This window comes from Lepus europaeus, chromosome 4 (genome assembly GCF_033115175.1).
Source record: "Lepus europaeus isolate LE1 chromosome 4, mLepTim1.pri, whole genome shotgun sequence".
In the NCBI taxonomy this organism is placed as follows: Eukaryota; Metazoa; Chordata; class Mammalia; order Lagomorpha; family Leporidae; genus Lepus; species Lepus europaeus.
In genome coordinates, this window is record NC_084830.1 from 161293618 (window position 1) to 161435677 (window position 142060).

Genomic DNA, 142060 nt, shown 5'->3' on the forward strand with positions numbered 1-142060 from the left:
TGAAGGGACCTCTTGATCTGCAGCCCAATGCTCTCCCACTGAGCTACACCCCCGTTCCTTAGTCTCACTCACCACTTTTCCCGCCCTCTCCGCTGTCATTAAAAGAAACATGGCCCTTGCCCCCTAGCCTGTGCCCTTACACTTGGCTCTCCTCTCCAGAAAGGCTTGTTCAGACGCCTCCTGTGAGCTTCCGTCTCTGCATTCTCCCGTCACCCTCCAGATTGTCCCAGTTGAATCCCAACCCCGTCATCTGAAACTGCCCACCCTCAGGTTGCCCGGGCCACTGTTGCTGAGCTAAACTCGCCATCGCCAGCCTCTCTCACAGCAGACATTCTCTTTTCTCGGACACTGCCACTCAGCTCTCATCTTTTCAAATGCCTTGACTCAGCCTCCTAGCGAGGCTCTGAACAGAGAAGTTCCTCCAGGCTTGATTTTTTAAAACAATATTTATTTGACAGAGTTAGCGACACAGAGAGAGAGTCTTCCATCCACAGGTTCACTCCCTAAATGGCTGCAATGGCTGGAGCTGGGCCGAACCAAAGTCAGGAGCCACTTGGGCCATCTTCTACTGCCTTCCCAGGCCATAGCAGAGAGCTGGATTGGAAGTGGAGCATCCAGGACTCGAACCAGCACCCACATGGGATGCCGACACTGCAGGCAGAGGTTTAACCTACTACACCACAGCTCCAGCCTCCAGGCTTGATTGTGAGCCCCACACTCTGCTAACTCTGCTCCCTGTGCCGAGTGACACCATCTGCAGCCTGGGTCCCAACATCATACGTACATGCGCTGATGAGCCCTGCCTGTGTCTGCGCCCTCACCCTCATGCACACCTGCTCCTGACACCTCATCCCTGTGGTGTCTGCTGCTCGTCCAGTGTCCCCGCCTTAAGAAATGGCATCTCCACTCCCACCCCCACTGGCTGAAGCCAGAAAGCTGGGTGTTAGCCCGTTTCTTCCCTCCCCTTCATTGCTCACAAAGAGTCAGTTGCCAAGTTTGTATCAGTTTTGCCTCCATCATCTCTCCTCAGTGCCTCCACCCACCACCCACCACCCACCACGCCCACACCATACCAGACCCCTGCGGTCCCTGAGAGCTGCAGAAACCTCTTAGCTCCTCACCTGGCGCTTGACCATTTGCTCAAGGATTGCTCACTCCCAGCAAAGATAAGGGCTGTTAGGCTGCTTGGCATCGTATTTGCTAGTAAATTGCCTATGAAATTAATGAAGGAACATGCGCCACGCCAAGCAAACACATCTACTGAACCAGCAATCCAAAGGCAGGAAAAGGTTTCCAGAGAGTGAAGAAACGGATAGCGCAGCTGTGTGTGCTCTGCTCCACGTCCCAGGGCCCCAGAGCTGCCAGAAGGTGGACGGTTTGTGGAGGGACGTCATGTGACTTGACCCATCGCTGAGCTGCAGAATTCGGGGTCCTGCTCCAGTCCTTTTGCTCTGCGTTGCCGCAGACAGGACTGGTATGCAGCAGTGTATGTAGAACCAGTCTCACTGTCCCAAGGAGTTTGTTTATGTAGCTCCTCCAGGAAACCCTGGAGTTCTTGGTAACCGCCATAGCCCACCAGCAGCAGATAACAGATAGGACACTGACACGGCTACAAGTGAGGAGACCACAGCATCACCCAACACTCTGGGGGCACAGTAAAGCAGGTGCATACAATTCAGTATCTTCCTACTTCAGTCCACAAACACCTGCTCAGCCCCCACGGAGCACCCGCCCTGTGGTTGCTGGGGAGGTGGCAGTGAACCAAACAGCCAGGAAGGCTGTGTTCTCATCAGGGACAGTTGTCCTAGGAACAGGAAGTCCACATCGGAACAGAGTTAGGGAATTGGGGTGGATGCACGGGCGCTTGGACATGGGAGGGACCCAGTCACGCAAACTGCTACAGGGAGCAGTGTTCCAGGAAAAGGGAACAGCAGAGTCCTGGAGGCAGGAGCGTGCCTACTGAGCCTGGGAAGCAGCAAGGAGGCGAGTGTGGGGGCGTGGAGTGAGAGGTAGAGGAGACCACAGAGCAGGGAGACGTGGTGCCAGGGCCGGGCCTCCCCATGCAAGGCAGAGAGCTCAGGTTCTCTGTGATGGGAAGCCAAAGGGTAAAAGCATCCTCAGGTTTCTTTTTGAAAGTATCCTTTTACTATTTATTTATTTTGACCTTGACCTTTTAACGGTCCAAGGTGGAGACCAGGGGGGAGGTGTTTCTCGGCAGCACATGGCAGCATCTTGGACAGGTGGCAGCAAGTCGGATGTGACGTGAGCTGGCTAGACTTGGGGTGTGTTTGAGATCCAGTAGGATCAGCTAAAGGAGGATTTAAGAAGGGGTAAAGGGGAGGAGCCAGAACTGACTCGAAGGTGTCAGACTTAGAGACCTGTAAATGAAGTGCCATTTCACTGAGCAGTGGGGTTTGGGGCAGGCGTGTGGACAAGGATCCAGAGCGCTGTTCACTCACTGATTTTAATCTGCCTGTTAGATATCCAAATGGCAATGGTGAGCAGGTTGTTTAGACTTTCAGGGTGATGTTGAGACTGTACGTATCAATCTGGGGGTCATCGACAGTCAGGGTGGCCTTTTGTGTTAGCCATAGAACTGGATGTTGTCATCTGTGAACAGGGTGTCTGTGGAGAGAGAGGTGCACTCCAGCGGTTAGGCTTGGGGAAGATGAGGCGGATTCCACAAAGAACCAGGAGGAAGGGAGGCTAGTACAGTGAGAGGAAAACCCCGGGCCCCCCTGAAGGCAGGGATCCGAGGGAGCAGTGGCCTGCCGGGCCCCCAGCTGCTGCAGGAGGACGAGGGCGGGGATGGAGCTGCAGCAGGCGGTGCCGAGCACTGGCCACTGCGGATCTCAGAAGTAACGGATTTTAGAGCCGGAAGAACGTGAGACACCAGCCTCCCAGCTTTGAAACCAAGGATGAAGCGACTGTCCAAGTGTGACGAGAGCTCCGATCCTGTGCGTTTTCTACAATGCCGCTTCTCTGCCTCCCAGATATTCAGACACCAGGATCAGCGCCTCGAAGGTTTGGTTGTGTTCTGTCTACCGTGGGGAAACGGTTCAGGTAAGAAAATCAGGGAGGGGGTTCTTGCCATACAAAATTTATTTAGGCAGCAGGTTCATTCCCGGGAAACACCCAATAAGGATCTAATTATTATTTAAAGAAAAAGCGGTAAATTCAACGAATAACTGCAGATACTCCTGCTTGTCTCTCTGTGCCGACTGTAATTCCATGGAACTTCCTGCAGCGTAGAATTAGCTTCCAGAACGTCACCACTGAGGCCAAGAGTCTGTTTCCAAAAATAGAAGGCTGGGGAAGATAGAGTTATTGCGCATAACTTGATGTTCAAATCCAAGTCAAATCCGACTTGGAAGATCAAGTCGGAAGGTCTCCGAAGCCCTCTGCTTTTGGCTATGACTACGTGACTGGCTTTCCAACTGTTACCCATGCCTAACTCCTAACTCTGATGGCTTATTTCTATTGTGTGATATTAAAGGTCCCCTGTCAAAGTAAGAAGGTTCATTTAATTGTCTGTAATACAAACTCACCCTTGCTTCAAGCATTCTTCGTCTCTCTGGGACTCAGGTTGGCTTTTCCAAGTATTCAGGTGGGCTTAAGCTAGCAAGTACTGAAGTTGTTAGATGTATACGGAGGTCACGAAGGGCCAGAAAGGTGGGCAGCCTTCACTGGGTCTTAGTCTGCAGTTCTGTGTGCATCAAATCTCACCGAGGTGCCCAGGTACTCTTGCAGGGCTATGGACACTGTACATCAGAAAAATGTTAATTTTTAGAAAAATGTTCCCTGATAGAGAAGGTTCTCTACCTAAACTGTTAGTTCCCTTCCTCTCTTTACATCCGACATGGTCACTGATCATGGAGAAGAGGCTGGCGATCAGCACAGCAAACTGAAACCAACGGCTGATTCCACCAGCCAATGGAATGAAAAGATTGGTTGCAGATACGATCTTGAAGGCCTTCACTATCTAGAAATATTAAATGAGGAGGTGGGTGTGTTCACCCTGATTGGACATCACACGATGTGTACACGTGCATCAAAACATCACGTGGTGCCCCCAAAATACGTGCAATGTTTATGTGTCACTTAATTTTTTTTAATTATAAAAAAGGTCAGTTTATTTTGGTGCAAAAAACGTTGAAATTCACGCACAGTGTTTTCATACTGTGCATTTTCCGTGCACTTTTTGAGGTGCCCTCCTGTGTGGTGGTGGGAGATCACATGTGTCCTATTGTGTGGTCTGATTGGAACAGGATCTGGCTCTCCGGGTTCCTGCAGATGTTTATATGGTAGTGGTTAATGGATCAACACCAATGGTTGGAGGCTTGATCCGATTCTGCTGTGGGCAGGCGCGGCCTTTGGGAAGTGACTAAATGGAATTAGATGGCCAGGGTAGAGCCCACGTGGAGTCGCAAAGGCATCATAAAAAGACACGGACATGGGCATAGCAGGTTGCAGGTTGGAGGCCTGGCTGCTCCACTTCTGATCTAACTCCCTACCAATGCACCTGAGAAAGCAGCAGCAGATGGCCCAAGTGCTGGACCCCTGTACCCACATGGGAGACCCCGGTCTAGCCCCAGCCAACAAGGGAGTGAACTAGCAGATGGAAGATCTCTATCTATCTGTCTCTGTAATTCTGCCTTTAAAATAAACAAATAAATAGATTTATTAAGATCTTTTTATTTATTTGAAAGGCAGAGCCACAGAGAAGCAGAGGCAGAGAGAGAGAGAGAGAGAGAGAGAGGTTTTCCATCCGCTGGTTCACTCCCCAGATGGTCGCAATGGCTAGAGCTGCGCTGATCTGAAGCCAGGAGCCAAGAGCTTCCTCCAGGTCTCCCCTGTGGGTACAGGAGCCCAAGGACCTGAGCCATCCTCCACTGCTCTCCCAGGCCACAGCAGAGAGCCGGATCAGAAGTAGAGCACCGGGACTCAAAGTAGTGCCTACATGGGATGCTGGCACTGAAGGCAGCGGCCTCACCTGCTACGCCACAGCACCGGCCCCCTAAACAGATATTTTTTAAAATTTATTTATTCACTCAAAAGGCAGAGAAACAGAGAGACAGAGATACCTTCCATCTGCTGGTTCACTCCCCAAATGGCTGCAACAGCCAGGGCTGGACCAAGACCAAGCCAGGAGCCAAGAATTTCATTTGTATCTCCCTCATGGGTGCCAGGGACCCAAGTGCCTGGACCATTATCTGCTGCCTTCCAGGTGCTTTAGCAAAGAGCTGGACTGGAAGTGAAATAGCTGAGACTCAAACCAGCAATGATAAGGATCCCAGCATCGTAAGCTGCAGCCTCCCCAGCTGAGCCACCCCACCGGCCCCCTTTTTAAAAGAAGAAATTATGAGCATGTTCTTGGGACACGGTAGCGGCTACCGTCTCTGTCGGGATGAGATCCCTGTGCTCTAACAAGGCAGTTTCTTCCGTTATGATTAGGAGCTTCGCTTGGTCTTCTTTAGACACAGCCATCTGTCCATCTGTCCACTCAGAAACGTTAATTCCCTCTTTTGCATGCCAGGTGCTGAGCTGGGAAGTTAGGGCTCAAGGATGTCCATAGGTGGGATGCAGTCAGAGAAGTGTGAACTGGACTCAGGGCCAACAGGGTGCGGGAAGCAGAGGAGATCAGGGAGGATGTTCTGGTTGTGGGAAAGAGGGGAGGGGTCACTCACGGCTGAGAAATCAAAGCTGAGGGGGCCAAAGTGAGCAGGTGCCCTCACCACGGGCAGGAGGACGAGAGCGGCCGGGAAGTCCGGGCAGGGAGGAGAGCAGGATGTGGGCTGGATGTTCCTGGGTCGCTGGGTGGCCAGTGAGACTTATCCAGAACTGGTGTGGCAGGACTGAGAGGCCACACTACAAGGGAGCCTGGGCCAAATGAAGGCATGTTTCCCATACCGGGCGTGGCAGGGCTGGGCAGTGAGATCCGGAAGGGGAGCAACAGAAGGGAGGGTGGGTTCCAGAGTTGCTGCGAGGTGATCAAGTGCCAGACGGGGAGCTGCGGTGTGGAAAGCCAAAACCGTCTGTGTGAGGGAGACATCACCCTTTTCACTAGAGGAAAAGAAATTTCCAAAGCCAACAGGAGAGCTGGAATCAAAATGGCGGACAGGGCTTGTTGAGGTTGATTCATTCTGATAGGAGGAGCGTGGTTGGGGCAAGAGGCAGGGAGTCACTACACAGACCCCGGGAATCCGGAGAAAGCCAGAGGCTAGCAGCCCGCAGACTCGTTTATTTCCATTGGTACAGCCACTTAAATAGCTGAGGCAGCCAATCCAGTCAAGGGGCGATTTATGCCCTAACCAATCATAGTCCGTAGTCAGGCAGGCTCTGTTGCCAGGTGGTTTCCGAAGCCACTCCTGAGTAACTGACAGTTGCTTGCCAGCGGCCATCTTGGCATGGCCTTCTCATTCCACCACAATTTGGTCTATTGGTTAAAGCACCTATGTCCCATAGCAGAGCTCCTAGGTAGGTCTGATGCCCAGCCCTGGTTCCTGACTCCAGCTTCCCGCCAGTGGGATATAGCAGTGATGACCAAGTACTGGGGTCCCTGCCACCCATGGGGGAGACCTAGATTGAGTTCGTGGGCCCTGGCTTCAGCCGAACCCAATCTCAGCCATTGTGGGCACTTAGGAAGTGAACCAGTGGATGGCAGCACTCCCTCTCTCTATTTCTCAAATTAATAAATGTGTTTACATTCTAATAAAGACAGACAATAGCAAGTGTGGAGGAAGATGGGGAGGTATGGGAACCATCCCATCCTGCACTGCTGCTCTGGCGTCTGGTCCAGCAGCTCCTCACATGGTCCACACCTCGGGACGCATCCACGGAAAACAAACAGGTACGGCCACGCAAAAACGTGTGTGTAAGGGTCTGAAACAGCATCATCCACGGTAGCATTACAGCGGGGACAGCCCTCATGGCCATCGCCTGCCCATGAACAAAGCAAACTCGCTCTGCCCACACAGTGGTCCCTGCGCCCCCCACAGGACGGAGGAAGGCCTGGCACAGCTTTCACACGGCCGCACCTCGGAAACCTGAGGCCGGGGGAAACAAGCCAGGCACAAAGGACCACGCAGTCCACCGTTGTATTCCCGTGAGAGGGCAAACGGGCAGAACTACAGGGACAGGCTGTGGGTGAGTGGTTGCTCAAGCCCGGGGCACAGAGTTCGTGGTGATAAAAATACTCGGAAATTGACTGTGGCGGGGTTGCATGCACCCGCAGCTGTGTGCCCCGAGTGGGTGAACCGCAGGCTGTGTGAGCTGTTTTGAAATAAAGCCAGCAGGTGCCGAAGTAGAGGACTGGGGCCAAGCAGTGCTTAGGCAGCCTGCCTGGTCAGCAGCAGAGGGCAGCGGAAGGGGACTGAGAAGGGACAGGCGGGGCAAGGACCAGCCTTGCTGCCTGCTGCCTGCGCTTGCCTTCGAGGGACAGAAACATGGAGGGACCAGGTCGCGCGCCCACCAGCTGCACACAGGCTCCCGAGGGGGCTGGCGGCTGGCTCTGCGCAACGCAGCGTTCCCCAGGCTGTGGCGCTGGTGCCCAGGTGTTCCTATCTGCCTGAGTGACACAGCCACGTGCATGGCTGGCTCTGTCTGCCCTGTGGCGGCCTGGCCTTCTTTGTGGGAGAAGCTCAAGGCAAGTCAGTGGCTGGCAGTGCCCACGTGACTTGCGTCACCTCGCTCACCCATCTCCACTCAGCCTGGGTGTGACGGCAGCAATGCCGCCATATTCTTCCTGCCCTGGGGTGCTCCTTACCAAACGTCCCGTTGCTCTGTGTTAAGGAGCCAAGCAAATCTTCAGAGAAATGGGTACTTCGGGGCCTGAAGCTGGTCTTGATGAACACCATTGTAGTTAACGCTCTCACGCATCAGGAAACTGGCCCAGAAAGGCAAAGGAACGTCCCCAAGATCATTTGGCCAAGCTCCAAGTCCAGCTCTGTCATTCACAATGGCTGACAAGAGCCCCCGAAGTCCACATAAGGTCTGACTCTGACCGCAGGCCATTCTGGAAAAGGTGCAACCATGGAGGCCGCAACAAGACAGTCTCGGGGCCAGGGAGGCAGCGCGTGGGCAGGGCACGTGCAGGGGCAGGGGAGCCAGCACGCAGGCAGGGCACCTGCCTTGCGTGGTCCGTGTTGCATGCAGGGGCAGGGGAGCCGGCGCATGGATGGGGCATGTGCTCTGCGTGGCGCCGACGCGGGGTGTCCTTGTCGCCAAGCACTGCCCGGTCCACAGGGAGTGCCGCGCCAAGAGGAACCTCAGGGTAAACCACGGACTTGGGGCGACCCTGTTGTGTCAATGCAGGGCCCCCCCTCTGGTACACATGTGCCACTCGGGTGGGGGGTGTTGGCAGTGGGGACGGTTTTAAGTTGGGTGGGACCACAGGGTGCACAGGGCATGTGAGAAATCTCCGGGCCTCATGCTCGCTTCTGCTGTGAACCTAAAACTGCTCTTAGAAGATCCAGAAAGGAAGGTGGGTTGGTAGCTGGCACACAGTGTGACGCCCCCTTGTGGGGTTTATGCGTGGTGCACTTGGGGGCCATTAGCGGTGGAGGGCTGAGCCTCATCACTCAGAGACCCTCCCCGGGGAGCCGACCCGAGGTCCTCCAGTGGAGCCCAGGCCGCAGCTGTGCCGTCCCGGGACGGAGAATCCCCAGAGCAGGTGTGGCTTCCTGCCTCGCCTCTCCAGCGCTTCAGCACCGACCCCTCCACCTGGATCTTCCCGCTATGGTGCAGCCCACGCTCCTTTGAAAGGAAATGCGATCCATATGTTCCTGCTTCCCGACACCAAGATCATCATTTTCTTTGCCGTGGCCGCTGGACGTCCAAGTGGGTTCTGGAGCCTGTTTATTTCCACGAGGACAGGAAGCTGCATTTGGCCAGAGAAATCACCAGGGGGCTTGAGTTCCCAACTTGAACATCTAAGCCCTAAACTATCTGAGCTGTAAATTTGCCCACTCTATTCTGAAAGGGCCCCAAAGAGCTCTAGGAGCAAGGAACTGGCAAGTTGTCACCCTGAGCAGCTGGGGAAGGGAGGGGAGCGAGGACAGTCACGCCTGGGGACACGGGGGGAAGCCAGGCGCGGGCAGGGCTCCGTGGCAGATCCAGGAAACACGGTGTTCTTGTTGCAGGCTCAGCCATGGCAGCAGCGGCCAGAGGACCACGCCAGCAGCCACGGGGGAATTCAGGGATGGAACCAGGGCTGGGACTCGGAGCCACATTTTAGATGAAACTGAAGATCTCCAGCCGGGCCGGAGCTGCTGCTTGTTCCGTGTCCCAGGTGCAGGGCTCTGTCCCTGCTAAGCTGAGCTCCAGGTGAAAGAGCTCGGCGGGCAGATGATCAGTCAGTACGCTGAGCAGCAGCTCTCCTGACGGGACCTGTAAGGTGCAGCACCCAGTTACACCTTTGCTTGGATCTTGGTTTAGAAAACGATGAGACAGGGGCCGGCGCTGTGGCGTGGCGGTTAAAGCTGCCGCCTGCAGTGCTGGCATCCCATATGGGCGCCAGTTCGACTCCTATCTGCTCCATTTCCAATCTAGCTCCCTGTTAGTGCACCTGGGAAAGCAGCGGAAGATGGCCCATGTGCTTGGGCCCCTGCACCCATGTGGGAGACCTGGAAGAAGCTGCTGGCTCCTGGCTGGCTCCGTCCCAGTCGCTGTGGCCATCTGGGGCGTGGCCCAGTGGACGGGAGCGCTGTAACTCTGCCTTGCTGACAAATCAATCTTTTCTTTTTCTTTTTTCAAGGCTTTTGCTTTGTGGAAGGAAACTCTCTATGCCAAGCCCCCACTCATCAAAGAGGAAATCAAGATTCCCATCTCGCCCTTTCCCACTTCCCCTTACAGTCAGAGCCGTAATGAGTCCAAGTTTAGCTCAATCCCATGCCTTTCTCTCTCACCAACACACTAGAAGTGGACGGTGTGGGCATTGTGGCACAGTGGGTTAAACCATCACTCGGATATCTGAGTGCCTGGATTGAGTCCCGATTCCCAGTCCTGCTAGAGCACCTTGGAGGCAGCAGGTGACATTCCTGCCACTCCTGTGGGAGAGCCAGGTGGAGTTCCTGGCTCCCAGCTTTAGTCTGGCCAGCCCTGGCTGTTGCGGGCATTTCCGGAGTGAGCCAGCGTATGGAAGGTCTCCCTTTTTGTCACTCTGCCTTTCAGGTATATACATAAAACATCTTAAAACTAGAAGTGCTGCTGTCATCCCCCCCCAAATGGGAATTCTGGGGGCTATAAGTGTGCTGTGTTTCTTGTTTTAAGGTCGGGAACCCGGAAGATAGAAAGCAAGAAATGTTGTCACGTCCTTAACCTCCGTCTGGTGTCCGACGCGGGAGCACAGATCTCGCTGTGCGTCAGCACTTCCAGATGTGCCTACGTGAAGAGCACCTGGAGACCGCGGTGGACTGGGTCAGCGGGGGAGTGCAGTCTGTCCTGCCAGGCGGCCGCTGACAGCCGGGAGCTGATCACCGCCCGGGGCGCGGCAGCTTCTTCCGAGGTCACAAGCACAGCCAACGCCTTGCACCAAACACCGGCAGCTGCAGCACCTGCCTGAGGTCCCTTCTCTCCCCCTCTTAGAAAGCAGCTGCACCTGAGGGGAGTGCTGTGTTTGCGAGGGAGGGCTCCGCCCCTTGTTGTCCGTTCACTCCCAGAACCCCCAGGGGCGCCACAAGCCCTGTGGGCCACCTCGGTGTCAGTTACCCTCAGTCTGAACTGAGGAGCCCACATTCTGGGGCCAATCTGGGACCCGAGGGGCGGTGGGCAGGTTTGCCAGGGCTGCCTGGAGCTATGGGAGCCGGAAGCTCCATTACCTCCTTGTCTCCCTCTCTTTATTTCTCCAACATTCAGGATCTGCAGCCTCACCGGAGAATCAGAGCAGCCCCAGAGGGAGTAAGAGGCCAAGAGAGCTTGTCAGGACTCGAGGCTGTCACCGTGCGAGGCCCAGCCCTCCTCGGCTGTCGGGCTGCTCGCACTTGCTGTCCTTGTCCATGCTCTGCTCCTCGCAGGAGGCTGTGCCCAGGGCCCTTGCTGTCAAAGGACAGTTTATCCAGGCAGGTGGGAGAAATAAGCACCATTGAACATCAAGAGCTGGGGGCAGACACAGTGCGGTGTGGGAGCCTGAGCCCTGGGCTGGGAGAGGCCACCAAGTCCAGCCCATGGCTCCACGGGGAGACGCCTGGGAGCCCCGCCAGGCTGTCCCCCTTGGGGCTGCATGGCTCTCTGTGTGGGAATGGGGTGCTCGCCTGTCACAGATGGCTCCAACTTGTTTGCTGTACGGCTCAACACCCTTTATTTGAAGCAGATTTTCAAAAAGAGAAGGAAAAGAAGAAAAGGGGCTGCTCTCGGCAAACCTGGAAAGGAAATAATTGGAGACAGCTGGCCTAAAGCGCGGCCAGAGCCCCTTCCTGAAAATGCCGGGGGCAGAAGGCACAGGCGAGGACGCCTCTGTGAGCCCTGTGCCACCCCAACCTGATCCGCGCAGCGTGGAGGCAACCCTGCGTGTCTGCAAGTTGCACAGTGACATCAGTGTCAGAACCGCCACTGTGTGTGTGTGGTGTTTTTTTTGGACAGGCAGAGTGGACAGTGAAAGAGACAGAGAGAAAGGTCTTCCTTTGCCGTTGGTTCACCCTCCAATGGCTGCTGTGGCCGGCGCGCTCTGCCAATCCAAAGCCAGGGGTCAGGCGCTTCTCCTGGTCTCCCATGGGGTGCAGGGCCCAAGCACTTGGGCCATCCTCCACTGCCTTCCCGGGCCACAGCAGAGAGCTGGACTGGAAGAGGAGCAACCGGGATAGAATCCGGCGCCCCGACCGGGACTAGAACCCGGTGTGCCAGCGCCACAGGTGGAGGATTAGCCAAGTGAGCTGCGGGGCAGGCCTAGAACCACCACTGTGTTCTAATGAGAATCCCTGTGGGCACCGTTTGTGAGAGTTGTGAACATGGCCGTCCTGGCCATGGCTGTAGATAAGCAGCAGCAGGAGGTGTGCCCAAGGGTTTGTCCTCACTGCTCATCCCGAATTCGCCCAGGAGGAACTGGGGATGCCGCACCAGCCCTGTGTACAAGGGGACTTCAGAAAGTTTAAATGGAATTAGAAGATTATTTTGGTGCAAAAAAAAAAAAAACCTGAAATCCATGGAGTCTTTTTTTTTTTTTTTGACAGGCAGAGTGGACAATGAGAGAGAGAGAGAGAAAGGTCTTCCTTTTGCTATTGGTTCACCCTCCAAAGGCCACCGCGGCCGGCGCACTGAGCTGATCTGAAGGCAGGAGCCAGGTGCTTCTCCTGGTCTCCCATGGGGTGCAGGGTCCATCCTCCACTGCCTTCCCGGGCCATAGCAGAGAGCTGGCCTGGAAGAGGGGCAACCGGGACAGAATCCGGTGCCCCGACCGGGACTAGAACCCGGTGTGCCAGCGCCGCAAGGCGGAGGATTAGCCTATTGAGCCATGGCGCCGGCCAATGGACAGTCTTAATGTGCATTTCCAGGAACTTTTTGGAGACCCTTTGTATATGTTCTGGCACCAAAATAAACTCACTTTTTAATTTTATTTTCCATGAACTTAAAAAAAAAAGACATTTTTATTTATTTGAAAAGAGAGAGAGAATATCTTCCATCTGCTAGGTCATTTCCCAAATGGCTGCAACAGCCAGAGCTGGGCCAGGCACAAGTCAGATGGAACTCCATCTGGGTCTCCTACGTGGGTGCAGGGGCCCAACCACCTGGGGCGTCTGCTGCTGCTTTCCCAGGCTCATTAGCAGGGAGCTGAATTACAAGTGGAGCAGCCAGGACTCGAACCCACGCACTCACACAGGATGTGGGCGTCTTAGGCGGCAGTTTAAGCTGCTGCACCGTGAGCGTTTTGGAGTCCCTGTGTGGCTCTAGAGTAGGGCTCCTCCCTGAGCTCCAGGCTGACCAGGCTCAGCAGCAAGCGACAGTGCAGGCAGCGCCTCTGTGGAGGCGGAGGGGAGGAGAGGGGCGGGGAGGGAAGGTCTCCCTTCTGCAGCTAAAGGCTCCTTCCTCCCACCCATCCCAACGGATCAGGAGTCAGGCCGCCCTGGCTGGCTGTCAGAGGCTCCTCTGGCCCAGGAATCTCCTGCAGCTGCCACTGCTGCTCTGCTGTCTCGCAGGCCTCGGGGGGGGGGGGGGGGTGGTGGTGGCTATTTGTTGCCTCCTGATTTCTGGCTGGAAAACATCACAGTGGAATTCCGAGCTGTGGCTGGCTCAGGACTCCTAACACACTAGCCAGCAGCATTCCTGGTGCCGCCAAAGCGGGGACAGCAAGCCTCCTGCATCCTCCTGCCAAGCCAATCAGTCAATCCGTCACCACCAGTGGGCCCCCTGGGAACAAGGGGAGGTTCCAAGTATTTACCCGTTGTATCTCAGGTATACGGACAAGTCAGGATGGAAGAGGGATGGCAGTGAAGCCTGCCGATTTCCTGCTGTGCCAAGTGTTGAATTTGGGGCCAGCGCTGCGGCGCCATAGGTTAATCCTCCACCTGCGGTGCTGGTGTCCCCTGTGGGTGCCGCCTGCTCCTCTTCCGATGCAGCTCTCTGCTATGGCCTGGGAAAGCAGTGGAGGATGGCCCAAGTGCTTGGCCCCTGCACCCACATGGGAGACCTGGAAGAAACTCGGCTCCTGGCTCCTGGCTTCAGATCGGCCTGACTCTGACCATTGCAGCCATCTGGGGAGTGAACCAGCGGATGGAAGACCTTTCTGTCTGTCTCTCCCTCTGTAACTCTACCTCTCAAATAAAGATTTTTTAAAAGTGTTGAATTTGAGTTGGTAGATGGTGTTACAGGTTGACTTTTTGTTCCATCAAAATTCATACGCTGAAGTCCTCCTCCTTGCTACCTCACCATGTGATAGGAAACAGGGATGCTGCCATGGGATTGGTTAAGAGGAAGGAAGGGCCGGCGCCGCAGCTCAATAAGCTAATCCTCTGCCTGCGGTGCCAGCACACTGGGTTCTAGTCCTGGTTGGGGCACTGGATTCTGTCCCTGTTGCTCCTCTTCCAGGCCAGCTCTCTGCTATGGCCCAGGAGTGCAGTGGAGGATGGCCCAGGTCCTTGGGCCCTGCACCCGCATAGGAGACCAGAAGCACCTGGCTCCTAGCTCTGGATCAGCACGGTGCGCCGGCCGCAGCACGCCAGCCGCAGCGGCCATTGGGGGGTGACCCAACGGAAAAAGGAAGACCTTTCTCTCTGTCTCTCTCTCTCACTGTCCACTCTGCCTGTCCAAAAAAAAAAAAAAGAGGAAGGAAGAACTTGTGTTCTTGTAGAAGGGGAAATTTCTTCTGAAACACACCCTGGAAGGCAGCAGGTGATGGTTCAAGTACTGAGTCCCTGCTGTCCATGTGCGACACCCACACTGAGTTCCAGACCCATGGCTTTGGTCTTTCAGGCATTTGGAGAGTGAGTTGGCAGACGGAAGATCTTTCACTATCAGTCTGTTTCTCTGGCTTCCAAATAAAAGTAATTTTTTTTTGACAGGCAGAGTGGATAGTGGTCTTCCTTTTGCCGTTGGTTCACTCTCCAATGGCCGCTGTGGCCGGCACATCATGCTGATCTGAAGCCAGGAGCCAGGTGCTTCTCCTGCTCTCCCATGGGGTGCAGGGCCCAAGGACTTGGGCCATCCTCCACTGCACTCCCGGGCCACAGCAGAGAGCTGGACTGGAAGAGGGGCAACCGGGACAGAATCCGGTGCCCCGACCGGGACTAGAACCCGGTGTGCCGGCGCCGCAAGGCGGAGGATTAGCCTGTTAAGCCACGGCGCTGGCCCAAATAAAAGTAATTTTGAAAACGGGTGGAATCTTCACACAGGAAGAATGCCGCATGGACGTGAAGGCACAGATGGAGGCCAAGGCGCATCAGAGGTTGCTCACAAACCACCAGAACCCGCGAGACACCTGGGACAGGTCCTTCCTGGAGCACCTGCCGTGGGGGCAAAAGCCAGCGAGCACCTTGGTCCCGGACTCCTGGCCAGTCTCTGGAGCTGTGCAGACGGTAAGCATCTCTTGTTGAAGCAACCCGGCTTGTCATACTTTGTCACAGGAGCCCAAGAAAACTGAAGGGGATCCTGAGGAGCCTGGGGGTGCCAGGGGAGCCAGGGTGGCAGAGAGAACCTCTGGAAGGTTGGGGCACTGCCTCTTTACCAACAAGTAGGAAGCATTTCTGCATTTTACCAATCAGTGCAAGCTGGTTATCAGGCCTGACTGGAAGGGCGTGGGTATGCTCAGTTACTCAAGTCCTTGGAAGTTCAAAGCAGAGACAGGGAAATCTCTTTTCCTAAGAGTTAAGGAATCCAGCTGCTCTAACAGAGGTTTGGAGGACAAGTCTGTGTTTGGGTTCTCTGAGTTTTGTGAGCAATGCCCACACCTTTGTGTACTGTGCACCTGCTGCTTAAGGCTCAGCGGGTCTGGGCACTGATGGATGGCACTCAAGTCTGAGGCTGTGGCTGGTCTCCTGGAATGTTCAGCCTCGTGGCAGAGACAAGAGAGAGCTCCTTCGAAGAACAGCCATCGACTTGCTGCATGAAGATCCCTAGTAGCCGCTGACTTGGTACAAGTCACATAAGCTTATGCTATGATTATGATCATTATTATGATGTAAAGAACCTGCTGAGCAGATGAAACCTGAATCAAAGATCCCATGGGCTGGGGCGCTGTGCTGTGAGATGGACACATCAGATGCTGGTCGCCCCTTCGCGCCCCTGGCCTGGCCCCAGGGTGCCAGTCCTTCAGGAAGTCTGGACTCCCAGGGCCTCTCGGCTGTGAGGTGACTCTCCCCAAAAGCGCTGGGCCCTGTGCTCCCCACAGGTGTCAGTGTCCCTGTCACAGATCTTTCTGGAGTCCTAATTCATTTTCCATTTGGTTTCTCTAAGTCCTTCCTGCGAGGGTGGCCAGTTTGTGATTCATAAACTTCCCCATAAGCCTAGGGAGATTTCCAGTTTTCAAGCCTAGGGAGATTTCCAGTTTTCCCAAGGATGTGGTGTGGGCCAGGTCCACAGATGTCAGCTGTGCCCCAACCCCTTGCTAGCGAAATCCCAGAGGAATCTCTGTATGGAGGGGAAGGCAGGTCCGACTGACGGGAAGAGGGAGGGAAGGGATGAGGCTGCAACATAAGCAACACAGAAAGTCCCAGAAATGGCACGTTTTGTAGTGGCCACCGCAGGGGAGCATTTCTGCAGGGTGAGTGTCCACGCCTGACTCACCCGGTTAGCCAGCAGCACTGGCTGAGTGCAAGGACCCCCAGCTCCTTGTCTGCGCCCTCACGAGGCTGCCCTCGGGAGTCCTGGCTATCAGCGAGGGCTAGGACGCTAAGGATTCAGAACCTACCTCCAATTAACATTACATTTTGCAAGTTGAGAGGTTTGGCTGCCTTTTCTGCTCTGAGCTGTAGAAGAAGAAACTTTTTTCTTCAACCATCAAGGTCCTTGGTTGGAACAGACCCTGGAACAGAGAGCCGAGCAACATGAGACAAGGAAACGGAACTTGGACTCACATGCCTGCCTCACTGTGCACTGGGAGGCACTCGGGGAACGAGTCGTTCGCAGAGGAGGCTCTGAATTCTGGCTCGGGTGACATCTTCAACAAGGACTAGGAAGTGTTCTAAGCGACAAGACAAAGGAAACGGGTTCTGAGTCTCGAGGGCTTCCCTTGTGGGCAGGCATGAATGGCCAGTGAAGGCAGGTTGAAACAGAGCTGGCCATGCAGCCGCCTCTGGACCTCAACTCGCTGATTCCTGGAAGAGAACACAAAGAGTGCAGGGGCCGGGGCGGGTTGTGACCTCTTCCAGGGCTGAGTCGGGACCCTAAGGGGCGGAAGTGCGGCGGCCAGGCAGAGGCCCCTGCACCTGCTCCGCTTGTCTGTGGGCAGCATCTGGGAGCCCAGGGGGCCGGCTGGTGGGAGGGCTGCCTCCCCTGGCCCGAAGCACAGCACCGTCAGGAGCCCGAGCCCATCTTGACTTCCTAAGTTGTTTTCGTCTCTGGGTTTTCTCTCCCAGCCAGATTTTCTTCCTATTTCCGACCCTGAACTCTGAACACGCGTTCAGAATGAAAAATGCAGACACAGCAGATTCTGGGATCCTGGAAGACAATGGCGAGCCCGAAAACCAGGAACAGACAACGTTCGAACTTCTACTGTTATTTAGAAGCCACTGCTATGAACGAGTCTGTTATTATAAATAATAAATAAATCTAAACATCTGTGTTTTATAGACACTTGACCTTCATCTCACGAAACCCCTGAGTGTGTCTGATGTGGCATAAATGACACTTTTACCACTTCCACCCTAATTCTCCTACTTTACAACTAATCATCTTGACTTTCACATGGCTGCTTTGTTTCTCCGGTTAAGGATCACATTGTGTTTTCCTTTTCGTTTTATTCCCAGTCCCAGAGTTGACCAGCTGGTTTTCGCACCCTCCCTGGACGTTGGCAGCCTGCGATCGTCCACAGGAAACCCCCTGTAGCAGGCGGAGCCTCTCTGAGCGCTGGCCAAAGCTCAGGCAGGCGTTCTTGCTCCCAGGCTACTGAGGCTTCTTTACAAACCCTGCGCAAGAAGACAAACAGGGCGGTCACATTTACTCCTGCAGTGACGCCTGGGAACGACCAGCCAGTCATGTGGGGAGTTAAATGTTCGCTCCTACGCCCACCTTACAGCAGAAGTCCCCAGGGCGGCCATCGCAGGCTTCTCCTTCCTAGTTCTGTCCGGTTGCTTTGTTTTCTTGTGTTTCCTTGTTTCCTTTAGACATTTATGAGCTGTGGCTCTGGAACAAAGAAAATCAGCGATGGGGAGGGAGAAGGGAAGAAGAAAGACACCTGGACCGTGTGTGTGTGTGTGGGGGGGGATGGCTTTGTGGCCTGATGCTGGGTTCCGAGAGTTTCTGACAGCTGGGACTGCCCAGTTTTTTTTGTATCCAGGGACATCAGTCTAAGGGCAGAGCTGTGGGGCCACAAGCAGAGCCTTATGAATAACAGATCTTCTAGGAAAAAACGTGCATTTGCTACACTTGAGATGAGTTCCTGGAAGTGGACTATAAGTCAGAATTTCCCAACACATGTGCGGCACAAGGCCCACCGCAGGGGAGCATTTCTGCAGGGTGAGTGTCCACGCCTGACTCACCCGGTTTGCCAGCAGCACTGGCTGAGTGCAAGGACCCCCAGCTCCTTGTCTGCGCCCTCACAAGGCTGCCCTCGGGAGTCCTGGCTATCAGCGAGGGCTAGGACGCTAAGGATTCAGAACCTACCTCCAATTAACATTACATTTTGCAAGTTGAGAGGTTTGGCTGCCTTTTCTGCTCTGAGCTGTAGGAGAAGAAACTTTTTTCTTCAACCATCAAGGTCCTTGGTTGGAACAGACCCTGGAACAGAGAGCCGAGCAACAAGGGACAAGGAAACGGAACTTGGACTCACATGCCTGCCTCACTGTGCACTGGGAGGCACTCGGGGAACGAGTCGTTCCCAGAGGAGGCTCTGAATTCTGGCTCGGGTGACATCTTCAACAAGGACTAGGAAGTGTTCTCAGTGACAAGACAAAGGAAACGGGTTCTGAGTCTCGAGGGCTTCCCTTGTGGGCAGGCATGAATGGCCAGTGAAGGCAGGTTGAAACAGAGCTGACCATGCAGCCGCCTCTGGGCCACGTCCAGGCCGTGGAGCTGACTTCAGTGGCTGACCTGTGCTCTCCCGGGGACGAGGGAACAGGACGCCTTCTGTCTCTGTGGACTTGGGCCCTGCTTCCAGGCAAGCAGACGGAGGGCAGTGAGCCTTTCTCCCTGCTTACCGCTGCCTGCCTTCAGCCCAGCCCTCCCCTCTCAGGGTGGCTGAGTCTGGTCCCCCGAGATGCGCGGGACGGAAGGCAGAGGGTCTCCTCGAGTTCTGTCTTCTCATTTGCTCCTAACTAGTCCCTTACCGAAGTCAAACTCACCTCTGACGTCAGGCAGGGCCCTCCTGGGAATCGGCCTCTCAGCGGCTTTCTTGTCTGTGGACTGAGCTCAGCCGTGGGGTGGACTGCACATGACAGGAGTCCCAGATGCCCAGGCCCCTATGTGCGCGCATGTCCCACAAGGAAACCAAGAACACGCTTTTGTGTCTTTGGTGTTCAAATGCATGCATGGATGGTTGGACTTGTCCTGCAACTCTGTATAACATGAATCAGCATATTGGTTTCTGTTGTGACTAGAATATTCCTAGGACAAAAAGTTCCTGCTGAGTGGCATCTCTTGGCATCTCTCTTCCCAACTCCTTCATTTAAAAAAAATTTAGTGATTTTACTACTTTGATAAAAATAGCCCATTCTTAGAAATAATTCAGTTTATAAAATTGGCACAAATTCCACTATTCAGATACAGTGGTCCCCCCCCCCCCCCCAAGATCTGTATCTATTTGAAAGGCAGAGTTATAGACAGAGGAAGAGACAGAGACAGAGAGGTCTTCCATCTACTGGTTCACTCCCCAGATGGCTGCAACAGCTAGGGCTGGGCCAGGCCAAAACCAGGAACCAGGAGCTTCCTCCAGATCCCCACTTGGGTGCAGGGGCCTAAGGACTTGGGCCATCTTCTGATGCTTTCCCAGGTGCATCAGCAGGGAGCTGGATTGGACATGGAGCAGCTAGGACTTGAACTAGCATCCATACGGAATGGCAGCAATGGCTTAACCTGCTACATCACAGTGCCAACCCTCATCCCCCACCATTTTTTCAGAGTTATTTATTTGAATTTCAGGGTTACACAGAAAGGGAGGGAAGGAGAGAGAGAGAGAGAGGGAGAGGGAGAAGGAGAGGGAGAGGGAATGTCTTCCATCTGCTGGTTTATTCTCTAGATGGCCAGGTTGAAGTCAGGAGTCAAGAGCTTCCTGTGGGTCTCCCATGTTGGTGGCAGGAGCCCAAACACTTTGGCCATCTTCCACTGCTTTCCCAGGCCTTCAGCAGGGAGCTGGACAGGAAATGGTGCAGCTGGGACAGGAACCAGCACCCATAGGGGATGCTGGCATCACAGGCAATGGCTTTACCTGCTGTGCCACAATGCCAGCCCGGACAGTGGTTCTTAAAATGCGGTGGGCAGGGGCTGGCATTGTGGCTCACTTGGTTCATCTTCCACCTGCGGCACCAGCATCCCATAGGCGCTGGGTTCTAGTCCCAGTCGCTCCTCTTCCAGTCCAGCTCTCTGCTGTGGCCCGGGAGGGCAGCAGAGGATGGCCCAAGTGCTTGGGCATCTGCACCTGTGTGGGAGCCCAGGAGGAAGCGCCTGGCTCCTGGCTTTGGATTGGGGAAGCTCCAGCTGTAGCAGCCATTTGAGGGGTGAACCAATGGAAGGAAGACCGTTCTCTCTGTCTCTCTCTCACTGTATAACTCTGTCAAGTAAATTTAAAAAAAAAAAAAAGTGTGGTGGGCAGAGTGTAAACATTGCTCTGGGTGTAGAGGAATGGGTGGCTGGAGAGACGGGCTTACTTTGTCAGTCTGAGTGAGTGGGTGGAAGAGGGAAGGAAGGTAGGAAGGACAGAAGTCGTACCACACATGCTTTCAGGATTTTCAGTTTGAAAACGGTCTTGAACAACAGCTTCAGTCACAGGAGTTACAAAGGCAGTGCCCAGCGAGCAGTTCTCCCTGTTCCTTTCTCCCGTAGGCATCCGCCAAAACTAACGAGGCACTGGCCCACCCGGAGGCGAGTTTGGTTTTTACCTGACGTGCCGCTTCTGACCCAGGACCCCGTATCGCACGAAGACACGGCGTCCGCTGGCCAAGTCCCTCCTTGCCTTGCTTGCTGTCTTGACAGCTGTGAGAGGCGCACGTCAGAGCACTGGGGAGACTGGCTTCTCTCTGGGTTGTCTGGTGTGTTCCTCAACTCGACTGCAGGAGGCTCAGAGGGACGGCAGTTCTCAGGGTACAGCAGCGACCCCTCGGCAAGGCCCCCCGCCCCAGCTCTTGCTGTCCAGGTCGTGGTCACTCTGCACTGATGGCCAGTATCTCATAGCCGGCTCGGGAGTCCTCCCCACACGGATTCATGCACTTGCAGATTTGCTCAGTCCTAGCTTTTTGTCAGCAAGGACTCGGGGTACCTATTTTATCCTGTTATGCACTTTGCTGCTCGCAGCGTTCCAGCCGTGGCCAGCTGGCTCTCCTTCGGCCGGCTCTGGCATCCCTGTGGCCGAGCGCCCGGTGTCTTGTTGCCGGAGCACTTCCTTAGCTCGGGCACCATGCGACGGCCCTCGCTCAGCTTCCCAACCCAGCTCCAGGGTCAGCCACTGCCCCGAGGAGCCACTTCCCTTTACTGGAATCCAAGGTCTGAGTGCTGGGCGTCCTCGTGCCCTTGGGTATGGCGCGCTTACCCTTTGGCTTGGTCTGGAACCTCTCTGCTGCCAGAGTAAAGCAGTGGACGTGTGCATACGGACTGGCGGGCAAACGCGTCATCTCTCACGATCGCCATGCACGTCCAGCTGCACCTACACTAAGTGTGAGTCCACGCCGAGCTCCCCAGCGCTAACCTCCTGCCAGACATTCCACAGCTACTGCAGCCGGGAGCAGGAAGCCACCCTATCTTCCCATCTACACAACTCGCTTTCCTATCGATTCTGCTTATCTTAGAAATTCGGCAACCTCAGCAGGCCATCTACTGGGCTGATTATCTTGTGTGTGTGTGGACGTATTTTTACTCATCTATTCGCTAGCAGCCATTGTGCCTTTTCAGCCTGAAGATCTGTCATCGTTCACTCCTCAGCGTTCCTGCGCGAGGATCCCATCTCTAAGAACGCTTGTGTTCACTCACCTTCTGCCCAGCAACGCCAGCTCTGTGGTGGCTGTAGGCCTCCTTGCACCTGCTACAGTTGGCATCCACCTCACGCCTCTCCCACCTGGTGCCCACGGAGCCGCCCTGGCTCTCCTGGCTCCTCTTCCCCTCATTCTCTTCCTGCCCTCCATGTCTCTCCTGAGGCACTTTTTCCCCTTACACGTGTGGATCCCCGGTCTCTTCTTACAGTGCAGTTCACCGGGAGCCCACCCCTGCCTCTCTGCAAGGCTGCAGGAGCCCTGCTGTGTCCTTCAGCGCGTGTGCTCTTGCCCTCCCCGCCCCCTTGGGTGCTCACAGCCACGTCCACGCGCCGCGTTATTCCCGCATCAGCATCACGCAGTGTGGTGAAAACAGAGAGGAACTCGCTGCCTCTGCCTTCAGGTGAATTCGGTCACCATCACTCTGACCTCCTTTGTTCTGGAAGCTGTCAATCGTGGCTGTTGCCATTCAACAGGCCACGTGGCAGCCACACCTTAAGTCCAGGCTCCTGAAGGAGGTCTCACAATGCACACCCACACCACCCCCAGGGCACACGGACAAAGCTCTTCTTGAGCCCACCCCCTGTGATAACTGCCCTTTCTCCAGGGATGCTCCCTGCTTCTCCCCTGGGCATCCACACCCTTCCGTCTGACCACACCATCAGAGGCGTCACCAGCTCTTTCTACAACGTACTCTGCTTTTCCAGGAAACGCCTCCAGCCGAAGCTGTCAGAGAGCTGGTTTGGCTTTCTCTCTTCTCCCTCACTCTGACTTCGTAACATTCTCAAGAACGCCTTAGTCTGTGGTCGGAGACGGCTGTACGGCCGCCTCTTGCCAGCATGTGGCAGACGGTTCTCGGTGGCTGGCAGCTGGCGCCATCAGAGCCCAACAGGGCAGGGATGACGCCAAGCCTTTTCCTGGAACCCTGACTTGCCTTTCTCGGTGGTTCTCGGCCTTGGGGTGATTTTGCAGCCTTGGGGGCACTGGGCAGTGTCTGGAAACATGTTTGCTCTCACAACAGGGAGAGGGGCAGCTGCTTATCATCCTACGATGCACAGCGCAGCCCCCTCGTGGACCACCCAGTCCCAAATGCCACCAGTGCCGCGGCTCCCAGCATCATGTCCACAGGTAGCCCTGTCTTGGGAGCCTTCCTGAAGTGCCAGGAACCCTCTGCATCCTAGCCTGGGCGGCTCAAGCTCTGTGGGGTAGACGGGTGTTGGGTGACGGGCACGTGTTACCAGGAGTCTACTGGTGTGAGCAGTGAGCAGTGGGGGGTGTCCGTGCCAGATCTCGGCACACGTGGCCTCTCCCGGGCTGCCACTGCCAGCACCCCCTCCCACATCTGCCAACTGCTTCCACTTCCCCAGCTCACAGCAGCCCTCGCCTGTCACCTGAGAACCTGCTGCTCAGGTTGTTAGATCTCACTGCAGCTGGACGCGGAGGCCATCTAGCGCATGCAGAGGCGCTGGTCTGGAATCGGAAGGGATCATGGCTTCCACTTTACAGAGCTACTCAGGGGCTCTTTTCCCTCCAAAACCAATGTTCCCAGTGTTCCAAATCCTCCCTGTCCCATTTAGGGCAGCAGAAGGCAACTTCTACTGTTCCTACACATCTCGGGTATAAAACGTACCGTATGTTTAGGAAACGACGTCTACTTAAAAGCCAACAGGGGGCAAACTTTCTCAGGGGGCCCAGCGGCACGCACTGGGGACAGAATGTGGTTAGGAGGGGCTATCAGAATTATCTGTTTTAGCCTCCAAGGTCGGGGGAGGCGGGGTCTTTGGACAAAAACAAACTCCCATGTATTGCTAATAATTCCAGAATAAACAATTTTGAGGTTTGTGTTCTAATATCTCCTCTAGTCTCAAAGGAACATGAAAGCTCCAATAAACTCCACGAACTGGAAGAGAAACTACAAAGAAGCCGTTAAACATAATTGGAATTCCCGCCCACCGAAACTAAAATAGATTTACTGCGCAAAACCCTCTGTCCTCAACCCTGGTGAGGTTGCTGTGACAAAGAGATATCCTAGAAAACCCAAACTTGGGAGCTCGAGTAGTTAAGGCAGGCATTGAAAGAGAAGGGCACGCTCCAAGCAGAAGCCGCCCTTGCTGCTCCGTCTTCAGAGGGCATGGGCGCCCAGGCGTACCCTTCACAGGAGGGTCCATCCCGCCATCAGTCCTGGCTTCAGATCCCACGGGTCTGTCCTCACTGCGGCCGCGCCTCTGCCGCGAAGTGGATTCCCTGTTCCTTTGTGATGTTACCCAAGGTCACATGCAGTCCCTGGATCGTGACCATGGCTTAGGCTGTGAAGCCAGAAAGTGCAAGGACCCAGAGAGCACGCAGCCACTCCAGTCAAGATGCGTTTGCTCCCCTCCCAACATGGACAGGGTCCAGAGGGGCTTGGTGTCCTCGTGGGAGCTGCAGCATCGGGGCTGAGCCGTGGTCTCTATTACGCGTGGATGTGGTATTTGACAAGGCAGCAGCCTTGGCGAGCAGGGCCCGTGCTGTTAGGTCTATGTAAGAGCCTCTCTCCCCGCTCCCGTGGCCTGTGCTCAAGTCCCCACTGTGCCAGTACCGGGCAAGGACTGACCCTTGGCTGAGTCACTGTCTGTCCCGGGGACTCTGGGCTTCTTCTCTGATGGCTGCTCTCGGCAGTCACACGCAATTCACACATCACACGAAACCTTGTATGTTTCCATGTTTGTCCCCATGGGTTCCTCCAAGCCTCCTTGTTCCTGACTCTCTAATCCGTTTGCGTAACCAGCCAAGCTGTTAGCCACCGCCCATGATTCCATGTTTTTAATATTTATTTTACTTATCTGAAAGGCAGACACACACACAGATATTTTTATTTTTTTAAGACATTTTTTTGAAAGGCAGAGTGACAGAGAAAGAGGCTTCCATATGCTACTTCACTCCCCATTGGGGCTGGGGCCAGCTGAAGACAGGAGTCTGGAGCTCCATCCGGGTCTCCCTCTTGGGTGGCAGGGACCCAAGCACTTTGGTCATCTTCTGCTGCTCTCCCAGGTGCATTTGCAGAGAGCTGATTCAGAAGTGAAGCAGCCGGGATCGGAACCAGCATCCATACGGGATGTCAGCATTTCTGGCAGCGGCTTAACCCACTGTGCCGTAACACGAGCCCCTCCTTGTATGTTCTTACCTTGAGCACTCCCACGGCAAGAGTGGGAGCTGTCCAGTGCAGGTGTGTGCCGCCGCTGTCACCAGCAGCGGAGGGAGAGGCGCTGGTCCACAGTGCCCTACTAAAGGGGTGTTTCTGTGAGGCCGTTTGTGGACGAGGCCAGCGTTTCCATCAGTCAACGCAGCGGCTCAGACACTGAGCAGAAGGCCCTAACCGAAGGGGAGGCTGACGACCCCTGCGCCCCAGCCTGGTGGGACAGACTTCCTCCAGCCCCGCCTCTGGACCGGGACGATGGCTTCACCCTGCCTTAGGACACAAGACCAGGGAACGCCAGCTCGGGCTGTGTCTGGGGCCTGCCTCCCACCCTGCAGCCCTCCTCAGTGTGTTAGCAAGACACTGCACTACTGGTTCTGCTTGTCTGGAGGTCCCTGGCTAACAGGCAGCCCAGACACAGCTTTCCCCATTTTGTATTAACCTAACAGTATATTCCAGGGATCACTTTACAGCAACACACAGAGATTTCTCACTCACCTGGGTGACCCCGTGGGACTCTGCAGCTCCCCGTCTCTCACAGACACTGGACCCACGCCCGTGTCTCGTGATTACTGCCGTTACTGCACCACTGCCTGGCTGGTTGGCATTTCATACCACTGCTGTTCTACCTCTGCTTTATAACGACCAGCATGTAAATGTATTTGCATACCAAGATATCAAGGTGTGCTATACGAATATACAGGCCCCAAAGAGGGTCACAGGGCATGTGTGGTGTGTGTATTTGTTGCTTTTGAAAATTTTCACAAAGGGGGCACTATGGCACGGCGGGTAAAGCCTCTGTCTGCAATGCCAGCATCCCTTATGGGCGTGGATCACATACCGACTTGGGAAGAGGGCAACGGGGTGTGCCTTCCACAGCTCTGACATGCCTGGCAAGGCCCTGCTCGGGCCCCTCCGCCTGCCCCCTCCTCTGCTGGACCTCACCCCCCTCACCCCACGAATCCTCCTGCCCCCTCTGCCTGCCCCCTCCTCTGCTAGACCTCACCCCCCTCACCCACAAATCCCCCTGACCCCTCTGCCTGCCCCCTCCTCTGCTGGACCTCACCCCCCTCACCCACAAATCCTCCTGACCCCTCTGCCTGCCCCCTCCTCTGCTGGACCTCACCCCCCTCACCCACAAATCCTCCTGACCCCTCCGCCTGCCCCCTCCTCTGCTGGACCTCACCCCCCTCACCCACAAATCCCCCTGACCCCTCCGCCTGCCCCCTCCTCTGCTGGACCTCACCCCCCTCACCCACAAATCCCCCTGACCCCTCCGCCTGCCCCCTCCTCTGCTGGACCTCACCCCCCTCACCCACAAATCCCCCTGCCCCCTCCGCCTGCCCCCTCCTCTGCTGGACCTCACTCCCCTCACCCACAAATCCCCCTGACCCCTCCGCCTGCCCCATCCTCTGCTGGACCTCACCCCCCTCACCCACAAACCTCCTGACCCTTGCTTCCTTCAGGCTTCACCTCAAATGCGCCTTCGGCAGAGCTACCTTCTGCCCATTGCGTTGCTCCCCTACCTGACCACCCGATGTGTCAGTCAGTTCTTGCTCCTCCTCCAGGGGAGAGTGGTGCTCCAACAGAAATGGCTTTGTTCCCTGCCCTGTTCCAGTCCAAAGAACAGAGCCGGGGCTCAGTGAGGACGGACTGAAGGGAAGGAGAAGGCAAGGACGAGAGGAGCACACGGAGGAGGAAGGCTGGCTGCTCCCTGGGCCGTGGACCCCTGCTGACCATTTCCTAGGTTAGAGGATGGCCTGGCACACTGTAACCAAACACTGACACTTGCCACAATCCCCAGCTCCCAACCAACCGAGGGCAAAGCCAAAGTTACTGCGCACGGCTGAGTGAGCACGGGGGCTGGGTACACGGACTGCAACCAGGGACTCCTGAATGTCTCGCTTGCATAACCGCCTTGTAGAACTTCAGCCCATCTCTGAGCCGATGGAATTTTCTGCGACCTCAGAGGCATGGAGGCTTAGCCAGATTAGCTTTACTTAGAAAATATAAGTGATTTTTCTTACATCCCAGAGTTCTTGGGAGTAAAATTTATATAAGCCACAAATCCAAGGAAGTGCTTCAAAGAGAATATTTGGGGGCCCTATGGGAAACTTGGGTCTAACTGGACAAGGAACCCCCAGTTCACAAGATGAGACCACCTAAGCAAACGTGCGCCCCCAATAACAAAGTGAGTGCTGGGACCTAGGCCGGCTCTGACTGTGGGGCGGACACTGAAGCGGAGCCCCAATGTTTTTTGTGTTGAAAATGAACCAGGGTGCGCACTGACATTTTCATCATGAAGGCAAGAAGAGATCAGACGTGAGCGTTAAAGCTTCTTGTGTGAAAAAAGCTTTCACCCCCCTCACTAAGCAACGAGCAAAGACTCCTCATCCTCCACTCCGGGTCTCGTCCTGCACGACAAACACGCCATGAGACAGACACGCTATTCTTGACTTGTGAAACACTTGAGTTTTCACAGAATTCAGTGAGTTTCTGGTATCAAAACCACGAGTATAAATTGAACAAATCCACATTAACAGCTGCTTAACAGTGATAAAATATACTTTTATTTACTTTGTTGAGTCAGAGGGTCATAAAAAAATTATTGCTAAAGTAGATATCAGACAAACAGAAAGAGGTGTTATAAGTCCAGTTACCTTGGAGTTTATTTAAACTAAAACGGTCATAATGTTTTCATGCAATACACACTTGGTTTTTAAATAACGATTGTGACAAAGAGCAGAGAGAACCGAGGACGCTGCACTGCGATCCACACACACACTGGTATCCGAGTGGTACATCATTAAAGAAACACCCACGCACTGCCGGACACACAATGCAGAGGCATGCCTTTAGGTGGGCACAGGAATGCAGGTCAGGAAAGAGAAAATCACACTGGAGCGACTCAATTTCTTTAAAATCACTGAGCAAGAAAAGCAACATTGAACTTCCGGACTGATTTTACACAAGTTCTATACAGTACCTTGACTCAAATCCAAGAGCGAAACTTAAGACTCTCCTCCTCTATTTTTGGTAAACAACTGCATGGTAAACTTAGATGACTTCTCCCCCTGGATTTTACCTGGGAGTGGCCTTTTAATTTTTTTTTTATTTAAAAGAGGGCAGGTTTGGCACTTTTATACTGATGTCACCAATGTTAATATTTCTTGGGATCTCAGGAAGGTTCATATTCTTTACAGCTGACACAGCACGGGCTGGGGCTCCTGCTAAGCCAGCCTGTATACAGAAGCAAATACAAGAAAGAGAAAATGTACAACTCAGGTGGCGCTCATCACAAAACACAACAGAAGACAAGGACAGAATGTTATATAACAAGCTTAGAAACCAGATGGCAGTTTGAACTGATATGAGATGGTTACTTTGCACTAATCTATAAAGAGAAAACAGTTGACACATTACAAAAATACAGTGAAGACATACAATGATAACAATGTCAGGATTTAAATACAAATTAATGTGGACTGCCTATATATTATACATAATGTTCACATGGCACAAGCTAGTCTTCATCTAGATCTTGATTGATAAATAAGCACAAACCATAACTGACTTAAGTATTTTCATTAAGTATCTCTTGCAGCAATCATAGTTTGCTATTTTCTTTTAAAATGGCATTTACTGTCGGTATGTGCTGTGAAACAGAAACTCAAAGTAATAGGTTATGCTTGTTTCCTTACTCAGGGATAAACTCTCAACATATTTTGAAACAGGAAAATTAGCTTTTAAAGTTGTGGGGACTCCTCTAAATTTTTCTAAGAAAGTTCCAGAACTTTTTTTTTAATCATTTGTTTAAGTGAAGCCTCAATCTAAAGAGAACAGTTCTGCCTAAAGGAGAGATCATTCCAGCACTCTGATGCCTCAGTAAAAACACAAGGATTAAAAAAGTTTTGTCATATAAGGTAGATTCAACATTCTTATATTCCAGTGACAGTGTACAAATTTGGAGAAAAAAACGGGATACAAGAGGTAGCACATATAAATAAATATATTTAAATATAAATAAATATAAATAAATGAATCTAAAATTCTCAGCAAGCATCACCACTGTTTAATATGTGGCTTTCCTCTTACTAGAAAATTTTATAATTTGTGAAATGATTTTGGAAAAATGCTTAAAAATAAAAGCAAAATGACACACAATTACCTTTGTATTAAGGCTTAATTTATTTACCATTGGGATTGCGCCACTTTTTACTCAGGGTGTCTAATAACGCAGAGCCCAACAAGCACATCTGCGTTCAGTGGTGTCATCTTGCACAAAAGCAGAGAATTAAGTAACAAAAACAAATTTCCCACGTTGCTCAGAGTGTATATATATATATATATATGTATATAAAAGACAACGGCCATGAATTGAGGCATTCGTGTTAAAGTCTCTTCTCATGATTTTAGTTTGTTTCTCATATGTAATCCTACCTCTTTTGTTCATTACAATAATAATAATAATAAAGCTGTTACCTGAGAAAAATCTTGACTGATACAAAATAGGCACGTGTAAACTATTTGCTGAATAAAGGATACAAACATTGTTAAGCAATAAAATAAAAGCCACGGATTATCAATTCATAATTGGAAATAGAAAAATTAGTAAATGGTATTAACAAGAGATATGGTCTACACAGGCAATGATACGAGTGGATGGATGAGATTCCAGACTCACAGGCTGAGTAGGGCTGGGGCATTCAGTTTTTATCATTTAATGGATGTTAGCTGTTCTGATGTACAACTAGAAATCTGACTTCCACGTGTATACATACTGAAGCAACGAGGGGCTTGTTACATCCCACTTCCCTCCCACTCCCCAAAAGATGCTGGGGGTGCAGGTGAGCATTATCCAAGGAAGAATGGATCAAACTCAAAGGGTTCTTTATTGTGATCACATTAAGTTAAAGGTCTCGCTACCAAAATCTAGAATGATATGGCATCAAAGAAGAATCCAGTTCAAAGAGATTTATCACTTTATAGGCTTATTTCTATCAGGAAGTACATTGTCTGCAAGGGAATAAACATCATTTTATAAAACCGCAGGCATTCTGAAACCAGCATCATTTTTCCAGGTAGAAGGGTTTTATAATTTTTCTAATTAAAAGGCCAATTTGCTACTATTTTTCCTATGGAATTTCCATAAGGGGCATCAATGAAGAGCAGAATGCAGAAGAATATTTATAAAATATTTGAATATACATATCTTAAAGTTTTGGATTATTAACTTCACAAGTTATTTTATTATTGCAAAAGAGAACAGAATGCACATGTATGTGTGTGTGCTTTACTGGATGCTATGGTTTGTAATTATAAGTAGTAACATATTGTTTAGTATTAAATGTTATGAAGCCCTGTTTTTTGTAATACCCTGTTACCATTACCAGCTGAACTAAACCTAAGAAAATGAGAATAAAAAAATGCAACCTGTTAGATTTCATTAGATTAAGTTGTGACCAAAGACGGTGAAGGCTGCTGGCTGCTAATGAGAAGACATAGTCGACACAGCAATCGGTTCAACAGCATGTCTGTGCCCCGTCCTCCATGTGAAGCCGAGAGGTCTCTAAGTACAACAGACTACAGTTCTTCTAAACGTAAGCAGCAAGCCAGAGACATGCAAAGGATGGGGACTATTCAGAACACGCAAATGAATGAAGAGAATCAAATTATTTCTCAAGCATGTTCAATACTTTCGTGTCACGAATTTAAGGAGCAGGAAATTTAAAAATTGTTACGTGTACTTAACACTTTCAGAAGGTGGGCTCTGCAAAATACACAACGTGAAGTTAACTCCCTCAAGGACTGCTGCTCAGTGGGCACATGCGTAGAGGAGCCATCAGTGTTTATGTATGAGAACAAGGCGCACTCAGCAGGTGAACACCAGCGCGGCTGACAGCCGGCTGACAGCCGGTTTCAGTCTCCGACTTCCACACAGGGGAAGGCTGAAACACCTTTCCCAAAACAGAAAATGAAGCAGAGGTCATTTGCCCCTGGACATCCATTTGCTGACACAGAGGTGTGATGTCATTTTCATCTCATTTGTTTTTTAAGTAAAACACACTCAAAGCAATATGGTAAGTTTTACTGCCACTTAACTTTTTCAATACTAAAATTTTATGGAAATTTAGCTTTACCTGTTAGTAGCATATACAGCACAAAATGCGAAAATAAGATATTCCTGGACAGTACAACGTAGTTCTTCAAGGCTTAGATTTACATAATTGACCCAAAGCAGAAATCAAAAGGAAGGAGGGCTACTGGAGAAATAACTTGTTTCCACCGCTCTGCTCGAGCACCAAGTGGCAGGGGACTGCAGCGACTCCACTAAGAGAAGCGAACACGTGACCCCGGAACAGTCAGGAGCATGGACCGGATGAAGGAATGAGGCACAGGCTATATAAAGGATGGGCATGTTTTCTCTCCCATGAGATTAAACAAATTAACAGAATTCAGAGAAAGAAAACAAAATGAAGTCTGCAAATATACCAAAATGAGGCCAAACAGAGAGAAGACTTGTACAGACATACTCTTGGGAATTTCAAGCACTTGAGTCACAAAGATAGTAATGGATGGGTATGATTCATTTTTGATTTTGTTTTTAAATTGCCAGACCCAAAAATAAACAGAATATGTGCAAGCAAACTGAAAAAGCAGCATTACTATGTTTCAAAGAACCTGGAAGCTCCCTTTTTCTCATGCAACAGCAATTAACTTAAAGGGAAAAGGAAAGTAATAATCTAGTTATTTATTTTATCTAAGACATGAAACACAACCCTACCATCTTAAAATGTTTTTTTCCCAAGTCTAAAGGCAGCATAATAAGATGGTAGGTGGGATGCTCTGCAGCCACAGAAAGCTTCACACTCCCGTCTACCAGAAGCTGCTATGTGCACAGTCCTGATCTTGACCTAATGCGAAGTGAAAGAACACCCACATGAATAAGCACAGTTCCCAATGGTTTCAGACCCAAATCATTAACAAAATGATGGCAGATTTTGAAAACGTGTTTCTGAGCAAACAGAAAATGTCAGTATTTTCATTTCCGAATGCTGAGGCACAAGTCTGAATCTGAGGATTTACAGGAAGCTTAGTTTTGTTTTAAATGCAGTGCTTTACTCTCCGACTCAGCAGGTAAGAAAGACTGGTGACAATCTTCCCAGGAGCAAGCACTAGAGGACTGGCAAATGTATCAAAATTGGCACGTGCAGACGCTTAAAAACCTTCAAAAGTTAGATTCTCATCCATGACGGTTTTCACATCAGACACCGTATTTGCCTGTGTGAAGTCCAGCAGGCTAGTGACATTCATGGGCTTCTTACAGCCAGTTCTGACCATGGCAAGTGACCCACAGGTCCTCCGAACTCTGTGACAGGGCCCAGTAAGGGGACCCGTCCAGGCAGAAGGGCACAGCCGGGGGCTGATCTGCCAGTGTTTCTCATTCTCTACAATCTGGACAGGGGCCCCTGTCTGACAAAAGATCAATTACCAGTTCTAATGATGCGAGGTAACAGACTAAGTGGCTTAGGGTTCTTCACTAGATACTGGCAGCTTAACTAACATAAATTAAATACTGGAACACAGACACTGGCAGTGAGTTCAGTCGAGGCAAGGAGTCAGATTGCTACACGTTTCCTGTACCAGTGAGAAGTAACAGGGACCGAGAGGCCCAGCAGGGCCCCGGCACAGTCCACATTCTGCTGACCATAAGATGATGTAAGCCACACACAGTGTCACTGCTTCTCAAACACTCCCAGAGAGGAGTCATTCGGTGGCTAAACACAGTGCCAAATTCTTGGTGATACTTTCCTGATTAGTAAGGTAGATAAAGTAACTTATCAAGTTTGTTTTTTTTTAACTCCATAAGACTCAATAAATTTTCATTTTGAAATTTTAAATTGGAGGTCTGTAAACACCTCTCCCAACAAGTGGTTTCATGCAAAATAAGTTGTCTATTACCATCTATGTGGAACTTTTAAAAAAAGTAATACAGTTAATTTATGTCATGAAAAAATGTACAGGAAATACCAGTAGAAAAATTAGGGTTCCAACTATGACATGTTTGGGTGTCACAAGTTCTGCTACAGAACTCCAGTGTATTTTGATCAACATATTTAATTACATTTAATTCAAGTTTTAGATTTCTGATCTTACTTTTTGTTGGTCACCTGCAAGTCAACACTGTAAAAGCGATTCTGTTAAGACTTTGGAACTGAAAACCATTGTGGGGAAAGGGAGTGCTACTGGAAAGTCACTGTTCTAAGCCTTCATGCTTCCTACTTTGTATGCAAAACTCTGGTTTTTAAATTCACAGCTTCCAAAGCCCAGCAGGCAGTTTTATGTTAGAATACTATTTTTGAGATAGAAAAAAATCTGTGAGGGTTAAATAGAGATTGGTTCTGCTAAACAATGCTCAAAATAAATCTGAGTTTTTATATACAAAATAAATTGTCATTTCTACAAATGCAATTTGTCAGTTGAATGACAATGTTTTGTAAATAAACAAGAAATTTAAACTTTCCTTTTACAATGCAGGCAGACAAAACAGAACAAACATGACATCGATGATACACTAGTAAAATACACTAAGTCCAATAAAAGATGAAGAAACTACAAGGAGAAACTAGGATGGAAAAGAGGCTACAGGGACTATATGGGTTCATTAACACAAAGAATTTTTGAGTCTGGCCTAAATAATTGATTGCCTTCGACATCATTTTGCTTTCCCTTTGTTAAAGTACATTTTTCTCGGAGTCAGCAATACCTTGTCTACCTGTCCTGTCTGGGAGACTGAAAGATAAAGCTCTGTAAGAGAGAAGACGGAAAGGGCTAGAAAGATCAGGATGTTCAGAAAAAAAAAGGACTGACTTTTAAATAGTGGCTAAATTCAGACAACATGAAATACGAAAAAGCTACCAGGTCTCCCCAGCCCCACCCCTGTACCCCCACCCCCCGGAGTTCTTGCATTCACAGGCGGACTCTTGGTGCCTTTTATACTCCCCCATCCCTCCAACCTCCTGCTCAGCCCTCCAGCTCCTGGTGTCAGAGTGGACCACTTTCCTATCCAAACAGAAGAGGACAGCACATACACAGTGCACCTGGGCTTCCTGGCCGGAGGGTCTGGGAGGGCCCTGGCTCCCCCCATCTGGCAGTGGAATTCAAGCAGCCCAATTTCTTTCATCACTGGAAACTCACTCACTATGCTTAAGCCAATATAATAAAATCTGATTTCTGACAAAGGCATCTAGATAAATTCATGTTGTATTTTTAAAGCAGAAGCTTAGTTATATTTAGGCTGAGATAAACACTATTCCTACAGTATTGCTTACAGGAATTTGTAAAAGTATGCTAAGTTCTTTTCATCAAACATGGTATTCTGGATTTTAATTAAGTCTTTCTTGGTAAACTGTTGCTTTAAAATACATTTTAATTAAAATTTTGTAAGATATGGACCAGTAGTGTGGAATGTCCAGCCCACAAGCCATACATGACCCACAAAATCATTTGGTCTGGCCCTGCCAAGGCAACTAAATGCAGGTGGGACTCGAAATTCCATCAATTTATAGCAGGCTAATTTTTAAACTGATAATTTTATATGGTCCACAAGTGATGGCATAAATATCTAAATGGTCCTTGGCAGCAAATAGGTTCCCCACCCTTGATTTAGATTAGTGAAAGCTTATACTTTAATCTCAAATAACTTTGGATTTTTCTGCAGAACCATATCTCTGGTATACGTAATATCTAATCAGCTAAAGTAACTTGGAATTGTAAAGTATCTGAGAACTTTCAACATTTCAGGGTCTCTGGAACAAAGCTGGTGGCCTCTAAACATACTTCAAATACACCAAAATTGCTGAAAAATTACACAAAGTCAACATAATTTTCAGCACTATTTCTTAAAATAAGACCAGGACTAGCTGGCTTCATTTGACTCAAAATTCTATTTTAAAAAACACCCTATTTCATAACTAAAACATTAGCAGATATCACAATATAGAGAAACACATGGTGAACATAAAATTTTGTGGCTTCTTCCCAGTCAGATCTGAAATGTACTTTCTCATCCAAGTCAAAAAGAAAAATCAATCTGGTACCAGGTGACAACTGACTGCTCATGCTACAAGACGATCAGGAGGAACATGGATATCCACCAGTATTCTAAGCTATCTTAAATAGTACCATTTCTGTGAAAAGGTTTTTTTTTAAAGTTATACTATTCTTAGAACTACATGATTTCCATCAAATAAAATTCTGCAATCTATCACTCTTTACAGATATGAGAAACTGCCCATTAACAAAGTTTTACTGGGCAGTCAAAACGCAAATATCATCACACAGGTCACTTTATGACTTGTGAATATTATACAGAGGGCACTAAGAAGCAAAAGAAAATAAAAAGGAGCACCACCAGTGGAAAGGAGTTAAGTGCCTGGAAACATGGTGATTCCCAGGTAAGGAGTCAAACAGTTTTGTAGATGATTACGCAGAATCCACAAAAGACACAGACCCATCCACTTCAGAGTGGTAATGGATCACGTCACTGTTTGTCCTTTGGCACTTAAAAATGGATAACCACATAGTTTTGTAAAGCAATGGTTATCAAATTACACTTGAAGTTATTTTAAGACTTTAAAAGCTACAGTTCAGGGGTTAGAGTATATCTTTTACTCTACTAAACAATATATTCCAAATTAACTATACTAAATAATATTCTAGCTCTTTTGTCCTTGTTCTAAAACACAATTTTCTCTGTTAACCTGCTGTATGTTTTCGCCCTTCAAAGCTGGCCATAGATGACACAGAATACATACAGTCATCACGTCAAGGGCTTTGCCACCACTACGAGCCTCTCCTCTGGGAAGCCAGCAGGCATGCCAAAGAGAGATACAGAGAAACCCAACACGCTTTGACATTTAAAGTGGGGCCCTGGGAAAGGTTTTCCCAGAGAGTCTCGAGTGTTTTAACTTCAGATTTCAGATCTGTTGATCATCTGTGCCTCTCTCAACTGAAAGGAGCACAGGATTGCACCACATGGGTCCTCTACAGGCCAACGGGGTGAAACATCAGTCTTCAGAACTTTCCAGTCAAACTGACGCCAGTGTGTCTAATGCCTGCTTGCTTTTATGGCAGCATTTACATCAAACACACATCTCACCTGTGCTAGTAATTACAAATAAAATGTATCACTCCAACTTGAGTTACGGCTCTAACACCAAGCGTAGCACTGAAAGAGTTGTCAGGACTACGCATCCATCTACATTCTGCTATGGTCCAGAAACAACCACAGCAAAAGGGAGTTTGAACGGCTTGGCTACAGTACTGGCTGCCAAAGTAGGGTTTATACAGTGAAACCGTGCTTGCTGGTTCCAGGTTGCATCTTTCAGCACAAAGTTAGCTAAGTCTAACAAGCCAAATCTCTCTTACAGAATGAGATAAAAACCATGAATACATGTATCAATGTATAAAGCATGTAACTTAACTACCTTGTTAGGGAGTTCTGGAGTAGAATCCAGAATTAAAATATTAAAGTACTGAATTTCTTCTCCCACTGTGCACTCAGACTTGTGAAGTGCCAATTGCAACTTAAAACAATGCTTCCTCCTAAGATAATTCTATTCCCTTTCCTTTCCCTTTACAGAAATAGTTTTCAAACAATGAATTTATACATCTTTAAAATATCGGTTCTAGGATTTCCTTGACAGTTATTGATCAGAATTCTACAATGCAAATATTAGATCTCATTATTCACATAGCTAATCATTTTTCAAGCCACTATGGCTGTGGTTAAAAGAAAAATACAGAAAACCATTTGGTGGATAGCAGTCACAGAACATTCAACACACTAAAATGTGTATACTCTGATTTCTCAAACTGACTCAGCAAACCGGGGAACCTCACGGGTGATACTGAAGGGCAGACAGTGCAAGCTACAAACCATGCATAATTCACGGTCATGCTCAGAACCTCATTAATTAGAGCAGTTCCCATTCTTACCTCAGATTTCTCCAGCTTATTCTGTGCATCAATCTGTGTAACAATCTCATTCATGTTGGTCTCTAACACCATTCCCCCCATCACCATTTCTGCAAGAATATTGTGAACCTAAAGGAAAAAATGATCAAGTAAACCCACCAGTCATCTCATTTCCATACAAAAACCACTCATCTCTCTGGAGACTCCTACATCTCTTAGGAGCTGTTTGTCAGTAAATGAGAACTAAAATCATATCGTCCTCCACATGTTGGGGACTGGTTCTAGGACGCTCCACGGGTACCAAAATCTGTGGACAAAGGCTGTAGCATTCGTGTATTATCTACATTACATGAAACAGTGTAGTATTTGCATACAATCTACAGACATCTTCCCATAGTAAATCGTCTCTCGATTATTTATAATACCTAACACAAAGCAAATGTTGTGTAAATGGCTATGGTTCTGTATTGTTTATGGGATGACAAGAAAAAAATGTTCATGTTTAGTACAGACCAATTTTTCTTTTCAGACATTTTGGATCTGTGGCTGGTTGAATAAAGGACATGGAACTCACAGGGAGATCTGACTGTATATTTATCTTACTGCACATCAGACGATCACATTAATAAACACAATCAGTGCCTAAAGACTATATTCTCGATGAGTTTAAACCCTCTGTGAACATTCAGAAAGAGAAACATGTATGGGAATGACAATTAACAGGAAAGCTACTCCAGTATGATTAAGAATACATGTCTGCCACACGAAGAGGGGAAACTCAGGAGGGGAACGTGACACGTCCCTCGACAAAATACTTCATGATCCAAGAATTGGGAAGAATGTTCGCAGACCTAAGAGAATGATAACAGATCTGCTTTCAGCTCAGCCCTCATTCATATGGTTGACATATTCTTGTATTTTTTTATATATTTTATTTAAAACAGATTTTTATGGAAAGAAAATAAAGGATTGCAACATACTTATAATACAATTTATCTATTAAACTCCTTTGATGTGCACTTAAAATAATACTCAGAGTTTTTATCCTATTTTTCTAAACTTTTACAGGTACTTAACTTTTTTTAAAAAAAGGTTTTATTTATTTATTTGAGATGTAGAGTTACAGACAGTGAGAGGGAGAAAGAGAAAGGTTTTCCATCTGCTGGTTTACTGCCCAAATGGCTGCAACAGCCAGAGCTGAGCTGATCTGAAGCCAGGAGCCACAAGCTTCTTCCAGGTCTCCCACATGGGTAGGACTTGGGCTATCATCCATTGCTTTCCCAAGACGTAGCAGGGAGCTGGATCAGAAGAGGAGCAGCCGGGACTTGAACCGGAGCTCATATGGGATGTGGCACCACAGGTGGAGGATTAACCTACCGCACCACAGTGCCAGCCCCCAGGTACTTAAGTTTTTAAGAGAACAGCAAACACCACATTGACAATGTATTTCTACTGCTTGATTAAAAAATACATGCCCTATACGCTCAACTGCATAGCTTTTTCTGAACACAGACCTGAGGTTCTACATTTCATTTGTATGTACTTTAAAAGTAGTGACTCAGGTAAATGGTTAACAGTTTACGCCTCCCAGAAACTCAGGCACGAACAGCACCAGCTACTCCACAGCGTGATCTAACTTTAATAAAGACACCGACTCCATCTCTGATGCCTGACTTCTGACAGCCCACAGTGCCTCACCAGCCTCACTCCGAGGAAGTCTGCTTCAACTCCTGCCCTCGGGGAAGGGCACACCACGTGGCAACTCCATCCCAACGCCCACCTCCCCAGCTACCGCAAAACCCCCAGCCAGCGGTGGTCCTCTGCCCTCCACAGAACACCCCATCACGTCAGCAACAAAGCCTTCCCTACTCTTGGGGTGCAGCACGCGGCTTCAGCGGTCTCTACATACACCCAGCTCCAGATCGGAGCTGGGTGTGAGCGAGGACCTGTTCCACTACTTCAAGGTCACTACAACACTAGCCTGTGTGACTGATACAAAAATCAGGACTTAAAGATAAGGGGCCAGCGCTGCGGCAAAGTAGGCTAAGCCTACGCCTGCAGCTCCAGCATCCCATATGGGCACTGGTTCATGTCCTGGCTGCCCCTCTTCTGGTCCAGCTCTCTGCTCATGGCCTGGGAAAGCAGCAGAAGATGGATAAAGTGTTTGGGCTCCTGCACCTGCATGGGAGACCTGGAAGAAGCTCCTGGCTTCAGATGGATTCATCTCCTGCCGTTGTGGCCATTTTGGGGAGTGAACCAGCAGATGGAAGACCTTTCTTTCTGCCTCTCCCTAAGTCTGTAACTCTACCTCTCAAATAAATAAATAAATAAAATAAAATAAAAAGATTTGTAATAATAAACCGATAACAAACACAATAAAATAAAATACATGTCCTTGGTTTAGGACTTGGGCAGTGGGCCACATGAAGACTATTACACCTAGAAAGGTAGTGGTTCCTGTGTGTGGTAACAACACATTTGGTAAAACTATCAACTGTGATATCTTGACAAACGTGTCCAATGAAAACCTTTATCTCTCCAAAATGGAAACTAACGATGTGCCAGACAGTGCAGCTTTGCCACCATGGATTCCACAGTGAGGGCAAGAGAAACATGATCAACACAAGGCATGCAGAGAAACTCGCCCTCCCTTTGTGTTTACATGGCTTTATTTGAAAGGTAGAGAGAAGGGGAGAGACAGAGATCTTCCTTCCGCTGGCTCACTCCCCACATGGCTGCTATGGCTCGAGATGGGCCACACCAAAGCCAGATGCCTGGAACTCCAGCTGGGTCTCCCACATGAGTTGCAGGGACCCTCCACTGTGTTCCCAGCCCCGTTAGCAGGGAGCTGCATTGAAGGCGCAGCAGCTGGCAGCTGGCGTCCCAAGCGGCAGCTGGACCTTAACCCCTGCAATACCAGAGCGGCCCCACCCTTTCTTCTTGCCTTTCCGTGCTCCCTACTGCAGTGCCAAGTGGCCCACTCTGGAGGGGAGCACCAGGGGCACCACAGTTTGCTCCTTTCACCCTGCCAGCTGTGCCCAGATGCAGTCTGAGGATTGAGAGCAAACTCTGTGTCACCCCTAAGAGCAAACAGCCTGAGGCCCGCGGAAGACCCCTGACAATCAGAAGGCCCACGGCTGAATGAAAGCCGAACAGAGCCTGACCCCCACCAAAGCGCTGAGAGCAAAGCTACCCGTGCTCTGCCCAGAGAGCGCAGGGATGGGAAAGACCCCTCTGACTGGCCTCTGACTCTCGGCATCCAGAAACTTTGGTTGCACTGCACTGAAAAATTAAAACAAGACCTCAGCCTAGACGGAAGAGACGCTACTAGTGGCATGTTCTAAAACAGGGTACGGCATTGTCACACACAACAGGCTGCATACACAGACACGGAATGACCTCTTCTTTTCTATTTGGAGACATATTTGTTTCTGTGCATACTTGTACAAACAAGTCTACAAATACCCATATTCTAAAATGTGAACAGTAGGCAATCTCTGGGACTGAGATAACTTCCATTTATTCTTCTCTTACCTATATTTTAATGAATGTCTGTTAGTATAAGACAGAAGTTTCAAAAACACTGTGTGTCATGTATGGAAGCTACAGATGAGTAGAGCTTAATTTCCTCAAAGAAAACCTTTCTTCTGTGGTGGCAAATGTTAAGAACTTTACTCTTCCCACATCCTACGACAGAATTCCTGATTTTGTTTTAAAAATGCTAATGCATTACATGAGCCAGTGACTTCCGTGCAGGCTTCAAAGGCAGAGCCTCACAACAGGAGATGGCCAAGTGTGTGGCCCCTGCTGCCCACGGGGAAACCCAGATGAAGCTCCTGGCTCCTGGCTTCGGCCTGGCCGAGCCCTGGCTATTGAAGCCATCTGGGGAGTGAACCAGCGATGGAAGACCTCTCTCTTCATCTCTCCCTCTCTCTCTGTAACTCTTTCAAATAAGTAAAACTTAAAAAAAAAATAGAGCTTTATAAAACTTTGCCATCCTGCACCAAAAACCTAATTCTCAACATTGTGAACAACAATAGGAGTCTTTCGAAGTGTGAAAAAGCATCAGTTATATTAGAAGACAGCAAAACTCTAAAACAGACTGCTAAAATATCAAGGTCTCTGACTGAGTTAGTAGATAAAATCAAACTACTTGACACATGAGAAACAGGATCCAGAGGACTGGCTAAAAAGAAATTCTTCTGAATGTTCACAAATAACAAAACACATGGGGCCGGTGCTGTGGAGCAGTGGTTGTTAATCCTCTACCTGCAGCACCAGCATCCCATATGGGTGCCGGTTCTAGTTCTGGCTGCTCCTCTTCCAGTCCAGCTCTCTGCTATGGCCTGGGATAGCAGCAGAAGATGGCCTGAGTCCTTGGGCCCCTGTACCCGCAAGGGAGACCAGGAAGAAGCACCGGCTCCTGGCTTTGGATCGACGCAGCTCCAGCCATTGTGGCCATCTGGGGAGTGAACCAGCAGATGGAAGACCTCTCTCTCTGTCTCTACCTCTCTCTGTAACTCCATCTTTCAAATAAATAGAATAAATCTTTAAGAAAGAAAAAAAAACACACTCTTGTGTAGATCTTGATTGTGGTAGTGTTTATATAATATATACATTTGCCAAAACTTAGTTAATGGCATCCTTAAAACCACTGACCCTGAGTGCATGTAAATTGCACCTCAACAAAGTCAATGTTTAAAAATCACAATTACATTTTTGCTGAACTTTTCAGGTTATTTCCAGACCATTTTATTCAATGGCCTAATCAGTTAAAAACAATCTACCAGATTACATAAACTTAATCCAGGGAAGAGTCTGCCCAGCGTGAAAGTGGCATCTCTCTAGCACCCAGGCCAGCTGTTGGAAGCCTGAGCCAGTCTTCCTCTCACCACCTGCTCTCACCAGCCATGTGTATTCATCCCATCACTCCTGCTCTCTTCCATCCCCTATGAGGACTGCACTTCATGACTTTCTGAACCATTCTACAGTCTAAAATGAGCCTCCCAGTCTTTTTAATCACCTGGCCTAATAACCCAACCTACACATGTAGGGAAAAAATCACCATCTTGTGGGAAAAAAACAGATATATAAAACAACAATAATGCCAATAAACTGCCCCAGAATACAGTCCAAGGTCCATGGCACGGGAGTTCTTCAAAAGCAGGCCTCACACTAATCCACTGTTGGTGGGAATGTAAGCTAGTAAAGCCACTATGGAAGTCAGTTTGGAGATTCCTCAGAAATCTGAATATAGCCCTACCACACGACCTTGGAATCTACCCAAGGGAAATTAAATTAGCAAATAAAAGATTTATCTGCACCTCAGTGTTTATTGCAGCTCAATTCACAGTAGCTAAGATGTGGAATCAACCTAAATGCCTATCAACAGAAGACTGGATAGAGAAATTATGGGATATGTACTCTATAGAATAGGAAGACCTTTCTCTCTGTCTCTCTCTCTCTCTCACTATCCACTCTGCCTGTCCAAAAAAAAAAAAAAAAAAAAAGAATACTACACAGCGGTAAAAAAAAATGAAATCTGGTCATTTGCAACAAAATGGAGGAATCTGGAAAGCATCATGCTGAGTGAAAAAACCAGCCCCAAAGGGACAAATATCATATGTTCTCCCTGATCGGTGACAACTAACTGAGCACCTAAAAGGAAACCTATAGAAATAAAACTGACACAATGAGAAACAATGACTTGATCAGCCCTTGTCCTGCCTGACGAGGAACTGCTTACTATATCATTTTTTCCAGTATTTTCTTTTTCTACTTAATACCATTGGTTGAACTCTATAAACAACACACAATTATTCTTAGGTGTTTAACTTTAACTGAAAATTGATCCCTATTAAAATAAGAGTGGGAATAAGAGAGGGAGGAGACATACAGTTTGGCATACGCTCACTCAGACTTACCCCTAATGGTAGAGCTAGAAACGTGCCATGGGACTCCAAATTCCATTAAGTTGGCAGGTACCAATGCCATCTTACTAGTTAAAGTGATCAGTTTAAGTTCATAATTGATCATAAAAATAAGATTAAGTATCAAAGGGATCACATAAATAAGACCAGTGTCTACTAATAATAGAATTAAAAGGAGAGAATGACCCAACATGGGAAGCGGGATACACAGCAGACTAATAGAATGGCAAATGCCCTAAATAGCACTCTGGCCTCAGAATCAGCCCTTAAAGCATTTGGATCTGGCTAAAAAGCTCGTGAGAGTTTCTTAGGCATGGAAAGCCAAGACACTGTGACAAAAAAATGACTTAAATCAAAGATCTCTGTGAGTGAGATCCCAGCGGAAAGTATGGGCCATCAAAGAAGGAGGTACCTTTCTCTGAAGGGAGGAAAGAACTTCCACTTTGACTATGACCCTGTCTAAATAAGATCGGAGTTGGCGAACTCAAGAGGCTTCCATAGCCTTGGCAATTCATGACAAGAGCCTCGGGTGATTACTGACGTCATAAATAAGAGTGTCAATTGCTAAATCAACAACAGGAGTCACTGCGCACTTACTCCCCATGTAGGATCTCTGTCCTTAATGTGTTGTACTATGTGAATTAATGCTATAATTAGTAATCAAACAGTACTTTATACTTTGTGTGTCTGTGTGGGTGCAATCTGTTGAAATATTTACTTAGTATATACTAAGTTGATCTTCCGTATATAAAGATAATTAAAAATGAATCTTAATGAAGAATGGGATGGGAGAGGAAGTGGGATATGGGATGGTTGCGGGTGGGAGGGAGATTATGGGGGGAACAACCACTATCATTCAAAAGTTGTACTTTCAAAATTCATATTTATTAAATAAAAGTTTTCTTAAAAAAAATAAAAAGCAGGCCTCTTCCTCACTACCAATCCTTCCTCATAAAAGGGCCTGTGTTTTACATTTCCACCTGTAGGGCCATTCTCTCCTTTTCTGTTATGAAGTGTCCACTAATTCTTTCAAACTCCTCACAATCACACGCCTCAGGGCAGAGGTGGGAGCTCCACTTGTACACACAGCTGCTGGTGAGCGTCCCCACCTTTTTTTTTTTTTTTTTTTGACAGGCAGAGTGGACAGTGAGAAAGAGAGAGAGAGAAAGGTCTTCCTTTACTGTTGGTTCACCCTCCAATGGCTGCCGCGGCCAGCACACTGTGGCCGGCACACTGCGCTGATCTGAAGGCAGGAGCTAGGTGCTTCTCCTGGTCTCCCATGCGGGTGCAGGGCCCGAGCACTTGGGCCATCCTCCACTGCCTTCCCGGGCCATAGCAGAGAGCTGGCCTGGAAGAGGGGCAACCGGGACAGAATCCGGTGCCCTTACTGGGACTAGAACCCGGTGTGCCGGCGCCGCAGGCGGAGGATTAGCCTATTGAGCCATGGCGCCGGCCGAGCGTCCCCACCTTACATGCGAACTTCCTTCAGGACAGGCTCTGAATCTTCACCAAGCACACTGCCTGGTTCACAGTGAAAAGATTTATGAATTGAATAACAACTGACGGAATAAAAATATACTATTCACTAAAGCCACTTTTTTACTGTGACAAATGCAAATTAATATTTTTCTGAAATAAAAATCTTAGAAGACTTGACAACACAGAAATAGTACCTTGTCTACGTGGAAAATCAAATCCAGCTCACAGACATTTTCAAAACACTTGTCTAATGTTTCCACGAATACCTATGGAGAAGAGAAGAAAAAAGAAAAAAAGCCTTAGAACTATATAATTTCATTCAACTCTATTATCTACAAGATAGACAACTCTTAATTGGAAACTAAAACTTTTAATTATCAGATTTTCCTTTGCAAAGCTAAAAACTGTATTAAATGCAAAAGGAATAAGGATAGGCTCACCTTCAGATAACTATACAAAAGTGTACAAAAGAAAGCAAACTTAAAAAAACCTAGAACTAGAAAATCTGCAAATCAATACTTACACAAAACACATAAAACAGAAAATCTGGCTCATTATCTCCATATGAAGAAAAAAAGCTCATTAGAAATATTAGCAGATAGACGGGTATGGTCCCAGTCCCTACCACATCTTTGTTAGCAAGTGAGAATTAAAGCACACTAACAATCGCTTACGGAAAGAGCACGCACTCTGGAAACACTTACCTGGCTTCCAATTCTGGCTTGACTAAGTCGGACAATGGTAGGGGAGTCATCTCACAGGCCCGGGGTTCACAGCCTGCATTCCCCACCACACCCCTCTCCACCCCGCACAGCCTGTTTCCAGCTCTGACCTTGTGCAATGTTCTGTGGTGCGTGTGCTCGTATGCCTGAGGTCTTGGGCCACTCTGGACCAGCCTGAACAGCTAATTTATTACAATAACGTGATTTATAGTAAATACTGCTTTCTTTCTGAGGGGTCTGGAGCTTACGCACCTGTCAGCCATGCAGGTGCCACACACCTATGTGACAGACACCACTCCCACCCCTAGTACTGGACACCAGGTCTGGGTGCGCTTCCCTTGGTGGGAAAGCTCACACGTATCATCACATACCCCAGGGTTAAGCACGTCCTCACTTGGGAGTCCTGCAACTGGCTTCCTTTAAACTTCCCATCACATGCCTTTGCTGCTGTTACTACGCTCCTTTCATAACAATAAACTGTAACCATTCATCTCTGGCAAGTTCTGAGTCCTGTTAATCCTAGATCATCAAGATGGTCTTGGAGATGCCTCAACAAGCCTTCAACAATTAATCTCTTAAACTCTTCCTGGCATAAATGTCACTGATCCTTCTCCTGTTTCTTTATCCTATTCCTGTTTCTATTCCATTATCCCTCTGACAGTGACAGCCTTCACAGATAAGAGTGATCATATAATTTATAGTCCACACTGGAACAGGATTAGCAAAGGGAAGAGCTATTAACAATTATATTACAAGAATCGCATGCACTGTTACAATAATAACAGCCTGAAACAACAGATGGAAACCAGAGCTATCCCAGGCAAATGGAAATGTGTGCACATCCTAGCCACAGGTGTTCCCATGGGGGAAGGAGCAAACCAACACAGCAGGCATCGAGCGCAACAACCACTCCAGTGTCAGGCCAGTTTACACAGATCCACATCCCAGGCTCCCAGCCTGCATCAGGTCGATGGGTAAGGCAGGTGAAACAACGGAGATGCGTAACTCCACGACTATATTCAACATTGGCTTGAACCAGGGCTTGGCAAATTCTCTGCCAGGGGCCAAGCCTTTGTGGGCCACATAATGTAGCGCAGAAGCAGCCACAGACAATACCTGACACATGAGACTGGCTCTGTTCCAGTGAGCTTTGTTTAAATAACCAGCAGGTGGGATTTGACCTCCCGCTGTACTTGGACTCCTGACTTGGTCACTGGGAGAAACACGAGGTCTACACTGACCAAGCATGTACGTATGCACACTTACTTGCAATTTCCTCATGGGGAGAGGACGAGCTAGAAACAGGATCAAAAGGGGAAAGGGTGACACTATAAAACACACATTTGGTCTTCCTCGGGTTTCCAGTCACACAGCTCCTAGAATCCTTGGGCTCTCCGAAGTGATAAGGGTCTTTGAACACTAATTAGATGAATGATGGCTGGGGTGTTCCAGGGGAACTGGCTGTGCTTACAACAGTGGACTTCTAGTTCCACTCCCCACCCTAGCCACAGGGAAGGGAGGGCAGAAGTGGTAACCTGATCGTCAACAGCCAATGACTTAATCCATGTGATGAAACCTCCCCCAAAACCCCCAAAAGACTGGGTCTGGGGAACTTCTGAGCAGCGGGGGTGGGGGAGTGGGCAGGCAGTGGGTGGTGGTGTTTTGCCCCTTCCCACATGCCTTGCCCTATGCATTTGTCTGTATCCTTTGGAATTTCTTTATAATAAATGGTGTTCTCTGAGCCACTTTGGCAAATTAACAGAACCCCAGAGAGGGGTCATGGGAGCCCCAATTTATTGCTGATCAGTCTGAACAGGTCACAGACTACTACCTGGAGGTGGCATGTGAAGTGGCTGTGGCGCTACCTCCGTGAGGATGGACAGTGCCAGAACTGCATCAGAGGACACCCAGCTGGTCTCCCTGAGAACTGCCGGTGTCCGCGGTACTCCTCACACACCAGCTGTCACAAACAGTGTTGAGTGGCTGTGTAATCAGAGGGAGAAAATTTGTTTTTTTCCTGTTAAAGCAGGTGCACTCCATGTACGTTTTTAGTTTAATTTTGTGGTAGGTAGAAAATACTGTTGGGGCCAGCATGGTGGTGCAGTGGGTTAAGCCACCAGCCTGCCAACTCCACATCCCACATGGGCACCAGTTTGAGTCCCAGCTTCTCCACTTCTGATCCAGCTCCCTGCTAATGCACCTGGGAAAGCAGTGGAAGATGGCCCCAGTGCTTGGGCCCCTGTCATCCATGTAGGAGACCCAGATAAAACTCCTAACTCAGCCCAGCCCAGCCCAACCCTGGCTACTGCAGCCTTTTGGGAAGTGAACCAGAAGATGGATGATCTCTCCTTTCTCTCTCTCTCTGTAACTCTGTCTTTTAAATGCAAATAAATAAATCTTATTGAAAAGGAAAATAAATATTACTGGGTATCCTCCCACACACTCACGGCCTTAGTAACATGGCCCATGCAATGACTCACACATTCTAATTCAGATACATATCCCCAATTTTAACCCAAGTTCCTGTTACGATTGAATGACGTGGGGCCGGTGCTGTGGCGTAGCGGGTAAAGCCACCACCTGCAGTGCCGGCCTCCCAGATGGGCACCAGTTCGAGTCTTGGCTACTCCACTTCCGATCCAGCTCTCTGCTATCGCCTGGGAAAGCAGTAGAAGATGGCCCAAGTGCTTGGGCTCCTGCACCCTCATGGGAGACCTAGAAAAAACTCCTGGCTCCTGGCTTCGGATCAGCACAGCTCCAGCTGTTTTGGCCATCTGGGGAGTAAACCAGCAGATGGAAGACCTCTCTCTCTGCCTCTCCTTCTCTCTCTGTGTAACTCTGACTTTCAAGAAAAATAAACAAATCTTTAAAAAAATGACTGAATAACATAATGCTGCTTGAGTTAAGAGTAAGTACTTGGCAAATATTAACCTCTGGGGGAAGTTAGGATGGGGGCTAAAAGGGGAAAACTTTCCCTTTTAGGAAAAAAGTATTTATCTTGGAACCGGTCTTCTGCTTAGAAATGAATACTCATTTAGAAAACCACAGTGTAAGAAAGGAAACAACATCCTCTATTTTTAATCATGACTTACATATAGAAAAGCACACAAATCCTAATTATAACACTTAGCTTCACAAAGCAAACCTATCTGTGTAGCCAACACTCAAGTTTTAGATCATTCACAACACCAGAGTAGCCCCAGCCCCCAGCTCCTGGTCCATCAGTCCCGATCATCACTTTGCTTGCCAATACTGTGGGCACAGTTTGCCTTTTTCTGAAACATGTTGAATGGGATCACACACCAGAGGAAATTTGGTGTAGCTGTGAAGATGCCACTTGGTAAGCCCCCATGCCGTATCAGAATGCCTGGGTTCAAGTCCCAGCCCTGTTCATTGCACCCCGAGGGGCAGCAATGACGACTCAAGTAGTTGGGTTGGGTTCCTACCACCCACGTGGGAGACCCTGAGTGTGTTCCCACCTGGATTCAGCCTGGTCCTGTCCTGGTTGTTGTGGGCATTTGGGGAGTGAACCAGCAGACGGGAGATGGGTCTGTCTCTGTCTCTCTGTCTCTCTCTCTGCCTTTCAAATACAATGATTAATCAAATTGAATCCGCATAAATACTCTGGTGACAGGCTTCTTGCATTCACTGTTGTTTTCCTAGGATTCACTCACATTGTTGTTACATAATACATTAGCTCATCCATTCTCGCTGTCGATTATTCCATTCCAAGACCGCACTATGAAGTATTTCTCCATCCTACTGTTGGGAGGCATTTGGATGGTTTCCAGTACGGGGCGACTGCAGTTAGCACTGGTAAGAACACTCTTATGCATGTGTTTAGTGAACGCATGTGCACATACCTCCTGGATGAATATACCTGGGGCAGAACTGCTGGGTTTAGGGTAGCCAATGTTCAGGTTTAGTACTTAGTGCCAAATAGATTTTTAAAGATATCATATAAGCTTACACTCTGAGCAGCATGGTCTCATATCCTCGTCAGTATTGTCATCTTAGCTGCTCGTGGGTGTGGGGTGATACACACTGTGATATCAATTTGTATTTCCATGAATGTTAACGAGACTGTATACCACCGATCCTCAGTAGCCATTTAAACAGCCTCTTCTGTGTGATGACTGTTCGTGAGCTCCGCACATGTTTCTATCAGTCTTTCCTGCCCACACATAGGAATGTTGTACATGTTCCAGCCACATGTACGTATTACAAATACCTTCTCCCATTCTGTAGCTTACCTTTTCATTCTGCTAACAGTGTCCCTGGAAGAACATTTTACATTTCAATATAGACCAATTTTTCAGTATTTTCCTTGACAGTTAATCATCTTGATGCCCAATTTAAGGAATCTTTGCCTGTAGCAAGATTAGTAACACATCCTCTCAGAAGAAAATAAAGGCTTCACTGTTGTGTTTTCCATATTTGAACTAGATCTGCCTGGAACTCACTTCCGTGGATGGTGTGAGGTGCTCTTCCCCAATCTCAAATCCTCACAGGCTAACGCACATTCTCAGTACTCCTCGACTGCCTAGGTTCCCTCTGCCAGTATGGGACAGATGGCCTACATGGTGCAGTCATTCTTTTATAGCCATCACAGAACGATTACCTGGTGCAACTGCTGTCTAAAAAGACATTCCCTTCACTTATAAACAAATGTTTTTACAGAATACTGGCACACTGGGGCCAGCCTTATGGCCTAGTGGGTTAAGTTACCACCTCCAATGGCAGCAACCTAAATGGGTGCTGGCTTGTGTCTGGCTGCTCCAGTTTGGACCCAGCTCCCTGCTAATAGCTTGGGAAAGCAATAGAAGATGGCCCGAGTGCTTAAGACCTCTGCACCCACGTGGGAGACCTGGAAGAAGCTCCTACTTCAACCTGGCCCGCCCTAGCAGTTGTGGCCATCTGGGGACTGAGTCAGCAGAAGGAAGATCTCTCTTCTCTGTCCCCTCCCTCCCTCTCTCTCTCTCTCTCTCTCTCTGTAACTCTTTCAAAATAAGCAAGTAAATGCAAATTAAGAAAGATATCACCACAATTCATTCAATGTACAGATTATGTTGGGTAAAAGAGAAAAACAGTTTTCTAGGGAACACTGACCGTGCCTCTGGTGAACTACAGGTGTGGCAAAGGCACAGGCTGCCTGGAGGCACAGGATGGGAGGGTGGTGAGCACATCTGGGAAACCAGCACCCTTACTCTAAGTCCAGCTCTACTCCAACCAAGCTACCTGGCCTTTGGCATCAATCCTTCAACTCCTTCTGATCTCAGAACCATAACGTGGTGCCCAAACTACCCAGCTTTCTGGATTATCACAAAGACTGAGGGACACAATCCAGTGCAATTTCCCAAACACACTGAATGAATGGCAGTGAGTATTACTTATCTGGCTGTTCAAAGCCTGTGATGACTGCAAAATTAAAACAGGACGAGAAAAATCTAATGCTGCTGATACACACTGATGCAAAAGTGAGCTACGTACACAGCTGCCAAGACACTGATTTGCTTGTTAATCCAGAGGGGGAAAAAACAACCAAACACTGTCCGTATTTACACCTTAATGGTATCACCTATGAAAAACGTGAACACTTCTAAAAAAGTGCTATGCAGCACAATGTCATCATAACTACATATTGGGAATTTGCCAAAAGAATTCTTAAGATTTAAAGCATTCAAATATTAAGTAGGGTTAGAAAAAATCAAAGACCCCCTTTACAACACTTTCCACCAGTTATTTTTTGATTTACAAAGCTTATTCCCTCAGGAGGGCCAAAAGAAAACAGCCTGCTAACTGAAGAAATGAAGAAAGAAGAGTGACAGGGTCTCCGGGTTCTAACAGAGAAAAGCCACCATAAAGTTACTGTGGAGTTCCCATTTCCTCAGCAGAAAGCAAGAGCATGGTAAACAGCGCCCTCTTGTGTTTCACTGAGCCATCTATCTACTAAGTAGCTACTCAGGGGACAGGGATATGAAATAATCAAAGACTTAAAAACCACTGGCCTCAAGGAATTGCAAGGATAATGTGAGAGAAGTAACTTTTAACTTACTAAAAGAATGCCATTCTTTTTTTATTTCAGTAATTACCTAGATTGCAAATATTCAGCAAACACGCCACATCCACATATAAACAGGGCCCCCTTTCCCGGGTTGTACCAAAAGGATTTCCTGCTGATTCCTTCATCATTAACTAGAGTCTGCATGTCCAGGACACAGAGGGTAACAGGAGCCCATGAGGCAGCCTAGCACCTCAGAGTCCTTAGGACAGGTGCCCGTTTACTTAGCGATGGGGATGCATTCTGGGAAACACACTGCGAGGTAACTGTGCGACTGTGCTATGCGAACATCACCGTGCATGGCACTGGCACCACACCGCACGTGCAGCAGGAGAGCAGCACCTGTCACATAATTGCTATGCACAACAGGACGCAGGCAGCTTTCTCCACTTAAGTATCCTTGGCTTACCAGGATCCCCAATTAAGCCTATTATCACATAAATGTGTCAGCACATACAATTCAGCCAAGCCATCACACAACTTACAGGATAGAGTCACGAATGCTTCTACATATTCAAAAGTTAAAAAGAAAAATGATTTCTCTCACTCAGTTTGCATGCTAGCAGAACACTCTATTTGCCTTTCTCAAGAATATACGCCCTAATGATCATTACAGCTAAAGCCCACTGCTGCGTGTCACCCATCCGCACAGGCTTCTCGTGGGGCATCTTTTTCTAGTGTCCACACCAGCTACGTGGGCTGTATTACACCCTCACTTGCAGAGAAGGAAGATCGGGGTCAGCGAAGTTAAAAGATTTGCTTAAATACAGCTACAGGACCGTAAAGCCGACCGTTTTATCACCGCCGGAAACCTGGCCGCTGTAGGCCACTCATCTTTCTAACCGCCTCAGGAGGGCCGCACACAGCACACTCAAGTCAGCACACTCCACAGGTGACAAGACTCAAGCTCTGTAAAGATTAACCTGCTCGGGACTATACTAAATCAGTATAGCAGCCATAAGTAAAATAACTTCACTAACGGTGGAATAACCATATGGTAATAATGAAAAATACTACACATGGAATCTAGTTTGGATACATATTCTAACACCATGGTCAAAAACCAGCTTTCTAAATCTAAAAGAAAAGTTTAGTTATTAGTTCTCTTGCTCTTTTTTTTTGTTTTTAACTAGTTGTGACTAGACACTGCTGTGAAAACTGTGTCATGTGGTAAGAAAACTGCAACAGGAATTGGGAGCCAGGAGCACAGCGGGCTTTATGTCAGTGTGTTGTAACAAGCTGAGGGCAGTACGACTGCCTACAAATAACTCAAACAACCCCAACGTTAGTATCTAATGAACTTCTATTCTCACCCTATAAATATTTCAGCACTTCCAATGAAGACATGCTAAGACAGGAAGGGCTCCTTTTAAAAAGCCATTATCTGAAATCAACTTACATAGCAGTCAAGATCACACCAAAACAGCACACACTAGGAAAAACAAGATCACCTCCCCAACCCTCGCCAACTTACAACGAATTTAGGAAAGAAACAAAAGCAAACAGAAGTTCAGCTGGGTGACATACTGGTATAATACCATATTGCATTTTCAAATTATACCTTCTACCGAATTTATGACATAAATTCAAACCTAAGACAATACATGCACATCTCAGAAACACTGAGTCTGCAAGACAATGTTCGCTTTTCAATTACCATCAGAATGGGGCCACTCTAACACTTAAAACATTAAAATTATGCATATTTAGTAGTCACATGTTAATTTTTCTGAATGTGTTCTCTAAACAATATGAAAGATCAAAAGGTTTTGATTTAAATTATCTTGGTTTACAATTTTCCACTTTTGTTAAAGTTGTCTTTCTCAAAACTAGAGGTTGAATACATCAAGAAAATGAGTTCTAAAATGTGCTCTGAATAGCAATTCGATGAAACAGAAGCAAAACAGGTGCACTTTCTTCCTTGTTCACTTAATTAATGCTGATGCTTAGACCCCTCCTAGATGACTGTTCAAACAACTGTGGAAGGAGAGGGAGAAGAGGGCAACCACAGAATTTCCACATAGTCAGGGTGGTGACAGACAAATAACGGATCTGGATTTTTTTTTTTTGGTGACACCACAGATCAGCATGCGGTCACTATGCAAAGTCTACTATTAAAAAAAAACTCTCCAGCCTACTTTAATAATGAAAAAATGATACAATTCTCCCCAAATCCCCTGTTCCGCATCTTAACATGACATTAAATGTTTGAACACTAATGGCTAAAATAGTTCGCAAAACACACAAGACATGGTTTGCACTTTCCACAGCACATGACAGCTACGTCCCTCAGCACAACGTGGGGCGCGGATTCTAACAACTACCCTGATGTAAGGATTCTTACCGGCACCAAGAAACAATCACAGGTTAGACAGAAGTAAAAACACTGCTGATTTGCCTCCAGGAAATTTCACATTGGTTTCAGCTTTCTTCAGACTGCCTGTGAAACGGAATACTTTCTCCTGTTTTCCTCCTACCAGCAGCTGGCTCGGCTGAATAAAATGGTGCTGCGGAAGGCAGCGTGCATGTGTACCATGCTCCTGGCTAAAGATAATCCAGAGGAAAAGATAAAAGCACAGTCCCATATTAAAATCCCTTCTTCTATAAAAATACAAAGTTCCCGTAAAATAAAAGTATAACTAGCTACTCCCCAGTGGCATAAACCGAGAAACATCATCAGGATCAAAGTTAGAAGGCAACGCAACACACACTATCAATCCAGGTAAGGAAAACAGAGCTTCTCTTTGCCAGACAAGCCTTTGGGAAAACAAAACAGTTTCACAGTTCTTCTCAAGCAGTCTCCAGGAGGATTTACCTCAAACTCAAATTTCTTTGAAGTCTTAGAGCTTTAAATATGACAAATCTGTATTTGACCTTATAATATTTTAACATACACGTTTATTGTAAAAGTGCCATTTCCTCACCACCAACAATCTTCAAAGAAGCCCGAACACCTGCGGAGGACGGAGCCCTGGTGCAGGGCCAAGCCGGGCTCCTCCTCACCCAGCTTCAGCACCGGGCGTCGGAGCGAGGGCACCGGAGCAGCTCCATTTGCTCCCCAGCCTTTGTTTCTCTTTTGTGTTATCAAAAATTTTTAGCATGCAAAGCCTTCTCATATTTGACATTCAACTCAAAATGTATTACTTTTCTGCTTGTTAGCTTCTCATTACTCTGAACACTAACTGGAACTCAAACCGTGTGTCCTTCCTGATTTCAAAAACATTAAAACGTTCTCGACAAAGAAAACTTCCTTTTCACACGCAGCTTACAGCTTACCAGTACCACATTCATTTTTTGCACATTCCAGAAGGAAAACATCTCAGTGCATCCCCTCATGATAATCTTAATCAATACCATCTGTAGTAACTAATTTTTGCTGAGTATTTTTTACCTTTCAGTAGAAATACTGCATATATCAAGTAGAAAAACTCTAGGTTGATAATTATAGAGTTTAATTCTCAAACACATCCATGTAAGCAGCACTCAGATTAAAAGAAACAAAAATCTACCACTGCATTTTATTTTCCTAGCTAATTCTTCTTCCAATTAACCTTTGAGCTTTGTTGTCAGTTACTTTACATAGAATGCCAAACATGAGGCATTAAACCATTCATTCAACAATTATCTAGTGAGAACTTATTATCTGTAAGCTGTCAGACTATACACTAGGATAAATCAGCAAAAGAAACAAAAATTTTGCACCTCATAGAGCCAACATTCTTAAGGACAAATGATAATAAAGAAGATAAACTAAATTAGCTACATAGTATGTTAGATGGTGATAAGTGCTACGGAGGAAATACCAGGGTGGAAGAATTAGAAGATACCCAAGAGGAGGAGAAGTTTCAAGGCAAGCCAGAGAGCACTGCTTGATGGGCGAACACTGCAGGTGCAGGATCAGCATGGACCAAGGCTCTGAGGCACACGTGTGCTGGGTATACCCGAGGAACGGCAAGGAGGCTGAGCAAAGGGGACAAGAGAAGATAAGTAATGGGTGTGGCCAAGGACAGTCAAGACCACATGGGGCCTCTCAGGGATCTTTTGTAAAGAATTTTGCTTTTACACTGAGTGAAAACTGAAGCCACTCAAGAGTTCAGAATGGAAAAATGTAAGATGCGGGACATTTTAACAGCATCACTCCGGCCACTGCACTGAGAAAGACCAAAGAGAAAAAATACAGCACAAGGAGAGACCAGCCAAGAAGCGACTGCAGTAACCAGGCCAAGAGTTGATGGTGGCCATGAACAGGGCAGCAGTAACAGGGGGAGAGGGTACAAAAGTGGTTAGAAAGGGCTGGTGCTGTGGCATAGCAGGTAAAGCTGCCGCCTACAGTGCCAGTATCCCATATGGACGCTGGTTTGAGACCTGGCTACTCCACTTCCGATCCAGCTCCCTGCTAATGCGCCTGGGAAAAGAAGCAAAAGATGGCTCAAGAGCTTGGCCCCTGCACCTACATGGGAGACCCGGAAGAAGCTCCTAGCTCCTGGCTTGGATTTGGCCCAGTTCCAGCCGTTGCGACCATTTGGAGAGTAAACAGAGGATGGAAGATCTCTCTGTCTCTCTCTCTCTCTCTGTACCTCTGCCTTTCAAATAAATGAATAAATCCTTAAAAAAAAAAAGTGGTCAGATGCCAAGTATCCAACAGGAAGTGCTGAAGCAGATGTGGGGGGCAGACAACGAGAGGCAAGGTCACACACCAGGCACTGGCAGGTTCCACCGCAGAAGTGAAGCTGTCTTTAACCGATGTGGGAGGCACAGGTCTTCGTTTAGGACACATTAAGTTTTAGGTCTTTATTAGACACCCAAGTGGAGATGTCCACCAATTAATGGGGTAACCTAGTGAGGAACTAAGAGGAAAGGTCTGAGCTGAAGACTCCGTCTGTGTCTTTAGTATACAGATAACATTTGGGTCAGAGCATGGAGCAGATGAATGGAGTCAAAATACAAGGCAGCCAAGGATGGAACCCGAAGGCGTGATCATTTACAGGTAGGAAAGATCAGCAGGAAAAATGGAGTCACTAAAGAGATGGGACAGAAGCCAGGCAGGGAAGTTCTAGAAGCCGAATGAAGACAGCAGAGAGGAGAGGTCAACAATCTTTATCTTTTTATTTTATTTATTTATTTATTTAGACAGGCAGAGTGGACAGTGAGAGAGAGAGACAGGGATAAAGGACTTCCTTTGTCGTTGGTTCACCCTCCAATGGCCACTGCGGCTAGTGTGCTGCAGCCGGCGCACCGCGCTGATCCAAAGCCAGGAGCCAGGTGCTTCTCCTGGCCTCCCTTGGGGTGCAGGGCCCAAGCACTTGGGCCATCCTCCACTGCACTCCCTGGCCACAGCAGAGAGCTGGCCTGGAAGAGGGGCAACCGGGACAGAATCCAGCGCCCCGACCGGGACTAGAATCCGGTATGCCGGTGCCGCAAGGCGGAGGATTAGCCTAGTGAGCCGCAGTGCCGGCCAACAATCTTTATCAAACACAGGAGGCTGACAGGACCCAGGACTCATGAAGAGAAGGGCGGAAAGCCTGCCTGGAATGGACTGAGGAGAGAACAGCAGAACAAAGTTTCAAACAGCTCTACACGTTCTACAAAAGTGTTCTGTAAAGGAAGGGAGAGAAACGAGGCATGGCTGCAGGGGGAAGCACAGACAGGATTTTTTTTTTTTAAGGTGGGAAACTACTGTAGGTTGCTTGGAATGATCTAGAAGACAGGAAGAAAAATGACGACACAAAAGAAAGAAGGGCTGCTGCAGCAATGAGGAAACAGAAACGATTGTGTGAGTGCACAGGCGGCCTGAGCTAGGAGCACGCGAGTGCACCCTCAGAGACACAGGTGCACCTATGGGGGCCGTGGACGGTCTCCCCAGATCTCAGACACAGGTGCACCTATGGGGGCCGTGGACGGTCTCCCCAGATCTCAGAGACACAGGTGCACCTATGGGGGCCGTGGACAGTCTCCCCAGATCTCAGAGACACAGGTGCACCTATGGGGGCCGTGGACAGTCTCCCCAGATCTCAGACACAGGTGCACCTATGGGGGCCGTGGACAGTCTCCCCAGATCTCAGAGACACAGGTGCACCTATGGGGGCCGTGGACAGTCTCCCCAGATCTCAGAGACACAGGTGCACCTATGGGGGCCGTGGACAGTCTCCCCAGATCTCAGAGACACAGGTGCACCTATGGGGGCCGTGGACAGTCTCCCCAGATCTCAGACACAGGTGCACCTATGGGGGCCGTGGACAGTCTCCCCAGATCTCAGAGACACAGGTGCACCTATGGGGGCCGTGGACAGTCTCCCCAGATCTCAGAGACACAGGTGCACCTATGGGGGCCGTGGACAGTCTCCCCAGATCTCAGACACAGGTGCACCTATGGGGGCCGTGGACAGTCTCCCCAGATCTCAGAGACACAGGTGCACCTATGGGGGCCGTGGACAGTCTCCCCAGATCTCAGAGACACAGGTGCACCTATGGGGGCCGTGGACAGTCTCCCCAGATCTCAGAGACACAGGTGCACCTATGGGGGCCGTGGACAGTCTCCCCAGATCTGAGACACAGGTACACCTATGGGGGCCATGGACAGTCTCCCCAGATCTCAGAGACACAGGTGCACCTATGGGGGCCGTGGACAGTCTCCCCAGATCTCAGAGACACAGGTGCACCTATGGGGGCCGTGGACAGTCTCCCCAGATCTCAGAGACACAGGTGCACCTATGGGGGCCGTGGACAGTCTCCCCAGATCTCAGACACAGGTGCACCTATGGGGGCGTGGACAGTCTCCCCAGATCTGAGACACAGGTACACCTATGGGGGCCGTGGACAGTCTCCCCAGATCTGAGAGACACAGGTGCACCTATGGGGGCCGTGGACAGTCTCCCCAGATCTCAGACACAGGTGCACCTATGGGGGCCGTGGACAGTCTCCCCAGATCTCAGAGACACAGGTGCACCTATGGGGGCCGTGGACAGTCTCCCCAGATCTCAGAGACACAGGTGCACCTATGGGGGCCGTGGACAGTCTCCCCAGATCTCAGAGACACAGGTGCACCTATGGGGGCCGTGGACAGTCTCCCCAGATCTCAGACACAGGTGCACCTATGGGGGCCGTGGACAGTCTCCCCAGATCTCAGAGACACAGGTGCACCTATGGGGGCCGTGGACAGTCTCCCCAGATCTCAGAGACACAGGTGCACCTATGGGGGCCGTGGACAGTCTCCCCAGATCTCAGACACAGGTGCACCTATGGGGGCCGTGGACAGTCTCCCCAGATCTCAGAGACACAGGTGCACCTATGGGGGCCGTGGACAGTCTCCCCAGATCTCAGAGACACAGGTGCACCTATGGGGGCCATGGACAGTCTCCCCAGATCTCAGAGACACAGGTGCACCTATGGGGGCCGTGGACAGTCTCCCCAGATCTGAGACACAGGTACACCTATGGGGGCCATGGACAGTCTCCCCAGATCTCAGAGACACAGGTGCACCTATGGGGGCCGTGGACAGTCTCCCCAGATCTCAGAGACACAGGTGCACCTATGGGGGCCGTGGACAGTCTCCCCAGATCTCAGAGACACAGGTGCACCTATGGGGGCCGTGGACAGTCTCCCCAGATCTCAGACACAGGTGCACCTATGGGGGCGTGGACAGTCTCCCCAGATCTGAGACACAGGTACACCTATGGGGGCCGTGGACAGTCTCCCCAGATCTCAGAGACACAGGTGCACCTATGGGGGCCGTGGACGGTCTCTTCAGATTGATTCGTTTCTCCAGGAAGCAAGCAAGGTGCTAAGTGCTAAAGGGCTGAGACAATGTATGCATAAGTCATCTAGGCAGATGGGAAGTACGTGGACCAGGGAAATACGACTTCCAGGTAGCATTAAGGACCGGCTAAGGTAGAGATCATGAATTCAAAGTGAAAGCAGCAAGTATGGTGACAGTTTTTTCCACTGGTATCTTCATATGTGCCGGCACAGGCAAGGAGACAAGTGTATACAAGGCCACAATCATGAATCTCGAGTGACGATGGCATTTAAGTCGGAAAAGGAAAATCAGACATCAGGAAAGACAAGACATTCACTTAGAAACTGTGGATCCCAACAGGTCCAAAAATCTGTTGAGAGTAATAGAAAGAATAATACAAAGAATAATAATAGTAATAGTAATAGAAAGTAATAATAGTAATACAAAGAATAATACAAAAAGAAGTGGTACATAAAGCAAGGAAGGTGTGAAGCTAACAACAGGGAGGCAACACAGTTGGATTAAAAGCGCGGAGTGGAAATGAGCAGCGAGAAGGAGTAGAGAGCAAAACTCACAGGAGAGGAGGTGCAGGCCTGAAGACGTCAGGGTTGAGAGAATTACATACATCGACGATGAAATCACCAAGAATCCCAACAGGGCAGTGAATGTCAGTGAACTAAGAGTCAAAGTACACTGGGCGACAATTCTCCACGGGTGGGATACTCCTGCACAGACTGTGAGCAGAGGTGGGGTGGTCTCTGCTCTGGGCTCTCCCTGCAAGCACACTATGTAACAAATGGTCCTGGAAAAGAGGGTGTTTCTTCCTCCAAAGCAAAGGATAGGCTTGCCTTCCCCCAGGAAGCAAAGACAGTGTACTGTAATGTAAATTTAAAATGTTATCTCAAAAACCAGTAAAGTGAAGAAAGAAAGGGAGAGGGAGGAGAGTAGGAGAGACAGAGTGGGAGGGGTGAGGGAGGAGGGGAATAGCATTATAATCCTAGAATTGAATCTGCAAACTACACTGAATCTGCCAAAACCAAAAAATTTAAAAAAATAAAAATCTTAAAAATAAAAAGAAACAGTGCTAATCATAGAAGAGTTCAATTCTCTAAGGTCAGGGTTCCTCACTCATAACTCAGCCCATAGTGTGCGCCCCTCTTCAAATGCTGTTACTCTGGCTCATGTGCTATTTATTTATTTACTGTGGCTAATGCTTACGTTGTTAATCATAAAGGTCAAGTTTTCGGCTTCCAAGCTGGATAAAAGTTCCTGACAAAACCTCCAAAGGATTGAAGGTAGAGAGAGAACCACAGCAGATGGGTAGGAGTTAGAGCTGACAACATCAGACAAAATGTGGAGATGTTTCAGGAGACAAACCATTCTGGAAAAAGCAGTGAAAACCAAAAAGAACAAGAGGGCAAAGAGCTACTTCTTGAGAGTGCTGGAAGCGGTGCAACAGAGGAAGCAGGATTTAACATGGAGCAAAGAAGTGGAGCAACACGGAAGAGGCTAAGGACAAGGAGGAGTCTGCTCATCACAGCCCTGGAGTTCCAGGACGTCACGAAAGGTTTTCGGGAAACATGAAGAGAGAGAAGGGAACAGATGGAATTAGTCATAATTGGTCTAAATCAGATTAAATTCGTCTACTTTTTTTTTTTTTTTGACAGAGTTAGACAGTGAGAGAGACAGAGAGAAAAAGGTCTCCCTTCCACTGGTTCACCCCCCAAATGGCTGCTACGGCTGGCACTGCGCCGATCCGAAGCCAGGAGCCAGGACCCAGGAGCTTCATCCAGGTCTCTCATGCGGGTGCAGGGGCCCAAGCACTTGGGCCATCCTCAACTGCCCACCCGGGCCACAGCAGAGAGCTGGACTGGAAGAGGAGCAACCAGGACTAGAACCCGGCACCCATATGGGATGCCGGCGCCACAGGTGGAGGATTAACCAAGTGAGCCACGGTGTCGGCCCCCGTCTACTTGTTTTACATCCCCTGTCCCTCTTTGATCCACCCCATATCTACTGTGGACATTTTCTTACCAAACAAAACATCACTGTAGAAAATTTAGAAAATGTAAGTTTTTAAAAATATAAATGCCAAACTGTTATTTAAGACAGTAAGAGGCAAATGTTAACTTACTTGAATTAGATCTAAAATGCCAAGTTCACTTTCTGAAGAATCCACACAGAAGACAAAATATAACGTTGCATAATGTCTATAAATCAGTTTGTTGTCAGATCCTCCAATTAATCTAAATGACAAAACAAAACAAGTGGAATGTTATAGGGAACAAAACACAGAACATTTGCATAACTCAAGCAAACTGACAATGTGTTTAAAAATCTTTTATTAACCAAACATAACATTTAGTGGCAAAGCATTCAAGAGAACTTACTTCTGAGACTAAGCGAATTAAGACAGCTATTTTTTTTAGAAACAAAGTAAAAAGCTTAATTTTAGTTCACTCACTCGTTAAACTATTCAGTGATTAATTCTATGTGTCAAGTACTGACAATGGATACAGAGCAACAAACAAGAAAATTGTCAGTGGAAGGCGTTACACAGAGAACCCGAGTAGGATGAGGCTCCAGAGGGGCTGGCCACTTTCGGGGGAGATGAGGAAAGTGCCGTGGGGGCTGAGGGAGTCCAAGAAGAGCACCTAAGCGTCAGGTAACAACCAACAAAAGGGCACTGCAGCCAGAAGTGCGCATGTTCAAGAAAAGGCAGGCCAGCAGGCAGGAGAGATTAGTGCCAGTGAGGTCAGAAGAAGCAGAGATTAGGACAGAGGGCATCTGCAAGTGCTTACTAGATTTAACTCCACAGGTCACGTAAGCTACACAGCTTAAGACTGATTATGAACTAGGAAAAAAAAGAATGAAAGTTCTTAAATTTGGGACAGATTTACCATCTAGGTCTCCTACAAAAATACATGCTGTTCTGAGTACAAATGCAAGAGAATTAAGCTATTACTCAATTCTTCCATCAAATACTTTTATTTATATTGACTGGAATTTAAATATAGTTAAGCTCTTTCACACGTGAGTTTGCCTTCTCAAAAGACCCCTACACACTAACACAATTTAGAAAGTAACGTTAAATGTTGTCAAAGCTAATCAAACATTCATACAGGCTATGGAATTAGACATCATTTCTCATTTGAGTACAAGTTAACCCCTAAGCTCCCACCTTCTCTGTGTATGCACCACATCTGTGTCCTCTAACAAAAACCCACAGTTCCTACTACGTGAGATACTTTTCTGGGAAAGGTATTTAATTGAAAAGTATACACATGTACTTCAAAGATTCTGAAATTATGTTTATGGGCTATGATTGCAACTTTTCCTCTAAAGACATAAAAAGAGTACAGACAGCGCCTTCACACACAGCAGTTCAGCCACTACCTTGAGTTTTTCCTCTACAATAAGGAGACCTGGCCTCTGAAAGCTGCTCCAACACAGCCATTAACATTAACAGAAGAAAACACAAATACTACCACAGCAAGGACACCTTTTCCCTAACACAGACGCTAGGATGCTGCAAGCATGGATAAAGCAATTGGGTCCCTGGAATGAATTCCTGGATGCTAGCTTCAGCCCAGCCCAGCCCAGCCCCAGCCACTGTAAACCTTTGAGGAGAAAACCAGTGGATCTTTTGTCTCTCAAATAAAATTGTAAAAAGTATTTAAGAATTTTTATCTTAAAATTATAGTATAACACTATCCCAAACTCTTGTATGGAATGTAAGTCACCATCTAAAACCATAGAACTTCAGCCCAAATAGTTTATCTTAGAGGAGAAAACTGAATTTCAAGAATTAAAGTGACTGGACCAGGGACACGAACGTGATGGGGATAACACTGAGACTAACTGAGATGCACTATCTATTTTCTACTTTTTAAAAGGCTGGAGGGTAGGCGTTGTGCCTGCAATGGACTCCTGCCTTGCCACTAATCCAGTTTCCTGATAATGTGCATGCCCAAGAGGCAACAGATGAGGACCCGAGTTCCTGGGTTCCTGCCATCCCAGTGCCAAGAGGGAGTTCCTGGCTTCCAGCTTTGGCCTGGCCAGGCGGGTGAAGGTACCCACGGCACTGGGTCAGCAGACAGAGGAACTCTCTCTCTCTCCTTGCTTTCTCCCTCTCCCTCAGTCACTCTGCCTTTCAAAAAACTAAAAAAACAATATAAAGTTGGGAAAGAATAATCATAACTCCAAGCCATGATTTCTGGTTTAAACAGTACTCGAGCTAGCTCCATCTTGCTTTTCTACTGCATGCAATATACTGTGCTGGGAGACACATTTCCTGTGAGGGAAGAAATTAAGAGGCTGGGATGACAGGGAGTGATAGTAAAGGCAAACACAAGAGAAGTCAGAAGCAGGTACATTCGTCTCGACTATTAAAACAGAAGCCTGCTTTGGTAACAAAATTTATATATATTTTAAGTGTGAACCATACAGTTAAGTGCAGTATGATAGAACTTAAGAAACACAACGAAACTGCACATGATAAAAAGTAACTTAAAGTCAGGTAAAAATGGATTCCCTGCTATCTGAACTATTTTTCATAACATGCACCATACAAAAAACCAGAAAAATACAAATTTCTCTAATCTGTGACTATTTACAAATCTCAGCTGAAGTTTAATTTTAAATATCAATAAGGAACTATCTTATTAAGTATATTAATTATATAAAAGGAGAGGCAACATTTATGAAAACATTTAGAAGTAAACTACTTTCATGGACTCCATTAATTTAGAAGTATTTACTTACACATTTTGCAAGCTAATTATAAGTAATATCAATTTCAGTAGAAAGAATCTTTTAGCTGAATTCTCATCTGTACATAGTGCAAAGACAGACATGTTAGAAAAATAAACTTCAGGGCCGGCGCCGCAGCTCACTAGGCTAATCCTCCACCTGTGGCGCCAGCACCCCGGGTTCTAGTCCCGGTCGGGGCACCGATCCTGTCCCGGTTGCCCCTCTTCCAGTCCAGCTCTCTGCTGTGGCCCGGGAGTGCAGTGGAGGATGGCCCAAGGGCCTGGGCCCTGCACCCACATGGGAGACCAGGAGAAGCACCTGGCTCCTGGCTTCAGATCAGCGGAGCGTGCCGGCAGTAGCAGCCATTTGGGGGGTGAACCAACGGAAGGAAGACCTTTCTCTCTGTCTCTCTCTCTCTCTCACTGTCTAACTCTGCCTGTCAAAAATAAATAAATAAAAATAAACTTCAGTTTTACTTATAATAATAAAAGATATAATCCAAATTTTTTTTTTTTTTTTTTTTGACAGGCAGAGTGGATAGTGAGAGAGAGAGATAGAGAGAAAGGTCTTCCTTTTGCCGTTGGTTCACCCTCCAATGGCCGCCGCGGTAGGCGTGCTGCGGCCGGCGCACCGCGCTGATCCGATGGCAGGAGCCAGGTGCTTTTCCTGGTCTCCCATGGGGTGCAGGGCCCAAGCACTTGGGCCATCCTCCACTGCACTCCCTGGCCACAGCAGAGAGCTGGCCTGGAAGAGGGGCAACCGGGACAGGATCGGTGCCCCGACCGGGACTAGAACCCTGGTGTGCCGGCGCCGCAAGGCGGAGGATTAGCCTAGTGAGCCGCGGCGCTGGCTATAATCCAAATTTTTATGGACATTTACCCTAAGGAATACTCTTTAGTCTTAAAAAAGAATAAGGGTTGCCTTAGACGCACTCACAGGCAGAACTTGTCAAAACATTATGTAGGGGCGGGCATTTGGCACCATGGTTAATGCAATGCTTGGGGCACCTGCATCCTGCATCAAAGCGTGTGGGTGACAGTTCCAGCTCTGCTCCGAATTCCAGTGCCTGCTCGCACACACCACGGAGGGCAGCAGTGGAATTATCAGGAGCTCAAGTACCTGGGTTCCTGTCACTCACGTTGGGAGACTCAGAATTCTTGACTCCTGGCTTTGGCATTTGGGGAGTCAATCAGAAGATGGGAGATCTCTCTCCCTGCCTTTCAAAAAAATAATTATTTTTAAAAATTTAATTTTTTTTTTTTTTGACAGGCAGAGTGGTCAGTGAGAGAGAGACAGAGAGAAAGGTCTTTCTTTTGCCGTTGGTTCACCCTCCAATGGCCGCCGCGGTAGCGCGCTGCGGCCGGCGCACCACGCTGATCCGATGGCAGGAGCCAGGTGCTTCTCCTGGTCTCCCATGGGGTGCAGGGCCCAAGGACTTGGGCCATCCTCCACTGCACTCCCTGGCCATAGCAGAGAGCTGGCCTGGAAGAGGGGCAACCGGGACAGGATCGGTGCCCCGACCGGGACTAGAACCCAGTGTGCCGGCGCCGCAAGGCGGAGGATTAGCCTAGTGAGCCTCGGTGCCGGCCAAAAATTTAAATATTAATATATAAGTAAACCAAACAACATGCAAGTGAGCATATATAGTGTGATCTCAGAAGTAAAAAGGTTACACTTTCAAATGCAGGTCAGTGCAAAATTTGTTTTCTGGAAGGAAATGTAAAAAACCAGGATGAAGAACAAAGGCTGGAAGAGGGAGACCCTTATTTAATATTTTACTCTGCCCTTGGAACATTTGAATGTTTCCAATATGAACATGTTAATTTTAAATAAAATGTCCTTAAAAGATTTTTTAAAAGAAAAACAGACTGCACAGCTTTAAAAGAAATTAAGTTAGATTAATAGCTAAAATAGGTAGCAATTATCTCACCTTATTCAACTAATCAAACTAGAAAACGTTTGCATTAAACTGCTGTAACAGTATACACTTTAATTATCCAGTCCGAAAATTAGAAACGTCTATGAGATGCTTTACTTACAATCCTCCTTCCAGGAAATTACAGACATTCTCATCCCTCTTAGAGACCAAGTGGAAAGTCTCCCTGATGATCTGCTGCTGTGTATCTTCACTCTGAGAGAGAACAAGGCATACACGTTAGGACTGAATGTACAGGCTTAACAGTATTGTGAGAACTTCAAAAATAACAGGGAGTAATCTCTGGGAAACCCATCTAAGTGAGTGAGGGGTCCTCAGGAACCGACTTAAATCACACCTTACAGAAGCAAAACCCAACACTGTTAATGAAAAAAAGGGGATATGCTTTGAAGTTCACCACTATGATAAAAATAACTGAGTTCTAAATTGCAAAAACCAACAAGAAAGAAACACATATATTACATTTACTAGAAAAAGGGAAACCATATATTAACCAGTCAAAGCCCACTGTTTCTCAACACAGTAAACTGAAACAGAGGCAGAGTTAGAAATAATTCATGTAGCTAATCTACATCTGAATGGAAGAATGACCACAAAGTGCAGAGTATCCAACTGAACATAACCATTACTGAACACAGACTGAAGTCCGAGGCCGTCCATCTGACCCATCTTTATACAAGCACAACCTCAACCAAGATTGGTTCAGTAAGTATTTACTAGAACAACCAAACAACTCATATTCCAGCAAAGAAGGTCACCTTCACAAACAATGCAACAAAAAGCTGAGCAAACTCTTCACCAGAGGGAAACATCATGGCCCGTAAACAAAGGGAGAGACGCTGAATCTCATCAGCAGGGACAACGAGGAGACGGCCCCACCGCACCGGATTGGTCAGTGGCAATGTCAACTGTGGACCAAGGTGTGGCACCAAGCACACCCGCCTCCTAGCACTGTGTGGGCCAGTGGTCACCATCACTTGGGGAAAAACTTTATTAACCAGCACTTTCGCTCCTAAACCATACGAAACCAGGATTTCTGAAGGTCAGCAACTACTGAGTACCAGCAATGACACACACAGAGAGAGTAAGCTGTGTACCCTCGTACCAGCCAGACACGGGAGAATGTCTACAGAAGTACTGCTGCGACAGCAAGATGGAAACACCCAAGACGGCCCCAGTCACAGAACGGATGCTGTGATACAGTGGCACAAGGAAGCCTTCTAAGTTAATTACACCCTTAAATGTGAACAATTCTCAAAAACCTGATGTGGAGAAAAGGCAGTGTCTTAGCTCCAGCTGCCCCAGCAAAACCCCGCAGTGGCAGTGGTTTAGGTCACAGAAATCCACTGTCTCACACTTCTGGGCAAAGTCCAGGAGCCAGCACAGTCATCCTGGGCAAAGTCTGGCAGACGACTGCCCCTCACTGCGCTCTGCCAGCACAGGGGCAGAAGCAAGCTCTCCCACGTTCCCTTAAACGGGAACCAGTGTTGTCCAGTCCCGGCTGCTCCACTTCCCATCCAGCTCCCTGCTAATGGCCTGAGAAAAGTACTGGAAGATGGCTCCAGTGTTTGGGCCCCTGCCATCCACTCAGAAGACTCAGATGAAACTCCTGCTTCAACCTGGCCCAGCCTCAGCTATTGTGGTCACCTGGGGAGTGAACTAGCAAATGTAAGAATTCTCTGTCTCTCCCTCTCTCTGTAACTGACTGTCAAACAAAATAAATACCCTCACCCCCCAAAAAGCATGAATCCCACCAGGAAGATCCCATCCTCATAGCCATGCAGAGACCCCACCCTCAAACACCACCAACACAGGAATCTGGGTGAGACAATTCAGTCTACAGCAGGAGAAAAACCGTAAATACCAACATGATATATAATCACTTCATTACCACAGCATTTTAAAACAGAGCTAAAAAAATACTGTTTAACAACACACATAAGTGATAAAACTAAAATTATCAAGAAAATGAGAGGAATGATTAACAAATCTCAAAGGATTAGTTTCATATAAACTATATTCTCAAATTACATTGCAATTAGATGAAATCAATAATTAAAAGTACACAAAGAAACAAACTAGGTATCTAAATTGGAAAGGAAGAAGAAAAACTACCTGTTTTCACAGAAGACATAAACATATGACATAAACATGACACACATAAACACAGGCACACAATTCCAGTTAAAGCTAATGAAGAAATCTGACTAATTTGAAAGATATAAAACTGCAAGCAAAAATCCACTGTATTTCAACATACTATCAATGAATAAGCCTAAAAGAACAACTGCATTGTGCATATCCAAAAAGGATAATAACCAGAAAAAATTTTAAAATAATAATAACTGGAAAAATAATACCCAGTAAAAATTTAATCAAGTATGTACAGGATTTCTATAATGAAAAACTAGAAAACACTTTGAAAAATTAAAAAGGATGACAAATTCATTTCATAAGGGCAAATGTAACATACCAAACTAGACAAGGTAGTACCAGAAATTAAAATTATAGGCCAATGTCACCAATGAACAGATACAATTTTTAGAATTTATTTATTTGAAAGGCAGAAGGTGAGAGATAAGACACACACACACAGAGATGCAGAGAGAAAGAGACAAAGAGAAGGATGACTTATTACTGGTTGGCCTCCCCAATGCCCACAAGAGCCAGAGCCGGGCCAGGCTGGAACTAGGAATTCAATATGGATGCAGGTACCCAATTACTTGGTCACCACCTGCTGTCTCCGGGGTGTGCATTAACTGTAAGCTGGAATGGACAGCAAAGTCAGGACTCAAACCCAGGCACGTGGATATAGGATGTGGGAATTCCACGTAGAGGTTTAACCACTGTGCCAAACTCCCACTCCTAGAATTTATTTTTCAAAAAGTTAATACATCATGACTGAAGTGAGTTGATTCTAGTAATGTCACACTGTTTTAATATTTAAAAATTGACTAATGGAATTCTCCGCATTGACGGGATACCACTGCTAGAATATATACATGAGCTATGGTTTACTCATGCACAGACCATTATACAGTAATGAAAATACATTAGGATAACTCTATGTATAACCAAAAAGAAATCTAAGAAAATGTTGAAGGAGTTTGTTAAAAACTAAGTCATATAACGCAAGTACCATGACTTTTTAAAAACGCTCAAAAACATGCAAAAAACAATAAACTGTTTAGCGCCAAAAATCAAGCAGTGAAACAAGAACAAGAGAGTGATTTAAAAACTTCAGTTGGGGTAGGTGTGTGACTGGTGTAGCACCCGAGCAGCTGGCGCCGGCCCTGACTCCAGCTTTCTAATGCACAACCTGGGAGGCAGTGGTGATGGCTCACGCAACTGCAACGCTGCCACTCCACGTGGGAGACCGGAATAGTTTCGCTGCTCTCAGCTCTGGTTCAGCCCACGCCATCACAAGCACTTGGGAAGTAATCAGCAGATGAGAACGCTAGTGTTTCTCAGGTCTCTCAAGTCCACTTTAAAAAATAACCTGGGACGGTGGTTTTACCCGAGTAAAGGAGGGACCAAACAGAAAGGAGGATACAGAGAGACTTCAAAGGCCATTAGCAATCTTCTTCATAAGGGGGAAGTGGACACAGCAGTGCAGTCATTATTTCCTGTAGCTTACGAGAACCTGATACACAGTCTTTTATCCACTCAGCATTTCATAACAACACTGTAAGGAAGGGGGACACAAAGACAGCTGCCTCTTCCTTCCTAAGTGTGCTCCACGGTCTCCACCCACTTCCTCCCACTCTCAAATGTCTCCTTGGTTAATATGTCCCTGCTGGTTTCCTCCTTTAACCTCCTGCCTGAAAGAAACTGACACTCTTCTGAGTTGCTCAAGTATTTCCACTTTTAAATAGTCATCTCCACCTGTATTCTACGCAATTGTATAAAAATGCTCATAATGCAGACTAAAAACATTGCATTTTTCCTAAAATTTATTGTCACTGTATTTCTAATCTCAGTTAATGGCAGCAGCATCCATCACAGAAAACTCTTGATGACGCCTTTTCTTTCACTTCCCTCACTGATTCAGTCACCATTAATTCTATGTCAAGAATAAAGCTGGATTCAAAAACCACTGTCTCGATTCAGATTTTCATTCTTAATCTTACTTAAAATACTAGAACCACCAACAAAATGCTGACACTGTCACCTGACTCCCCATTTCCCACTGTCCAGCACATGTTAGAATTCCTTAAGAACACAGAGTATTTGTCACCCGCCTTCTTAAATACCTCCAGATTCCATCTGACCTAAAATACACGCTCCCTACCATACCATAAGACAGCCTCCAAAACCCAATCCAGACCTCCCTTTCCCCGACAAACACTGCTCCAGCCACACTGACCTGGGAGAACAATCACTCTCACCCCCTCACCCCTTCAGTCGCTACTCCCACCCCCAAACACCCTCCGTCCTCCCTTCCTCAGCAACAACCTTCGAACACACAGCTCGAGTAGTCTCACTGTGCCAAAACATTTCTGACCCAATCAGGAAACACCGGGGCCTTCCACTGCCTCAGGACTGTTTCCACTACCATTACACACTTACAACAACATGTTCCACATTTCTTTGTTAAGCACCTGAATTCTAAGCCTTGTATTTGAAACGCTCAGCAGAGTGGTTGGACTAGAGAGGCCAACACAGGTGCACTGGGTAAACGCGTCTGTAGGCTGGCCGTCAGGATCCACGTTCACTTAGATTGTCCGATACCAGTTTCCTTACACAAAAGGCAGTAAAGACCAGGAGTATGATGGAGCAGCTGAAACTTCTGTTCTCATGAAGACAGCAGACGGAACACCTCCACTTGTGCTGCTCAGACCGCAGCACAGGACTCTGTTGTTCAGGCACACACCCACAATGATGAGGAAGACAAGGAAAACGAAATCTGCCGCGTGGCCAAATGAACCTAAAGTATCAGGCGGGCCTCCGAAGACTTAAACCGAACAGGAAGAAATCCAAGAACTCACTCAGTTGGTGTCAGAAAACAGCCAAGGGCTCAGGACCTAGTGCTTTTAGGTACTTGTGCAAGTGAGAGTAGAGAGAGGTGTAAAATAAGGAGTTCTGGCTCTGTGGAACGCAGGAGGCACTGGTGAGCACGGCTCTAAACCCCATCCTGTGGGACACTGCCACTGTGGGACCGCACAGCAGGGGCCTGAAACGGGTCGTGATGGAGGGTCTCCACCCTGGAGCTCAGCGAACACCACAGACCAGAGCTGCTTCCTCTGATGAGGCAGTGGGTAAAGTGATCCACTTACTGCACGGTGACCACAGTCGGCACTCAGCAGTGCTGTGTGTCTCAGAACAGCTGAAAGAATACGTTCAATTTAAGGGGCTGGACGAGAGTATTTCAGGCATGGAAAGCCAAGACACTGTGGCAAAAAATGACCTAAATCAAAGATCTCTGAGTGAGATCCCGGTGGACAGAAGGGGCCATCAAAGGAGAGAGCTTTCTCTGAAGGAAGGAGAACTTCACTTTGATTATGACCTTGTCTAAATAAGGTCAGAGTTTGTGAACTCAAGAGGCTTCCATAGCCTTGGCAGCTCATGGCAAGGGCCTCGGGTGATTACTGACGTCATAAGTAAGAGTGTCAATTGTCATATCAGTCACTGTGCACTTGCTCCCCATGTTGGACCTCTGTCCTTAATGTGTTGTACTATGAGAATTAACAGTAAAACTAGACTTCAAACTGTACTTTATACTTTGTGTGGGTGCAAACTGTTGAAATCTTCACTTAGTTGATCTTTTGTATATAAACATAATTAAAAATGAATCTTAATGAAGAATGGGATGGAAGAGGGAGTAGGAGATAGGATGGTTTGTGGGTAGGAGGCTGGTTACGGGGGGAACAACTGCTATAATCCAAAAGTTGTACTTTCGAAATTTATATTTATTAAATAAAATTTTTCTATTAAAAAAAATTTAAGGGGCTGGAACTGTGGCACAGCAGGTTAAGCTGCTGCCTGCAATGCTGGCAGCCATCGTAAGTACCAGTTCAAGTCCCAGCAGCTCTGCTTCTGATTCACCTCCCTGCTTATGTGCCTGAGAAAGCAGCAGAGGAAGGTCCAAGTACCTGGGACCCTGCCACTCTAATGGGAAACCCAGATGGAGTTCTGGGCTCTTGGCTTCAGTCCAGCCCAGGCAGGCCCAGCCATTGCAGTCCCCTGGGGTGAACCAACAGATGGAAGATCTCTCTCTCTCTCTTTTTAAGATTTATTTTATTTACTTGAAAGTTAGAGTTACGCAGAGAGAAGGAGAGGCAGAGAGAGAGAGAGAGAGAGAGAGAGAGAGAGAGAGAGACAGGTCTTCTATCCATCCACTAGTTCACACCCCAGCTGGCTGCCAACAGCCAGAGCTGTGTTGATCCAAAGCCAGGAACCAGGAGCTTCTTCTGGATCTCCTATGTGGGTTCAGGGGCCCAAGGACATGGGCCATCTTGTACTGCTTTCTCAGGCCATAGCAGAGAGCTGGATCAGAAGAGGAGCAGCCGGGACTAGAACCAACGCCCATGTGGGATGCCGGCATTGCAGGCTGCAGCTTTACCCGCTATGCCACAGTGCCGGCCCCAGAAGATCTCTTTTCTTGTCTCTCCCTTTCTCTGTCACTCTGCCACTCTGCTTTTCAAATAAATAAATTTTTTTAAAAAGAATAATTTTTAATGTTCCCATCACAAATTATAAGTTGGTAACGTGATGGGTATGTTAATTAGCTTGATGGAATCTTTCCATAATGTATACACAGATCAAAACTTCACAATGTACCCTATTAATATATTGTTTGCCAATTAAAGATAAATTAAAAAGAAAAACCAATATGAGGAAAAAGTTTTACTCAAAGTTTTACTCAAAATCCAAATAAACTAAGATTAAATAGATCAAGTCTCTACTGACCAATTTCCCTTTCTTTAATAATCAATTTAAGTTAACAGCTTTCAAAAAGAAGCCTGGGGCTTGCTTATGGCTTAGCAGCTTTCCTAACACTAACGTTTCTTAACACAAGTCAGAAGAGATACATCTCCGTTGGTTACAACTCCTGGATACAACAATCTGAAGGGAGCCAGAGTGACATAAACGCAACAATCTTTATTCTTTTAAATACTCCTTAGTGCATTAATGAAAGACAACATAAACTTTAAAAATTCAGAAACCTACTAATAAAAATGTTCTTTTTCCCATGCTTCCTGTCCTCATACATATGCCATAAAAAGCAATTTTCAAATAAAACTTCAGTGGTGGACATGGCAGCACAGGTTAGCTGGTACCTCCACCGAGATCCAGCCTCCTGCTGATGCACCGGGGAAACTGTAGATGGCTCACGTGCTTGGGCCCCTGCCACCCGCAGGGGAGACCCTGGTGAAGTGCTAAGCTACTTGCTTCATAACCAACAGATGGAAGATTTGTCTGTGTTTTTCTCGCTCTCTTTCAGGTAGATAAAAATAAACATTAAAAATAAAATATTTCTCACAAAATAAAACTTTACTCTCAAACAGTAAAGATGTCATCATTCTTACCAATCTTAAAAATGTTTAAATGTTTTCTTAAAATGCGTGCATTTGCTTTGACAGAGGTTAGAATACTGAGAATTACCAATACAAAAGAAAGAGATCCTTTTCTCAAAGAGCTTATGATTTAATACAAGAAATAAAACACCAATATAATTATTTAAGCGTTTTATTTAGTGTTTTGTATCTTACCTCTTTTATATTCCAAAAAAAGAGAAACATCTTTAGAATAAAAGTTAGAGGGTAATCGCTGACATCAGCACAGTACAGTAATAAATGCACTGTAAGAAGTCAAGGAGAACAATGATTCTGGCAGCAGGATCAACATCTTTAAAGAAAAGTAGGGGCCGGCACCTTGGCACAGCGGGTTAAAGCCCCAGCCTGCAGTGCCGGCATCCCATTTGGGCACTGGTTCGAGTTCCAGCTGCTCCATTTCTGAATCCGGCTCTCTACTATGGCCTAGGAAAGCAGTAGAAGATGGCCCAACTCTTTGGGCACCTGTACCCGTATGGAAGACCTGGAGGAAGCTCCTGGCTCCTGGCTTTGGATCTGCTCAGCTCTAGCCATTGGAGGTCATCTGGGGAGTAAACCAGCAGAATGGAAGACCTCTCTCTCTCTCTTTCTGGCTCTACTTCTCTCTGTAACTCTGTTTTTCAAATAAATAAAATAACTCAAACAAATAAAAGAAAAGAGAAAAATGATAGTCAAATCAGAAGGGAACGTGTGGGCAAAAGCATCAAAAAAAGGAAATCAGGGAATAAAATGAAAAGAGAGGGTCTGAGCAAAGGAGACTCCGTGGTACGTGTTGTTGCCAGGCCTCTTTCAAGGGGGAAGTCTGCCTGCAAACAGTGACGTGGGCAGCTCTCACACGAGCCATGTGCAAAGAAGCACCACAGGACGGGGGCATCCTGAAACCCCGAAGGACCAGAGGACCCACGACACAAACTTTATTAGCACTTACCAGGTAATTTTGTAAATATTTTTAGAGAAGAATCCTCTGGTATTTTCCCTTACAATGTATAAAAACACACAGCACAGAAAACAAAGTGCTAAAGCAATGGCAGCTGTTATCAACACCCTAAACCATCTTCTGCCAGTTTTCCACTTTCAGTGGCCAGACCTTCTTATTTTATTTAAACAACAACAAGCTGAGAAGGTGACAGACAGCGCTTGACAGACTTAGAGAACACGGACCATGGGGACACCTGGCAGGTCTGAGAACTCCAGACACGAGGTAAAAGTTTGGTTAAGGAACGAACACAGTTCCACAGGGGGAAAGAACAAACAGTGCTGGCAGCATTAGACACTCACAAGGAAAGCAATGCAACTGGGTCCCTGGCTCTCACCACACATGAGATCACACACCCAGATCTAAGAACTAAGGGTGCAGAAAGCAGGCCGTACAAGGCCTTAACTGCAGACACCACGACCACCAGGTCCTCCTCTCCCAGCCTCACCCTGTTAGCTTCCAGTGTCCTCCTCCTGTTGTGTTGTGTTTTAAAGATACATTTTATCCATCTGACAGGAAGAGTTAGAGATAGAGATAGAGACAGAGACAGAGAGAGAGACACACACACACACACAGAGAGAGAGAGAGAGAGAGAGAGAGTTCTTTCATGGTTCACTACCCAAATGGCTGCAGTGGCCAGGGCTGGGCCAGTTCAATGAAGTCAGAGCTTCTTTTGCGTTTCCCACATGGGTACAGAACAATCTTGGGCCATCTCCTGCTGCTTTCCCAAGCCCATCAGCAGGGAGCTGGATCGGAAGTGGAGCAGCCAGGACTGGAAGGAGTGCTCATATAGGATGCCGGCATCACAGGTGGTGGTCACAATGCTGGCTCCCCTTACTCCGCTTTTCTGAAAGCAAATCGAGCACTTACTACAATGAGCTCTCTGGACAGGGAGTGGTGCAGCTGGCCCAACAAGGCCCTTACCACCAGACTCACACCGCTTTAGCAGATGACATCTCAGTGTCGGTCTTGTTCCGTTTTTCTCCAGGAATTGTAAGTCCATGGCAAAAAGTAACTACCACCTATATGCAGTCCCCAGATGGGCTGAAGCCCACTTTTCCACCACCCAAATCCCCTAAACCAACCAATGGGCCAATCAGAAACTAGCACGAGTTGACCATGCATCTCTCAGCCGCCATCTGTCAGAACTTTCACCTTTAACCTCTCAGAGAGCCTGGGACTCTGACAGCTGCCCAGCTCCTTGCCAGGTGCTTTGCAGTAAACACCTCCTTTCTTCTGACCCTGATAGCAGTGCTGGCTTTCTCCATGTGGGGCGACTGGACCCAGTTTTCAGGGTTCTATGGCAACTCCTCCAACCAGTTTGGAGGTTATCACTAGTAAACTCTTGCCAGAAAATATAGGTACAAATTATTACGACCTTGAATCAGGCAAAGCTGTTTTAGATTGGACATCGAAAGCACAGTAAAAATAGATAAACCAGATGACACCAAAATTCAAAACCACTATGCTGCAAGTGATGAAAGTCAACAGGCAGCCTCCGGGGCAGGAGGTGTCTGCAACGCATCCATCTGGTAAGACACTTGAATGCAGAATCTACAAAGTTAGAACTCAATAATCAAAAAATACAACTTAAAAGTGGGCAAAGGATTTGAACAGACATTTCTTTCAAAAAATGTGAAAATGGCTAGCAATCACATGAAAAGAGGCTCAAGATCATTTGTCACTTTCAGATACAAATCAAAACCATAACGAGATACCACCTGATTGCCACCAGGATGGCTAGAATCAAAATGACTCCACGAGTTGTTGAGGATGTAGAGAAACTAGAACCCTCACACACTGCTGGGAGGAACGTAAAATGGTGCAGCCACTTTGGAACATATTCTGCCAGTTCTTCCAACAATTAAAACATAAAATCACTATATGAACTGGCAACCCCACTCCTAAGATTGTATCCAAAAGAAATGAGAACGTATGTCCACACAAAAATTTGCACGTGAATGTTCCTAACAGTATTCCCAGAAGCCAAAAAAAGGAGAAACAATCTAAACATCCATCAACTGATGAATAGGTAGACAAACCATGGCACATATCCATACTATAAAATATTTGGTCATAAAAAGAAACGAAGGGGGGCCGGCACTGTGGCACAGCAGGTTAACGATCTAGCCTGAAGCGCCGGCATCCCATATGGGTGCTGATTCGAGACCTGGCTGCTCCATTTCTGATCCAGCTCTCTGCTACAACCTGGGAAAGCAGTACAAGATGGCCCACATCCTTGGGCCCCTGCACCTGTATGGGAGACCCAGAGGAAGCTCCTGGCTCCTGGCTTCGCATCGGCGCAGCTCCGGCCATTGTGGCCAATTGGGGAGTGAACCAGAGGCTGGAAGACCTCTCTCTCTCTCTGCCTCTACTCTTTCTGTATAACTCTGACTTTCAAATAAATAAATGAATCTTAAAAAAAAAAAAGAAAAGAAATGGAATGAAGGGGAGGTATTGTTGTGCAGTAGGTCAGGATGCTGTGTGGGACACCCGCATCCCGTACGGCAGTGCCAGACTGAGATCTAGCTACTCTGCTTCCAGTTCAGCTTCCTGCTGACGCACCCTGGGAGGCAGCAGATGACGGCCCAAGAGCTTGGGTCCCTGCCACCCATGTGGGATACACAGATGGCAACTGTGGGCTCCCGACTTTGGCCTCATCCAGCTCAGGCCGTTGGGGACATTCTTGTTCTGTCTTTCAAGAAGATGAACATAAACAAGTGAACTTTAAAAAAATTCACAGAAAAAATGTTTTTTAAAAAAGCAATGAATTATTGGTCTATGCTACAATATGGATTAATCTTGAAAGCATCATGCTAAGTGAAAGAAGCCAGTCACAAATACTACATATTTCATGATTCTATTCATATGAAATATCTAGAACAGACAAATGTAGAGGCAGAAAGAGACGGGTGGTTGCCAGGGCCTGGGGAGAGTGAGGTTTGCAGAGTGACTGCTAATTGGTTTGATGAAAACGTTCTAGTTTATAATCGTGATATAATAAAAGTGACAACACTGAATGCATTATACTTTAATTTTTTTTATCCATTTTGAATGTCAGAGATATACAGAGAGCTCTTGTCTGCTGGTTTACTTCCTGAAGACCTGGCACAGCTGAGGCTGGGCTGGGCAGGGCAGAACTCAGGAGCAGGGGATTCAATCCAGTCTCCCACACGGGTGACAAAACCCAAGTGCCTGTGCGTCAGCTCTACTGCCCAGAGTGTGCACTAACAGAGAGCTGGGGTGGGGTGAGAGCCAGGTTCAAACCCAGCATTCCAATACGCAAAGCAAGCTTCCTAAGTGGTGTCTTAACCACTGGGTCAAACCCATTTAAATGAATTTTATAGTATGTGAACGATATCTTAACAAAGATGCTCTGTTAAAAAAGAAGCGAGGACAATTTCATAGTTACACTTTCTCCCTAAAGAGTCAGAAAATGGAACTCCTATCTGGATGAGTCTTAGGTAGAGGACTCTGCATTTTATAAAATATTTGAAAACGATCTCTGGCATGTTCTTTAGTCCCTTGGCCATGTGATCTTCCATCCAGGAGCAGACAGTAGTAGTCAGGAATAATAACAAAAGTAATCATTATTATTAGTTTCAGTCCTTATTATGTATCAGATTTTACAAGTATATTCTTAATTAATCCTCGTCAAGAAAACATTATTCAAAATAAAAAGCCCACAGTAGAAAATTGGTTGAATAAATTATGGTATATTTTCAATGAATTATTATATAATTATTTCTAAAATATAACCTGGATACCACACCAAAAGCACAAGTAATGAAAGAAAACACAGGTAAGTTGGACCTCATCAAAAATTTAAAAGTGGGGGCCGGCGCTGTGGCATAGTGGGTGATGCCGCCACCTGCAGTGCCAGTATCCCATGTGTGCACCGTGTCCCAGCTGCTCCATTTCTGATCCAGCTCTCTGCTGTGGCCTGGGAAGGCAGTGGAAGATGTCCCAAGTCCTTAGCCCCTGCACCCACATGGGAGACCTGGAGGAAGCTTCTGACTCCTGGTTTCTGATAGGTCATCTGGGGAGAGAGCCAGCAGATGAAAGACCCTCCCTCCCTCCCTCCCTCCCTCTCTCTCTCTCTGTCTCTCTCTCTATTTCTGCCTCTGCCTCTCTATAACTCTGCCTTTCAAATGAATAAACAAATCTTAAAAAAAAAATTAAAAGTGTGTAGGGGGAATCAAAGGACAGTAGGAGCAGAGTGAAAAAGCACACCATGGAATGGGAGACAATATCTGTAAATCACGTAGCTGATAAGAAATTGACACCCACAACACAAAAAGGAGTCCTACATTGAAAGAAGCAAGTTTCAAAAACAACCAAAAGCCATGAGTAGACACTTCTCCAAGGATACATAAATGGCCTCTAAGAATACAAGAGGATGCTCAATATTACTAGTCCTTAGAGAAATGCAAATCAAAAGCACAGGGAGGTACCACTTCACATCCCTTACAATGGCTACTAAAAACAAAACAAAACAAAACAACCTGGAAAATACCAAGTGTTGGCAAGGATGGGGCAAACCGGAATCCTCGCACACTGCGGTGGGAATGGGAAATGCTGCAGCCACTGTAGAAAACATGGTGATTCTGTGCTGAAGCAATAGACGATGCAGCAATCCCCCCTCTGAGTACGTACTCAAAGAAGGAAAAGCAGAGGCTGCAACAGGTATTTTTATGCTTGGTGTGCTTATGTTTGTAGCTGCACTGTTCACACAGGTAAAAGGGACGGCAGCCCCAGGGCCCAGTGACAAGAAGAAAGACAAACAAGTCATGGAATGAAAGGGCGACTATTGCAGGCCTCCTGGGACCGAACCTGCAGACAGGGCTCCCTCTCTCCCCAACTGTTTCTCTCTCTGTGTCTCAAATAAATAAATAGCATGTTACCTAACGAAAAAGCAAAGAAATTTTGACACTCATGTGCTAAAACATGGGTGAACCTAGCAGACATTATGCCAAGGAAATAAGCTAGCCACAAAAGGACAAACATCCTAGAGTTTCTCTTACCTGAGGTTCCTGGTCGACCTCAGATTCAGAAAGTAGAATGAGGGTCCCTGGGGGCTGAGAGAGGGGGAAGAGTCAGCACTCAGTACGCACAGGGTCAGGGGAGGATGGAAAGTTCTACAGGCAGATGATGGTGATGGTGACAGTACACTTAAAATGGTTAAAAATGGATTTTGTGATACACATTTTTCTGCATTAAAATTAGTTGATAACTCTTCTTTATCACAGTAAGACAGAAAGCAGAACACACTCATGATAGGTGAACAGGCAATCCTTGCACTCAGTACCCATAAAACAAAACCACCCAATGGATCTTTGGAACATTCAAACAGGTCCCTTCGTCCCAGGAACAAAAAGAACGCCAATGGGACCGGCGCCGTGGCTCACTTGGTTAATGCTCTGCCTGTGGTGCCAGCATCCCATATGGGTGCCAGGTTCTAGTCCCAGCTGCTCCTCTTCCAGTCCAGCTCTCTGCTGTGGCCCGGGAGGGCAGTTGAGGATGGCCCAAGTGCTTGGGCCCCTGCACCGGCACGGGAGACCGGGAAGAGGCACCTGGCTCCCGGCTTCGGCTGGAGCTGCCATTTGGGAAGTGAACAATGGAAGGAAGATCTTCTCTCTGTCTCTCTCTCTCTGTGTCTATAAGTCTACCTGTCAAATTTTAAAAAAAAAAAAAATTGCTGACCGACAGCTAGTGACTCCTGTCATGACATCAGGCTCCAAGGAAGGCAGGAAAGATGGAAATGCTCCTGGGCTCCACAATGGTGGTGCACTGGCGGGCATCACGGGGATTTTGTGTGCACACTATTATGACCCGTGAGAGGTCTAAAAAAAAGTTTTCTTCTTGGGTTGTGTGACTTTGAAGGTGACAGGAAATGGCACCAGCTTGATCTCAGGACTCACCGGCAGGGAGGCTGCACAGAACGAGAACAGAGACGTCTACCTGCTCTCACTGGGTGAACACCCCTCTCTGCAGGGCCTAACGCTAACAGGTGCATCAGGAAGGTGAGCAGAGGGGAGGGAGCAGCTCCACCCTTCCTGCAAAGGCACTGCTCAAGCGCACAAACACAAGGAGGACTCGCGGAGGGCACGCTGGGATGACGTCACCACCGAGGGGTGTGAGAAGAGGCGCATGCGGCTCCATCCTGCTGACTTCATCTCCTGCCACTCTTCCTGTCATTACTCAGCTTGCCCTCTTGCTATTCCTGAACACATCCAGTGAGCCCATGCCTGATCCTTTCTCTACTCTGCTGCTCCTGCAACTCTCCTCCCTCCCCTCAATCAGAGCTCTTCTCACAGGCTGGGTGCCGGGGCTGCTCTGCCTGCAGATCCTGGCTAACCCTGCGGATCCTGGCCAACACAGCCTCTGCTCCTCACCTGGGCCCCCGTGCACTGCTGCGTTTCTCTGCAGACTCCCCACGGCCTTGCAGAGTCCGTCTATGAACCACCTCTTGCCACTAAAACTTATCACTACCTTCCCAGTGCTTAGAACAGAGACACCCAAACAACAAGCAAACACCTGTGGGAGGAAGACGTCCAGGGAGAGGAGGGGCCTGCAGTCCTCCGCTGCTTTTCCCACAACGTTTGTCTGCGACTCGGGTGGGAGCCTTTCTTCTGCTAAGGGCCATTTGGTTATGTGTACCATCATTCGCTTCACGGGCTGAACGAAATTATCAACTTAAACACTAGCCTACTGCAGACTGACTGAACATTGAGTCCTACCTGCAGCCAGCTTGACAGGGCAGAAGGTCCCCAGCCTTGCAAAGAGCTGCCTGACCCCTCAGCAAAGAGAGCGATTTCCCTGCGCTGCCATTCAAAGGATCTGACAAGGAGAAAGCTGACACAGCAGAGTGGGCTAGGAAAGAGCATCTCCAACTTTTCCTAACGTGACTTTCTTTAAAACGAAATTTTTTTGATAGGAAGAGAGAAGAGCAACCGAGTGAGAGACAGCTCCCATTTGCTGGTTCACTCCCCAAATGCCTACAACAGCCAGGGCTAGATTGAGAGCCAGGGGCCAGGAGCCAGGAGCCAAGAACTCAGCCCAGGTCTTCAACAGGGGTGCCTGGAACCTGAGCCACCACTGCTGCCTCCCAGGATTTGCACAGAAGGAGGCTGGAGTTAGGAGCCAGAGAGGAGGGAATCAAACCCAGGTATATATGCAAATTATTAACTTGTTATTCATATACATTCGTGTATGTGAAAATTACAAGAGTAGACAGAAATTAACATTTTTATCTTGAAGCCACAACTGTTTAAGAAATCCACCACCAGGGCTGGCGCTGTGGCAGATGGGTAGAGCTGCCTCCTGTGGCAATGGCATCCGAAGTGGGTGACGGTTCAAGTCCCAGCTGTTCCACTTCCCATTCAGCTCTCTGCTAATGTGCCTGGGAGAGCAGCAGACAATGGCCCAAGTCCTTGGGCCCGTGTACCCACTTGGAGACCGGGAAGAAGCTCCTGGCTTCAGACTGGCCCAGCTCCAGCCATTGTGGCCATTTGGGGAGTGAACCAGCAGATAGAATATCTCTCTTTATCTCTCCCTCTGTCTCTCTCTGTGACTCTGTCTTTCAAATAAATACATAAATCTCAAAAAAAAAAAAAAAAAAAGAAAAGAAAAGAAAAGAAATGCACCACCAGCTCCCATGCGCTCGTTTTGTACACTATCTGTGTCTAAAATTGCGTACTCTTCATCGGGGCTTTCTGGAAGGGACACAGGACTGGAGGAAAACACCCAGAGCTTCCATTATCTCTGTGTGGCCCAGTCAAGGATGACCCTAGTGATCATAATACTCATTTTCCATACTATCACAAAAGAGAACTTAGTTAAAATTTAAAACAATAAATAATGCAGCAACCAATGACTGCTGCAGAAACACAATACAGCCACCCTGCCCAAGACCTTTCTCCTGCCAGAAAGACCAATGAATGACATGTGACACAGCCCACTGACAACACTTCCCTGATCGAGCCAAAATCACCGTCATTTTCAACATTTCCTCTCCTTTTCTATTAATGGGTTTCATATAATTTAAAAACAAAACACAGATTTTCAAAAATATTCACACAAAAATTGTGATCATATTAGAATTTGAATTGTTAATGATCCTTTAACATAAGGAGTATCTTGAACTAACACCTATTGTGACCTGTTAATTGCATATCAAAAAGAACCATTCCTGATATTAGCAACCTTACAATCTACAATTAGATAAGAAAAAACATCTATTGAAAAGAAACATGAGCTAAAAGGGACTGTTGACAGACATGTGAATTAGGCTGTTTATCCATTTCACAATATACACATACATCAAACAACTATACCTTAATAAAAACAAAAATTAAAAATAATTGAGAGGGACTGGAGACCCAGCATCCACTCCTCTGTGCCGTATTTCCAATAGAATATCAATCCCGTTTCCCCTTCCGCCTCAGCCCAAGGTTGGCTTCTGATCAGAATGAGTTATTTGTGGTCTTGGGTAGGTCTAACTCATTTGAAGGAAGAAAGACACATTCCAGGATTCCCCATCACTGTCCCTCTCTGGACTGAACTAGTGATTGTGTGAAGAGTAGACAGTGAAAGAGAAAGGAACTGGGTCTTTCCCCAAGTTACTGGTTTGCTGAATGAGGCAATTTTGGAAGCTGTCTACTACTATGCACTTCCTATTAGGCACAAAGTTCTTTTTAAGCATCTGAGTTGGGCTACAAAAAACCAAATTTACGTAACCAACAGCATTCCTACCAACACAGAAGAAAACCAAATCATCAGGAACTTTCTTAACAAAAAAGCTGAAATACCAGCACCTTAATTCTCAGAACTGGAATTATTTCATCACAGAAATAAGCTGTCTTAATAGTGACCAGAAACAAAAAGATTAACAGATCAATAAACATGGATGCAGCATTAAGAACTCATTAAGAAAGAAAAAAAGGCTACATATCCTCTCAAGTCAAAAAATTCACCGAGAAAATAACCACAGAGATCTTTCTAGGCTTGCATCAGGTTCACAAACAACTGAGTAATCTGATAGAGTTATTGAAAAATGAGACAATTCTTGTATGTTACAGTTTGAAATGTTCCTGCTTGTACTTTATCTGTGTGTGATATGTCCGTGCACACAGGCCTACATCCACACAACGCTTTGTATCTGTGGAAGCAACGAAGAGAATTCATATAAAAGCAAACCATTTCTACTTTATTAGCATGACTCACCAAGAGTACACTATGGTTCACTAATAACACAGCAATCATAACCAAAGGGTTCTTCTTTTTTGCTTTGTTTAATAGCTAGCTAAAAATACAGTGGGTTTATGAAACACAAGTTTTAAGTCTCACTTGTCATTTACAGTACAAGTATCTCCAGGCGAACAGTAATAAAAGACCAAAGGTTACTGTTGCCAAGCTGATGTGGCTAAGCATCAATTTAAAGAGACAAACCAAGAGAAGCGTAGGAACTTCGCAGTGATACAGCTCAAGAACAAAGGCAGAAACGAAAGGGGACACTCTTGGAGTTCACCCTTGGTTTCTTAAGGTCTGACTGCAACAGAAGGAAGCAAAACTCCAGTTCAGCAGAACAGGTGTGGGACTTCAGATGTCCCACACAGGCCAGCAGCTTGGAGGCACAATCCAATCTGAACATGGGGGCAGGCGCTGTGGTGCAGGTTAATCTTCCACCTGCGGCACCCACATCCCATATGGCTGCCGGTTCTAGTCCTGGCTGCTCCACTTCCAATCCAACTCTCTGCTATGGCCTGGGAAAACAGTAGAAGACGGCCCAAGTCCTTGGGCCCCTGCACCCACATGGGAGACCAGGAAGAAGCGCCTGGCTCATGGCTTCGGATAGATGCAGATCCAGCATTGCAGCCATTTGGGGAGTGGACCAATGGAAGGAAGACCTTTCTCTCTGTCTCTCCCTCTGTCTGTAACTCTACCTCTCAAATTAAGAAAAAAAAATCTAAACATGATAGCATGAAATGGAAATCTGTACTATTAAAGAGTAGAGATGCACTTACATAAAGTGTTGTAACATAAGAGGGAACAGGGGTTGAAAATCCAATCAGTTATGGAAATTTGTTGGTAAAAGGTTAAACAATTCCAGCTGCTCAAAGTTAAATCATCATTACAGGACTAAACCTCAGTATCCTGAGTGTACAGAACTGTGGGCAATCACACCCAACATACTGCTTAACAACTTACACTAAAAGCTACCGATCTTGGATATACACCTCTTAGAGACGTCTTTCAAGCCAAAACAAAGCCATGCAGTGGGTATTTGGCCTAGAGTTTAACACAAGGGGTTCGTGCCTGGCTCTGCTCCTGCTCCCAGCTCTCAGCTAAGGCAGACCCCGAGGCAACTTCCGTGGCTCCAGAAAGTGGGTTCCTGCCACCCCCAGGGAGACTCCCATTGAGTTCCTGGCTCTGGCTTTGCCTGCAATTGAAGAGTAAACTGGCAGATGGGAGCTCTCTCTTTTGTGAAATAAATTTGAAAAATAAAATTCCGAACTATAAAAACACTTGAGCAATCATTTCACCCTTTTTTTTTTATGTTAAAGGCATAGGTTTTTAAAACCTCTGCTTAACAAAGGACTAAATTTTAAGAGTTAGAACAACAATTCAGAAAGGCAACTCTAATTCAAATTCTATCCCAACCTGAGAGATTATAAATGAACACACTCATTTCAAGACTGTTTCAAGACTATTCCAGAGTTTTCTATTTCAAGACTCAGGGATTGCAGAGACTAACACAAACTCTGACACCTTCCTTCAGGAATTCTATAGGACAGATGCCCAAGAAAGTAAGCTGTAAAACAGGATAGTGTGTCGCAACAAAGATAAAAAACAAAATCCTAAGAACCAATATTTCAGGGCGTGAGCACACGGCGGGTTAAGCGGTCACATGGGGTGCTGGCCTCCAGCCACAGTGCCTGGTTCAGGAGCCGGCCACTCTGCTTCCTGGTAACGCACAAGCTGAGAGCTCGGTGGGGTCCCCGCTGTGGCTGCAGTCCAGTTTGTGCTCAAGTGCATCCTGGGAAGCCACAAGTGATGGCTCAAATACTTGAGTCCCTGCCACCCAAGTGGAAGACATGGACAGAATTTCAGGCTCTTGCTGACCCAGCCTAGCCCAGACCTGGCTATTGTAGACATAAGGAAGGTGAACCAGTGGATGTAAGATAGTGCTCTCTGCCTTTCAAATAAATAAAAAAATTTCAGGGACTGCTTAAGTGATATTGGAGCTGGATCCAGAACAAGGAAGAGGAGGACGTGGCAGCGTGGCTGTGGGAGGGGAGGACATGAAGGAAGAGGGGACATGGCCACATGGCCCTGGGAGGGGAGGACACTATAGGAAGAGGGGGACGTGGCCACGTGGCCCTGGGAGGGGAGGACACTATAGGAAGAGGAGACGTGGCCACGTGGCCCTGGGAGGGGAGGACACTATAGGAAGAGGGGGACGTGGCCATGTGGCCGTGGAGGGAAGGACAATATAGGAAGAGGGGGACATGGCCACGTGGCCCTGGGAGGGGAGGACATGAAGGAAGAGGGGACGTGGCCGTGTGGCCGTGGGAGGGGAGGACAATATAGGAAGAGGGGGACGTGGCCACGTGGCCCTGGGAGGGGAGGACACTATAGGAAGAGGGGGACGTGGCCACGTGGCCCTGGGAGGGGAGGACACTATAGGAAGAGGAGACGTGGCCACGTGGCCCTGGGAGGGGAGGACACTATAGGAAGAGGGGGACGTGGCCGTGTGGCCCTGGGAGGGGAGGACACTATAGGAAGAGGGGGACGTGGCCGTGTGGCCGTGGGAGGGGAGGACATGAAGGAAGAGGGGGACGTGGCCACGTGGCCCTGGGAGGGGAGGACACTATAGGAAGAGGGGACGTGGCCGTGTGGCCGTGGGAGGGGAGGACATGAAGGAAGAGGGGACGTGGCCGTGGGAGGGGAGGACATGAAGGAAGAGGGGACGTGGCCGTGTGGCCCTGGAGGGGAGGACACTATAGGAAGAGGGGGACGTGGCCGTGTGGCTGTGGGAGGGGAGGACACTATAGGAAGAGGGGACATGGCCGTGTGGCCGTGGGAGGGGAGGACATGAAGGAAGAGGGGACGTGGCCACATGGCCGTGGGAGGGAGGACATGAAGGAAGAGGGGGACGTGGCTGTGGGAGGGAGGACACGGAGGCAGGGAGAACAGAGGGCACTACACAGACGCCATTCCCGACACTGCCCTGCACAGCCACAGCCTCCCCTCCAGGCCTCTGCACCCCTGCCACTCCCCTCCTCTCAGAGGCCAGCTCCTGGGCGAGAACTCACTGAGGACGCGGCCTCCGGCACCCCCCTTCACAGCTTTGTCCTGCCCGCAGCGCTCCTCACCACCTGGCAGCCCCAAGTCGGCTGCTTCTCGGCTTTGTGCCTCACTGGCAGAGAGTCTCCGCTCACCTCCAGCTTTTGCGCCCAGCCATCCACCCACCTAAGAGACAAAGCGTGGCTGCACCTGGTCCTCCCCGAATGTCCACGGCGGCGGACCAGGGGCCAGGAACTCAGCTCGGGTTTCCCATGCGGGGGGGGGGGGGGGGGGGGGGCCGGAACCTAACCCCCCCCCCCAACCCTCACCAATGCCTCCCAGCGTGTGCCCCAGCAGGAAGCTGGTGGGGCGCAGGCAGGAATCACACCAGGCAGGCATTTTAACCGCTAGGCCCGAGGTCTGCCCCTTGTCCAGACTTTCACACAGTGTCTGTGCACTCAGGAGGAAAACAAGGATGCTCACAAACTGATGAAGCCAATGCATCAGACAGCCTCACCTCCAAAGAGGTTAGATCTAGTGGATTCGGAATCAACTAGTGATCTTAAATTATTCCTGAAAGACAAGTGCAATTTATCAGACTAATAAACAGATACATCTTCTAGGACCTCACTTCCACACAGCCAGTAACCAACAGATTTTTTTTTAATACTTTGTAGCTCGCTGCTCCCATCTCAGGAGCACTGTCACTCATGCGCCATCAAAAATGCCACCTAAGCTCCACTGCTGCCCCACGTGCCTCTGCCCACGATGACCGTGACAGCAACCGACTGAGGACAGGGAAACTGCACGTCCTCCCCGTGGGGCAGGAGAAAGACCCGGTCCCAAACCACACGCCTCCTGAGAGGCCAACACCCGCACTGCACGCGTGGTTCCACTGGCTGTATCTGGGACGCTGCTCACTGTGGAATTCTAGTTCATTCTCTACCTGAAGAGGTTCGTTTTCGAATTCTTTCTATGGATGGCACTGGCGAAACGGCCAGGAGAGACTTTCAATAAAGGCGAGTACTACAGGTGAAGCAAAAGGGAGACAATTGAATGGCATTTTTTTCCACTCGGACGGAGCAACCAGAATCTCACCCTAGATGAAAATGATGGTGGAATTCGGCAGCGCGTTCCTATTCAGGTCGGATGGAGGGACACGGGAGCGACTGTTCACCACCAGCCCAAGCAAACAGCCTAGCAGCCCCGGATCGCTCACTCCAGCTAACGCCTCCGCGGCGGCAGCAGCGTTTTCAGCACTTGTCATGGCAGCACCGACTCCCATCTGGGGCCGCGGGGGCGTCTGGGCACCCCGACACCACACAATAGGCGCACCTCCCGCGGGCCAGCGCCCGGGCCCACCCGGCCTCCCGCACTCGTCAGCAGCGCCCGGGGTGTTTCCGCTTCCCAGACACGCCGTCACCAGCACTGCTGTTCACCAGGGGGGACACCCTGCGCCAGGGCCAACTCCCTCCCGCAGGAGGCTGCGACCGCGCTCCCAGGCGGGGCGGACAGGACCCGCAGGTCCCCACCGCACACGCCGCCGGGCCGCCCCGGCACGGGGCCGGGGGCGCACGCCCAGGAGTCCGCCCCGGCACGGGGCCGGGGGCGCACGACCTGGAGGCCGCACCGGCACGGGGCCGGGGGCGCACGCCCAGGAGGCCGCACCGGCACGGGGCCGGGGGCGCACGCCCAGGAGGCCGCCCCGGGCGCGGAGGCCAGGGGCGCACGCCCAGGAGGCCGCACCGGCACGGGGCCAGGGGCGCACGCCCAGGAGGCCGCCCCGGCACGGGGCCGGGGGCGCACGCCCAGGAGGCCGCCCCGGGCGCGGAGGCCAGAGGCGCACGCCCAGGAGGCCGCACTGGGCACGGGGCCGGGGGCGCACGCCCAGGAGGCCGCCCCGGGCGCGGAGGCCAGGGCGGCCCGGGAGCAGAGAAGCCGGCCGGTGCACCTGCCGGGCCCGCGGCCGCCGCCGGGGAGCTACGTCGGAGGCCGGGGAGCCACGTCGGAGGCCGGGGGCGGCGGGCCGGAGGCGGGCAGCCCCCGAGCCCCAGGCCCGCCGCCGCCCGAGGGGGTCGCTCCGAGGCGGCGGCCGCCAACGGCTGCCCCTCGGCCCGCGGCGGCCGGACACTCACGTAGGGCTGGTAGAACTTGGAGAGCCGCGGCTTCCCGTGGTTGTTGAAGATAAGGATCGCCTTGATCATGGCTGGGCCGGGCCGGGCCGACCCGGTGGGCGCTGGGGGCCGGGGCGGGGGCGGGCGCGCGAGCCTCGCCTCAGGATCTGGCCGGCGAGCCTTCCCCACCCGCCCCCTGCCACGCGCGCGCGCGCGCTCCCGGGCCGCGGGGCGGGGCCTCGGCGGGGCGGGGCCGGGCGGGGGCGGGGCTGGCTCCGAGGAAGCGGAAACATTGACCGGGCGGGGCCCACAGGGCGCGGGGTGTCTGCGCGCTGGGCGGCCCAAGAGGACTTTACCCACGACCCCCTTCCCGAATGTCTCGCTCTGGAGTAGACATTATCCGCGACATTAACGGTCAGAGCCGGCGACAGCTCGATTTGGGGGACTCACCGGCGACCCCAACGTCCACTGTCGGGTCGGACTCCCCTGCGGCTGGGCGTCCTTTGAGACACTCCACATGCAGGGCCCGCCCCCCGCACGTGCTCAGCCGTCACTTCCGCCCCCGCTTCCGCCCAGGGAAGATGGCGGAGGAGCCGGAGGCTGTGCTGCCTCTTCCTCCGCTCGCTGCTGCTGGCGGCGAAGGACTCCCGGAGGGCTCCCCAGAAACAGCCACTCCGGAGCCCCCTTCTTCCGCTGCCGTCTCCCCGGGGACGGAAGAGCCTCCTGGCGACACCAAGAAGAAAAGTAACCTGGGGAGCTTGCTTGTGGGCAGGGAGGTGGGAGGGTTAGACGCGTGCGGCTGCGGGGTGGAGGCCGATGAAGAAGCGAAATGCAGAGGGGTCCGTTCGGGCCCGTCAGAAGGCAGGCGGTGAGCGCTCTGAGGGGGCGCCTCTCGCGGGAGCCCGCTCGGGCGCTCGGTGGCTCGGCGCCAGGCCCGGCCCGCCGGGTCTGCAGGTGCGAGCCGGCTGAGGTCTCGGCAGCTCCGCGCCCTGGCCGAGGAGCGATCGTCTGAGTAAGGATCGAAGGCGAAAAGACTTAGAATCCCCGCCTTCCACCCGTCCCCTGGGGTTGTCCCACGGTTGAGCGTAAATTCACTTCTTGCACCAAAAAGAAAAACCGAACTGGAATTTTACGCAGCGCGAGAACCGCCAAGGCGACAGTAAAGGCAGAGGCGCTGCCTGCCCTGCGAGTGTGGGCCCTCTGCAGGCGAGGTGGGCCTTCGAGAGTTCGCGTGCCCCTGCGAGCTGCGGGCGCCCTGGGGTGGGCTGTCCTGAGCGCCCTGCAGCGTGGGAGCTGCCCGCAGGAAAGACGCGAAAGCGGGCTGCAATGCCCAGGTTGCCTCGGCGCTCCGGCGGGACCCGGCCCTTCCGGCCCTGCGGACCCCCGGTCCGGCCTGGACGCTGGGGGACCCGGCCCCCTCCCGCCCTGCGGACTCTGGTGCGGCCTGGACGCGGGGGGACCCGGCCCCTAACCGCCCCGCGGACCCCCGTCGCAGCCCTGATCCTGGGGGACCCGGCCCCCTCCCGCCCCGCGGACCCCCGGTGTGGCCCTGACCCTGGGGACCCGGCCCCTCCCGCCCCGCGGACCCCCGGTGAGGCCCTGACCCTGGGGACCCGACCCCTCCCGCCCCGCGGACTCCCGTCACAGCCCTGACCCTGGGGACCCGGCCCCCTCCCGCCCTGCGGACTCCGGTGTGGCCCTGACCCTGGGGACCCGGCCCCTCCCGCCCCGCGGACCCCCGTCGCGGCCCTGATCCTGGGGGACCCGGCTCCCTCCCGCCCCGCGGACCCCCGGTGCGGCCCTGACCCTGGGGGACCCGGCCCCTCCCGCCCCGCGGACTCCCTTCATGGCCCTGACCCTGGGGACCCGGCCCCTCCCGCCCCGCGGACCCCCGGTGCGGCCCTGACCCTGGGGACCCGGCCCCTCCCGCCCCGCGGACCCCCGGTGCGGCCCTGACCCAGGGGACCCTGCCCCTCCCGCCCCGCGGACCCCCGGCCCTGACCGTGGGACCATCCCGTCCATCCCGTCCGCTCTCCCGCGGTGCACTGGGATATTTTCTGTAGACAGCCGCCGCGGTGTTTCTTCAGCAGAGCCCTGGAACTCACAGAACTTGTGGCCTGTTTTTTCTTCTAATTTACCATAAGCAGGGACGGACTTCGAATTTGCTGTTGTGGTATAAAACTTGGTTTCTGTCGAGGAAGAAAGGATTTTGAAGCAGGCTGGGTTCTCCCCAGGGGCAGGCAGGGTGACCAGGGGTGACCTAGCAGCCGCCCGCGGGTAGCAGCTCGGAGAGCTGAGTAGCTGGTGCTGACCGTCCCTGGGGCTGTGCAGTCTGGCTGCTGGAGGAGTGAGCGCCTGTGGAGTAAGAGCGGCTGTGGTGCAGCAGGACCCTTCTGGGGTCTTGCTCCTGCTGTGCAGCTCCTAATCTGTGCAGCTCCTCCCCTCCTGGGAATGCCTGGGGCAGAGCAGGCAGGGGCAGGGCGTGTGGGGTTGGCTAACAGAGTCCCCTCTGCTGTCTCCAGGGCCTCCCTCTTCCCCAGGTGACTAAAGCTGGGGTCAGTAAGTAGCTCTGGAGCTGAAGGATAAGTGGGAAGAAACCAGTGCCCTGGGTGCTTGGCAGGTGTAAACTCGAATAAATTGAGTTCTGACTCATGACATCTCAGCTTTGAATACCAGAGCAGCAAGGCTGTTAATAGGATGGAGCTGACTCAGGGGGCAGCAGAACACGGGTTTCTATTTCAGTGTTTTGCATTTCGTTGTTGATTCCCCTTTTTATTGTCCTTATTTAAGGAGAGTAACTTTCTTCATGAGACAGATTCCTGGTCTTTGGGTTTGTGTTATCTGTACCTTGGATCTTTGAAATCTTGTGATTTCTCAGACTTATTTCTGGTTCCTCGTTGTGTTTTATTTTCAGTAACTTACTGTTTTCTTTTATTTAAAAGTTTACAGCAGAAGGCTTGATAGTTAGGAAAGATGTAAATAAAACCAAATAATGTTTGCCTGTAATGTCACTTTAGATACAATGGTTTTATATGTGGTTGTGAGTTTTGTGCTAGATTCAGGTCTAAGCATGTATTAACTCATTTAATCCTCACAACAGCCCATGAGGTAGGTGCCATTATCAAATGGAGAAACTGGCCTGGAGAGAGTAAAAGGTTAGGCCTGATAACATGTATCACAAAGGGCACAGTCAGGATTTATAGATGTATTTTATTATTTATTTGAAAGGCAGTTACGCAGAGAGAAAGGGAGAGAGAGGGCATGAACAAATGAGCAGCCAGAATTTAAACTGTCATAGTGTTTATCTTATTTAATCCTTATTGGGTATTTACATTTACCAAGTCTGTTTTTCCTAATTATAAAAAAAAAAAAATACATACCCTTCAGTGAAGGTAAACTCCTCCTAAGTGAATCTTCGTGCATCTTAGGTTTTCTTAGACTACGCTCCTGGAAGTCTTATTGGTTCAGAGTGTATCTTCAGATATTGGCACAGGTATTGGTGTGTGCTTTCCAGAAAGGGCGCCATTGTGTGTTCTCAGTGGCAGTATCGTCTGAACTATTCTATGTCTTTACCGGTTTGGTAGGTGAAAAAAAGCCATGATGTTATTTGACAGGACTGTTACCATGAATATGAATGCTGCTTCGTGTTTTTATTGACTGTGTTTATGGAATCAGCTGTTACGTCAGTGCATTTTAAGGATTGTCCCCATGGGGGACAACTTTGGTAGGGTCTGGGGAAGAAGTGGTGATAAAGAATATTAATATTTACATCTGTAAAATTTTTATCATAAATATGTAACATAGATAGGTTTATGCTTATGTAGTCCTTTTTATTAGACTCTCTTTAGATGTTTCAGTGTAATTGTGAGTAATTGTTTTTCTTTTTACCTTCACAGTTGACATCCTGCTGAAGGCTGTGGGAGATACCCCTATTATGAAAACCAAGAAATGGGCTGTAGAGCGAACAAGAACCATCCAAGGACTCATTGATTTCATCAAAAAGTTCCTTAAGCTTATGGCCTCAGAACAGTTGGTATGAAACCAGCAGGCACTGTTTTCCTCCAGAAGTTTTCTTTAGTTCTTAGACAGCAGAGACAAACCTGCTACATGTACAGATGCATATGGAGCCATGAGTGTTACTTTTGTTGAGCTCTTTTATCTCTTTTAGTGGTGGGAGTAATGTGCTTTATGGAAGGATTTTCTGGGGAAAGGTTTTTACTTTATTTCATTCCACTGTTGACTTTTTTCCATTTCTTCTTGAGATGAGCAGTATGTCTTTGCTATGTATTATGGTAGAGCTAAGCGATGAAGTTATTTTGTATTGTAGCATACATTAAGCATTTTGTGGTGTATTAAGCTGTATTTATGGTGAGGTAGGGAACCAGAAAGAGAACACCCTCATCTGCTGGTTCACACCTCAGCTGCTTGCATGTGCTGAGGCTGGGCCTTGCAGAGACCGGGACCTCAGGCGGCGTCTCAGGTGGCAGGAACCCAGTCCTTGAGCTGTCTCCAGGGGCGCACGTGAGCAGGAAGCAGAATCAGAAGCAGAGCTGGGACTGGAACCCGGCACTGCACTACGGGATTGAGGGCATGCCATACCAGTCACTTCAATTTGTTATTTGACTAGGAAATGAAAATGTCTCCATGTCCCATCATGCATCCTTTTTAGCAATGGGGACATATTCTGCAAAAAGTATGAGTGGGTGATCCTGTTGTCACGAGGACATTATAGAGTGTGCATATACAGACCAAGACAGCTGTAACACCACTAGGCAGTGTAATCTTACAGAACCACCGTTTCCCAGGGGGTTCTTTGTTGAGGAAGCACCATCATGTGATACATGACTGTGTTTGGTATTTTGGCAACAGTTAAATTGAAACTGTGTGTGAGATACCTTTGTCTTCAGACAGATGGCAGCCTTGCACAGTATTGCTATAGATAGCATATGAGTGGCTAGGCAATTGAAGAACCAAAAAGTATTTTAAAAATACAAATAAATTTTTTTTTGACAGGCAGAGTGGATAGTGAGAGAGAGAGACAGAGAGAAAGGTCTTCCTTTTTGCCATTGGTTCACCCTCCAATGGCCGCTGTGGCCGGCGCGTTGCGCTGATCCGAAGCCAGGAGCCAGGTGCTTCTCCTGGTCTCCCATGCGGGTGCAGGGCCCAAGGACTTGGGCCATCCTTCACTGCACTCCCGGGCCACGGCAGAGAGCTGGCCTGGAAGAGGGGCAACCGGGATAGAATCCGGCGCCCCAACCGGGACTAGAACCCGGTGTGCCGGCGCCGCAAGGCGGAGGATTAGCCTGTCGAGCCACGGCGCCGGCCTAAAAATACAAATAAATTTGTATGTGTAACCATGAGAGGGATGTATTTGCTGGTGAACACAGCAGTAGTGGGTTAAAATGAGCATGCCAGGTATTAATGCTGAAAGCGTTTGAAGTCTATCTTGTCAGTGAGAAGCAAGGAGCTGACTCCGATGGAAGAGTTTGGCTATCAGTGGCTGTCTCAGCAGGAACATCGGTGGAAAAGTAAATGCAAGGTGGGTTGGGCACTAGAGCTAGAGGCAGGAATAGCATGAAGCAGCAGGCCTGCAGGGAAGGTCGTTCTGGTAAACTTTGGGAATATTTGTGTTTTAGATGTGAGCATCTCCCTTGTGATGTTCAGTGAATGTCATGTAGAGTTAATTACAGGGGACTGTCAGCTGAGCAGCAGATCTTGGCGTCATCGACACGCGTGAGGCAGCTCAGCCCTCAGTAGCTGAGGACTTTCTCTGCAGTGCCGGCTGATGAGAGGGGAGAGAAGGGAGCCGTGGCTGTGTCACTGTAGTGAAGATGAAGCACAAGGAGTGAGGGAGGAAAGTGGAGGAGGAAGGGATGTCGGGGCCGGTGTTGTGAGAAATGGGATTCTTGTGCTTTGAAATAAACCATAATAAAGTTGATGATCCTTTCCCACATAAAAGCAGTAGGAAGCAAAAAAAGACTTACATCACTTTCCTAGATGAAGCTAGAGCTCACATCTTCTTTTGTCTAGCTCTTCCCACATTATTTTAGCAAAGTGGATGTTACGGAAACGTATTACTAAGAATTCAGGGAAAATACTGGTGTCAGAAGGTGTCGTTGACTCTTGAATTTGCAAAAAAAAAAAAAAAAAAAACCTCATCCACTGGATAGCAAGACCAGAGACCCGTGGTTGGTATTGATGAGCCTTACAGAATTGGGCGGCAAGGTCTTCGAAACACCACAGTTGGTGAGGACAGCCGCCCACCGCTGCAGGACAGCCCAGGTGTTGGGTCAGTGCTAGCAGCAGCAGCAGGCCACAGAGTTGGCATCTGACAGCACTGGGGAGTGGAGAACCTCAGATGAGCTCCCAGGTCCTCACCGCACAGCACGGTGGTGGCCCCACGGAAGGATGGCAGCTGGAGCTGGCAGGGTTTTTGTCCTCGGGCGGCTCAAGGGCGTACTCTGGCACGCGGGGCCTGAGCAGTTCCAGCAGCCTAACCCTGAGAGCTTTCAGAATACACTCAGTAGGGTTAAGAGGGCCTCGTACTGAAGAGAACCTGGGAAATTATATCAGAATTGAATGGGGTAGGGACGCAAGGTAGGAGGGGGAAAGAAGGACCCGATGGCCGGAGCTGTAGCAGAGCCTGTATATTCCTGATCACTACTCAAGAAAACAGCAGGAGCAGCTCTGTTAGGTCAGAAAAGCCAGCCTAACCCACCTCATTGTTAGAGTTGAGGGGAACATCAAGGTCAAATAACATACTCTGTTAATGTTACAGGAAAAAAGAACAAGACCAGAATGAGCAGTTTTTTAAAGAGTTACAGAGACAGATCTTCCATCTGTTGATTCACTCCTCAAATGGCTGCAATGGGCAGGCCAAAGCCAGGAGCTTCTGCCAGGTCTTCCATGTGGGTTCAGGGGCCTGGGGGTTTGGGGGCATCTTCTGCTGCTTTCCCAGGCACGTTAGCAGGAGCTGGATTGGAAGTGGAGGAGCTGGGGTTGGAACTGGCACCTAGATGGGATGTGAGCATTGCAGGCGGCAGCTTGACCCACTACGCCACGATGCTGGCCCCCAAAACCAACTTTAATCAGGGCACAAGCTCTTGGCGATGTGCAGGAGCTCGGAGAATTTGATTCCCAGGGCTCCGTTGTGGGAAATCTGCTAGAGAAGGAGCAAGCACAGGTGGTGACTCAGAGGCAGAGGGGAGCCGTTACAGCTAGGACTCCTGCTCCTGTGCTGGTTGGGAAGTTTCTGTCCAGATAACTTAGTTGGGTTAACCCGGGGAACTGCATCTACTTTAAAGTAACAAAACTGCTGGTTCCTTCGGTGGAACACAGATCATAATAACGTGCCGTCTGTGTGGAGCTTTGTAGTGTACAGCACAGTTCCAGCTCAGACTAGCTGGTGCTGAGTGGCGTATTTTTTTTGGCGGGGGGAGGATGGCTGAGAGAACTACTGGGTCACTTCCCCAATACCCACAGCACAACAGCCAGGGTAGGGCCATCCCAATTCCAGGATCTCCAAACTCAGAGTCCCCCATGTTGGTGGCAGGGACCTTAGTGTTTGAACAATCACCTGCTGTCTCAAGGTTTGCATTGGCAGGAAGTGGAAGGTGGAGCAGGGACTTCTAAACCAGGGAGGTAGGCATCGCAGGCGGCAGCTTTGCTCTTTATTACCATTGTTACAGTCACTCTGGTTGCTGACTTGGTTACGAAGCCACATGGAGTTCCATGGTGTTCTCCATCTGCTTTAGTCCACATGGACCCTGTGCAGCTTCTTCATCTCCTGAGCACGGTTCTCTTCTTGTGTTTATGAGCCGGTGCCTCCTCCAGGAAGCCTTCCCTGTGCTTTCTGCTAGGCTCTACTGATGCCACATCTCTGCCCTGTGCCTTGTTAGGTGCGTTCTTCATATCCACCCCTTACCTCTCTGTTTGTCTTCCTTTCTGGTAAGTCAGAAGTTTGTTGAGGGCTGGGATCATAGTGATCCATTGCCCTGCCGTGTGCAGTTCTCACCACATCATAGGCGCTTACTTTGCTGAAGTGAAAACTGTCCCTGGAAGCCATTTTTCTTAGTGAAAAGGTACCAGAAGACAGCGGATGGAAGACCCCCCCTCTGCTTCTGCCTCTGTAAATCTACTTTCAAATAAATAAATCTTACAAAAAAGAACAAGGAACCAAAAGAATAACATCTGTGTTCACTCATTAACTGTCAGTAGTGATGCACAAATTTATCTGTATTGTAGGAAAGCCATAGTAAGGTATACTGTTGCTACTTCCTGTTAAGTTTCTGTAAATTTTATGTTAGAACTTAATCTTAGTCGTGAATTGATAATTAAGCATAAAATATTCAATAATTATCTATTGAGTATATACATCAGGCACCATTTCTTCATTTGTATAGTTTCATTTTATCTTTCCTAGTGATTACAAGAGGTGTAAGTAGTAGTAATTGGCCATATCTGTCAGTCAACTGTTGTGGTACTGTTTCCTTCTTTTTTTGCTCTATGTTAAACCAGGAGATACAGCTAGATGGGTAGAGAGGTTTTTTGTTTTTTGTTTTTTCTTATTATTTAAGAGATGGAGGGACAGATCTTCCATCCACTGATTCACTCCCCAAGTAGCCAGGGCCAAGCCAGGCTGCAGCCAGGAGCTCAGGTCTCCCAGAAGGGCTGGGGGACTCAGATGCTTGAGCCACCAGCTGCACCTCCCAGGCACCTCAGCATGGGATGCCAGCATCCTGGGCGGCACTTCAGCCCACCGTATTGCAGTCCCTCGACCCAGCACATTTAGTCTCAGAGGTTGATTACAGGTATAAAAGGGAAAGTGAACATGTTCCCTGCAAATAAAGCTTTGTTTTCCAAAATGAAAATCTAGAGCCAAGTGGACGCTTTTTGTTTTAGTGTCTTCTGGAATTTTAAATAATAGGCGTATTTTAGTAGAAAGCTGCTAAGCTGAAACGTTGAGCAGCAGTTAAAGAACAAGGTTGAGGTTGTGAGGACCCTAGGCTTCAGGTGCGTTACCATCTCCTCCTTCATTTGCCTGCAAGTGATGAGGGCTGGAGTAGCACCCAGCCTGAAAGGGCCTTGGAGGTTCAGACAGTGAGGTGTGTGTGTCATAAACTACCCAGGGAAAAGGTGCTCATTCTCTTTTTTTATGCTTTTTGTTGGTTTTTGGCTGCGTGTGAAATTTTGTTAGAAGAAATTCTGTCTCTAATTATTGGTCAGAACATTCTTTTGTAATTTATTAAATAACCTCCAAAAGGCGCTTGAAAAAAATTATAAAATGTTGGGAATAAAAATTCTATTATTGCTCTTGAGGAAAGAAATTGTTGGAGGAAATTAAGAGTTTTGGGAGACTTCCTTCAGTCTGAAAACGGTTGAAGACAGCTGGCTGATTGAAACCCAGAAAATGCAGCTTTGTCAAGACGGCATTACAAATAAGTCTCTCTTTTTTCTTTTTTGTAGTTTATTTATGTGAACCAGTCCTTTGCTCCTTCCCCAGACCAAGAAGTTGGAACTCTGTATGAGGTAAACAGTTACTGTGTCTGTCTGAGTCGGGGTGTGCAACCAGTGCTGTGTGGGTACTGCAGCTAGTGAGCGGTGTGAAGTCGAGTCTCGAGTAACCGGCATGCCATTCATTACCAAGGAAGGAAGAGGGGACTTGTTCTCCGTTCTCTCGACACCTTGTACATACCAGGATCTTAGTAAATTATACAGTGATGGAAGATTCAAGGAATGAATTATTCTTCAGAGCCACATTTCTTCTTGGAAAGTAGGATGTCCTTTTTCTCCATCTGGTCTCTTCCACGGTGTTCACATAACCCATAGTCCAGATCTGCCTCAAATGAGCGAAGTGTCTAAGAACAGTTTTGTCCCTCAGCTGTGGAATTTAATGGTAGTCATTAGAATGTAAAAGCACCACTACCAGAACCAAATAAAAATGTATACATTATGGTCACGTATCGGGAAGTTAGGGTGAAAGTGTGGCTCTCAGAGGGCGGTGAGCAAGGAGGTCCTGGTTCCGCTGGCACCCTCCTTTTCTTGCGGGGCCGGGCCTGAGATCCGCTCCCCACCGTGTGCAGAAAAGGGCTCCAGTCCCCTTGGCGACACGTCTTCCGTGCCAGCTGCTTCCCATTCGCCAGTTCTGTCCTCGAGCAGTGAGACAGGGCAAAAAAAAGGATTACTAAATTCTGTAAACCAGTTCCTACAGGTTTGCATTAAATATTACCGTAATTAGATGTTTCTGATATGAAGAGGCATCTTTTGGAAGTAGTAGTCTCGTAACACAGGTAGCATCCATATGTGGATATTTAGGGTACTCATAATTTTTTTTGTTTCAACCCATAACAACAGTTGAGCTTGATTTGTTCTTTTTTTATTTGTCTTTTTTCTTTTTGTAGTGTTTCGGCAGTGATGGCAAACTGGTCCTGCATTACTGCAAGTCGCAGGCGTGGGGATGAACCACAGCGGGAAACAGCTTACTACGTAAAGGGACTTCGCGCAGGGGAATCGGCTCTGTGGCCTGCCCAGCATGCCTCTCCTGGGACCCTAGTTTAAGCATAAAAAGGGCCGTAGATTGGGTGGACTCAGGAAGATGTGACCAGGGTGATGCACTGACCATCCTAAAAGACTGACAAGAGTGTGCCCCTTGCTCCACCCATCACGACTGTTGTGGCTTCTGATCTGCCTTCAACGTAGAAAAGGAGATTAAGATGTTGCAAGGTTCTTCATTGCTGTGTCTCGAGTGACTGAAATTGTCCCCTTGGAGAAAGGCCCTGCTGGTTTTTTCGTAGTAAGTTCATTTCCTAGGGAATTGCTTTCTCTCATTATTCAGGAAACCTCAGTTTGGGGTGGAATGTTAACTTTTTTATGTCTACCATGTTATTTGCTCAACAGCTTCATTGACCTGCTGGTGGAATACCTTCCATAGTCCAGCAGGGGGCAGCCCGGCTGGCAGAAAAGGTTTGGCAGTGTGGGTTCACATCTTTGCCAGGTGGTGACAGAGGACAGGGTGGTTCTTGCTAAGTTCTAGCAAACAGCTAGCTAGGGGAACAGGCACGTTGACTGGAAGACTGTTTGAGGGAATATGCAAAATGTACTTATTATATTAGGAAACAGGAATTCTGTGAATTCTGGACTGAGTCACCCAAGTGCTGTCAGTCCTGTCTGAGTGGTTCCTGGGTCCCTGTGGTATAACTGCAGCATTGACTCGGACTGTGTCTTTATGCAGCAGTCAGAGCACCCTTGAGTGTTTCCAAGTGCGTTTTCCACATTGAAAGCCCTGGAAGAATAATTGGACCTTAGCTTCCTGTCACCCCTAGAGCACTGCTTTTACTGATACTATCAACTGGTAATGGCTCCATGTGAGAGTTCATCTTTTTCTGTTGTGTTTGTTGTATTTTTTGTAAAGCATTCTTGGAAATTGAATGCAGTGTTCAAGTGGGATCTTAATGTGCTGGAATCCCAAGTATCTTTTTCAAAGGCAGTGGTAGGCATGATGGGATTTTCAGTTCCAGAGCGCCATCCTGGCTGTAGTTCAGCCTCACATTAGCACCAGAGGCATGCGATGCACAGTGCCCTTTGTGGTGATCACTGTGGAGTTCTTGTCTGCCCCAGACCGTAAATTCTTGGTTCCTTATATACCAGTGTCTCTCTATGGTAAATTCATACAGCCGGTGGTCAGAGTGGGATAATACTGACACGCAGAATGTGCAAAGTTACGAGATTAGGAAACAGATTTGTATATATGTAAGTTGAAAGAAAACCTGGAAAATGTATCTTGAAGTCAAGTAAGTTGGATATAGGAGGAATCCGTTCCCTACTTTTTGTCGACTTAGAGTTTACTGAAGGAGGTGAATTTATTATATGCATAGATATTTAAGAAACAGCAAAAGTTTGTTGAGTTTGTATGTTTGCTGCCGGTGTGAAATAGAATATGATGATAGAATACTTACTACCTCAACAACCAGAAATCTTGAGTTTGAAATTTTAACATCAATTTAATTATTCTATTTGACCAAAATAGCTTGTTAACTTATTAAAGCTAAGATTAGTGGGCTGGTGCCATGGCACAGTAGGTTAATCCTCCGCCTGTGGCATCGGCATCTCATATGGTCACCGGTTCTAGTCCCGGCTGCTCCACTTCCAGTCCAGTTCTTTACTATGGCCTGGGAAAGCAGTGGAAGATGGCCCAAGCCCGTGGGCCCCTGTACCTACGTGGGAGACCAGGAGGAAGCTCCTGGCTCTTAGCTTTGGATCAACGTAGCTCTGGCTGTTGCAGCCATCTGGGGAGTGAACCAGCGGATGGAAGACCTCTGTCACTCTTTTTCTCCTCTCTGTGTAACTCTGACTTTCAAATAAATAAATAAATCTTTAAAAATATATATTATGCTTTCATCTTTTAAAATATGCCAAGGACTTAAATGAGTTCCACATGTCTAGGGCATAAGGTAAGTTAAGAAAGTTTTATCTGTATCAAAATAAGATTGCATATATCCTGGAATCTCTGATTTCTACAAGTTTTGACCCTAAAAGAAACCTGTGGTATCATCACCTTCTGTAATCAAGTGAGAAAACTAGAAGTTCGTAATATGCCTCAGATTAAATAACATTTGTCAGTTCGGTTATGTATCACCCAAAGTTGGGAAGGCTTTAGGTGTTAAAGGAATATGAAAAGGAAGATTACCTGCCATGCAGCTTTCGCTTCATTTTCTGGGAGTTAAGGTGTGCTGGACAAGCTCCTGGCACTTGGAAGTCAGGTGTCAGCCACTAATGGAAAGTATTCAGAAATCAGCCAGTTTAGTCTTATTTCTGGGTACATAATGTGTATCTGTGAGTACCTGTGATCAGTAATGTTACTTTTGTGGAGTGAATGAATTAAATACAATTGGCAAAGTGTAAAGGAAAATGTGTAATTTATTTACTTATTTGAGAAGCAGAGAGCTTCCATCTGCTGGTTCACTCAGAATGCGCACAGCACCTAGGGCTGGGAACTCAGTCTTGGTCTCCGGTGTGGGTCGCAGAGGCCCAACTACTTGAGCGTCACTTGTGCCTCCCAGTGTGCACATTAGTAGGAAGCAGAAATCAGCAGAGCCAGGACTTAAGCCAGACACTGGCATAGGGGATGCAAGCCTCCCAGCCTGCATGTAGCTGCTGGGCCAAACACACTTCCTAATTCAAGTGTTTGTACGACAGAAGGTAGTAGAAAATGTTAGCAATGGATGAAGGATGCCTTCTGTGTTGAGAAAGCACAATTCAAAAAACAAGTGGCCAAGAATGCATGAAAAACCCTGTTATTAAGAAACAAAAACCCTGGCCGGTGCCGTGGCTTAACAGGCTAATCCTCCGCCTTGCGGTGCCGGCACACCAGGTTCTAGTTCCGGTTGGGGCACTGGATTCTATCCCAATTGCCCCTCTGCTATGGCCCGGGAAGGCAGTGGAGGATGGCCCAAGTGCTTGGGCCCTGCACCCGCATAAAAGACAGGAGAAGCACCTGGCTCCTGGCTTTGGATCAGCGCGATGTGCCGGCCGCAGCGGCCATTGGAGGGTGAACCAACAGCAAAAAGGAAGAACTTTCTCTCTCTCTCTCTCTCTCTCTCTCTCTCTCTCTCTCTCTCTCACTATCCACTCTGCCTGTCAAAAGAAAAGAAAAGAAACAAAAACCCTATGGTTATAATCTATCATTAATGATAAAAGTATAAGTCTTGCGCTTGGCCAGGTTGTGGAGAAATAAGCCCTGGTGTATTGGTGAACGGTGCACGAACCGGGTGCAGCTGGACATTATCCAGCACAAACTCGAAACAGTGCAAAGTCCACTTGTTCATTGACGTAGGAGAGCCCTCTGGCCCTCTGTGTGCTCGAGCTGATGTAAGACCGCTAAAACCCCTGTTCCTGGGACACTCATTCTGGTTGGGAGGAGGGGGCAGGGTCTCAAGTCCGAATTTATATCTTGAGCTTTTAGAGTTGAATTTTGAGTCTGAATCCCAAGTGAGAAGAATTCCAATGAGTCACCTCCCATAGATCCTTTATATCATCACAGCAAATACAAGTCTTCAGAAATCTTGTGGGAAATGTGTGATAGGAAAAAGCTGGCTGGATTTCAAGTTTTTTACACCAGAACCATTCCGTTTCCCCCTGAACTCCCTGAAGTCCCCTCGTAGCACGTACGACAGGTGATTGACTTCCGATAGCCCCGAGGGGCCGATCCGTTGTGAGATGACTCGTTTTCATACAGAACTGCCTTACAGGGCATCAAAACCTGCCTGCCTGTTCATTCCAGCCCTCTGTTCCCAGTTAGAGAACCTAGATGTGCAAAAGCTCATCTCCCGATTTCCACTGCAGTGTTCCCAGAGTCCTCCAAATAGCAAACGCACGCTCGCAGCTGATGAGACTTCTTGACTCCTGTCCTGGGCTGCTCCAGTCTATCAGCAAATCCTGACGGCTTCACCTTCGGAACGTTCAGAATCCCAACTGTGTGTTACGGTTTTTAGCTCCTTGGCCAAAGCCATTTGTGTTCTTCCCCTCGAGTTGTATTAGCTGATTGGTGTTCCGTGGACATTGGTGTGGCCCACCCTCCTTCCACTAAATGTAAGCCACAAGAACAGTGACTTAGGTGAGCAGTGCTCTTGAACAGGTGTCAGGTGGTTGGGCAGGTCGGTGTACATGGTTAGTCTCTCCAGACCTCTAATGAGTCTAGTTCCTTTTTCTAGATGTCTGCCCCCATACCAGTGGCTGGCCGTCCATCTCGCAAGATTTACCTATTTGAAAGGCAGAGTTAAAGGGAGAGAGCGAGCTTTCATCCTCTGGTTCACTCCCCATCTGACCACAATGGCCAAGGCTAGGCCAGCCCAAAGTCTCCCATGTGGGTGCAGGGGCCCAAGTAGTCCAGCCATCCTCTGCTGTTTTCCCAGGCATATCAGCAGGGAGCTGGGTTGGAAATGGAGCAGCCAGGACTCAATCCAGCACCCATATGGGATGCCTGTGTTGCACACACTGGCTCCCATACCAATGTCTCTTTAACGCTTTGGTCATATCCCAGAGCATTTCAGAATGTAGAACTACTCAGTACATCTTGGCATTCTACTTAAGAAATAGAGCCTATAATGCCAGTGACAGGGGAGGTTACACTGGCAAATTGGGGGAGAATTCTGGCATCAGTCTGCTAAACGAGCTCTGAACCTCAGGACCCTACAGAAAGTCTGGCAAGTGAAGTGCTCGAGTCACCAGTCTGCTTCCCGCGCGCACTCAGGTATTTCTTGAGTAGCTACCCTGCACAAAGTACTAATGAGGATATAAAGATAAGACCCAGAGTCTGCGCTAAAGGTTCACGGGCCCTAAGAGTGATGAATGTCAGGCTCCAGCTGTCAATGCAGAGAAGAAATTGCCCATCTGAGAGGAGGGCAGGCGCTAGACTTTAACATTGAACATGCTGAAATGGCCTTGTAGGATACAGGCAGAAGGAAAGGAAGGGAATTGATCCAAAGGGTCTGTATTGGGGGAGCTGGAACCATGGAACCAACTTCTGGAGGCTGGCACAGGAATCCAGCCGAAAGGAAACAGACTGAAGGAGAGCAGCAAGCACTGCACGGAGGTGAATCCTAAGAGCTGTGGAGACAGAGAAGCTGCAGACAGGACCAGTGGTGCTGGCGAGGCTGCAGAGAGCCCGGGCGCCTGGCTGCACAGGTGGAACCTCTTGACAGGAGTTGCAAACACTGAAGTGGCAGAGGGTGTCAGACTGCACCGAGCTGTGAGAATGGGGAGGCGCCAGGTGGAGGCCGACACTGCCCGCGGGGGCAGGGGAGGGTTTAAGAGCAGAGCCGCTGAGTGAAAGCGCGAGTGTGAGTGACCAGCAAAGATCCTGGAGGACACTCGAGATCCGTGAGAAAGTGAACCGTCAGAGTGCCGGGTGTGCACTGCAAAGCTGAAGCTCGTATTTGATTTCTGTTGCCGGTTCCAAAGAGTAATGGGTTAGGAGAGCTGAAGATAAGGAATTAAGGTGCTCCAAAATTGACAAGACGAAAGTGTGCAAGTTAGTGACTCCTGCAATACCCCGAGGGCACCTGCCGCGGCCAGTCCTGTGGGAGTCCAGGGTTTCTCAGTCGGAATCATCCCCTGGGAACCCACACTTGGATTTCCTCCTCCACGTGTTTCCTCTCTTTTCAACCTGGTGTAACTCGCGGCGCTCCCCAGGCGCGCGAGGCGGGACCCACGACACGCAAATGTGTCCTCGGTGTGCGTGACCCCAGAGGCGCAGGCCCCGGACCCCCGCCCGCGGCCGCCAGCCGTCAGTGGCAAGGTGAGAGTCCCCCACCGGATACACCGCTAGGCTACAGCCAGCGGCTCCGGGGGGCTGGCTCTCCACCGTCTCACCCTGGAGAGACCCCAGCCGCCTCTGCAAACGCGGCCGACTTCCCGGCTCTGCCTCGCTCCACGCAGCCCCAGGGACCCCAGCCAAGCTTCCAGGCGACCGAGCAGCCGCACCCAGCCCCCGCCGGATTGCCGACCCCCAGCGAGTCCTCAGCGGCGCTTGGCAGGAAGGGGTCCGCTCGTGCCCCGGGCCGTCCTCCCCAGTCCTCCCTCCGCGGCCCTTTCTGTCCACGCCTGGGCAGGGGGCCGCCTGCGGGGAGGCCGCGCGGGGCGCGCGCTGCGGTGGGCAGGCAGACCGCGCGGTTGAGGAGGGGGCGAGGTGCCCGAGCCCCGCCGCGGGCGCAGGGCCGCGGGACACAGCGAGGCCTTGGCAGGGGCCGCAGCGGGCGGGAGCCCCGGGCTGTGCGCGTGGGGGCCTGGTCGGCACGCCCTCCCCGCCTCCGCCGCCTTTCCCGGGTGGCTCCCACTCGCTCCACCCCCCGAGGGCCGATGGTTCAGTCCCGAGGCTTAAAAACGGCCCGGGAGGACGCCCTCGGCGGAGTCGGTGCGGGTTGGCGAGCGCCGCGCTGCCTGCGGTGGGCCAGGGAGTAGTTGGTGCGTGCGCGCTGCGCCTCTGTGTGCCGGTGCGCGCCTGGGCCCCCAGCCCGCAGCCGCAGCGAGACGCGCGCCTGGGCCCCCCGCGATGGAGCCGACCGAGGTGCTGAAGCCACGGAGCCTGGCGGACCTGATCCGCATCCTGCACCAGCTCTTCGCCGGCGACGAGGTCCATGTGGAGGAGGTGCAGGCCGTCCTGGAGGCCTACGAGAGCGACCCCGCCGAGTGGGCGCTCTACGCCAAGTTCGACCAGTACAGGTGAGCGCGCCGCCCCGGCCGGCCGGGCCTGGGGTCCGCCGAGCGGGGCGCGGGGCCGAGCTCGCGCAAGGTGGACGCTGGTGGAGACCGAGGCGGCCCGGCGCGCGGCAGGCCCGCGCTCCGTGGACGCCCGCGGCTGTGCCTCCGGCCCCTGCCACTGCGCCCTGGCTGCGCTCGCCCACGCGCCTTCGTGACCGCCGTCCTGCCCCGTGCCCGGTTGGTCAAATCAGCCGCCGGGTTTCAGATTGAATGCGGCGTTCCCAGCGAGCCGCCGCCTCATCCCGTGGTGCAGGCTGGAGGCGAGAAGCGGGGTCCCGGCCGCCCTGGGGCACGGGCGGAGCTGCGTGTCCGCGGGGCAGCAGCTCCTGCCGGGGAGGGGAGGGAGAGGGCAGAGGGAGGAAAACAAGCCCAGAGTCCGGTTTGTTTTTCTTGGAGGCGGTTTTCGTGAGTGCTGTCCTCGGCCTTACTCTGGGTTGGAGGACTTGCATTGGGAAAAGTGAGTCCCACTTAGGAGCAGGCAGCTTCGAGCAGTTCCCTGGGCCCCGGCCGGCCCGGTTCCTGGCGGTCCAGCTGTGGCTGGGAGTGACGTTGCTACAGTGTCCACGCTCTCAAGTGCTGCCCGTGTTCTCTCCAGGTGAACAAGGGCTTGCGGGGGCCAGCACCCTCCTCAGAAAGGTGCCATCGTGCCCCGGTCACCAGCGGAGGGTGGTAGGCAGGCAGCAGGCTGCACGACCCACACAGACTGCCTCTGTGGGAGCTCAGGATGGCAGGGCAGTTCCAGCTAACCCCGGACACGCCGCGCTGTAGCAGGTGGATAGCGCGGCAGAGGGACTTTGAAAAGCCCGTGGAAAAACGGAATTAAAGGAAGTTTACTTGGGTGCAGAAAAAGCCTGAGCTCACAGGCGGGCGTTGGGCGTGCCGCGTGGGAGGCCCATGTCCCCCAGCCACCAGAGTGCTTGCGTTTCACTCTGGCTCCTGGACGCAGCTTCCTGCTGGAGCAGACCCTGCAGGGTGGCCAGAGGATCAGCGGGGTGGGGTCCTGCCATCTGGGTTGTTCCTGGCAGCTGGCCTGGCCCAGCCCTGGCACTTGCAGGCATTCCGAGACTGAACCAGCAGCCTACCCTCTCCACCCTCTCACTTAAATAAAGAAAGGCTTAAAGATGTCTGGAAATCAACGTGTGGTTTGATCATAATAGGCATTTTTACCGTGAACATTTTGCAGATCTCTTGTGTATCTGACTAGCTTATTGTTGTCCAAGCGTTATTGACTAACCAGACTGGCTTGTACCAGCTCTTAATTTTTGGAACAAGGTCACTTCCAGGGACCTTGAGTTATTTTTTTTTTCTTTGCAAGTGGGTTTTTCAAATATTTATTTTATTTATCTGAAAGGTAGGATTAGAGAGAGGGAGAGACCTTCCATGCGCTGGTTCATGCCCCACATGGCTGTAACAGCTGGGGCTGGCCAGGTCGAAGGCAGGCCATCTGGGTCTCCCACGTGGGCAGCAGGGCTCCAAGCACTTGGGCCTTCTTCTGCGGCTTTCCCAAATGCATTTGCAGGGAGCTGGATTGGAAGTGGAGCAGCCAGGACTCAAAGCAAACCAGTGCTCATATGGGGTGCCATAGAGCCATGGCTTAACCGGCTGTGCCATAGCGCTGGCCCCTTGTGTATCTTGATTGTCAAGCTCTGAACTGCAGCTGATGGGGTTGCCGCTCGTGCAGATGCGGGGTGGGGTCCTGAGCAGGCTGTGTCGGAGGAGAGGGCCCAGGGGAATGCGCTGTCTCTAGGACTCTGCACTGAATGGACACCCAACACTGGAGGGATTCTCATCCTTGCCTCTGCCGGGACCAGTGCAGAAGAACCAAGGCAGAAGTTGTCCCAGTATGGGCCAGACAGTAAATCCTCCGCACCAAGCGCCCGGAAGCAGGAGAGGTGACCCTTAAGACTGGTGGAGGCATCCCGGATTGCTATGGATTTTAATGCTGTGTGCACAGCCCCTGGCCAGGTTGTAACAAGCTGCAAAATCAGGAAGAAAGCAGCTCCCTGCAGGATCCTGCTCTGCAGGTGCCCCGGGGAGGGAGGAAAGGGCGAGGACAGGCAGGACCGGAGTAAGGAGATGGCCCAGTGGACAAACCCACGGAAAGTACCAAGAGTCAGGATTCCTCCCAAACCAAAGTGTGGATCAGCGTCAGAATTGGCCAGCCTTGTTACTGAGGTCATGGCAAGAGGACCCTTGGACCGGTAAAAACCCAGGTTGGCTTTTTAACCTGGTAATGTGGTGGTGACAGCTGTTTGGGTTCGGGATTAATTTTCTCCGCAGTGGTTGGTGGCTCCTGGTCGTGGCAGCTTTAGAGTTCCCTGCCCGCCTCCCACGGACTCCTTTGTCCTGGCCGACCCCCACGTTATTTGTGCCGGACTTTTCAATAGGAGTGCTTTTGAATGTGGTTTGTGTCCCAGCTTTACCAGAACTAAGAAGAGTTGTAGAGCAGCTATTTAATGAAACCTTGTTTCTCAAGTCCTGGTGTAGCTGCAGGGAGGGAGGCACGGAAACAATAGCAGCATTCTTGCCTGGAGCAGTGTGCACTTTGCAAATACCTTCTGTGAGAAACTTGGTCTTTTTTATCAGCTTGACGCTCTGGGGTGGAGAGACCTGGAATTCGCTTCTATTTCCCCTGTTCTGTTTCTTGTGTCGTCCACGGAAGCTACCCAGCTTCCTCTTAAGCGTGCTGATTCTGCGTGCAGGAATGTCCAGCAGGCACTGTGAAAACGGCTCCGCTAGCGAGAACCTGCAGTCAGAGGAGCTCAGTAGCTCATGAACGCCGCTCTCTGGCTCGTCTCTTTTTCCGGGGCTCGTGTCAGCATTCGGATTCCACCTTCGGAATGCGTTCTTTCTTTTAGATATACCCGAAATCTTGTGGATCAAGGAAATGGGAAATTTAACCTGATGATTCTGTGCTGGGGTGAAGGACACGGCAGGTAAGACCACCGTTCTGTCACGTGAAGCCTGTGGCAGGTGAGACCACCGTTCTGTCACGTGAAGCCTGTGGCAGGTGAGACCACCATTCTGTCACGTGAAGCCCGTGGCAGGTGAGACCACTGTTCTCTTAGGAGCTTCCTCAGGCACCTGGCCCTGAACAGGCAAAGCACACCCCGTGCCAGGCCAGCCATGAATCCTGCAGAGACTAATCTCATAACTATTTGTGCACAGGCTCCCCTAATCCTAACAAGAATTCTCATGAGTATTAACCTGAGACATTCAGGCACACACCATGGATATTAAAACCAGTTCCCGGGGCAGGTGTTTAGCCTCGTGGTTAAGAATAAACCAAAGGGAAAACCATTAAATGGTCAGAGATCTCAGTGTGCCATTATTATAGACCATTATCTTTCTGCTTTTTAAACGTTCTCGAATGTTCTCTTCAAAATCAAGTTCTAGCCCCACTTACTGGATCTGTTAAAAGCTGGGTGGAGATCAAAGGCGGCAGGTGTGTGTTTTGTTCTCCAGTTACTATGACAACAAGGGTACAGAAAACTGAAGTGCATCCCTTTGGTGCGTTTGGTGTGGATGACACGTTATTGTGTTAGTTTGCCCTGAGCAGCGACGTTGAAAACTCCAGCTGAAGTGGGTTTGGGCCTGGGAGCTGTCCTGTTGACCGCGAGTGGGGTCAGCCGTGGCATCGGACCGTGCCCTGAGTCACTGTCCTTTGTGCCCATGCAGCAGCATCCATGACCACACCGACTCCCACTGCTTTCTCAAGATGCTGCAGGGAAATCTCAAGGAGACGCTGTTTGCCTGGCCTGACAAAAAGTCTAACGAGATGACCAAGAAGTCGGAAAGAACCTTGAGGGAGAACCAGTGTGCCTACATCAACGGTAACCTTCTCTCTTCTTGGGGGCAAGCAGCAGCACCATGCTCTCGTCTCAAATGCTGGTTGCTTCCATGTCTGCAGTGGAACCTGGATCATGGAGTCATGATTGAAAATTCTCGGGAAATGCCCTAGCCGCAGTGGGTTTTGTGTGCTAAAGCTTTGCCTGTGGGTCGGAATTGCTTATTAAAAACATGTGCCTGCAGGGCGTGTGTCTGAAAAGTCACCTACCTGCCAAGGTTTAGGACCATTAGAACTGAGTGTGAATGTACGTGTGTCTGTCCACAAGAGGGTTAGGATCAAGTTGCAAGTATTCGCCTTCGGGTGTAAGGACTGTAACGGAGTGTTCTGGAAGTGATTAAGTTCTGAGCCGGTCCCTGTTTTTCCAGCTTGCATACAGTACCCCTACAGGAATGTTCTCCAGGGGAGCGGAGGGAGGCGCAGGATCGGGCAGTGATGTATGGCTCTCTGACCAAGAACTCCTTCTTTTCCCTAAATGGGTTATCCGACAGCCAAATGCTTTTCAGGCAGTGATTAACTTCTCTATTCCTCAGAGGGGGAGTAACTTTCCAAAAAGCTCATTAAAACTTACATGAGTTCTTTTTTTTTATTCCCATTTCCACATGAGGCTGCCTGCCAACGTGTAGGAAGACTAAGTGACTTGTCCAAGATGCATCAGCTTTCAAGTGCGCATTGGACTTGAACCCGCGCCACTTGATTTCTCAGCCCAGGCTCTCACTCAGGATGCTCTCCGAGTTACATAAGAGAACGTACTCGAGGGATTTTTCTGGCGAAGCCAGTTCTTTCTTCCTATTCTCCAGTCCATTCTTGGCCTTGATACGTGGCCTGAATTTGTTCGATGCATCGTTGCTTGAGGATTGCAAGGAGTTGATAAGGGTCAGATTGTAAGTGAAGGTTTTTTCCCCATTCACATAGCCCAGAGCTGTTAATTTTCTGTGTAGCAAAAAACGGATTCATTTACTCAGCCATTTGAGGGTTGCTATATATAAGTTACCCCGGATTTCCGAGAACGGGTCCGTCCCCTGTGTGGTTCACGGAGAAGCCAGAAGCCTTTCAGAATAATAGCTTTCAGCTGCCTGGGAGTCGGTGCCGTGGATTAGACATTTCTGAGGGTGTGCAGTCCGCATGGGAGCCACACAGAGGGGCGGCAGCAGCCCCAGCTGCAGTGGGGTTGTCCTTATTGCTTTCCCGCAGGAGTTGCGCCTTCTGGCTTTTGTGTGAAGCTGTGCTGTCAGTGAGAATGTTTGGTGGGTTTGCTAAGTGCTTCTGTGGACCACCATGCGACTCACCCGCGCGTTTTGGACCTCTGGTTGTCACAGATTCAGGAGTAGGCGTGGCTGTGGGGAGTGAACGGGGAAGGGTGTTTCACGGTGAGTGAAGCACACAGTCTGTCTGGGAGGAGGGAAGCCGGGACTTAGAGGGGCTAAGCGATCCTGGGACCCGGGCCTCCGAGATCACCTTGAACTAGATGCATGCTGTGGCACGTCTCGCCCCTTTGGCAGCAGTGCAGGCTGGAGGAGAGGGGAGAATCAGGACAAGGAGACCACGTCTAATGTAACAGGCAAGAGGTCCCAACTGAGCCCCGGATATCAGCCGGAGAGCCCCGATACTACTGTGGCCGAGGGTTACCATGAACGTACAGGGAGAGGAGGCAAAGACAGGAACGGCAGAGCGACAGTGATGCCGGGGTGATTGACAGCGGGAGGTCTGTGAACTTCAGGGACTTCCCTGAACCAGGGCGACTTGGTTTTGCAGGGTCTCCCAGCATGCACTGTGATTACAGAAACAATGTGTCCAAAGGCAGGCAGTGCTCAGAGCCGGTGAACCTGTGTGTGGAATGGTGTTTGGGCTGGCGTCCGCACAGCAGGGAAGATATGGCTGGAGATGCTTGTGTGCTTGTTGAGTGCCTTGGTGTGAGCACCGGCTCTCTGGGAGGCAGCAGGTGGCAGCTCAAAGACTTGGGCCCCTGCCGTCCACATGGGAGGCCCAGACCGATCTCCTGGCTTCAGCCTTGCCGAGCCCCAGATGTTGTGGGCATCTGAGGTGTGAACCAGCAGATGGGGTCTGTGTGTGTGTATTTCTTCTCTGTGTGTATGTGTCTGCCTTTCTAATAAGATGGATCAAAATTTTAAAACACACAATGGTGTTTAACACACAATGGTGCTTAACACACAATGGTGCTTGAAGGCAGTATGTTACAAAAGCAGTAGGCTGTAGGATCAAAGAGATAGAGGGTCTGAGAATTAGGTGCCATTTCAAGAATAAGGAGAACTGGGGATGCCAGAGGCTGTGGCTGGTTCCCGGGCAGCCTGACTGGTCCCCCGAGGCAGGCGTGGCACCCACGTCACTGGCTTCTGGCCTCCTTGTCTGTAACGCGCCCCTGGGCGCCCGAATGCCTTGTGTGATCAGCTCCTCTGCCCCCTCCCAGCTGCGAAGTGTCATGTTGGTGTTTGATTTTGAGATGCGAGTGTTTTGCCACAGGACATGGGTGGATTCTAGGCCAAGGCTTGGCTGTCACGGTGGGCTTCTTGGTTGTCCCAGACGGTGGCCCCGCTCTCTGCTGCCCTTGGATCCCCTGCTTCCCGGCCCCCTGTGTTGTCCTCCATTCACACTCCTGTCAGAAAGGATCCATGCGGGTGGAAGTGTAAGACCCCAGTAGTAAAATCTTTGTGCACCCCTTATCTTGTCTTAGTGGCCTGCGCTCTCGTCTGAAGCCTCATGCCGTTCCGATTCCTGAATCTTTCTATGAAACCAGTTTTTTCCTTTCTAGGAATGTTCGGGGTCTGTCCTCAGGGTTCTGAAATTTGGCGGTGATGAGTCTGGTTGGACTCACTCATGGTGCTGGGTTGTGGGTGGGACTCTCTGGCCCGTAGTTTGAGAAAATACTGTTCTTTCCGAGAGCTGTGGGGTTTCTGTTTCTGCAGCTCCTGTTCAGACACGGAGCCTCCTCAGTGGGCCCTGTTCTTTCCTTTCCTTTCCTTCCCTTGGGTTTTTCTGCCAAGGCTTCTACTCAGGGTTTTCTTTCCAGGAGCTCAGTTTGTTTCCAGTTCCTTTTGTGGCATTTTTTCCCGTCTCCCTTAGGACATTAGCGATGGGTGTTTTGTGTGTGTGCGTGTGTGTGCACTGAATAGTAGGGGAGCTTTCACCTGTTTTATTTAGGTTTTCATTTTTCGAATTCCAACCAGAAGCTACATACAATTGGAAACTGATAAGCATTAGTTGTACTCCAGAGGAGCAGGATCATTCAGATTTACTCCAATACAAATATGTAACCCTTAAGCAAAAGCCTTTCTACATGTAAAAGGAAAACAAAACTATACAGTTGTCTTTCCTTATGTTCACTGCACACAATGAGTTCTGCTTTTAGAACTTCGACACTCAGTGGTTATTTTCTACAATTTAAGATCTCCACTTTTATAACTCCTTTAACTCTAAAAACAGCGATGGGCCTTTTTGTGTCTGACCTTGAGTGGTCTCTCTGTCTCAGCTGCTTTTTTCAGAGGGCTCTGTCTTTTGTACAAGAGCCATCCTCAAATGTCTTGTGGCCTTGGCTGTGAGCTAATGTTTGAAAGCAGGGACAAAAAAAGTTAATTGGTAGCTCTGTGCAGGGAGTGAGGCTTGTGGGTGGACTTCAGTGTCCAGTCGTCTGGCAGGGCCTCTTCCTGGAGGACCTCCTGAGGGTGGTGTCCGTAGACCTTTCTCTTGAGCAGATCTAATGGCCTGACGGCTGCCTCCCAGCTCCCACCTGAAGAGTGGACTCCCAGCAGGCAGCTGGGTGCTGGCTAAAGCAGAGATCCGTCCCTGCCGTCCACCAGATTTGCTGAGGTCGCCTGTGTTTGAGTGGACGCCCTCTGGCTGTGAGGTCGTCTCTTATCTGCTTTCTGGAGAGCAGATCTCCCTCTTCTCCTGGGGGGAGAGGAGAAGGGATGAGAGGAAGGGATTTGTGACAGCTTCGTCAGTGGGCTCTTGAGGAGTGGTTGTATAAAAGCACTGAGCAGCCCCACTTCTCCCCTGCTTCTGGGAAGAAGTCAGGCTGTGTCTTGGCTTCCCCACGGATAGCCTAGCATTGAGCGTGAGCTTCTGCACGGCCATCCATCGGCTTGCAAGCCTCCCATTTTTACATTAATGTTCTCTCTCTCTCTCTTTTTTTTTTTTTTTTGACAGGCAGAGTGGATAGTGAGAGAGAGAGGGACAGAGAGAAAGGTCTTTTTGCCGTTGGTTCACCCTCCAATGGCCACTGCGGCCAGCGCATAGCGCTGATCCGAAGGCAGGAGCCAGGTGCTTCTCCTGGTCTCCCACGTGGGTGCAGGGCCCAAGCACTTGGGCCATCCTCCACTGCCTTCCCAGGCCATAGCAGAGAGCTGGCCTGGAAGAGGGGCAACCGGGACAGAATCCGGCGCCCCGACCGGGACTAGAACCCGGTGTGCCCGTGCCGCAAGGCGGAGGATTAGCCTGTTAAGCCACAGTGCCGGCCGTTAATGTTCTCTTTTCCCATTTCCTTGTCGGTGTGTGCTGATGCCTCTTTATGTTAGGACAGCGGGAGCGGCTTTCAGGCAGGAGCCGAGGCGAAGGCACGTGCGCCTGCTGGCTTGACCCGGGAGTTTCATTCTAATCTCTGTCCGTTCCGTGTGCATGGAGGTTGACCACCGATCTTAGTGATGAGGAAGGCTTTGGCCGGCGGCTGGCGTCTCAGCCCCGTCTCCCATTCTTCCTTCTCGGTCCTTGTCCAGATTCCATCGGCCTGCACCGCGTGGAGAATGTTAGCCACACGGAGCCAGCTGTGAGCCTGCACTTGTACAGCCCGCCGTTCGACTCGTGCCATGCCTTTGATCAGAGGACAGGACATAAGAACAAGGTCACCATGACGTTCCACAGCAAATTTGGAATCAAGACTCCATTTGTAAGTAGCGAGTCTCTCTGTGGGTCGGCGACGCTGGAGGCATTGCTTCTGTTGTCCGAAACGTCACTTGAACGTGTGAAATGTTGAGTGTTCTTGAAGAATGAGGTGAACCACAGCCTGGGGGAGAGACTCAGTAGATATTAAACATTTCTTAAACTTTGGAGACTGTGTTTTCGATTTGTAAAGAAAACCATTTAACTTGATGCCAAGAAGTGTTTACTAAGAATCTTAGTAGTGTCTGCTCGTTCCGAAAGAAAACACCTGCCCTTGGCTTCCATGAGCGTGAAGTGCCCCGGCCCGGTGTTTGAGCCGCCCCTGCCGCTCGGACGCGTGTCGCAGGTCCGGTTGGCTGGCACAGCACGCATAAGGGGCAGTTCGCCTCTGCCGAGTGAGGCGCTGTAACCTTACCTGTGGGTTTTGATTGGCCCACTTGCTTTTCCTTTGGGGGGGGGGGGGGTACTGTTTACACCACAGATGAACCAGCACTGCTAACGTGTTCCTTTTCAAGGAACAGGCCTTTGTACCTAAAGATGCTAAGGCACCTGCCGCTGACACGTGCGGCAGTCTCCCACGCTGGTGAAGTAAACTGGCCTTTCTGTGGTCATTGGCGTGTCCTGAGACAGTGCACGGGAACAGAGACCGCAGGCAGTCCTCGCGAATCTCACGGACACACAGCCCTACAGAGAAGCCAGGGCAGGGGCCTGTCCGTCTGTGTCGTCCACGTTCCTGGTGCCGAGAGATTGGCATCGCAGGAGCTGGGAGAGCAGGACTTCTGAGGACAGGCTCGTGTGTGTCCCAGGGAGAGTGACACAGTCTCCCTCTCGCGCAGGTGACTGCAGGTTCGCTGGAGAACAACTAAGGAGCAGCACGCCCACTGCGGGGGTACGAGGTCCCCTGGACGCGGTCTGCGGGCAAGCCTCCCTCCGCCGCTGTTGGGGACACACTCAAGGAAGCCAACGCGTCTGTCTCCTGGAAGGCAGGTGCTAATTCTACAGCATTACGTCAGCAAGCAGCGTCTGAGCTACCGGAAATCTCACAGAAGACAAATAAGTCTTGTGATTCAAAGGCCAAATCAAATGCTCTCCCATTTCTATCTCTGAACCCATTGAAAGCAAGCGGAGTTCCCGTTAGGGGTTTTCTTAAATAGCTTTTGGAAACACTTTGGTCTCTGCACTGTAAGTAGCAATAAGTAAAAAAAAAAAAAAAAAAAAAAAAAAAAAAAAAAAAAAAAAAAACCAGACATGAGATGCCTGCTCTGTTATTTGGGGGCTCAGTGTAGATGGACTTTGTATGTTCTTAAGAGTTGAAGAGAAATTTCTGCATCTGGGGATTTTATCTTTTCAACCTCATTTTGCAAATTCCTTTTCTATGGGTGACAGGCACATGGCCATTTGTTACTGAAATGAAGGGCAAAGGATTAAACCCAAACCCGTAATGAAGCCAAAACAGGAACTTGTGTCTCTTATGTCCATGGTCATAGTCAAAGATTTTGTACTGCTTCCAAAGGAGCCAAACGATTTTAATAAAACTGGATTTGAGCACAGTTTGAAGTTGTCTTTTTACCTTGATCAAAAACTTCCTCTACATCAGTTGAGATTACTCCTTGGACTACAGCAACAGACATGTTTGTGACTGAGACTGTGAGAGGTCCAAAACCCACTTAGCTCTGGGGGCTTCTGGTGTGTTCTCCAGTTAGCCAGAGGTGGCACACAGAGGGCCTTGCCTCTGGTGTGGCTCCTGTGTGTGATTAGTGTTGCCTAAAAACATGGTGTGTGTGTGTCTCTGTGTGTATGTATGTGGTTGTGTTATGTGTGTGTGTTTGTGGATATGTGTGTGTGTATATCTGTGTATATGCATTTGTGTTGTGTGTGTGTATGTATGTGTTTGTGTGTATGCATGTGTTTGTGGGTATGTGTGTATTTGTGGTATGTGTGTATGCGTGTGTTTGTGGTTATATGTGTGTGTGAGTATGCATGTGTTTGTAGGTATGTGTGTGTGTGTATTTGTGGTGTGTGTGTGTTTGTGTATGCATGTGTCTGTGGGTATGTGTGTGTTTGTGGTGTGTGTATGTGTATGCATGTGTTTGTGGGTATGTGTGTATTTGTGGTGGGTATGTGTGTGTATGCATGTGTTTGTGGGTGTGTGTGTGTGTGTGTTTGTACTGTGTATGTGTATGCGTGTGTTTGTGGTTATATGTGTGTGTGAGTATGCATGTGTTTGTAGGTATGTGTGTGTGTGTATTTGTGGTGTGTGTGTGTTTGTGTATGCATGTGTCTGTGGGTATGTGTGTGTTTGTGGTGTGTGTATGTGTATGCATGTGTTTGTGGGTATGTGTGTATTTGTGGTGGGTATGTGTGTGTATGCATGTGTTTGTGGGTGTGTGTGTGTGTGTTTGTACTGTGTATGTGTATGCATGCGTTTGTGGGTATGTGTGTGTGTGTATTTGTGGTATGTGTATGTTTGTGTATGCATGTGTTTGTGGGTATGTGTGTGTTTGTGGTGTTTGTGTGTGTATGCATGTGTCTGTGGGTGTGTGTGTGTTTGTGTGTGTGTGCGTGTGGCTGAAGGGCAGCAGCCTGACAGTTCCTCTGTGCGGAAATCCACCTGTCACTGCTGCCCACTGTCTTGGGTTAGGTTGGCCGCCTTTTCTGGGCTTTGTGACCCGGGCCCTCCCTCCCTGGCTCTGTCCTCAGAGCCGGCAGGTGCCGCTTTCCTCCTCCCACATCTCCTGGTTCTGCTCTGTGCCTCCACTTCCCCTTCCTGCTTGGAGGCACTCGGAATTTAGTGGCGTCTCTCAGGCTCAGACACGGCCGTGGCCCGTGGCCACGTCTGTGAAGTCTGCTGCATCGGGTGAGAGAGTCCTAGGGTGAGTGAGCGAGGATGCGGCTGCCTGTCGCTGTCTTTCTCGTCCCCAGGGAGCCTTGTCCATCACACACGCAGGACAGACTCACCCTCCTGGCGTCCCCAGTCTTATCCCTTCACAGTATCAGCCCAAATCCCAAACCTGAGCCCAGATCTCGCCGTCTGCATTGGCTGTGCGGCACGTTCACCGCTGAGCAGCGTTAAGAAACTTGCTGGAAGTCGTAGAGTCGGAGCCAGCGTGGGACCTTCGGCAACCTGACGGGAACACTCACTCCCTTTGCATCCAAGGCGTTCAGGAAGCCTGGCCTTTGTTGTGTAACCCATTATTTTAAGGCATAATTACGACATTCTCTTATTCATATGGCATCCTTAAATGTGTAATAAGTAGCACCTTTAACACACAAAGGAGGTAATATCCTATGCACAATGCTTGTGCCAAAATGTAAGTCTGAGGATTCCGGTGCCTGGGACTCAGCCCAGACGGCCCCTCCCCGCCAGCAGCTGTGCTCCTCCCACCTGTGCCGAGTCCCACACAGGGCAGCCCCTGTGGAGAGGCAGTGGTCTCAGCAGCCCACGTGGAGAGGCAGTGGCTGTGGCAGGGGCTCCAGTGGGTCACGCTGGACTCCCGTGGAGGGGCGGGAGGGCAAAGTGGGGAAGGCCTGAGAGTCGGGGAGGAAGGGGAGTGAGCCCCCATGTGCGAGAAGTGTGTGATTGGGCACAGCTACCCCATAGTACTGACTCCCGCATTGCAAATGCCCTCAGTGGGATGCAGGCTCCACTGGGGAGAGACAGCATCTCGTTCCAGGCTGTGTCCCGAGTGCTGCAGCTGACACACAGCAGCGGATCACTGGTTGTGGAACAAGTGGCAAAGACCCCAGCCTCCTGCCGAGACGGCTGTGAGTTCAGGGGCCCCTGGTGTGGTCCTTGTGTGTGCCACCAATTCAAATGTGCCATTATTTTTACTAAGCGTGGCAGTTTATAATGAAACAAATAGACCAGAAAAATAAACGACAGTTCTAAGGATTTTTTTTTTTTTTTTGACAGGCAGAATGGACAGTGAGAGAGAGACAGAGAGAAAGGTCTTCCTTTGCCGTTGGTTCACCCTCCAATGGCCGCCGCGGCCGGCGCACTGCGCTGATCCGGAGGCAGGAGCCAGGTGCTTCTCCTGGTCTCCCATGGGGTGCAGGGCCCAAGCACTTGGGCCATCCTCCACTGCACTCCCTGGCCACAGCAGAGAGCTGGCCTGGAAGAGGGGCAACCGGGACAGAATCCGGCACCCCGACCAGGACTAGAGCCCGGTGTGCCGGCGCCGCAAGGCAGAGGATTAGCCTAGTGAGCCGCGGCGCCGGCCTCAAGGACTTCTGTAAGGCCTGAGCCGGAGACCAGTCTTTCAGTGTGGGTTAATTATCACATAGTTAGGCAAGCTAGGTGTGACGGAGGCTTTTACACACATCTCATAGGAGCGGTCAGCATTCATTATCCTAGTCAGCAGTGGTGCTTGGCTTCTGGGGGATCATGGCCACCTTGAAAAATCTCTGACTACTGAAGAACTCTCCAGAAGGGAACACACAGCAAATTAGCAATTTCAGAAAGGAGTCATGACCCTCCCAAGGCCTTTAGGGCTCTGGGTGAAGAGTTGGCCATACTGGGGCCAGCACTGTGGCATAGCAGGTAAAGCTACTGCCTGCAATGCTGGCTTCCTATATGGGCGCCAGTTCAAGTCCCAGCTGCTCCGATCCAGCTCTCTGCTATGGCCTGGGAAAGCAGCAGAAGATGGCCCAAGTCCTTGGGCCCCTGCACCCATGTGGGAGACTCAGAGGAAGCTCCTGGCTCCTGGCTTGGGATCGGTGTAGCTCTGGCCATTGCGGCCATCTGGGAAATGAACTAGCAGATAGAAGTCTCTCTCTCTCTCTCTCTCTCTCTCTCTCTCTCTCTGCCTCTGCCTTCAAATAAATAAATAAATATTAAAAAAAAAAAAAAGAGTTGGGTATACCTGAGCCAAGGCTTGCAGGGAAGAGTGGCTATATGACTTCATTTTCTGGTTAAAAGGGCGTTCGCATGCGGGGCCTCTGGTTAACCTTTCAGATTGCAACAGGGTCTCTAGGACACCTCAGAGGCGGGAGCTGCCCTGTCCGGGGCACACCCACACATTTCACAAGATCTGTGCTCTCTGTTCCTGCAGGCGCTTCAGACTCACAACTGTGTTCACCCGGTGTTTTCTTTTTCTTTTTTCTTTTCTTTTCTTTTCTTTTTTTTTTTTTTTTTTTTTTGACAGGCAGAGTGGACAGTGAGAGAGAGAGAGAGACAAAGGTCTTCCTTTTACCATTGGTTCACCCTCCAATGGCCGCCATGGCTGGCGTGCTGCGGCCAGTGCACTGCGCTGATCCGAAGGCAGGAGCCAGGTGCTTCTCCTGGTCTCCCATGGGGTGTAGGGCCCAAGCACTTGGACCATCCTCCACTGCACTCCCGGGCCACAGCAGAGAGCTGGCCTGGAAGAGGGACAACCAGGACAGAATCTGGCACCCCAACTGGGACTAGAACCCAGTGTGCCGGTGCCCTAGGCGGAGGATTAGCCTAGTGAGCCGCGGCGCTGTCCCTCCTGGTGTTTTCTTGCGAAGGGAATGTATGTGAGACAGTGAAATAAGCCAGACACAGAAGGACAGATATTGCACGATTTCCACTTCTGCAGAGAACCCAGAAGAGGCAAATCCCTAGCGATAGGGAGTAGGCCGGAGGTGCCGAGGGGCTGGGGCTGGGGGTCGGGGTAGCCGTTCTTGTTTAACAGGTGCCGAGTTGTAGGTGGGTTAATGAGAATGTGCTGGGGACAGATCCACAGCGTTCTGAATGTATTTAAGATGGTGAACTGTACGTTTACAAAGGGTTAAAGTAAACATATTTCCCACAATAAAGTTATTTCTAAAAAGAGTGAGTGGCGGCCGGGGCGGGGTTTGGGGGCAGTGTGTGTGTGTACACACGTGCATTGAGGGGTGAGCCCTACATTCCTAAGGCCAATCATCACCTCCCTTCCTCACAACTTTCTATGTTTCTTCATTGGGTTTTTTCCTCCCGTTTTTCATACACTGTGTGGCAGTCAGAAGTCAATGTTGCACACTTAACAGGGAGGTCTTTCTGCGTGTGGCAGCTCTCAGATGTCCCCTGGTGTGGCTGTCCCATAGCTGGGCTCACCAGCTCTCTATGTCAGTTCCAACCTTTTACAATTGCAAGCAACTCTAGCATGGATAACTGTGTACAGAATGTCATTTCACAGATATCAGTGGGCACATTTCTTTATGGCAAAAAAAGCAAGATAACAGGTGCAGGAAATGAGGTGGCCGCAGGAGGTCACGGCCTGTACAGAGCCTGCCGGTTGAGAAACTCGCTCCTGGGTTCCGTGTCCCCACTCAGCCCTGGCTGACTGCCCTCTCGCTGCTCTGACACCGTCACTAGCGGAAGCTTGTCCCTCACCAAGATTACATACTGCAGCCAGGGGAGTCCGAGGGAGGTTCCTGTGCCGGGTTATGGTGAGCTGAACCCCCGGCCCTGCTGTCCCCGGGAGAGGCCGTGTGTTCCTGACCGCTTGTTCTTGCTGCGTATCAATGTGCTCTTTGTGTGGTTGGAGGAGGGAGCGCTTTCTGGGCCCATTGAAAATGTGCTGCCCGTGTCGCTCACCGAAGGGCACTTGGTGTATTTACTCTTATTTCTAAAATGTATTTATACTGGAGACGCAGAGACACGGGGGAGGTCCCAGCGGAGGTGCCTTCCACCCCCAGGGCGGAGCCGGCCTGAAGCCGGGAGCTGGGAACGTAATCCGTATTTTTCAGGGGGGTGGCAAGGACGCATCCTCTTAAACCCTCCCCTGCTGCCTCCCAGGGTCTGCGTCAGCAGGCAGCTGGAGTGGGGAGCAGAGGCCAGACTCAAACGCAGGCTCCCTGAAGTGGGACTGGGTGTCTGCTAACCGTGAGCCACATTCCTCCCTTGGTTTGCTTTTTGAATAATTCATGGAGACACAAAACGAGGCTGAGAGACTGACTTTTCCACAGTGGTCCGAGGGGCATTCTCATACAGGCGTAAGGAAGTGGCTCTTTGCCACATGGCGATAGGTACGTTTACCCATGAGGTGTGGCAATGTTACAGAACACCCAACCAATCCCGTGCAATGCAGGATACCAGGACCTCCTAGGCACAGCATAGCACGAAGCAGTGACGCCCTCACCACCACGACTCCTGCAGCGCCCCTTCCCTTGGGCACTGAGTGATGAGTTCATCCAGGATCTGTCCGACGGCAGGCAGCAAGGACATGCGCAGTCGTGGAGGCGAGATGCACCCCTGAGTGAGGCCTTTGGAGAAGTGCAGAAGCTGAGGGTGAGGGTGGCTGGTGTACCTGAGCAGGCCTGTGCTGGTGCAGGCTCACCCAGCCCCCAGCGGCTGGTATCTGAGAATGCTGCATGCAGATTGGCAGGCTGAGAGGGGCTGTAGCAGGAGCACCCATGCTGCGGAACCTACCCGGCGCTCCAAGTCCTGGTGCCTTCTCTCCCCAGAGACCTGTGGTCAAACAGCAGACACTTGCCGCCAAGGCCATTCAACCAAGTCGGAGTGAGAATAACGTTTCCTTGGACGACTGAAGTGTGTGGGTTTTTATCCCTTCATTTTCGTTGGGCTTCTAGAGTTTTGAATCCCTTTTGCATACCCACTTCGGTGTTATTGTCACTTCAGAGAAACTAAGCCTCTAAGGTTATGCAGTCGATGGGGTCCCTCCCCGCCCCATTTCAGAGATAAGAACTTCCAGGCCCGCACAGAAGAAGCGTTTTGCCCAAGGTCACAAAGCTGGGTAATGGCAAAACCAAACATAGACAGCAGTTCTGCCCAGGACACCTTGGACCTTTGGCACAGGAGAAAAACTATTAAGCAGGGACAGAACGTTATCCACGTGGCCAACACAGCGGTGACTCCCGGCTTTCCTGTCTGAGTCCTCTCAAGTCGGCTCTGCCTTCACTGTTTTTTTTTAAAAGATTTATTTATTTATTTGAAAGTCAAAGTTACACAGAGAGAGGAGAGGCAGAGAGAGAGAGAAAGGTCTTCCATCCGCTGGTTCACTCCCCAACTGGCCGCAACAGCCAGAGCTGTGCCAATCCAGAGCCAGGAGCCAGGAGCTTCTTCCGGCTCTCCCACGCAGGTTCAGGGGCCCAAGGACTTGGGCCATCTTCTACTGCTTTCCCAGGCCATAGCAGAGAGCTGGATCAGAAGAGGAACAGCTGGGACTCGAACCAGCGCCTATATGGGATGTCGGCACTTCAGGCCAGGGCATTAACCCACTGCGCCACAGCACTGGCCCCACTCTTAAAAACACGTACACGAGGTGCTGAGCCGCATGGACAGGGAGTGCTTCTGTTTTTTCCCGAGGGGCTCTGCCCGATGACCCTGCGAGAGCAAAGCCTGGGGCTGTGCCGGCTCTCTTCCTTCTTTCCACAGGGCACAAACTTTGCGACAATGTCCGTGGCACCGGACCAGCGTTCCAGGTTGCTTCAGCTAAGACACACTCACTTGCAGGTAGCCAGCTGTGACCCAAACTGACCTGAACCAAACAAGCACGTGTAACTGCAAAGTCCAGGGGGTCACTCAGGTCAGGGCGGACCAAGGGATCCAAACAGCCCCTTCGGACTCGCCCGTGCTCCGGGGGCCTCGGGACTCGGGTCTGCCATCATGCCGTGGAGCAGAGACTCCCAGTAGCTCCATGCCTGAACCCCAACTCTGGATTTCAGTTTTGGTAAGATAAGGGGTTATGCCTTCGCAATCTTTCCACGGAAGAGTCAGCGGCATGGGCTCTGTCTGCGTCACAGTCCATCCCTCACCCAGCGAGTGGTCCCTGGCCTGGCCTCAAGTGGACGCTGGTGCCATCAGATCAGTGGGTTGTGGCGCGAAGGGAGGGGGTGTTACCAAGGAGATCAGAATCTGTTATGAGGAGAAAGATGCTAAGCAGGCAGAATCAATATTTTCTCCACATGGGAGCTTTGAGGGGTGGTAAATGTATACTATAGAAAAACTAGGTATGGATTTAAAAAAATGTCTTGGCACCCAACATCTTTTCATTCCATTTTCCCCTGGTGTTTTTGAAGCACCCTTGAATTTGTTGAGTGAACAAATAAAGGAGTGAGATGAAGGATGTTGGCAACCAAGTCGCCTTCGTAGCCCTGACAACACATTCTAAAACTGCAAGGCCAGTTTGTCTTCCTGGCATTGTTTATTAAAGGTTTATTTATTTATTTGAAAGGCAGAGGGGCAGAGGGGCAGAGAGAGAGAGAGATGTCTTCCATCCTCTGATTCATTCCCCAAATGGAGGAGCCGTCTGGGTCTCCCATGTGGATGGGAGAGGCCCAAACACCTGGGCAGTCTTCTGCTGCCTTCCCAGGCACATTAGCAGGGAGCTGATTTGGAAGAGGAGCAGCTGGGACTTGAACCTGCACCCATAAGGGATACCGGTGTCACAGTGCCTGCTTACCCTGCCGTGCCACAGAGCCTGCCACATTCTTCCTCTTATTTATACAATGTACAGAAACACACTTATCGCCCCAAAGACAGGACTTTTGGGGTTAGGCCCATGGGTGTGCATCTCCAGGACCTAAGCACCTCCCTCCAGCCCAGCCCAAGTGGGACTTCTTCTCCCAGAATGACGGCTCTGGGTAACGTGAAGGCAGACAACTTGGATTTTTTTCGAAGTTCTAGAATTTAGCTGATGGCTACGGCTGTAAACAAAAGGCGGCAAGCACCTTCGTCTCACGAAGCGAAGACAGAAGTCACTGAGCGCCTGGGGTCTGCACTCCCCATAAGGCCTTCCAGAGCCCCCACCCCGGCTCCACCTCTGCCCCCACCTCCACTTCGGTCCCCATGACTGGTCAGGGCTGTTAGAGATGCACTCCAGCCCTCCTCTGCCCAGCTCAGCCACGCCTGTGCCTTCCCTTCAGACCCTGGCCTCCCTGTGCTCTGGGCAAATGAGCATTTCCCACCTCACTGGCCCTGTCCTCGTGCCCAGCATGCTACACTGCGAGGGCTCTGCCGGCTCTCACACAGCAGCTCCTTTCCCAGGTGTTGCCCGGTAGGAGGGAGTCCCCTCGCTTTCTCTCTTCCATAGAATTGTATTTCCTGTCTCTTAGAGCCCCTGCCCTGTCCCGCTCTGCCATGGGCTCCCGGGTCCCAGGTGGCTCTCGGGTTCTAGGTGATGGGCTCTCGGATCTCAGGTGGCTCCAGGGTCCCAGGTGGCTCCAGGGCCCCAGGTGTCTCTCAGGTCCCAGGTGGCTCCAGGGTCCCAGGTGATGGGCTCTCGGGTCCCAGGTGATGGGCTCTCGGGTCCCAGGTGATGGGCTCTCGGGTCTCAGGCGGCTCCAGGGTCCCAGGTGGCTCTCGGATCTCAGGTGGTTCTCTGATCTCAGGTGGCTCCAGGGTCCCAGGTGATGGGCTCTTGGATCTCAGGTGGCTCCAGGGTCCCAGGTGGCTCCAGGGTCCCAGGTGGCTCTCGGATCTCAGGTGGTTCTCTGATCTCAGGTGGCTCCTGGGTCCCAGGTGATGGGCTCTCGGGTCTCAGGTGGCTCCAGGGTCCCAGGTGATGGCTCTCGGGTCCCAGGTGGCTCCCGGGTCTCAGGACGGCCCCTCAGGCCCAGTTCCTTCAGCGGGCGCTGGCCAGTTCTTGTTCTGCTACGTTGCAGCAGGACAGTTCGTTCACCCAGCAGTGAAGCCACCCCCGGGTCGCCCGCATCCCTGGCTGGAGTGCCTGGGTTTGAGCCACAGCTCTGCTTCCAATCGTAGCTTCCTGCAGATGTGAGCACCTGGGAGGCAGCAGGTGATGGCTCAGGCAGTCGACTTCCTGCCACCACATTGGAGACCGGGATTGAGTGCCAGGGTCCGGGCGTTTGGAGGATGAATCAGCCGATGGAGGACTCTCTCCACCTCCCTCTCTGCTTTTCTCTCTCTCTGCCTCTCCAATAAAATAAAGAATACAACGAGTATTAATTTGTGTCTCAGCTTTGCTGCTTTGGAGACATCAGGAAGGCAAGCAGCCTTTCAGGGCTTCTCCGCCATCGCCCAGGCTGCCTGCGCTCCGACCTCGGAGGCTAACGCATCTGCTCCGGGACAGCCTCTCCCAGCCTCTTCCTTTTTCTTCCAACAGTCTACATGGCTCGAAGAGGCGCAGGTGTGCAGGGTTAGGGAGCCTGCGTGGATGGCAGTGGAACCGGAAAAGCCCTGGGTCTTTTTTCCGTAGGACCCGTGCCCCATTCCCTGGGAGCACTTGGAGAGGAGCAGACGGCTGCATTCCCGGCCGCTGGGCCTCCAGCCTCGGCACTGAGCTGGAGCTTTCAAGGCAATGTGCAAATGTAAGTGCGAATCAGTGACTGCCAAGGCCAGCTGAGCCTACAGCGAAATTCCTTCGTCTCAGCACCGCCCGTGCTTCCTGAGTTCTTGTGCAATCCTGAGAGCGGGCAGAAATCCACCTCCACTAAAAATTCAAACTGAATTTCTTCTTCCCGTCAGCCTGGCGAGATGTTGGTTAGGAGCTGAAGTTAATTTGACTTGCAGACCGTGAGGTAGAGCTGCTGCAGGCTGGGTTTGGATCCATGGACCAGCTCCACTGAGAACAGCTGAGAACACAGGGCTTGTGACTCAAGAGATGTGCAGATCACGAGCAAACGAGCGTAGACAAAGTCGAAACAGAGACCCAGGCAGCTGAGAGACACGGCTTCGCCTCGTTCTGAAAATGTGCACACACGCAGGAGAGCGGGCTACAGAAATCGCCAGCCTGTTTCCTGGCAGGCGACAGGCACCAAGCGGAGATTCAAAATGCCTGTACGAATACTGGTACAATAGTCAGGTGCTTCCTCGGACCTGTGTTAAACAGATGCCTACAATTCCTACCATGTGGCAGAGGAGTAAGGGTTATAGGATGTCCTGCTCTTTTTCAAAACTGTCATGACAATAAAAAAAAAAAAAGGGAAAATGTGAATTAGAAGTTGCAAGCGCTTTCTGATTTACTTTTAGAAAAGACTGTGTCTTTGTTCTTGGAAACTTTTTTCAGAACATTTTTTTTTTTTTTTGACAGGCAGAGTGGACAGTGAGAGAGAGACAGAGAGAAAGGTCTTCCTTTTGCCGTTGGTTCACCCTCCAATGGCCGCCGCGGTAGCGCGCTGCGGCCGGCACACCGCGCTGTTCCGATGGCAGGAGCCAGGTGCTTCTCCTGGTATCCCATGGGGTGCAGAGCCCAAACACTTGGGCCATCCTCCACTGCACTCCCTGGCCACAGCAGAGAGCTGGCCTGGAAGAGGGACAACCGGGACAGGATCGGTGCCCCGACCGGGACTAGAACCCGGTGTGCCGGCGCCGCAAGGCGGAGGATTAGCCTGTTGAGCCACGGCGCCGGCCTCAGAACATTTTTTAATAGCAGAAATACAATCAAGGAAGCCAGGTGCCCCTTGTCCCTTCGTTTCTGGGAAAACCGATGTAGATGCTGGGACCAAGCAGCCAAGGGTGGCCTGTGACTTGAACGTGCTTCTCGGCTCCCGTGTTGTCGTCCGGAACGAATGGGGCTTTTCTCTTGACAGACTGTGTGTGCGGGCGGGGGCCACAGGGGGCCACAGGAGACCTGTAGGAGAGACACAGGTGGCCTCGCGGTGACCTCGCTTGGCAGAGGACCTGGCTGGCCGCCTTCCTCTCCTGGTATTGTCCAAGCTCCAATCAGCCCGACCTCAGGGCGCTGTGGACGTTGGGCTGTTTTCTTGCTGCAGCCAAAAGACCAAACCATGTGGCAGGGGTGGGGAGGGTTCAAGGAGGGGGGGGACAGCAGGTCGGTTATAGACCAGAGGGGAAGAAAACCTCCCCTCCCCCGGGAGAAGGGAGCAAACTGTGGGCAGAGTCTGAGCGTGTTTTAAAAAGATTTATTTATTTGAGAGACGCACACGGGGAGAGATCTTCCATCCACTGGTGCACTCCCCAAAGGCCACAACAGCCAGGGCTGGGGTCAGGGGTCCAAGCATCTGGGCCCCCTTTGGTGGCCTTTTCAGGTGCATTAGCAGGGAGCTGGATCAGAAGCAGGGCAGCCCCAGACATGAACCTGCCGGCCTCGTGTTGGATGCCCGTGTCACACGTCTCAGCTTAACCCCCACGACGCAGGCCCTGAGGCTGAGCAGTTTTGTGGAGGTCAGGGCTGTTCCCTGCCATGTGGAGATGGGGGTGGCCCTTCGCTGGAGGCTGGGGTCCCAGGGAAGCCCCCCTGTGGCGGGACTGTGGGTCTCCATGCTGCGCTCCACTGTGTTTCACTGTGGCCAACACTGCCTGAGCTCTGAGCTCTGGGAAGCTGTGAGCGATCAAGAGAGGGCTTCTGCGGCTGTACAGGGCTGGGGTCTCCTCTATAACTGGGGATGCCCAAGGCCCAGGCACTTCCCAGGGCCCCGGGCAGCAGCCTTAGGCTGGGCAAGAAGAACAAAGGGCTCGGTGTGCCCACCGGGGGCATTCCCAGTGCTTCCTGCGAGTTGCTTTGCCAGGACAGGGGTCCGGAAATCAGGCTGGTGGGGTCTGGAGCCCTCACCGCGAGGATTTTCACGGAAGAGTGGTGAGCTAAGGTTACCCTTGCAGGCTGGCTAGAATTTCTTCAGGCTGGTTCCCTGAGCAGCATCCGCAGGTGAGCGGGTCACCAGGCCAAGGGGCTCTCGTTCTGTGCCTCTGAGCCCCACCCTGCTCCCTCTGGCCATCACCCAGCCTGTTTTCAGGGGACAGCACCTTGGCCTACGCTAGGGTAAAGCTACCCCTCCAAATAGTGTCAGCCTGCTGTTACCTCAATACGAAAAGAGATTAACTCGTAAAATACATGAATTAAATTTTCTCTCGAGAAAGACCGACCTCGACAGCAAATACTGAACTCTGAATAACTGCACGCGCTGACTTGCCGTAGCCTGGGTGTGTTATCTCTCACTAGAATATCGGCATTACAAAGAGAGGCAGTGTCGATGTGCAGGCGCAGCGCCTGTGGCAGCTTCCCAAGAGTCTCTGTGGACTGAGTGCCCACGCGCCAGCCAGCATGGGCCATGGGCCATTGTCCTCTGAACGCTGACTCTTTTTCATTCCCATCACCCACCCTGTGCCCACCCCTCCTCTTACTCATTTGCATCCTTAAGGGCAGACTTTCTTCAGACTTGATCAGCCATCAGAGTAGACTGACGCAGGACTGGCTACCGAGACCCACAATGCCATGAGCAGTGGCCACGCCAAAGCACATTCTTCCAACAGCAGGTACACAAATGTGAAGAGGAAGATTCCCCTTTTGTCTAGCTGCTCCCTGGAGCTGATCTTGTCTTCCAAAAATGGCTACAGCACACTGAGGGCATGTCAAGACCTTCAAAGAAAAGCAGAATTGAAAGATCAGTTTAGGGATCAGCATTTGGCCTCACAGTTAAGTACTTGTTGGGGACGGGGGCAGCGTGTTAAGCTGCCACCTGTGATGCCAGGATCCTACATGGCAGCTGGTTGGAGACCTGCCTGTTCCTTTTCCAATCCAGTTCCCTGCAAGTGCTCCTTGGAAAGTAGCAGAAGATGGCCCAAGTGCTTGGGCAACTGCCACCCACATCAGAGGCCTGGATGAAGCTCCTGGCTCCTGGCTTTGGCCTGGCACTGTCCCAGATGTTGAGGCCATCTGGGTAGTTAACCAGCAGATGGGAGACCTCTTTCTCTGTCTCTCCGTTTCTTTCTCTGTAACTCTGCCTTGCAAATAAATAAGTAAATCTTAAAAAAAAAAAAAAAAAAAAAAGACACCACTTTGGATTGTGCACATCCTGCATCAGAGGCCTGGGTTGAGTCCCAGCTCTGCTCTCAACTCCAGCTCCCTGCTAATGTCAGAGGCCTGGGTTTGGTCCCAGCTCTGCTCTCAACTCCAGCTTCCTGCTAATGTCAGAGGCCTGGGTTTGGTCCCAGCTCTGCTCTGCTCTCAACTCCAGCTCCCTGCTAATGTCAGAGGCCTGGGTTTGGTCCCAGCTCTGCTCTCAACTTCAGCTTCCTGCTAATGTCAGAGGCCTGGGTTTGGTCCCAGCTCTGCTCTGCTCTCAACTCCAGCTCCCTGCTAATGTCAGAGGCCTGGGTTTGGTCCCAGCTCTGCTCTCAACTCCAGCTTCCTGCTAATGTCAGAGGCCTGGGTTTGGTCCCAGCTCTGCTCTCAACTCCAGCTCCCTGCTAATGTCAGAGGCCTGGGTTTGAGTCTCTGCTCTGCTCTCAACTCCAGCTCCCTGCTAATGTCAGAGGCCTGGGTTTGGTCCCAGCTCTGCTCTCAACTCCAGCTCCCTGCTAATGTCAGAGGCCTGGGTTTGGTCCCAGCTCTGCTCTCAACTCCAGCTCCCTGCTAATGTCAGAGGCCTGGGTTTGGTCCCAGCTCTGCTCTCAACTCCAGCTCCCTGCTAATGTCAGAGGCCTGGGTTTGGTCCCAGCTCTGCTCTCAACTCCAGCTCCCTGCTAATGTCAGAGGCCTGGGTTTGGTCCCAGCTCTGCTCTCAACTCCAGCTCCCTGCTAATGTCAGAGGCCTGGGTTTGGTCCCAGCTCTGCTCTCAACTCCAGCTTCCTGCTAATGTCAGAGGCCTGGGTTTGGTCCCAGCTCTGCTCTCAACTCCAGCTTCCTGCTAATGTCAGAGGCCTGGGTTTGGTCCCAGCTCTGCTCTGCTCTCAACTCCAGCTCCCTGCTAATGTCAGAGGCCTGGGTTTGGTCCCAGCTCTGCTCTCAACTCCAGCTTCCTGCTAATGTCAGAGGCCTGGGTTTGGTCCCAGCTCTGCTCTCAACTCCAGCTCCCTGCTAATGTCAGAGGCCTGGGTTTGGTCCCAGCTCTGCTCTCAACTCCAGCTCCCTGCTAATGTCAGAGGCCTGGGTTTGGTCCCAGCTCTGCTCTCAACTCCAGCTTCCTGCTAATGTCAGAGGCCTGGGTTTGGTCCCAGCTCTGCTCTCAACTCCAGCTCCCTGCTAATGTCAGAGGCCTGGGTTTGGTCCCAGCTCTGCTCTCAACTCCAGCTCCCTGCTAATGTCAGAGGCCTGGGTTTGGTCCCAGCTCTGCTCTCAACTCCAGCTTCCTGCTAATGTCAGAGGCCTGGGTTTGGTCCCAGCTCTGCTCTGCTCTCAACTCCAGCTCCCTGCTAATGTCAGAGGCCTGGGTTTGGTCCCAGCTCTGCTCTCAACTCCAGCTTCCTGCTAATGTCAGAGGCCTGGGTTTGGTCCCAGCTCTGCTCTCAACTCCAGCTTCCTCCTAATGTCAGAGGCCTGGGTTTGGTCCCAGCTCTGCTCTCAACTCCAGCTTCCTGCTAATGTCAGAGGCCTGGGTTTGGTCCCAGCTCTGCTCTCAACTCCAGCTTCCTGCTAATGTCAGAGGCCTGGGTTTGGTCCCAGCTCTGCTCTCAACTCCAGCTCCCTGCTAATGTCAGAGGCCTGGGTTTGGTCCCAGCTCTGCTCTCAACTCCAGCTCCCTGCTAATGGGCACCCCGGGATGCAGCAGATGATGGCTCAAGCCCTCGCGTTCCTGTCACCCATGGGAGAGGCCTGGATTGAGTTCCCAGCTGCTGGTCCGCCTGGCCTGCCCCAGCTGTTGTGGGCATTTGGGAAATGAACCAGTAGAAAGGAATGCTGTCTTTTTCTGTCTCTCAAAAAATGAAAATACATTTTAAGAAAACGAAATGTATTGTGGTGCGAAACTTTGAAATCATGCTGTTGCCTCACAATATGCATTTTCCATGAAGTGCTTGAAGACCTCACATGCACATGAATTTTAAAAAAATTTAACAGAACAGAAAGCTTTTTGTTTTGCAAAGAGAGGACAAGACAGACAGACATAGACAGACAGACAGACATGCTTCGAGCTGCCAGTTCACTTTCTAAATGCTCACATTGGCTGGGCTAAAGCCAGGAGCTGGGAACCCCATCCAGGTCTCATCTACTTGAGCCATCACTGCCGCCTCCCAGGGCACACTCTGGCAGGAAGCTGGAGTTGGGAGCCAGAACCGGGTATCGAACCGGGTGCTCCAATGTGGGGTGTCCCTGGGCTAAGCCAAACACTGGCCCCAGACTTCAACTTTTTTTTCCCACCAGGACCTATTCCCACTTCCGTTGATCCCTGAACCTGGGTGGGGCTTTGAGTGCCTCCATCAACAGAACGTGGCAGCAGTGAGGCTGTGTGATTTTTTAAAAAGATTTATTTATTTATTTGAAAAGCAGAGTTAAAAGAGAGACAGAGGCACAGAGAGAGAAAAGATCTTCCATCCGCTGATTCACTCTCCAGATGGCTGAAAAGGCCGAAGCCAGAAGCCAAGAGCTTCTTCCAGGTCTCCCACGTGGGTGCAGGGCTCAAGGACTTGGGCCATCTCCTACTGCTTCCCCAGGCCATAGCAGAGAGCGGGATCAGAAGTGGAGCATCCAGGACTTGAACCAGTGCCCATATGGGATGGCGGCGCTGCAGACTGGGGCTTTAATCTGCTGCGCCCTGAGGCTGTGTGATGTCCAAAGCTAGGTTTGTCTGTCTATCTGTCTCTCTCCCCCTCTCCCCATTCTTGGGAACCCAGTCTCCATACTGTGAGGAGACCCAAGCTAGCCCATTCAGAAGCGCAGAGACCCACAAGGACAAGCTCTGAGGCCCCAGCAAACTGCCAGATCACCGGGCCACCATGTGAGTGATGGAGCTGCAGATGGCTCCAGACGTCACAGAGCAGAGGACGTCTTGGGTGCCGTGCGCGGTCCCGATCCGCAGTGGCGTGAGCGTCATGGGGGTTGCTTCCAGTGCCGCCATCCGTAGGAACTGGCGAACTCTGGAACGTGAAAGAACAGACATCACGGGTCGCCGTCTCCACAGGGTCTACGTTTCCGCATTTCTGAGATTCCTTTCATAGCTGCACACCCACGGGAGTTTCAGGGGGACCGAGTTTGGAAACTGGTGAGAGAGTGTTGGGAGTCAAACGTAGAACTGAAATTTCCACCTGTTACTGATAATGTTGACTGGGGAACGGGGCTGCAGAAGGGCAGCCAGGTGGGTTTGCTTTTACCTGCCTCGCTCAGGCACGGCCCAGCAGGATCCCGGGCAGGAGCCTCCCCTCCTCAGTGGGGGTGAGAGGAGGGGGAACAAGTTCCGTGCTCCGAGGCAGAGAGCATCTCTGGTCTGTTGCACAGGAGGGGCAGGTGGGGGTGCCCGAGTCCTCCCACTCTCACTCGTGGGATCAGCCCCTGCGTCTCACTGGTGAGATTTACCCAGGAAGACAGGCATGACCTTCCCAGGGCTGTTATTGGTCGTTTGTTAGCTTTCTGCGTTCTCTACTTTAGCCCCAGGCAAACGTTCCATTGAAACCCCATGATTTCCTAATTATATGTTTTTTTCCAAGACTTAAGTGCTCAATTATTTTCAATTGTATACCGCTGAAAATATCTTTGTATGGCCTCTGGTTAAAGGCAAACATGAGACATGAAAATTGATATTAGTTGAAAAAAATAGAGAATATTCTATTTTACCATTTCTTTTCTACCGGCCTGTCTGCTGGAAGAATGTTTGTGCAGTGGGGCTGGCATTCGGTACAGCAGTTAAGACGCCTGTGTACCACGTCAGCTCCCGCCTCCAGCTTCCTGCTAGTGCACCCCCGGAGGCCGTGGGGATGGCTCAGGTGGTTGGGCTCCTGCCACCAGGTGGAACCTGGGTTATGCTCCTGGCTGGCTTTGGCATGGCCTAGCCATAGCCATTGCAGCCTCTGGGCAGTAAAGCCAGTGGATGGGAAATCTCTCTCAACAGATAAATAGTTCTAAAAGAATGACGTGTGCTGCTTGGAATGGCTGCAGCGCTGTGGGTGTAGTTCAGTGTGCGTCTCAGTAATGCTGAACCCGAGCCGCCCTTGGAGGCTGATGCTCCGGTCCTCTGTCTCCGTGGAGGAGTTGGAGGGGAGCAGGTCACGTGTGCAGTCACGTAGCTGGCACGCGGAGGGCATGGTGTGCCTGGCTGCTAGGGGTGCTCTTTTAGGACTATTTCCTTATGTGATTTGAAGACAGATTTGAAAGCCAAAACACTGACTTTGGTCTAAGACCCGAGGTTGGGGGCTCCTCCTCACTTCTGTCTTGGTGACCCATGGCGGCTGCTTCCCCAGAACTCCGTTCTCATGAGCAGAACCAGGGCGGCTCTGGAGCCAGCCTGGCCCTGGGACAATGTGCCAGGACAGCAGGAGCAGGCCGGTGCCCTCCCCCCACCGTCAGGGGCGCGTTCTGCTGGTGGAGGCACCACGGCCTCTCTGGGGGCCCCATCCCGGGTTGAGCGGTGGTGGTGATGGGGGCGGGTCCAGCGGAAGCCACGTCTGAAAGCAGGGGCCACAGTGCCTCTCCCCAGTGTCACAAAGATGCCTTTGAATGTTCAAACCCAAGGGGCTAGCAGCCACAGGAGGCGGTGGTTGCACAGCTGGCTGCCCGGACAAAGGTCACACAATTGCTGCGGGGCGAGGGCTGATGCTGGGGTACAGGCCATGGTCATTGCCAAGTGCAGGATTTCACTGGGGCTCCTGGACCCATGCCCAGAGGGCCTCGATCCACAGGCTGGGGCAAAAGCAGAAACACCCACTGTTGACACCTTCCTGCGGTCTACAGCCACACTTGAAGAAGCATCTCTCTGCTGCTGTCATCTTTGGATGAGGTTCATCCTCAGTAGCTCTTCGGGATGTGAGTCGCCCCCCACCCCACTCTGCGGGGCAGAATCCCAGCTGTGGCGCTCACCGCCGGGGGCACACAGGCACCAGGCTGAGTCCAGCCTTGCTCAGACACTGCAGGCGCTGGGCTCCTAACCTCTGTGGCCTTGGTTTCCTACCCGTCCAGTGAAAGGAACTTTTAAAGACTGAGTTCCACCGCATCTTAGGATTCCTAGATCTGCCCCAGACACATCATCTGCTGCTTCCCAGGTACGTTAGCAGGGAGCTGGATCGGAAGCGGAGCGGCTGGGACTCAAACGTAGCCCCAGATGGGTGTGGATGGCCAAGCAGACCGCTCTGCACCGCCGTCCGCAGAACGTGGGCTGCAGGGACACAAGAGTGAGGGGGAGGAACGAACACAGCCGCGAGGGGTGGGGTGCTCCGCGGGCACAGCCTGTTCTGTGTGGCTCATTTGGTTCCCTCGGGTAAACACAGTGCTGCCAGCCTCTTAGGGACACGGTAGGGAGAACTGTCACCTTTGTTTCTTGAAGGAAAAAAAAAAAAAAAAAAACTCATACAAACCGTCAAAGGAGGTTTGGAGGCTTTGCTGGTAATCTAGTGCTACTGGTTTTGTTCCGCTCTCTCTGCCCCAAGAGCTAAACCTGTCTTCCTTGAGCCCTCGTTTGCAAGAACATCAAGGTTTTTTATTTTTGTCCGCACCTGTGGTGTTTTGAGATCACTGCAGTTAGTCTGGGGTGATAATTATTTTTGGATCCGTGGCATCTGTCTTTACCCACACCAGGAGCTAGCGGGATTCCAGCATAAGCAAGAGTTCTTTTTGCTTTTCTGGTGTCATGTTTAATCTGGGTACGTCTAACCCAACCCCAGTTTTTCTAACATCAGAATCCGAAGTGGCTGGGATCTCATTTTATGAGTGATTTCTTCATGTTTTCACAGTAGCCATGAAATGACCTCTTTTTATTCCCGTCCCCCTGCTCTTACTCCACATTGTGTAAAGGAGCAGGTGAGTGAGTGTGAAGGTGACACAGATATCCAAGTAAGCAGGGAGAGCTGTCACCGGCCGGTCCAGGCAGCAGCGTGCCGGCAGTCACATAGGAAAGAACAGGGGTCCGGGCCAGGGGCAGACACAGTGACCCTCGGGTTCCCCAGCGGAGCCCCACCTGGACTTTCGGGCTCTGAGCACCTGGCAGAGCGGGTAAGAAATAGAAACAAACAACAATAAAGAGAAGAAAGTTGGCACTCCGGCCCTGAGGTGTCCTCATCCGGTGTGTAAACATTATGTTAATTTGAGAGGGACAGATCTTCCATCCATTGGTTCGCTCCCCAAATGGCAGCAACAGCCAGGGCTGGGCCAGGCTGAAGTCTGGAACAAGGAAATCTATCGGGGGTTCCCACGTGGCTCCAGGGCCCTAGCATTTGGGCCATCTGCCGCTGCCCTCCCAGGTGCATTAGCAGGGAGCCAGATCTGAAGCGGAGCAGCTGGGACTCCATCCAGCTCTCTGATATGAGCTGTTGGTGTTGCAATCAGTGGCTTAACCTGCTGCACCACAGCGAGGGCCCAGCCTCGTGTTGTTAATCCCCATTTCACAGACAAGGAACTCACCGGCCCAGAGCAAGCTGCAGAGGGGCAGGCTCTGACCAGCGCCTAGAGCTGCTGAGTTGCCGGGGTGCTTCCCGCATCCTGCTCCTCTGCTCCGGCCGGTTGCTCTCACAGGAAGCCAGGCAGGATCCTGATCTTGGGCTGAGACGTTCAGAGGTTGAGAACCTGGAACTGGAGGACCCGGATAGGGGAGTGCCACAGGCTTTCTCCACATGCCCGCGGCTGAGGAGCCTAATTTTAGAAGTGCTGAGTTTTCCATTCCGTTGGAGGTGATGCTCGAATTTCTCCAACTCTTCATAAGATAGCCCTGCGTTCTGTAAGAACGGCACAGCAAGGGGTCCGATGGCCCTGCCGCTGCCCCCCTCTGGCTATGAGATCTGTGGAACGCCCGCACTTGCCTTTCCTCTGCCTCTCTCCCAGTGCTTGCTGAGGGCCTTTGGCACTTTTACTTCCAAATTATTACCCAGTTTTTCTCTTGCCATATAGGTCTGTAACGCTAAGGCTGTTTACTTGACACTTCTGTTTGAACTCCTAATCTTTCCAGCAGTATTCATCGCATCAGCTGTGTCTCGCAGGGTTTCGTGTCCATAGTTCCCATGCCTTCTCCAGCTTCCCTTTGTGGGATAAAGTCTGTCTCAACAGTGTCTCAGCCAGACTGCGTGAGGGCAGATCGTCCACCTCCTCACCTACCCGTCCGTAGTTCTCACCTCCTCTGGGGCAGGCTTCTCAGTCTGCGTGCCTTCCTCCCAGCCCCTGTCGATGTATTCCACCTTCTTCCGCACCCCTCACGCAGTGGCAAAGTCTGGTGCCAGTCTGGCTCTGCTCTTTTGTCTGGAAACAGTAATTTTTCTCTGTCTTTGAGACTCAGAAAACTTACCTGCACAGATGTAGCATAAATGTCTATTATCTTTCTGGTCCTGCCTGACACTCAGTGAGGTTTTTCAAGAGGATGACTTCAGTCCTTCCCCAGGGCTTTTGTTCTTTTTAAAAGTCTCCCTTGATCAGCACACCATTAATTTCTTTCTCAACTGCTGCTTCGTCTCTTTCCATTTTTTCCGTTGAATTATTTCACTTGAAAGTCATCCTCCTTTGTCACAGAAAGTCCTTCTTACGCTATAAGAGTCTCCTTATTTACTATTCATTTGCTTATTTTTAGAGGGGCTTTAAGAAATTTCCACAGGTCTCTTAACCAACATCAAATATAATACCACTAACAATACTTGTGTGTTTTCTTGTATGCTATCTAAGTTTTCTAGGATAATTCTTGTTTAAAGGAAATCTATTATAAGTAACCATGAAACCAGAAACTACTGTGAAGCCTGTAGTTTCTGCTGTGTAAGATAATTGTGATTCTGGAACCTATAATCCCACTGAACAGATGCTAGCTGGGGAGTCCTGTGCCGGGCGCCAGGGCAGCCTCTCCCCGCGTTCTTGCTCACACAGAGTGGTGAGCACCGGCTCTGGTGACTCCCCAGGTGCACACTGAGGGCCGCAGGCAGAGCAGTGCTCCACACAGCTGCTGCCCACAAGGGGACAAGGGAGACCTGTCTCACAGACAGCTACTGGATGCCCACGTGATGACTCTGACAGGCAATCAGGAGAAAATCGATACACTTATTTTTGTCTATGTCTTTGATCACAGATATTTTAAAAACTCAGTACATAAGCATGCTGCAAAAATAGACAAATGAGTATTAAATATTAACTATGAGATCTAAATGGAGAATTTTCTCATGATCCACCATAATCTGGGAGTTCTGATGTCTGCCTCAGAGGAAGGGAGGAGGGAGAGAGAGATCAAAGAAACTGGAAGGGAAGTAAGAAAGAGAAAGAAGGGGTGGGGAGCAACAGATACGGGGAAAGGAAGACAGGTTTTCCATCCCTGCAGCAAGGCAGGAGCTCCCAGCGGTGGATGCTGGGAGATGTTTGGCAAGTGTACATCTCACACATCCAGCTGGTCTCAGTATCCCAAGGGTAAACAATCTTCAAGGCACCAGCAAGAAAAAATCACGGCGCCGACAAAGAGATAGGTCAGAGCCTCTTCAGATATCTCCTCACAGCTCAGAATGGAGATGACAGTGGGGTAATAGCTTTGACATTCTGCAGGGGTGCCATTTTTGGGTCTAACATTTTGTGCAAATGAGATTTGTATTTTGAATATGTGAGTAAAATTGAGACTTTTTTTGAAAGAATTCAAAAGTTCACAGATTTAAAAAAATTTTTCAAAAGCATATCTAGTAAAACAGAAAATGAACCTAAAGAGGGAAAATATTTAAAGAGATAGCATTGAGCCAAGAAATTGTTACAGCATGAAGTTATGTCTAAATATTAACTCTTATGTAACATACGAAAACTCATAAGGAACTACAATTACAGAAAATGATAGCTCTGAGGGATTCAGAAGAAACTGGAAAACATGCTCAGTTTTTGCTTTGTTTGGGAAATAGACAAAAATCCAGATTGTATCTACACACAGAGGTAAGCAGAATTTTAAAAGTGTATTACGAATTTCAGGGTAGCCAAGAAAAACGAAAGAAGCATCAGATTGGTAACTTCCAAGTGACCGCTAGAAAAGAATGGAGCAAGAAAATTTAATCAACACAACAAACCAAAGAGGACAAAAACAAGATGTGATAAAGGAAAATCTAAGAGATGGGAAGAGCCATACAAAACTGACCATTCAGTGCACTGGTTACATTGCCCCAGTAAAATAGATGCTGGGTGGGAGAAATCCTAGCTGCTGGCCATTTTGTAAGAGTGGTTGAAGAGAAAGGAACAGACTCATGAGGAAATACTAATCAGACAGCGAGCTATTTAATGTGAGTTATCCAGAGCCAAACTCCAAGTAAGACAAAGAGCTATTTTATATTGATGCATTAATGATAAAATACACCAAAACAACATAGCTTCAAAATAAAGGAAAATTTGGTAGCAAATGGAAAATTTGAAAAGTCCTAAGTGTTAATAGGAAATTTTAATGTTCTTCTCTTAGACAAAAAAATTAGTGAAGGTATTTTTTTTTTTTGACAGGCAGAATGGACAGTGAGAGAGACAGAGAGAAAGGTCTTCCTTTTGCCATTGGTTCACCCTCCAATGGCTGCCGCGGCTGGCGCACTGCGCTGATCCAATGGCAGGAGCCAGGTGCTTCTCCTGGTCTCCCATGGGGTGCAGGGCCCAAGCACTTGGGCCATCCTCCACTGCACTCCCTGGCCACAGCAGAGAGCTGGCCTGGAAGAGGAGCAACCAGGACAGAATCCAGCGCCCCGACCGGGACTAGAATCCGGTGTGCTGGTGCCGCAAGGCGGAGGATTAGCGTAGTGAGCCACGGCGCCGGACAGTGAAGGTATTAAACATGAAATAAGCCAGTTATAATTGAGTATAGGGAATATGCATTTTAAAATTTTTATTTAAAGATTTATTTTTATTTATTTGAAAGGTAGAGTTAGAGAAAGAGAGGGAGAGATGGAGAGAGAAAGATAATCCATCCTCTGGTTCACTCCCCAAATGGCCCCAATGGTAGGGGCTGGGCCAGGCCAGAGCCAGGACCCAGGAGCTCCATCAGGGTCCCCCACGTGGGTGCAGGGGCCCAAGGACTTTCTCAGGCACACTAGTAGAGATCTGGATCAGAAGTGAAGGATCCAGGGCACCAACCACTGCCCGTATGGGATGCTGACATTGGAGGCCCTTGCATTCTTTTTAAATACGTGTGGGCTACTGATAAAAACTGACTATGTAGTAAGACTAAAGAGAAGAATCTCAAATTCTCTGACCATAGTAAGAATAGAAGTTGGTAAACAAAGCAACAGTCGACTTAAATGTCGAAACACAAAAACTCTTTGAAGTAATCTTGGGTTCAAGTGGTAACAAAAATATTTGGAACTATCTAAAAATTAACGTAATGTAGGCACAGGAGATCGAAGTTGTGAGATGAGGCCACAGGCAAAGACTGATGCATAGGGCATCAGGAGGCAGCTGAGTCATCCCTTATTGCCTTCTGCACCCCTCACCCTCATCCTGGGAAAGCCCGCTCCACTCTGAAGAAAGTGTGTGCCCAGGTCAGGGGCTTTTCCCACTGCAGTGGCCGGGGGCCCAAAGGGTTGCTGATCAGATGGGTCTCCTGGGCTTGGCTTCCCAGCAGGATATCCCAGGGCCTCTTGGGAAGTGAGAGGCTCAGAGGCAGGAAGATTGAGGTTGGTGAAGAGAGGGCACTCTTGGGACCCCATCCGAGGACTTCCAGTCAAAAAGCCACTGGGGGTGGGAGGGAGTCTACAGCCCACTGCGACCTGCACTCCAAGCTGTAGGTAATGGCTGAGAGTGAACTTGAGCTTTGCTTACTGTGCCTGGGGCCTGCAAACCCTTCCAGGTCCTAAAGGGCTTATGGGCAAAGCTGCGGAACCAAGATGGAAAACAACCATACGTATCACTCAGATGGTAGTGAAAACAAAAGAAACCCAAGGAAAATTTCAGGATGGAATTGGTAAAAATAAAATCACAGATCCGCAGTCCATATTAGTATGTGTTATATAAATTGTTCACAGACCTCATTATAACACAGCATGTTTTCCCTAGCTAAATCAACAGGCCAGTCAAGTGGCCAGATTCGTGAGGGAGTAACTCAAATGACCTAAAAAGAATGCATTTTAGATAAGCATGAGCGTCTTCTGTCAAACCGAGCCCCTAATCCCGGTCTCCAGACACTGAGCTCTGAATATTCATAGGAAAGCTTTAGCAGGACAGGGAGCACGAGACCATATGGGCTGTGGTCTGGAACGAGAGGAATGTGTTCCATGAGAACTGACTGCCGGTCTCAGTGCTCACAGATGAGCCTGCTGTCTGTGCGCTGCACGTGTGGTGTCCGTGTCTGGTCCTGGAGCTGGGTGCGTTCCAGCACATTGTCCTTTCTGCTGGTTTCTCTGGCTTCAGGAAAGCTCCTGTTCAGCTTCTTCATGGAGTGTTTCGTTTCAGTCTTATGATCTACTGGACCTTTTTTCTAACCGTTCATCCCCATCTCCTCCACACTTACTGCTCTTTCCAGTCGCTCAATTGTTCTGATGTATCGAAACTTTTAAATCCCTGATGAAGTGAAACATCAAAGAAATAGCTTCCACACAACATTTTAATGCACAGTTCAATATAGGTGATAAGAGTTTAACACTGTGTGCTTTAGAAAGTTTAATGCATAAATATTAAGAAAATATGTGTTCAGAAATTATGTAATCCTTACACATACAAGTGTTCTCTTTTTTTTTTTAAAAAAAGATCTATTTATTTATTTGAAAGTTAGAGCTACACACACATAGAGAAGGAGAGGCGGGGGTGGTGGTGGTGAGAGAATCTTCCATCTACTGGTTCACTCCTCAATTGGCCACAATGGCCAGAGTTGTGCCGTTCCAAAGCCAGGAGCCAGGAGCTTCTTCTGGGTCTCCCACGTGGGTGCAGGAGTCCAAGGACTCGGGCCATCTTCTACTGCTTTCCCAGGCCATAGCAGAGAGCTGGATTGGAAGTGGGGCAGCCAGGACTTGAATTGGTGCCCCTATGGGATGCTGGCACTGCAGATGGTGGCTTTACCCATTGCGCCACAGCACCGGCCCCAGCAAGAGGTCTTACAGAAGAAAAGCTGTGATTCTGAGGTGACAGAGATGTCACTTAAGCTGGACCAAAGTTTATAGACCAGGAAGTTTAAAAAGCAATGAAATTTAAATTGTAAATATTTTAAACCACTATAGGGCAAAAGTATCATAAACAGGTAAAAGACAACAATCAACAGATAATTTTAAAAAATCTGAAATATAGGATGAATAAATATCCCAATTAGAAAGGACAAATATTTTGTCCTTAAATAGGACAAAGTTCTATAGAAAAGTTGGATTTGAATTAGAAAGTCAAGAAATTCAAATGACAAAGATGTTCAATTTCATGAATAATTAGAAAAATATAAAACTAACATTTTAACTTAATCAGCAAAATAAGTATTAAAACTAACATTCTTTTCTGCTCAGTCTGAGAGGTATGCAAAGGGCTGTGTTGGCAAAGACTTGGAGTAAGAGGCAGTCCTTTAGTCTTTTAAAGATCTGGGAGAGGGAGAGGGTGAATGAGGGGGAGAGAGAGGGGGGGGAGAGAGGGAGAATGGGAGGGAGAGGGAGAGAGAGAGAGGGACAGGGAGAGAGGGAGAGAGAGGGAAGGAGAATGAGAGGGAGAGAGGGGGTGGGTAGAGAGAGGTAGAGGGGGGAGAGAGGGAGGGATAGGGAGAGAGGGAGAGAGAGGGAGGGAGAATGAGAGAGGGGGAGAGGGAGAATGGGGAGAGAGAGAGAGAGAATGGGAGCGAGAGGGAGAGAGAGAGGGACAGGGAGAGAGGGAGAGAGAGGGAGGGAGAATGAGAGGGAGAGAGGGGGGTGGGTAGAGAGAGGTAGAGGGGGAGAGAGGGGGAGAATGAGGAGAGAGAGAGGGACAGGGAGAGAGGGAGAGA

The 142060-nt window shown here is 49.7% G+C and overlaps 3 protein-coding genes and 1 non-coding gene across 5 annotated transcripts; 3 read left to right on the forward strand and 1 right to left on the reverse strand.

The window, feature by feature from the left end:
• Positions 1-27584: 27584 nt before the first annotated feature.
• Positions 27585-88618, reverse strand: AP3S1 (adaptor related protein complex 3 subunit sigma 1). The gene is made up of 6 exons (XM_062189288.1): positions 88479-88618; positions 65630-65721; positions 60973-61084; positions 44516-44587; positions 36934-37041; positions 27585-28173 (listed from the first exon to the last, which is right to left on the reverse strand). The coding sequence occupies exons 1-6, from the start codon at positions 88545-88547 to the stop codon at positions 28045-28047; spliced, it is 582 nt and encodes a 193-aa protein (XP_062045272.1). The 5' UTR covers positions 88548-88618; the 3' UTR covers positions 27585-28044.
• A 386-nt stretch (positions 88619-89004) lies between these two features.
• On the forward strand, positions 89005-99187 carry ATG12 (autophagy related 12). Of its 2 annotated transcripts, XM_062189289.1 has the most exons (4): positions 89005-89201; positions 92354-92490; positions 97923-97985; positions 98858-99187. In XM_062189289.1, exons 1-4 carry the CDS (start codon positions 89039-89041, stop codon positions 98915-98917), a joined length of 423 nt encoding a protein of 140 aa, XP_062045273.1. In that variant the 5' UTR covers positions 89005-89038; the 3' UTR covers positions 98918-99187. The 2 variants fall into 2 exon arrangements, with proteins under 2 accessions (XP_062045273.1, XP_062045274.1); XM_062189290.1 differs by lacking the exons at positions 92354-92490; positions 98858-99187 and having other exon boundaries at positions 89025-89201; positions 97923-97984.
• LOC133758955 (small nucleolar RNA SNORA57) lies at positions 98489-98625 on the forward strand. Its single transcript, XR_009865852.1, has one exon. It is a non-coding gene; the product is annotated as a small nucleolar RNA SNORA57 (small nucleolar RNA).
• Positions 99188-105357: 6170 nt separating the features above from the next.
• CDO1 (cysteine dioxygenase type 1) lies at positions 105358-116003 on the forward strand. Its single transcript, XM_062189291.1, has 5 exons — positions 105358-105674; positions 108572-108649; positions 109392-109546; positions 114291-114460; positions 115290-116003. The coding sequence occupies exons 1-5, from the start codon at positions 105505-105507 to the stop codon at positions 115317-115319; spliced, it is 603 nt and encodes a 200-aa protein (XP_062045275.1). The 5' UTR covers positions 105358-105504; the 3' UTR covers positions 115320-116003.
• Positions 116004-142060: the final 26057 nt, after the last annotated feature.

What these genes read in the sequence shown, in the direction of transcription:
- AP3S1 (XM_062189288.1), bottom strand. Translation starts at nt 88,547, where the DNA reads ATGATCAAGGCGATCCTTATCTTCAACAACCACGGGAAGCCGCGGCTC. An exon ending in AATTTCCTGGAAGGAGGATT is followed by an intron (nt 61,085 to 65,629) that starts GTAAGTAAAGCA and finishes TTTGTCATTTAG; the next exon opens with ATTAATTGGAGGATCTGACA. An exon ending in ATAAGCTGGAGAAATCTGAG is followed by an intron (nt 28,174 to 36,933) that starts GTAAGAATGGGA and finishes TTCTGTATACAG; the next exon opens with GCTGGCTTAGCAGGAGCCCC.
- ATG12 (XM_062189289.1), top strand. Translation starts at nt 89,039, where the DNA reads ATGGCGGAGGAGCCGGAGGCTGTGCTGCCTCTTCCTCCGCTCGCTGCT. An exon ending in TGGCGACACCAAGAAGAAAA is followed by an intron (nt 89,202 to 92,353) that starts GTAACCTGGGGA and finishes TTACCTTCACAG; the next exon opens with TTGACATCCTGCTGAAGGCT. An exon ending in TTATGGCCTCAGAACAGTTG is followed by an intron (nt 92,491 to 97,922) that starts GTATGAAACCAG and finishes TCTTTTTTGTAG; the next exon opens with TTTATTTATGTGAACCAGTC.
- CDO1 (XM_062189291.1), top strand. Translation starts at nt 105,505, where the DNA reads ATGGAGCCGACCGAGGTGCTGAAGCCACGGAGCCTGGCGGACCTGATC. An exon ending in GCCAAGTTCGACCAGTACAG is followed by an intron (nt 105,675 to 108,571) that starts GTGAGCGCGCCG and finishes TCTTTCTTTTAG; the next exon opens with ATATACCCGAAATCTTGTGG. An exon ending in TTGGAATCAAGACTCCATTT is followed by an intron (nt 114,461 to 115,289) that starts GTAAGTAGCGAG and finishes CCTCTCGCGCAG; the next exon opens with GTGACTGCAGGTTCGCTGGA.